General features: G+C 55.7%; 2 protein-coding genes and 1 long non-coding RNA gene across 13 annotated transcripts; 2 read left to right on the forward strand and 1 right to left on the reverse strand.

The window, feature by feature from the left end:
* Positions 1-19553: 19553 nt before the first annotated feature.
* Positions 19554-101250, reverse strand: SLC37A1 (solute carrier family 37 member 1). Of its 8 annotated transcripts, XM_053903028.1 has the most exons (21): positions 83373-83555; positions 82644-82743; positions 79176-79408; positions 69862-69943; positions 62132-62264; positions 61353-61431; positions 57743-57878; positions 56444-56520; positions 55233-55399; positions 50297-50334; positions 48513-48593; positions 42071-42202; positions 39644-39734; positions 36918-36980; positions 36513-36598; positions 35513-35561; positions 33842-33915; positions 31141-31219; positions 24765-24862; positions 20986-21050; positions 19554-20501 (listed from the first exon to the last, which is right to left on the reverse strand). In XM_053903028.1, the coding sequence occupies exons 3-21, from the start codon at positions 79229-79231 to the stop codon at positions 20486-20488; spliced, it is 1602 nt and encodes a 533-aa protein (XP_053759003.1). In that variant the 5' UTR covers positions 79232-79408; positions 82644-82743; positions 83373-83555; the 3' UTR covers positions 19554-20485. The 8 variants fall into 8 exon arrangements, with proteins under 8 accessions (XP_053759003.1, XP_053759006.1, XP_053759005.1 ...); XM_053903031.1 differs by lacking the exons at positions 82644-82743; positions 83373-83555 and adding an exon at positions 101157-101250; XM_053903030.1 differs by lacking the exons at positions 82644-82743; positions 83373-83555 and adding an exon at positions 96642-96697.
* LOC128777222 (uncharacterized) lies at positions 32894-34823 on the forward strand. Of its 3 annotated transcripts, none has more exons than XR_008422395.1 (3): positions 32894-33314; positions 33786-34025; positions 34119-34823. It is a non-coding gene; the product is annotated as an uncharacterized LOC128777222 (long non-coding RNA). The 3 variants fall into 3 exon arrangements; XR_008422396.1 differs by having other exon boundaries at positions 33786-33983; XR_008422397.1 differs by having other exon boundaries at positions 33786-33959.
* On the forward strand, positions 101150-121585 carry RSPH1 (radial spoke head component 1). Of its 2 annotated transcripts, none has more exons than XM_019432680.2 (9): positions 101150-101259; positions 103534-103647; positions 103748-103853; positions 109783-109873; positions 110603-110738; positions 113700-113771; positions 116227-116389; positions 117216-117371; positions 117602-121585. In XM_019432680.2, the coding sequence occupies exons 1-9, from the start codon at positions 101206-101208 to the stop codon at positions 117604-117606; spliced, it is 897 nt and encodes a 298-aa protein (XP_019288225.2). In that variant the 5' UTR covers positions 101150-101205; the 3' UTR covers positions 117607-121585. The 2 variants fall into 2 exon arrangements, with proteins under 2 accessions (XP_019288225.2, XP_019288224.2); XM_019432679.2 differs by having other exon boundaries at positions 118619-121581.
* The last annotated feature ends 12315 nt before the right edge of the window (positions 121586-133900 follow it).

Here is a 133900-nt window from a genome sequence, read left to right on the forward strand (position 1 = left end):
TGCCCTTCCGTGCTGTGTGGCCGTGTCCTGGAGGGCTTTCTTTTCGCCCCGTCTCCATCATTCTGTTCCTTTCACGGCTGCCGTTTCGTGAGACTTGGTTCTTATCATTCACAAACGGTTCCATTTCATCTCTGAACTCATGTGTGGTGGCCAATATTACACCCTTTATTATACTACAGAACAGCCTGTGAATGGAAAGATAGAGTTTTTTTCCGGGATCAGAATGGTAAATAACGGCAAATTATGACCAGTGCAGAGTTGAACTTGGCCACAGACCGGGTGTGAGTGGACATGACTGTGCGTGCAATCACGTGTGTGTGTGTGTGCATGTGTGTGCGAGAAGGATCATGTCCAGCCTTGGGACAGAGCAGCAGCAAGGCAGAGACCTGTCCCGGCTCTGCTCCCAGCTTCCCTGGACTTCTTGGCGGATTATTTAATCACTTTTTACATCTGACATCCCTAAAATCCCTTCCAGCTCAGGTCTTAGGTTCTGTGACATGCAGGGGTGGGTTGGCACGGGCACAAGCTTTGGCTGTGGAAGGACTGGTCCGGGGGGACGTGTGGAGCCCGCCCCCAGTGTGGCCCCAGAGGCCATGCCAGGTGGCGCAGACCCGCAGGTGTGGACCAGGCGAGACCCATCGTGACACAGTCATCGTCGCTGGGGAGCACCGGTGCCCTCACTGCCTGAATGTGGCCTCTGTCCACACACACAACACCTTCTCTCTCCTGGACTCCTGTGGAGTTTGCCAAGCTGTGTTCAGAAACCAAACTGTCAGGGCGTAAACTCTGTGCGGACCTGTGGTGGGTTATAAGTGTCCCGTAGCCCCTCGTCCTTGTAAGGCCCAGAGAAGTCCCTTTTGCAAAAAATATGACAAAGTTTGGTTGCCCCAAAATAGCCCCTTGGCGAATGTGGTTTTCTACTGCAGACACTTTGATCAAACTCTGGAAACCACGAGAGCAGAGTTTTACGGACAGTGGGAGACAAGGCCGTGCAGGTGTCGAACTTGGATCGGTACCCGTGGACTGGCCAGCTGTGACCCCGAGGGACTCTGACTTCTGTGAACCTCATTTTCTTTGTAAAGTGGGAAAAGCCGCACTGACAGGCCAGGGGCTGGTGAGGGTCACGCTTGGCTGTGCAGCTCTAAGGCTCTATAATGATCCTGTGCTCTCTCGTAACGTGTGCTCCTCTTGGGGCCACAACAAAACTCGGAAGGCGCTCTGTTTTATGGACGAATTGAGCGCGATGGAATGGTCCACTAATGTAAAGCACAGGGAGGGCAATCCTGCCGGGAAAGAGAACTTGGCTTTGTTTGTAAACTGGTAACACAGAAGGAAAAAGGAAAATGGCAGCATGGTGGGCACCTAAACGTTGATTCATCCGAGGCGCGAAACTGAAGGGTGTGACTCCAGAGAATCCCAGTCTGTAGATGTGCGACTCTAGGAACCCTGCCCTCAGCTGTCCCCAGTCTCCTGTCACCTGTCCCCTTTGATATGCTGATGGCACTCCACCCCGAGCCAATGGAAAGACAGTGGAAAGACAGCCAGACTCGAAACTTGGAGAGAGTCCTAGGATTCGGAATTGAAAGGAGGGAAGGAGTTGGAAACGCAGCACCAAGGTGAGGGAACCGAATAGTTACAGTAAACTCCTCAATGGCCTTCTCCCATTTTTCTCTCTCCCTCAAATAACTCCACCACATCCCCTGCAAGTTTTCTCTCTGTTACCTGGCCTGGGATGATGGGGTCACTTGTCACAACAGGTGCATCTTTAAGAACTTCAAATACAACAGGCAGGACATTAGTGTGCAGAGTCATTGGGGCTTCCTCCTTCCCTCCCTCAGCGCTGAACTGACAAGGCCTGCAAAGGCTTTGGAAGTTTTGTTATTGGGGGAACGATGAGATTAATCGGGAGTGTGGAGCACTTGGCGGGGGAGGGGGACAGGCTGGATGAGACTCTCCAGTGGGTACTGGGGACCCCAGGAAGGCACAGGGTGCCTGGGACCCAAGTGCTCAGGACAGAGGAGATGGACAGATGCCTAAGGCAGGTCCCGTTTACTGCCCTTCCCTCGGGCCCTCCTCCTGCGGGGTAAAGAGGGGACATGCCACACGTCTCTTCCTTGTGCTTCTCCGCCTGTCGGTGCCCCAGATTCCACAGCAGAGAATTCAGGCCACTGCAGGGGCCTGAGGGGCTCAGCCCCACGGTGGCGCTCTTGAGGGCTAGCCTGTCCTATACGGGAACACACATTCAACCTTAGATAACCTATTTAGAAATGAACTTTGGAACACAACCTATTCAGAGTTTTAGGTCAGCCTGTACTCGGGCTTCTCGAAATGTTTACAGAGGCTGACTGAGTTTTCCCCCGTTTGTATTCAGAGTGTAGAACAACACAGCCAGGCTGCCAAAGTGAGCATATTTGAAGCTCTGATCTCTTGGTGTCAGAAGAACGAGTTATTATTGAATTTATGCCGAGAATAGAGGCGTACAGACTTCTGCTTCCAGTGATAGTGAGCTAAGCAATTTGGACCGACTCTCCCTCTGAGGACAACAAGACACATTTGAACAAAATATCTGAAAAAGTATTCTTGAATACTGATGAACGAATCAGGCAGTGAGAACCACAGGGCCAGCACTAGGGAGAAGATAGAAATTTGGAAAGATGAGCCCAGCATCTGGGGCATTTTTTCCAACAGGAGTGTTTGTTAATCATGGAAGAGGCAGCTGAGAGGCCAAGCCAAAGACAAAATTTAGAGTCCAAGGTCCTCCAACTACGGGGGTCTTCGTAACTCTTCGTCTCTGAGGGGGGACGCTGAGGTCTTGCACCCGAAGAAAAAGGTGAACTGGAAATAAACAAGCCCTCACAAAAACTTCAGCCCCGTTTTAAGACATCTGGATATTCCAGGAAAATCTCAGTCCATAAAATTAGATTAAGATGATTCCAAATTGTCAACACAACCAGGTGCCTGGCAGCCACAAAAATCCTCAGAGAAAGTTTTTATCAGCACATTATTTCTACAATTTTTCCCCAGTGCAATGTCTAGCACACAATTTAGAATACGTAAACACACAAAGAGAAAAGACAGTGTTGACAAGAACCAGCAGAAAAAAAGGACAATAAAATTAGACCCTCAGGGGCTCTTCCTAGATATTGGAATTGTCCAGGCAAAACATTAAAATAAGTGAGAGTTGAAAACTATAAAAAATGATGTAACATATATGAAAATATCTGAGCACAAGTTTGAGAGCTACAATTATACAATTATTGAAATTAAAACCTCAAGGTGCCTGGGTGGCTCAGTAGGTTAAGCATCTGACTTCGGCTCAGGTCACGATCTCACAGTTTGTGGGCTCGAGCCCCGTGTTGGGCTCTGTGCTGACAGCTCAGAGCCTGGAGCCTGCTTTGGATTCTGTGTCTCCCTCTCTCTCTGCCCCTCCTTCGCTCATGTTCTGTCTCCGTCTCTGTCTCTCTCTCAAAAATAAATAAACAATAAAGAAAAACCCTCAATGGATGGGTTTAGGAGAACATTATTATATCAGCTAACGAGAAAATTAATGAATTTGAAAGTGGGTTAGAAGAAAATATCCAGAATAAAGCATGGAGAGAGACACAAGGACTGAACATACAAAATAGGGGGTAAAAGACATAGAAGATATGCTATTTATCCGATATGCTACTTATCTTTTCAGACTCCAGCAAATATTTATGAAGAAGGTTTTGTAAATATTTGCCAGAGTCTGAAAAGGAGAGGGAAAAAAGGATTGGAAGAAACAACATTTCAAAAGATACTGGGTAAGAACTTGTTTAATTGAAGAAAGTCACCTAAGACTAACATTTTTTTTCTAAATGTTATTTTCCTACATCTCCCAATATTTGAAATATAAGGGTAAGAATGGCTTAAAACAAAATAGTGGGGGTGGGGGGGACACAAAATAATGGGGGAAATGCCATCTAAACACTCACAAAAAGAAAACTAGTGTATATATGCAAGTATCAGACAAAATTGACTTCATGCATGACGTCGTTAGAGACACAAACTTGCTAGAGACCAAGATGGACAGTTTGATTTACCAGAAAGGCGTAGCAATTCCAAATGCACATGCCCTCGACCACATGATACCGAGATGTATTTTAAAAACATTTGATAGAATGAAAATAAATAGAAAAATTCACAATTGCAATGACAGTGGGAGATGTTGACATACCTTCGTTACTTGTAGGTAACGTGAAAATCAGGAAGGGTATGAAATATTTAATAATATGAATAAACGATGTAATAGACATATATATATGGCAAACTGCACCAAGAGACTGCTAGGTACCCATTCTTTTCAAGCACATGTGAAGTATTTCCCAAAATAGACCATAAAGTAAATCTCAACAAGCTTCAAAAGCTAAATCATGCAGAGTAAGATTTTGGCCCGAATGCAACTAAGGCAATAACAAAAAGAACAATAGAAAATCCCCACCCCTCCCCCCATGCTTGTAATTTAATTCTTTAAAAACATTTTTTTTATTAAGTTTATTTGTTTTGAGAGAGAGAGAGAGAGAGAGAGAGAGTGCAAGCGGTGTGAGGGGCAGAGAGGGAGACCCAGAATCCAAAGCAAGCTCCAGGCTCTGAGCTGTCAGTGAGGAGCCTGACGCGGGGCTTGAACCCACAGCCATGAGATCATGACCTGAGCCGAAGCTGGAGGCTTAACCGACTGAGCCACCCAGGAGCCCTTGGAATTTAATTCTTCTAAAAGCTTAAAGTTCAGAGGAGACATACGAATGAAAAATTTTTAAATAGTTTGAGTTGAAAGATAATGGCACAAGAAACCAACGTCAGAAATAAAGAGGACATTCCTATGGGCACTTATAGATGTAAAAAAAAGAAAAGAAAAGAAAAAGAAAAAAAGAGAAAAGAAATGATGAGAGGATTTTGTGAAAAACTTCATGCCAGTAACTGAAAATTTTAGATGAAATAGAAACATTTCCAGAAAAATAACTTACAAAAAACGAACACAATAAGGGTGCCTGGGTGGCTCAGTTGGTTAAGGTTCTGACTCTTGATCTCGGCTCAGGTTACTCTGCATTGGGCTCTGTGCTGATAGCATGAAGCCTGCTTGGGATTCTCTCTCTCTCTCTCTCTCTCTCTCTGTCCTTCCTCCACTCATGCTCTCTCTCTCAAAATAAATACATATGCTTAAAAAAAACTAACACAATGAGAAATGGAAAATGTGAACAGTCTTACAACCTTTAAAAAGATGGATAAATCATCTCAGTACATGGGGAGAGAACTATGAGAAATTCCAACAATCACTTGTGATTAGAAATAAAAAAAATGAGGGGAGAGTCTGGGTGGCTCAATCGGTTAAGCGTCCGACTTTGGCTCAGGTCATGATCTCACAGTTCGTGGATTCGAGCCCCACGTCGGGCTCTGTGCTGACGGCTCGGAGCCTGGAGCCTGCTTCGGATTCTGTGTCTCCCTTTCTCTCTGTCCTTCCCCTGCTCACACTTTGTCTCTCTCTCTCTCTCTCTCTCTCAAAAATAACCATTTAAAAAATTAAAAAAAAAAAAGAAATTAAAAAACGAGCAAACTAGGCTATGAGGGAACTTCCTAAATCTGATAAAAGGCATGCCAAGAAACTAGAGAGATCATCATAATTACAAGGGAATGTTAAAATCTAACACTGGACACTGGAAGCAGGACAACGATGGCGGCCCTCGTCACTTCTGTGCGGTCTCGTACTGGAGGTCCTACCCAGTGCTGGCTCTTTCTGAGAAGTTGGGCGCCCTGGGTAATTCTCAGGAACCCCGCTGAGTGACTGACTGCGGAAGCTGGTCTTGCCCCTCAGACAGGTGCAGCTTGCGGGCCTCGTTGCTGTTGGTGGGGTCACGTGACTGGCCGTGCCCCACGAGTCATGGATGGAAAAGTGTCAGAGCCCTTATCCCCTCTGGTATGGTTCTCCCAACCTTTCAGGTGGTGGTGGCTATTCCGCCAGCTTGGATCCCGGAGTGGGGGGTTTGGAGGAAAGCCCCCAAACTACTGCAAAGGGCCCGCGGTAAGAACGAGAAAGAAATCTGTTACTATGAGTCAGAGACGACGGCACTGGGACAGAGGGCTCTGCAGCATCTTGCCCTCGCAATGAAATGCTCTAGCCAGATGATGCCCAGATGATCCACTCAAACACAAGGAGTTCCGGGAATGTTCTCTACAGAAATGAACACAGAGATGCACCTTGAGGTCCCATCTAACATGTTGGCTCCGATGGCAGCAGGTGGGCCGCTGCCTGCAACCCCTTCAGTGACCGTCTCGGCTGTGGGGAGACACCCGGCCCGAGGTCAAGCCTCCCAGGCAGCCCACGTTCCAGGGCCGATCGTGGCAGGGGCTGAAAGCCTTGGCCATTTTGGCCCCAGATGGGACATCGAGCTTCCCTGGGAGCTGGCCGAGGCTGTCTTCAGGCTCACAGCTTCCCAGTAGGACAGAGAAAGCTGAGCCACACCCAGGACTCGATCATCACGACAGCTGAGCTCCAAAGAAGGTTAGATCCCCGACCCAACCGAGGCAGGTTGGCTATGCCAAGGCCAGGACCCCGGCTGGGAATAAGTGGGACCCTGGCACTTGGAAATAGGGACTTCCGGGTTGGAACGTCCAAAAATCCTAAACTTCCAATTTCCCCCGAATCCCCTGAGTCTGCGGAAATGGGCCATCCCGTCCCGGTACAGATGCTAAGACCCCTGCTTGCTTGAAGACAACGTAAGATGTCTCCCCTGCGTTCTCTCAAGAGTCAGAACTTCATACCCTGGCAAGGACCCGGGAAAGAGATGTCCCCCACTTTGGACTAGGACGGTCCCTAGAAGCGTGGAAAAACACAGGCTCGCACTGAGCGTGACGGGAACCCACGGTTGCCACGGCAGATGGCGGACAAGGCGGTCCCTCCTCCGAGGCACGGGAGGTGTCCTAAGGACACCTGGAACGACGATACCGCCTAAGGCCAAATGCCTACCCGACGGTTCTATTCCACGGGAAGTCCTGGAGGTGACACCATTGACCGTGGCCGCAGGAAATGCATTCCTGGGAAGAGTACCAGGCTCGCTGAGAAGCCAGTGGTGGCCTCCTCTGTAGACCAGGCTCACTGTGGGACAGGCCATTGCAACCAGGCTCACTGAGAGCAAAGGGAACAAAGACATCAGACCCACAGGGACAGGTGTCGGTGCTGGACTGTCAGAAGACAGCCGGGTGCAAACACTGCAGAGAGCAGAAAGGTCACCGAGGCAGCCAAGGGGGGCGTGGCCTGCAGCGCGAGGGACACAGTTAACAGAACACAGCATCCTTAGGGGCAGAACATACGTGCAGCCAGCAAGGGTACCCCTCAGCCCAGACCAGAGAAGAAAGTACGGGTGGATGACCGGAGGCGGAGACAGGTGCCCCGTTAAAGAGTCACGATCCTTTGCCCTGTTTCCAGATCGGAGCCGTTTCAGACCCGGAACCTGTTGGCTGAAGAGCGGGTCGGATCCCCAGGGGAAAAGGACGACAGCACAGCAGAGCCAGTGAGCTCGGTAACAACGGTCCTGTTCCTTCCCCGAGGAGACTGATGGTCATTTACTCGAGTAACTGTGCACTGCGGAGGGAGGGATATCCTAGCATCTGAAAGCCTGTTGGATAAAGGGCTAGAGTTTGCACGAAGGACCCAAAGCTTCATCCCGACTCCCCACCAAAGAGGGGGTACACGGAGGCCAGGTGACAGTTGTGGTCTTGACCGAGCACTGATTTACGATAGGTCCACTGGGTCCCTACCTCTGTCCCAGCCTCTAGGACTTCCACCCCCAAATCATAGGATGTTCAAACTTGGCAGTCGGTAAAACTCACTGTAGGTCCTTGGCCTGTGGGCTAAAATCGGCTGTCACGGGGGATGACAACGGAGGCCTCTGCAAACACCCCTGACCCTGGTCAAGACAGTAAATGAAGGCCCATACTGCGTACCCCCGGGTGAGAAGTGGCGTGGAAATCAGTTCCAAGCTTACGGACCTGGAGTTCGCACGGCTGGTGGGCGTGTCTTGTGGGCACAGTCTGTGCCCAGAGGTACCCACCCTGCAGCCGCCCTGACAGGTGTGGTTTCTTCTCCAGAGCAGGTTAACACGGCCTCGGGCACGTGGCTTGTCCCCAGCGGGTTGGCCAGTGCCCTCGGTCCCCACGAGGAAACCGTCTGCATTCACGTGGGCTGCGTAACGGGGCGCGTTCCTGCTCTGCCACAGGGCTATGTCCACTCGCGTGCTCTATGCCCTCAAGCAGCCCGAAGGGATCTGGGGGGCCCGGGCGTCTCAAAGAACACGACATCGGTCTAGTACATTGATGACACCGTGCCGGTCGGTGATGGGGGAGAAGTGGCAAACACGTTGCAAGTCTTGGGAAGGTGTCTGAGCTCAGCAGGTGGGAGTTAAATCCCAAGAAGGCTCAGAGAGGGAGGGGCCGCATCAATGACATCCGTAGGGGGTCCACAACCAGGGGTGCGCTGGGACCACATCCAGAGGGAAGGACCGCCGATCGCACTCTGCCCCTCCCGCCGTGAGGAGCCGCAGACGACGCCTGGCATTTCTCTAGGGCTCCTGGGGGCCGCGTGTTCCACACGTGGGCAGACTGCCCCAGCCCGAGGCTGACGGAGAGGTTACCAGCTTTGGGGGAGCCCAGAGCAGGAAGGGGCTCTGCGGTAGGTCCAGGCCGACCGCACGCAGCCCCGAGAGCCTGGCCGTGCGACCCGATAGACCCCGTGTTATCTCGGGCACACGCGGTGGCATCTACGGCAAGCCTGTGTCAGAGTCCCCATGCAGGCCCCCCCGGGCTTTTGGAACAAAGCCACACCGTCCGCTGGAGAGAAGTCCGTGCCTTTTGAGAAAACAGCTGCTGCTGTGCTGCTGGGCCCCGACAGAGACGGGCGTCCCATCATGCATCTGGGCCGTCTCGGGGGGGAGCTGGGTTCCGTCACATCCTCAGGTTGGAAGGAGCCCGTCATCGGCGGGGATATGCGCCCGCAGCAGGAGCACGGGGCCAGCAGGCTGCGCGTCACCCGGTGACCCCCCCCCCCCCAGCTCGCTCGGTGGCCCGATGGGGGAGCCCTCCGGTGAAGCAGAGGCGGAGGGGCCCCGCGTGGGCGGACGGTGGCCCATTCACCCCGCGGGGCCGGCCCAAACTGCATGGCTACTGTCCTACAGCCTCCCTCACGGGAGCCTCGCTCCGGGAACGTAGAGATGTTTCTGGGGCGTGAACGGGGCCGGCAAGAAACACGTGAGCGGCTGGACGCGCACGTCCCCAGCGGAGGTGGGACGAGGCGACGCCCTGCTTCTTGCTTCCGTCCTCACTGTTAACAAGTGTCCCTTCCAAGGTCTCTTCGGTGTCATAGAGTGTTTTCCACGTTTTTGTGCGCTTTGTTTCTGCCGGTGATTCCGTGGTTTAAAATGGACCCTGCAGGGGCGCCTGGGGGGCTCGGTCGGTTGGGCGTCCGACTTCGGCTCAGGTCACGATCTCGCGGTTCGTGGGTTCGAGCCCCGCGTCGGGCTCTGGGCTGACGGCTGGGAGCCTGGAACCTGCTTCCGATTCTGTGTCTCCCTCCCTCTCTGCCCCTCCCCCGCTCATGCTCTGTCTCTCTCTCTCAAGAATAAACAAAAACATTAAAAAAATAAATAAATAAATAAAACGGACCCCGCAGAGCGGGAAGTGGTGTTTGCAGTGCGTCACCCGAGACGAGTGGATAAGCTCCTTCCGGGGTGAGCGCTGATGCCGTTGGCCGCGAGTCCCACGTGAACGCACCAACAATGTATGTGACGTGACATGGGTGTTTTTAAATAGAAGCACACATCCAGCCAGGCTGTGTGTTGACGGATGACGATGCTGTGACCGGAGCCTTGAAGGGACAACCTTGTGTTTCCCTCCCCCCCCCCCCCCGCCCCCGGGAGCGATGGCTCAATGTTTGCTAATTCGGTGTCCACGCAGACTTTCTAGAAGCCAGCTACTGCAGATAAGGAGAATTGACTATGTTCTTCCAGGTTTGCGGTTTCTTTGGGGGCGCCTGCCTCTTAATAATGCAGGTGGCTCCTTACTGCGACTATGGAGAGAGATCCCTGCCCGTCTCTGGAGACTAAAAAGCTCGGGGGGCAGAGCCACAGCGTCGCTCTCTGTCCCTGGGTCCTCCTGCAATGGTGCCTGCGGTCCGGGCGGGGGTGGGGGGCTGGGCGTCGCTCTCAGAGCCGCTGACCTGGGCTGGCAGCTGTCCCCGGCGCTTCTCAATGTTTTCTTGCTGTCGGTGCGTGGGGACAAAGCTTCCTTCTCATCCTGCAGGTTTCTGGATTTGTTAACTCCCTACTCCCTTTGGTCCCCGCTCACAAACCAGATCGTGTTCTGAGCCCCTCTTCTCCTTACGGTGTCTTTCCAACGGAATCCAACAGCAAGCAGCACAAAGTGCTAAGATCCGGTTTCCGGCACCTCCCTGGAGCGGCCCCTGCAGCGCCGCGTCCTGAGGCGCAAGAACCACCCCCCTGGGACTCCCGGGCGCCGGCCACCGCTGCCCACCGAGGGGGACCGTCTTCCCGCCTCTGGTCGCAGTCTCCCCGCGGCCCTCCCGTGATGCAGGTTACACGCCACCGGGACCGCCGGGCTCTGCGTCACGTCCGGGCCAGACTCACGGAGCAGCCAGCCCCTCGGACGCCGCCAGCCGCCACGGCAGGAGGGGAAGAGCCGTGGAGGGCCGCGCTTGGGCGGTGAGATGCCCCAGCCCCAGAGGGTCGCGTGTCCCCCCCCGCCCACGGAGCGCTGTCGGAACGAGCGGGGGGGGGGGGGGCCGGCGACGCAGGGGGCACGGGCTGGAAACACTTGGCGGAAAGCACCGACGGCGGCTGCCGAGGACCAAAGAGACGAAGGGCTGGCCGGGAACCCAAGGAGCAGGCGCTTGATATGGTGCCCGGGGTGGGGTACGAGCCCCGCAGAGGGGCTGCACGGCGGTCGGGGGAGGGAACGCAGTGTGCTGTGCGGTCTGCCCCCTGCGCTGGCTCGTGCCGGCTGCGCGCAGTGGGGTCTGCTTGGCCCCTTAGCTCTCCAGGCCTGCTTCACCCTGGCTCACCCTGGTCCTGGCCTGAACGCCCCGAGGGGTCCCTCTGCCGCCTGTCCTCATTCCGGGAACAGGTCCCGGGCTTTTGTCCCAGCTGGATCTGGGAGCCCTAGAAGTGCCACATCTTCCCCGCGGCTGCATTTGCGAGTGACCTGTGGAGGAGACTGGGATCTGTCCTGGAGGGCGTCATTAACACCATCGATTTGTCACCGAATTGAAAGCCCCTCCGGAAGTTCCTGGACCTGATCAAAGCCCACCCCCCGGGCTCCTCTGAGTCATTGGCACTTGGATGGTTTTCTTGCATTTCATATAATTTGGAGGCATTGATTTATCATTTCCCCCTACTTGGTATTCCAGAGACTTTGTTTTTCATTTCATGCTGCCACTTCTAAAAATAAAGTTAGTGGTAATTTGAGCTTCTTACTCCTTTCTCTTCCCTTTCGACAGCAGGCGATTGGATTATAAAATCCTGCAGTTGAGGAGACGGGCGGGGGACCAGGCACCCTGGGCTCGGTCTTCGTGCTCGTGCCCCTGCCCCCCCATTTGGGTGCAGCTGGCACGGGTGTGGTCACGGCCCCTTCCCCTTATGGGCTGGGTCACCCGGCGGGACTGGTGTCCCCAAGCGGTCCCCAGACCCGGTCCTGGGGGACCTGCCTCGTGAAGTCGCTCGCCCTCTGGGGCTCCGATACTTTGCACGCTGGGGAACAGTGTCTGATATTCGCTCCCACACAACAGAGGGCTGAGGAAAACGGCTGGCTGAGGCAGGGAAGGGCACAGTGACATGAATTTAGAATTTGCTTAAAGACAGATCACATTATATATATATTGGTTTATCCTTTATTTATTTTTGAGACAGAGACAGACAGAGCATGAATGGGGGAGGGTCAGAGAGAGGGAGACACAGAATCTGAAACAGGCTCCAGGCTCTGAGCTGTCGGCACAGAGGCCGACGCGGGGCTCGAACTCACGGATCGCGAGATCGTGACCTGAGCCGAAGTCGGATGCTCAACCGACTGACCCACCCAGGCGCTCCAGCAAGTTGACTATTTTAAACAGAAGTTACTTAAGAGACGGCCAGTGCGGGAAGGACACCCAGACCCTCCTCCGTCCCCTTAGAGCAGGAAATAAATCTCCCTTGTGGAAGGTGCCCTCCCTGTCCCAGGAGGAAGGGACGCATCCTTGTCACCGGAAGTGGGACATTTGGAGCCCTGGTCACCACCCCAGCCCAAATTCTGTTAGACTTCCTTACTGCCTGAAGCCCCCAAAGTTTTCTTTGTCCGCCAGTCCCTCCCACGAGGATTGTCTCTTGGTCTAAGAGGTGTGAAAACTGTCCCCCTGGCTCATTCCGTCTCGAGACTTGTTCTCCTCCTGTAATCTGTCTCACATCAGTTTCGCTCTGAGTGCCGCTGGAAGCCCTGAGACCGAGGGGTCCCCTGTCCTTCCCAGGAAGGGCGCCCCGTGCTCACCGTGGAGGCCAGGGGACAGGCAAGTGCAGCTTCTTATAAGCTGTTGTCTCACGCATTTCTGGGCCCCCCAGGAGAAGCCCCCTACTGAGAAGCATAAACAAGAGACTGGCAAGGAGGCTGGGGTCAGAGGCGGCTGGCTGGCTGCAGGCTGGGCACCCCCCTCCCCCAGACGCTGCCTGGCTTCTGCGGGGTAACCTCTCCGACCCAGTCCCCCCCCAACCCCCCGTTTCTCAGCAGGAGCCCGGTCAGCTCCCGCCTGCCCATCTGCGTGCGGGCCTTCTCAGGATATTGCACACGCTGGAAGTGTGACAGGCGAGCAAGCAGCCCAGCCCCCCTTCCCCCGGCCCTCCCCACCCCACCCCCCCCCCCCCCCGCCAGGGAGGCGCCAGGAGGGGTCTGCAGGTTCACCCCGTCCCCCAAGAGGACCCGGACGCCCCCTGCAGAGGAGCTGTCCTTCCCCAGGTCCATCCCTGCATCAGCTCCGGGGGCCCTCTCGTGGCGGCAGAGAATCTGGGCTGAATTACAAGAAAGGAAACAAACCTGGGTCGCAGCCTTTGGGGCAGGAGATTCCAGGTCCTGCGTGCCCACCAGCCCCAGGCAGAGGGCGGCCCCTGAGTCTTACCGTTACTGGCCCCGCCCTGGTCACGGCCACATCTGCACCCCCTCCAGGGAGCCTGTGCCAGGGGCCCGAGGCCGCCGCCTCCTGTGTGCCCGGCCGGCCCCAGCCCTGCCCCCCCAGTCAGGGCTTCACCCACTGTCCGCTGCACCCTCTCTGAAGCCACTTGGCTGTCTCGGAGCTCAGGCCGCCCCCTCCTCGCCCCTCCCCATGCCCCCTGCCCCTCCCCTGGCCCTGCTTATCAAGAGAACCCCAATCCTGGGTACCTGCCGGCTGCCCTGTGTCTGTGAACCCTCTCCCGGGTGGTTTGCTCGTCACATCGCTGAGGTCTCTGCTCGGCTTTCCCTCCTCGAGGAAGGCCATCTGACAGCAGATAATGCTGTGCCCTCTGCCGTCCCCTCACCCCCGGCGACTTTCTGACAGAGCCGGGCCTCCCCGAACTGTTGCGGCCCACCCATTTGCCCCTTGGGGTCTGTCGCCCCTTCCAGAGTGCGGCCTCGTGGGTGCGTGGCTTGGGCTCACCCCGGTTGTCACTGTCGGTGGGCTCACTCAGCGCTTGGCGACAAAGCGTTTTGAATGAATGAATGAATGAATGAATGGCAGGTTTACAATCTTCCTCCAGGCTCCTGGGAGGAGCTCCTAGGACAAGGGACCCTGAAAACGCAGCTCGTAGAGCTGGCGATGTCCCAGGTCACTGAGGGTGTGGCAGGTGCCAGGCTCAGCCGGGCGGCTACGGCGTCGCCTCTCCAAACGCAGCCCTCCCTGGAAACAGTGTCCTGTGTAGCAGATTCCTTGACTCTCTAGTGTCGTCCCCTACTTTTAAAATTAGCTTTAGGGGCGCCTGGGTGGCTCGGTCGGTTGGGCGTCTGACTTGGGCTCAGGTCACGATCTCACTGTTCGTGAGTTTGAGCCTCGCGTCGGGCTCTGGGCTGACGGCTCGGAGCCTGGAGCCTGCTTGGGATTCTGGGTCTCCCTCTCTCTCTGCCCCTCCCCCACTCGTGCTCTGTCTCTCTCCAGAATAAGACACTCAACCCCACTCGCTGACTTAAATGGAAACCACGATGGTCAGGACAACGCGGACGTTCAAGGCCAGGGAGGGCCCCCGGCCTATCTCTGGCGTGCTGGTGATCCTCTGTTTCTTGTCCTGGATACTGGTTACGTGACCGCGCAATTGATAATTTCTGACCTGTACGTAGAGGCTGCCGGGGCTCCCAGGGCCGGGCTCCGGTCCTCAGGGCGGAAAAGATGCACTTGTCTGTGGGGTCAGACACATCTGTGGAGTGAACGCCGGCTCCCTGGCCCTTTAAATGGGCCGCCTGCCTCTCATCCGTCCACCGGAGCACAGGCTTGTCTGGTGCAAACGGCACGAACCGATGCGGAGGCCCAGTCACAACTGTCTCGAGGCCAAAAGACAGCTTTGGGCCAGAGTCATCTATTCGTTTTAGGCCACTTGCTTTGTTTGACTCCCAGTAATAAGCCAGCCTGTGTTTAATTCTGGTGGATGTGGCCGTGGGGACAGACACACACGGGGCGTCCCCAGCCCTGACGGTGAGCCCGCCGGGCGTTATCAGGACATCACCGGTGAATAAAATCCAGCGAGAAGGTGGGGGGAAAGGGCCGCTGTGTCGAGGCCTCGGCCTGGGAGGGGAAGGGAGCGTGGTATGTGTGTCCGCGCACGGAGAGGCTGTGTGTGGGCGGTGCAGGTGCTTCGCAGCCCGGTTCCTGCACACGTCCCTGCAGTTCCCTGCAGTTCTAGCCCCCCATCGGCACGCCAAGCTCAGCACTGGCTCGTGTGTTTCCTCCTCCGCTGCCCCCTGCAAGGTGTGGGATCACTAAGAGCCTTCCCAGCCCCGCGTCTCCTGGCCCGTCGACCCCCAGAGAGAAGCGAGGTTTGCGGGTGTTTGTGCGGGTGCAGAGAGGCTCTAAGGACCTCAGACTTCGCTTCTCTCTTCTAGACAGAGCAGCCTCCACCGGCGACATCCGGGGCTCCTACAGTGGCCCAGCAGCTCTCCCTGCAGGCAAGGTGCACACCGAGGGACAGCGTCCCCCTCCCGGCCTCTGCGCCCCTGTGGGAGGCACACCGTCCTTCCCACCTGTGTGCCCCGCAGCCCCGATGGCAGCTTTGCCACCGGGGACGTGGGGACGTGGGAGAACAAAGCCACAACGAAGGCCGGCGGGTGTGGGAAGGGGAAACCAAAGCTGACCCCACTCGTGGCCTACGCAGAACTCAGGTGTGGTTCCTGGGACAGCGACGGCTCGGGGAGGGCTTTGGGGTCAGCAGACCGGGGACCACTGTCCACGGGGAGGCCTCTCAGAGGAGGCCGGAGGTCACAGAAACGTAGCACTGTGCTTGCACTTAAGACACGGTAAATAGAGGAAGTGCTGTTTTCCAGACACTTGGCTCTAGAATTTTGGTGGTAAAAGGTGCCCTGGCTTAAATACAAAGGGCTTGGGGGCAGAGGGGATGGGGTGGGATTACTTGACGGGCACAGGGGTGATGAAAACCTTTGAAACTAGACTGCTGTGGCTGCACGGCATTGTGTGTGCACCAGATGGCACGGGCGTGCACGCTTGAAGATGCTTAAGTGCGTGTTGTGTGAATTTCACCTCAGTCTGAAACGTACAAATAAAGCGCGTGGGGCCAGAGCACACGCGCCCCTTCTGGTGGACTCCGGGACGTCCTGGGGTGGGGGCGCCACAGCCCAAGACCCCGAAACTCTCCAGGCCGTGGGCACGTTCAATGTCTCTGTGCCTCTACTCAATGCACATCTACCCACGGTGCCTTTAGAAGCGGATCGGGCGCGAAATCCAACAGGTAACAGACTGTCGGACTCAGGCCTCAGGTTGGGACTTCACAAGGGGGCCGGGCCATGTGGGGCATCTTCAAGTCAAGGTGCTGCCCGGCCCCGCCCCACCGCCTGGGACTGTGCCCGCTGGCCCTCGCCCCTGCCCACCTGCTCAGCTTCCGGGTGAGACCCCCTCTGCCCCTGCTTGGGCTCCAAGGACAACTCATGCAGCTCCCAGCCGTGAGTTTTGCAGCTGACGCTGCTGTCACGGGATTGTGCCAGCTGGGACTGTGACTCACCAGTTTCCTTCAGTCGGGCTTCACATCTGTCTCGTCTGCCAGCTCTGCTGTTTGGTTCGGGGCCCGATGGAGCCCGGCTCCCCCCGTCTGGAGTGCGTCCATGGAAGAAGGTTTCCGCTGCACTCTGACCTCTGCCCTCGCAAGGACGTGGTGGAGCGTGTCTGCGTTAGTTAGCGTCTCCCTGCAGTGGCTGGAAAGGCCGGGCCCGGGGACGGCAGAATGGGGCCAGCAGCCCTGAACCCGCACATCCTAGGCGCACGTCAGAAAGTATGAGCCTTTGGTGGCAATGACGTCACACTGGCGAAAGGGTAGCGGAGGAGGATTGAGCGGCCCGGCTTGTGGAAGGCTCGCAAGGACGAACTCAGAGCCTCGAAATTAACCCTCAGTGGGAGGAGTACTTGGAACCCACCGCACATAACCTCAACAGGCTGCACGGTTTCAGGGAGGCACCACCAGGGGAAGGGACACCCAGTGGACACACCCCCGCCTTCCCAACACCGCCACCGATCGGCAGAGACAAGGCCAGGACCAGCCCATCCCCCCGCCCGCCGCCAGTCCCAGTGCTGAGTCTGGGTGGAGCGTCCGCAGGGCGACGTCACGGGCCTGTGACCCTGAAGCCGCACGGGCCCTGTGCTCAGAAGGGCCCACGCTTGGGGGTTCATGCCTCATGGTCGCCGTGTTCACGTGCCGAATAATGTTATCTCTGCACTGAGGTTTCTAACTGAGGTCGCAGGTGCTGGGAGGCCCCATGATCTCACCTCCTACCGGCCTCCTCCCGCCTCCCAGGCAGAGGAAAGGAAGACATTTTCTTTAAAAAAAATTTTTTTTTAAGCTTTATTTATTTTTGAGAGACACACAAGGGAGGGAGGAGCAGAGAGAGAGGGAGACGTAGAATCTGAAGCGGGCTCCAGGCTCAGAGTTATCAGCACAGAGCGTGTTCGAGCGGGGCTCGAACTCGTGAACTGCAAGATCATGACCTGGGCTCAAAGTGGGACGCTTAGCCGACAGAGCCACCCAGGCGCCCCAGGAAGACACTTTCTATTTCAGTACCTTGAACGGCACTTTTTTCCTGTGTTTTGAACAAAGGGCCCGCGTTGGCCGAGAGATCGGCAGCCTGCACATCGCAGCCCCCCCAACCAGGCCCTGCAGGTTTGGGGGGGGCACCGGGCGTCAGGCTGCTGCGGCTCCTTGGGGACACTCCGCGGGACACATTGTGAGCAATTCACAGCAGTCCCTGCGTACTGTGTCCCCAGCCTCCGCACCCCCAGCCCCCAGCGCGTGGCTGCCCCAGTGCCTCCCTGCACGTCTCTCCTGAGGAAGTTCGCGGTATGCAGACCGGAGCGAGCATTACCAACTCCTACGACAATTTGGCACCGTGTCTGTTGAACCTAACAGGCGTCAGGACTTGGGTTTTCCCAGTCCATTTTTTGTCTAGTGATTTTTTAAAATTTTTTGATGTTTTATTTATTCTTGAGAGAGAGAGACAGAATATGAGCAGGGGAGGGGCAGAGAGAGAGTGAGACACAGAATCCGAAGCGGGCTCCAGGCTCCGAGCCGTCAGCACAGAGCCCGATGCGGGACTCGAACCCACAAAGCGCGGGATCATGACCTGAGCTGAAGTTGGGACGTTCAACCGACTGAGCCACCCAGGCGCCCCATCTAGTGATTTGTTTTTATCGGGTGTCACAGCTGGGGGGATGGTTGAGGGTGTACTTCCAGGCACGTTACTCCGGACGGGCTCTGCTCCTGCTCTCGCCTCTCTCGCTGCCCGTCCCAGCTTGCTTGGCAGTTATCCTGATGGGCATCCCCCCACCCCCGCCCCGCACCCCGCCCTGGATTTGAACAGGAACATCTTAGTGACGCACAGGTTCTTGGAAGGCAGAGTCACATCTCCGTACAAAGGCGAGCATGTGCGCATCGTGACCAGCTATTGGCGGAAGGACATCTTCTCAGCCGATCGCTCAGGAGGAAAAGAAGATTTATTGTTATATTGAAATCGTATACCTTTTTCTTTAATAGGGGCGGTGAGACCTTCCGCTCCTGGGCCCAGAATGTTCCGTTATGTGCGCTCCTTGCTTTCCAATGTCGATTCTGCATTTCAGCAGGCCTCCTCGGGGGGGCCCCTGAAGGCTAGGAGCACAAAGCGGCCGTCCTCTGTGGCTTGTGGGAGACTGTCTCGACTTCAGTCCGACTCGGGAAAAATAACGGCCCAAAAGCTTCCTGACGCTGAACCACAGGCGATGGTGGCTGCTCTTTGGGGTGGGGGCAGAAGCAAAGAGGGTCAGAGGGTCTGCTGAAGGCCTCACCCGGGCATTTGACGGGTTCAAGCCTCGGGGAACAGGGGGCCCCAGAACGTCACGGTGAAGGATTCTCTGTGCGTTAGTCACTATTGGCCCTGCCTGCCTCGGACACAGGCCGTGGGGCGAGCAAGAGGCTGTCCGGGCATAGCGAGCACAGGCCTCGGGGCCCCTGCCGCCCGGGACAGGGAAGGAAGGCAGAAAGGGGTGACCCCAGCCGCAAAGAGGAAACACAAGACGGAAGGAACCGGAGGGAAAGAGAACCCCGTGGGCGGAGCGAACCGTGTGTAAGGCACTGTGCAATCCACTCGGTGCTTGGGCAAGTTTTATTCTGGCAGGAGGGAACTTCTACACGTGTAATAAGCAGCTTTCGTTATTGAGCGAAGCAAGCCTGTCTGGTGAGGACAACCGCCCGCAGGAGACCCCTCGTCTCTCTGGCCCTTCTCCACAGAGCCCGCAGCAGGAGCCTCTGCCGGGGCCATTCCCGGCCGTGGCCCTTGGCACTGTGGCACGGGGGAGGCCACCACACGGCCCCCGTCACGCAGACGGAGAAGGCGCCTGTTGCCTGTTGTTGGGGAGAAACTCAGAGCCGGCACTAAGCACCGAGCACCGAGCACTGGCAGTTTCAGGGGCGGCCCTGCTCCTCCCCGGGTGGCATTCGCATAATTCGCAAACTGCCCAGACTCAGCCCCTCCCCCAGCAGGGCGGCCCTGGCTTTGCCACCAACAGCCTCTCCTTCCAGCTGCAGAGCTATGGACTGTGTCCAACCCCGAGAAAACCAAGAACGCACAGTGTTTGGAAGTTTTTTTTTTTTTTTAACATGAGGGAAACGTGAGCAGACGTCATCAACATTCTGCTTGAGCTTTTTTTTAAGCATTTTCTCTCGGGGCGCCCCTTGATTTCGGCTCAGGTCGGGATCTCCCACTTTGTGAGAACGAGCCCGTGCTGGGCTCTGCGCTGACAGCGAGGAGCCTGCTTTGGGCTCTTTCTCTCAAAATAAGTAAATAAATCAAAATAAGCTTTAAAAAACCATTTTATTTCAAAGAGCAGACAAGTATTCTGCTAGGCAACAACTGGGAAGACAAATGGCCAAAAACAATCAGAGTTCGTCTTAATAAATAACAAAATGCCATTTATTTTCTTGGATTTCTAGAACACACAGCACATCTTAAATAACCCCACGCTGGTGCCGCGGGGCTAGAGACGGTTCCAGGCGCCTGGCGTGTCGCGGGTGACTCACTGCACCAGGCCCGCCCACCCTGGCCATGTCCTCCCCGAGCCCCGCAGGGACCAGCAGCAGCGGCCACCGTGGCGCTCGGCTGGCAGACTCATCCAGGGGTTCGGGCCTGGTGTTCCCAGGGCCCTCGACGGGCAGGCCGATGGCCTCGCGGCTGCTCACTCGTGGACAATTCTCCAGGCCGGTGAGGAGCAGGGGGCGGTGGCGGCAAGTCTTGTGGGAGACCTGAGGGCCCTGAGGTCTGGTTTCTGACCCGGCATCGGGTTTCTTCTGTCCTCCCAGAGTCTGGGCTCCGTGCTGGCTGCGTTCTCGCGCCCACTGCGGCATCGGGTTCCCGACACGGCCCGTTCAGGTGACATCAAGGTCCCTGCTGGCGCGACACGCGCCCGTTCTAAAGTCCTAGGCTGGAGCGCCCGAGACTCGGGCTGACCTGAGTGCCACCCGCCGGGGACCCGCCCGCCCAGCCACGTGTCCCCCGGCTCCGCTGTGGTGAGGGCACTTCCCACGCGCCTCCTGTCCGCGGCGCTGAGCCCCACGGCTCGCCTAAAACGGCAGCTGGACTTCTCAAGGCGGCTTTTGTGTCTTTTCCAGGTGTGTGTGCAAAAGGCAAGGGTCAATCATTCTTTCCAACACAGGATCCTTTATTTGAACTTTCCCTTGACAGACCGTTGGTGAAGGACGGGCCCATCTCCCTCCAGGGGACTCGGCGGTCAGTGTTCCTTGAACCTGGAAGAGGAGGACAAAGGAGCAGCTGGTGACACAGCCAGAAATGGCACAGGAAGGACGCACAGCCCCCCCCCCCAGAGCCTCTGGAGCCACCTGGGGGGTGCAGCCCCGCCCCACCCCACCCGCAGCCCTGGGGACGAGGAGGGACAGAGATGGGGCGGGCGGGGGGTGGGGCAGGCTGGCTGTGGGGGCTCCTATTCTTGTCTCTAAGCCGCAGCTCAAAGACAACACAGAAGGCAATTTCCCTGATGTTTTCCCTCAGCTTCCGAGGAGAGATTAATTGCCACCATCAGCCGCGCCGAGGCATTTATTAGGGAAGGACAAATCAGCATGAACCAGACGTGGGATGATAAGACAGCGGGTGGGTTTTCTTTTCCTTCCATTTTAGGAGAGGCCAGGTGTGGAAGGCAGGCAGGCAGGCCCGTACTAGAGCTGCTCTCTGACCTCTGGCCGGTGGCAGGGGGCAAGGGGAGGGGGCACTTACAGAACCTGGTCCCCGGCCGCTGACCCCGGGCAGCTCAGCTCCTTGTGAATGAGACGAATCAGTAACTGCAACCGGAACAAAGACCGAAGACAGAAGCCGTTACTGCGGCAGGGACCCTGCATCGGTGCTCTCGGAAGCTCACTTGGGGGCGGCTGTGCGGGCCCCACATCACGCGCTGGGGTGCCCCGGGCCCCAGGGCAGGGCTGTGGGCCTGTGAGCCGCACGGAGGCCGTGCTCCTGGAGGCGAGGACAGGTTTCAGCCTAAAACGTCCGGGATCAAGCAACGTTGCAAATGAAACGAGTCCAATCATAAAATACCCAAATTAGGGAAAGAGAATGTAGACCAGGTGACCCACGATCGCGGTGACTCTCGGTGGGGGCCCTGGAGAGCCGCACGGGGGACTCTGAAGGCCAGGTGAGCATCTCATGGGCCCCAGCACCCAGAGGCGGACCAGGCTCACGTTTGGAGCAGCCGCGTTTTCTTAGGAAACTCTGGAAACTCCTTAGGAAACTCCTGGGAGAGCGCTGGGCCCCGCCGGGCCCCTCGCCCACAGCCTCCGCCGCCGCCGTGGGAGTAAACCAGGGACAGAGTTCTGCCTCGTACGCGCCCACAGGGCTGGGTCCGTTTATGGAGACAGACCGGTGACCTGGTGCCACACCAGCTAACTGGTTCTGCCTGTGTCTGTGGCTGCGGACCCGGTCTTTCTGCAAGCTGACCCCAGCCCCACAGGAGGGCCCCTTCCAAGGCCCAGGAGGGACCACTGGGCCGAGAGGGCCGGCGTGGCCTCGGGTCAGAGCTCCAGGAAGCAGGGGAGCCTTCAGCGCTCGTGGTTCAAGCAGGAGCTCCGAAGAGAAGTGGCCGGCGAGGAGAACAGGGGTGACTCCTTCCAAGAAAGCGCGGTCCGGCTGCCGTGCCTGACCCTCGATCGGTGCGCATACGGTCACAGGGGTAAAGCAGGGAACGTGTCAGGGGCCGAGCGTGGGGCTGGCGGTGAGGGGGACGTTCCTGTGGGGCAAGCGGACCCTGGCAACGTGAGCCTCCAGCAGCCCAGCATGGGCCTGCTCGCCTGGAGCTGGGCACCTGGTCGACACACGTCCCGCCGAATGTGCCGTGTTGAGCGTTCGCAGGAAGACCCGCCATCATCCAAAGCAGATCCCGGACACGAAGGGAAAAGGGAAGGAAATGACGAGCGTTTAAGGTGGCAAGAAACACTGCCGACAGTAGTAACGAACCTGAAGGACAAAGGTCACACTCTTGCCGGGGGGATGGGGGAGGACCTGGGCGGCTCGGTCAGTGAAGCATCCGACTTCGGCTCAGGTCATGATCTCATGGTTCATGAGTTCGAGCCCCGCATTAGGCTCCGTGCTGACAGCTCGGAGCCTGGGGCCTGTTTTGGATTCTGTGTCTCCCCCTCTCCCTGCCCCTCCCCCGCTCGTGCTCTGTTTCTCTCTCTCTCTCAAAAGTAAAGATTAAAAAAAAATTTTTTTAAGTAAGGTCACACTGTCGCATGTGACGGAGAGCCGTGTCTGCGGGCAAGCCCAGGGAGGCCCGCCCGCTCTAAGTGCCTGCCCAGACGCCTGGAGCCCCCTGGCCCGGGTCGGCGGGGGTCAGCCAACGGGTGGGACAGCATGGCCACCGGGCTCTGCACATGTGCCCCTGAGAGTCCGGCAGGCCCCAGGTCTGACCCCACAGGGTGACCTGACCTGCTGGGTGCTGGGGTTCCAGCCTCAGACTTGGGGGGTGGGGCAGGCTTGTTGACCCGCGGAGAGAAGGTGTCTGGCTGGTGCTCGGGCCGCCTGCGGGCTCGTCCCGCTGTCCCGTTTGGGTCTCACCTGGCCCGGCGGGGCCCGCTTGCTTCCGGTCGCCACCTGCCTGGCTACTACCCTCACATCCTGTTCTCTGTCCTTTCTGAATTCCGACGCGCCACACGCGCCGTCTGGCCCGCTCACGGTCACGTTTGCACGTGTGCGCTCGCCCTTCTCCTTTGGCCTTCTGGGCCCTGAAGCTGCCGGCCGTTCCGTCTTCGACTGTGCTCGGCCCCCGCCTCTAGATTCCTCCCCGGGGCTCCGTCCGGGGCTTCGTCCCTGGCGGCGGCCACGGCTTCCGCGTGCTGGGCTGTACCCGGGGACGTCCTTGTCTCTGTGCTCCACGGGCTCCCCTTCTTTGCTCGTGAACCCACGTCCTTCCCGGACGTCTTCAGTACTGCTACGTCTGTCTGATAACCATGTTATCTGCAATTTTGGGGGGTCTGACTCTGCCGTTTGTCGCGTCTGTCACCTCGGTCACGGTGGACCGTTTCCTAATTTCAGGCTCCTCTCTGCCGGGCGTTAGCAGTGGGGATCCGGGCAGCGGGTTGAGGTGTGCCCCTTGCAAATGGTTTTAGGGTTGCTTCTGCCCAAGAACCAGGCGTATCACGGTTCCAGGCCAATTCTACTCAATTTTTGGGTGCACATTATGTGTATTTACCTAAGTTCAAAAACCTAAGCTTACCATAGGCAGGTCCGTGGCTAAAAATCCTCAGGGACGACTAGCCCCCTCCAACCTGGTGAACAGGCTGAGGTGGACACAGAGCCTTGTCTCTTGGACCCACGTGCTCGCTGGAGCCCAGCCCACTGAGGGTCCTGGCCTCCTGCCCCACTCGTGCGGGCCTGAAGCCCCACCTCTGCTCCCCAGGGGGGCAGAACCAGCCACCCCCCAATTCCCACTGCTCTAGCCCAGGTACTTGTCTATGCCGCTTCGACATTCTGGGTCCCGTCCTGAGGATACCCTTCCTTTCCACGGGGTTGGCTGTGCACTTAAAAGGACGCATAATGTGTGTTCCCCCGCATTGCTGAGGGACAGCCTTCAGTCTCTAACCAGCCATGATGATGGAAGTCTCGAGGCCACTTAGTTGAAATGATCTGGGACTTAACTAAAGCCCTCAGGCATTTACAAAAACAAATGCTTTGAGGAAGAGCCTCTTAAAAACCTAATAGGCTCCCGAGTTGAAAGCTGGCGCTGGATCCTCTACGACATGGGGGGCTGTGTAACAGCCCTGGAATGAAAATACAGAACTCTCAGAGCTGAGATTTCCAAATCCTCGACCCACCCTTACAGGGATCAACCTCGGGGGGTTTTCTGGGGAAGCGAGAGGAGGCACGTGGCCTCAGGTCGGGGACCCCCGTGCGCAGGGCGGCTGCAGGTTGAGCGCAGGCTAGCCACTCGGGTGAGCACGGCCCGCTTCTGACCGGTGCCCGGGCCCCTCTGTCCTGCAGGGGCCGCAGACGGAAGCTGGGGGCCGGCACCCACAGCCTCTGCTCCTTCTTTCCCACCCCTTTGGGCTCCGAGAGTCAGGCCGCTTTCCCTGGGGCTGCAGGGCGCAGGAGGAGCACTGGGGCAATGGAGGTCACCACGTAGCACAGGGGTTTCGGCCTGCCGTCTCCTCCAAGTCCCCTCGATGAGCCTGTCTTGGGGTGCCATTATTATGCCTGTTTAACCAACGCGGGAGCTGCAGAACAGAGAGGCCAAGTCACCTGCCCCAGGCGCACACTCTCAGCAGAGGACGGGGCTGGGATCCCACGCAGGGAGCCCCTGCTCTCTGCCTCCTCACCATCCTGCCTGAAGCGGCAGAGTGACAGGCCAGCTTCTGCTCTGACATTTGTTCAGACCAGAAAGAGGAAGGTCTCGGATCATGAGCACTCGGGAAAGCTAGGGTCTGTCACGGGCCAGGCCTTCCTGAGGACCGCACTTCCGTCGGAAAGAGCGTCACCGTGTTGGGATGACAGCCACAGAGACTTACCAGTAAGGCACAGGCGTCTGCAACCATCAACATGTAGAACACGTTGTTCCATCCAGACGGGGAGAGGAGCCCAGCCAGCAGGGGGCCCAGGGCGGCTCCTGGAGGGGGGCAAGCGCACACAGGAGCCGGGTGAGGAAAACGCTGGAAGGCGACTATCCGACACACCCAGGCCCAGCGAGCACACATCACGGTGCTCGACGCCTCCCTCACAGTTAAAGAAAAACACGCTGAACGGCACAATCTCATCCCCACCTCCCAGACTGGTGGGGGGAAAAGGCTCGCTCATGCTCAGTCCTGGTGAGGACGCGACGGGCACGGCCTGTTTCTGGAAGCAAATCTAAAAATATGTATTGACCTTAACACGCTCATTCTTTGGATCCAACGATCCCAATTGAAGACTTTATTAATGAAATCTGAATCTAATGCACGATCTCAGATACGCTTTGGTTAGGAGATGTGTCGTTGGGGAAATATGAGTAAGGTTTGTAGATGCTGAGACTGTGTCAGTGTTAACTTCCTCAGTTGATGATGGGGCACTGTGGTTACGTCAGGGGATCCTTTGCCTTCAGGGAATGCACACTGAATACACAGTTACTGGTAAAGGGGCAGCCTTCCGCAATTTGCTCCTAAGTGGTTTGGGGAAAAGTATGCATATATATAAAGTATGGACGTATATGTACATTTGACTTCCACTGAGCAGGTGCCCACCCTCCCCGACAATGATGGGAGTGCTGGCCGCAGGCCCACACCCCGGCGGGCACTGGGGAGTCTCTGCCTCCAGATTCTAGTTGGATCCCATGACCACGAAGACCAGTGGTTGATGCATCATTCCGTGTGGAAAGGGCTTCTAGCAAGTGCTTGGTGGCTCATCTTTAAATACAAATATACGAAGGGCCAGCCCAGCTCACCTGTGTCTGAGGACAGTTCCAAGGTGAGAGCAAACAAGTCGGAAGGAGGGGAACCGGGAGGAAAGAAACAAATTGGGGAGGAGAAAATTCCCAGGAAATTGTAATACCTTCAGATAAGTGACAGAAAATCGAGTTGAGCCACACGACATTCTCACAAAACCAGCATCAACACTTCACGATTCAGTCTAATAAACGCTGCATCCGAGAAGTAAGAACTAACGAATGTTAACATGATGACAACCAAAATGAAGACTGGAAAGTAAAGTCAAGAACATCTCTGAGAAAGCAGAGAAAAGAGAAAACGACAGGAAGAAAGGAAAAAAAGAAAAAATGGAAGGATCAGCCCGCAAGTGTTAAGAAATATCTGACGAATCAGTTTTCCAGGACTTAAAGACAGACAGTGGTAAGGGAAATGCGTGAGGAAGGGCACGTGTCTCCAGGCAGGTGAGTCCCCGGGTGCCCGGGGCACAGGGGACAAAGAAAGGCACCAGAGATAAAGAAGCGTGCCCAGAGGTTTTGGGGGGAAGCAGGCAGAAGGCAGAAACAAAGGCTGGGCCGGGGGTGACAACAGACTTCTCAACAGAGACCATGGAAGCTACAAGACACTGGAATCCTGAAGGAGTTTCAGCCCGGGATTCGTATCCACAGGCTGCAGCAGAATCCAGACTGCACGGACTCCCAGCCCTCAAGCCCCGCTTCCCGTGGGCTGCTGCTCAGGAAGCCACTGGAGGTCTCCACTAAAGAGGAGCAGACACGGAAGCTGGAAGACGGGTCCAACGTGGGAACGTGGCGGAAGCAGCTGCGGGACAAGGCGTGGGAGCGCTGTGGCCGGTGGCCCCTCTCGGCTGACGGGGCAAGCATAACCACAAAAAGCTCCCTTCTTGGCCTAGAGTGAGTGCTGCGACCCGATGAGCGGTGTCGACTGAGGAGGCTGGGGAGGGGGTGAGAGCCGAGCCCCGGCCTTCTTCGCAGGAGGACAGCAGTGTGGGGCCGAGGGACGGAGAAGCGTGTAGGCTCGTAAGCAGCTCGGACCACAGGGAAGAGCCGACGAGGCTGCATCTACGAGGAGGGAGCTGGCGGGGGCACAGGGACCCGCGTCCCACGTCATAATCGGCTTGTGAGGCTACCTGGCCTCGACATTTGCATCAAGTGTTACTCTGATAAAATAAAACTTAGCAGGAGGAAACTCGGGGCGCCGTGCAGTCGCTGCGTGTGAAACACAGAGGAACGACAAGGGCTCGCGGCCCACGGGGAGGCGGCTCTAAGCCCTGGGCACGCACCAGGCACATAAACCGTGTCACCGGAACCACGGGGCCGCGGTGAGCTGTGAGAAGACATCGGCCTAGTTACTATTCGCTGAGCTTTGCCCCGTCCAAACCAGTATTTACGGCTTGGTGTGGACGCGTCAGGGCGAGTGCTCTGTGAACGGGGTTTTTTGCTGAACCGTGTGCGTTTCCACTCAAGCCTTTCTTTCTTCTGTCTAGCGGGCGGCACTTGGGGGGAGAGAGAAGGGCGGGGACGCGGCTTGCTCCGCCACGGCCACTTCCTGGGCCCGCGGGCCGGGAGTGAACAGCACTGCAGGTGCCGTGGGGGTTGAGGCACGAGGGCTCCGTGGCTGGTGCACCCCGCCCGTTAGCGGCGAGGTCGAGCCGGTCTGGTTGCCCTCGGCCGTCCTTTGTGGGGGAGAACGCGCTTAGAGCTGTGCCCTGGTGTCTCTCCTGGGGGCTCCCGATGCACACATTCCACTCTCGGCACTTCTGCTCCCTCTTGTTTTGAGAAGAAAATCAAGAAAGGTGTGTTTTTCACCTAGGTCACGTTTCCGTCCTTGTAAACTGCCATCGTCTGCTACAGAAGAGCTGTTGACCCTTCTGGCAGAGCTGCAAGTTAGCCTCAAGACACGGCTTCATGGTGGCAGCTGGACGGACTCGTGGACCGTCCTCTGGGGACAGAAGGCACAGAAGGTGGTTCCAAGTCACACGGCTCATGAGAACTGAGTTCAGCCCAGAAGCGTCCCGACTTCTGGCGGAGCATGTCCTCCAGGCCCTGGGAAGTCTCTCGCGGGCCATGGGAGTGGGGACAGCGGGGGACCTGCTCCACGTGGGCAGACCGTGCTGCCCTGCAGACGACCGCCCTGGGCACAGCACCCCCCGTTTCCTGGACGCGTCCCGCGTTCCCCGAAGGGGAACTGTCTCGGTTTAAACACCACGGGGGTGACCATGGACACTGCCCAGCAAATCCAAAGTCACCCCATGATCCAAATACGGGGCAGGTATGACTTTGGGGAGCAACAGAGGCTCAAGCGTGGCCCCCTCACAACGGCCACGTTGCCCCGTGCATCTTAGAACGAGCAGAACCTGCTGCGGGAAGCGAGCTGCCGGGGGCCCTGGGAAGGCGGCCGGAGCAGGGACCGGGGCTCCTGTGACCCAGGGGCGGGCGGCCCTGTCCTGCTGAACCGTGCAGGCCTCTCCGACCCGGCCCCTCCCCTGTGAAGTCAGCACCCCCAACAGGAGGCGGCCCGGCCCCGTGTGGGATTCTGGGTGTGGGAGCCGCCAGGCAATTCATTTTCCACCGGTTCACTGAGTGACTACTGTGCTCCAGGCACCGTCTCCGTGCTGAGAGTGCGGCAGAGAGTGAAGCGGACTCCGGTCCTCGGGCAGCTTCCATTGAGGCGGAGGGTGAGGGGACAGGCGGAAGGTGCTGCGAGAAGACGCCAGGGTAGAGGGGCCCTGACTGCGGGTGACGAGGGTCCTCCTTCCAGAGTGTGGGTGACGAGGGTCCGCGTTCCACACAGGCCGAGACGTCTCGCTGAAAGGGTGGTGTGATTCCTGAGCAAAGACTCCCAGGGCGCGGGACACAGACATGAGGTTCCCCGAGGGGAGCTCCTCCAGCACGGGGCACAGCTCGTGCAAAGGCCCCGCACGGGGACACGCTGGTGTCTGAGAGCAGCTGCAGGGAGTCCGTATGGCTGCGTAGAGTGGTGGGGAGGACTTCAGATTCTGCATTAGTGAGACAGCAGTGGGCGCCCAGGACAGGACGGCGGCTGTTTCTATGCAGCTAGCACACATGCCCGCGGGCACCACCAGGAGGGAAACCTCCCACAGCCACACGGAGGGGCGGCCCCGGGGGCAGGTGCAACTGTGCTTCTACTGAGCTGCCTTTGTCTGGCAAGAGCTCGGCTTTACTGCCACGAGACCGTCCCAGATGCCCAGATGCCCCTCCCCACCCGGCCTGCCCTCTCTCTCTCAGTCCCCCTGCTTCGGGTGCCTGGGGCGGCAGATGACATCAGGATGAGACCCAGGATCCTCCAGGGTGGCCGCGGGCGTCACCAGCCAAGCTCCTGAGTGTCAGCTTCCCACATCCAGTGAGGGACCAGCGCAGGAGGGCAGCGCCTGGAGCAGGGCAGGCCCGTTCAGGAGGCCGCAGGGTCCCTGGCAGGGAGCCATCACAGAGCGCGTGCTCCCTGCACGAAGGCGGAGAGAGGTCAAGAACGCTGCCGTCAGCCTTCTGACTTGTGGGTAAGAACAGGCTTCATGGTTCGCACCTGCCCGTCTCTGAGCGCAGGACCCACGCGTCTTGCAGCCCCTCTGTCCTCCAGAGCGTGCTACGGAATGCTCTTCCAGAACTGTAACGAGGCTGCCAACACCTCGATCTCTTATGCCTGGGCACCTACTAGTTTTCCTGCCACGTGCATTTAATTCAGATTCTGTCCGTCTCCAAATGGCAGCGGTAAAGTCAGGAGGCCAGTGGCCCAGGGGCCGCGGTGTGCCAACGGCTGGCCTGGGTGAAAAGCTGAGTACGTGTTCATTCACACGAGGGAAACCACTTCTAGCCAGTCACGTGCCCGTGTTTCCTCTGGAGCCGTCCGACCAGGGCGGACAGACGGCGCCCGCACCCCCCTTCCCCTGGGTCCGCATGTGCTTTTGACCTGCTCGTGCTTGAAAAGTCTGGCCGATCCTTTATTATTCGTCCTAACTCATTGACAAATATATACCATTTATCTGTTTCTGAACGGGGACTGAACCTTCTGAATGTTGAAATTGATCTGAACATCGTATTTTGGAATTACTTTCTTTTACTTGCAATTTTAAAAATCTGGTTGTGGAAATTTTGTAACATAATGCACCTCAGATGTCATGGTCGTGTCACAGTAATCGGCGCTCTGACATGCGTGCCCTTGACCCTAGACTGAGCGTGGGGATGTTCTCCTTACTCTCCTACCCATGACCTGCACCTTCGACCGTTCCTACGGCCTATGGGCTTGTGAGGTGGGCATTTTAGAAAAGATCAGTTTTTCACGGTAACTCTAATGGTAACTGTTAGAGCCTCTTTTCTCATTAAATGATCCAAACTTGTCAACAGCAATGATCTGAACTCTGTGGTAAAAAAATTAATCAAATTGCCCTTAGTTGGTTTTTGCAATAAATTATCAACATAAATTCACACCTTTGCTGAAATACTAACTGAACTTTAAGTGATTATAAATACCATATTTTTCCATTAGTAAAAATTATTAGTAATTTTTATTTATTTTTACGTATTTATTTTTAAAATTTTTTAACGTTTATTTTTGAGTGCGAGAGAGAGAGAGAGCAAGGGAGGGGCAGAGAGAAAGAGAGGGAGACACAGAATCCGAAGCAGGCTCCAGGCTCTGAGCTGTCAGCACAGAGCCTGATGTGGGGCTCGAACTCACGAGCTGTGAGATCATGACCTGTACCAAAGTTGTTTGCTTAACTGACTGAGCCAGCCAGGCGCCCCAATAATTTTTTATTTTAAAAGTTAATATTTTTTAATTTTAAGTACAGAGTATACTTAATTTTAAGTAAGTACCACCTTTACGACAAGAGAGACATTCTCCATTTTGTCAAGACTTTGTGTAGGTCTTACGTATTTGGATGAAATTTTGGATTGAGTTCTCTTTGTGAAATTAACTGAGATTATTAAAAAAAAAGATAATTTTATCAGCATCATTACACCACCTAACTAAAAATAATCTTTGAAGGATTCTTGAAAAATAATCTTTCTTTTAGAATAAGCATTATAGGGGCGCCTGGGTGGCTCAGTCGGTTGAGTGTCCGACTTCAGCCAGGTCACGATCTCACGGTCCGTGGGTTTGAGCCCCGCGTCGGGCTCTGGGCTGATGGCTCAGAGCCTGGAGCCTGTTTCCGATTCTGTGTCTTCCTCTCTCTCTGTCCCTCCCCCGTTCATGCTCTGTCTCTCTCTGTCCCAAAAAATAAATAAACGTTGAAAAAAAAAATTAAAAAAAAAAAATAGAATAAGCATTATAACAATACTGTAAAGAGTGTTTCATGCAGTAAAAAAAACCAACAACAAAAAAACCCCCGAAAAGGCCAGCCAATACTAGTATTATCCAGACCCTTGGAATTCTTGGCATCTGTTAACTAGGATGTGACAATGTGGTTTCCCCTATGACCACAATTAACTTCTTAGCCCTAAAGATAACCACTCACCTACAGACCCGGTCCCGTCAATGATGGCGGTCACGGTGGCGAGGGCATGGGAGTTTCCTTTGAGACTTTTGTGCGTGCCCTAGAAGAGAGGGAAAAACAGATGTGAGGCCCATCTCAGCCGCATCAGTGAGAAACCAGCCTGCCCCTCCTTACGACAATTTACCCAATTTTCGAAGCAATTCAAAATGCGGGGCGTTTTCCATCAGAAAAATCTAAAATCTAGTCCGATCCAAACTTACTTTGGAAAAATACACAACGTTTAAGGGTTTTCAACAGTAAGACACCATCAGAGATATCTGTCCAAACACATTCTGGTTGAGAGAACTCTCAGAATTCTTCAATCAGCAACTATTTTACTCAGCACACCACACCTGCCAACGTGGGAAAGAAGGACACAGACTTGTCCCTACCCCGGAGGGGGGCCAGCATCAACGCCCACGTCCATGTTCCCGCGAGGGGCCTTCTGTGACACGTGCCGGTGGCTCTGCAGTACCTAAAACCCAACCCGGGTAATGGCAAATGCCAGGGAGGATGGGGAAGAGGGCAGGACCCAAGAAACCAGTGTGACGGTCACCAAGTCCTAAATGACAAACCGAGAGGAGCTTTGGTTTTCAAAAAGCAATACATACAAGGCTGGGGGGAGGGGGGAGCACAAACCGAGGACAGTAAAAGAAAAGTAACTGATTGGGGAAAAAAGTGCCTGGAAACCTAAAATGACACAAACCAAAGCCTGTAAAAACAGATGCTTGTGAGCGTGTGCACAGCAATATATAAATAAAGCACAGACACAAAGCGATAATCACCCATAACCCATGTTTTCTGGAGTCTGGAGTCCCTGCTCTGTCCTTCCTCTGATCCCACAGAGCAGATGACTGTTACTCGTCTGCTGTGGCCCCTCCCAGCATCTTCTGTGCCCCATGCAGGCAGGAGCACAAAGCGGGGCCTGATGTTGGAGGGCCTGCCGCCTGGTGGGACTCCCCAGAGCCCTTCCTCTGCCTCTCTCTGCTGACCCGATGGGGCCTCTGGTTGTCCCAGGAGCGGAAGGGCCTGAGGGGCCGAGGACAGCGCTCTGAGCCGATGGGCAGGGTGAGTGTCAGGCAGATACGGGAGAGGAGGGGAAGGGGGCGGGCATGGGGTCCACCTGGGCATGGGGTCCGTGCCCTCGGGGTGCCTGCCATGGCAGGAGAAGGAGCGAGTGGCTGGTGAGCTCCGGACCTGACTCTGCGAGGACTGGACAGAAATGCAGAAGAGAAGCAGGGTCACCGGAGGCAGGAAAGTTCCAGGGGCCTCAGGGGCCCGTGGGGGGAGGGTTCACCAGGCCAGACGCCCAGAAGGCCGGCCATCCTGCCCACGAGCATACAGGCCACTTCTGGGGAGCTGCTTATGGTTTTGCTTGAGAAAAGTCTTGGGTGCCCGTTAGTTTTGCCAAGACGGCACATGGGCCGCGTGCCCTGTGCCCGCTTTCCCTGGGTCACTGCCTTATATGGCTTGCTGTCGCTACCACAGTCAGGGGCCCAAAACTGATGCGTTATGTTTACCTAACCCAAGGACTTTCATCTAACGTCTCCTTTGACCTCGTTCTGTGTGGGACACCACATGACTCTCAGCCGTCACGCCTCCCAGGGCTCCTCCTGCCCGGCAATTCGGCCCACCTTCCTGGGTTCTGACCCCGACAGCAAAGTGCCCTCTGCTGGCGTGTGTGGGACGTTTCCCTCCTGAGGAGCCTGGGAGCGGGTTTGGGGAGGGTGGTCTCAGAGGTGAAGTGACATCTTCACAGCAGGTGTCCAGGGTGCAGGCCGTCACGCGCCCTGTCACTGTTGGCACTGACCTTGGTCCCCTGGCAGGGCCGTCTGTCAGGCCCCTCCCCGTAGCTATGATGTCACCGTGCACAGCCCACACCTAAGGACAGAGAGGGCGCTCCCCTCTCGGAGGACAGGGTATCCACAGAAACTCTTCTCTGCGGGGGATTTGTCTCTTCTCTCCCGTTTATTTAAGAAACGACTTTTTAAAGAGGATCTTGTATCTTGGTGCGGGTGTCGGTGCCCGCTACGGACAGTGTGGAATGTCCCTCGTGTCAGGTGCATGAGGGTGACCCTCCCCCACTGGGTCTCTACGGGCACGATCAGGAGTCCGAGGTCACCTTGTCAGCAGCCCCCTCCCTCCAGGAAGGACAAGTGAGTTGTTCCTATGGACCCTAAGGCCCAGGTGGCTCCCCACTCTCCACGGCACTGGCATTTCTCGCCGCGTGCGTGAACGCGGGCTTGCTTCCTCTCTGGAACAGGTCCTCTGGGGCTCAGGTCCCCGTCCGGATTGGCTCTGCGGAGACTAGCAGAGGGCCAGGCACAGGGGGCCGGGCGAAAGGAGGGGCCGACCCCAGTGCACCTCAGATCTGGGCCCTGGGGGCGGGCTCAGGGGTGCATGGTCACCAGTTCCCGGGGTTAAGCAAGGGCGGCACAGAGGATCGAGCCAGCCGGACTGCTGCCTTCTGACCTCGGGCCTCAGACGGGCCTCTTAAACTCGCTCGACACCCTCGTTGATGGAACGGGGGCAACACCTCCCTGTATCTGCTTCAGAAGACTCTCAGAAATGTAGGTATCAGTCACGGGCAAAAAGCCCCGTCTCCAAAGACACCGTTTTACTAACAGAGACCATCTCTGACCAGCACCTGCCCCCGCCCTGCGCCGAGACCGCGGCCACTCACCAGGTCGGCGGACACGGCGGTCGTGATCAGGGCGTACGGCCCGCTGACCAGGGCCCCGCTGAGCAGCAGCATGGCTGTGGGAACCAGAAACCAGAAGGAGGGATTCAGCAGTGGAACGGTGCCCTCTGGGAGAGCCCCCACGGTCTCGGCAGCCCCGGGGTGAGCGCCCTGGTGTCACGCGCGGGTCCGGCTTGAGCGCGATGTGGGCGGGTGCTGGGAAGGAGGCCCGCACTGCTGGGGCCAGCGTGGTGAGCTTCCTCCTTTAAACCTGCCCCAGGTACGTCTGCAAGTCCCAATCACAGGACCTGCTGCTCCGTTTCCTCGACCCTCAACTGGCGGTGACTGTTGACAGCCTGGAGGGACCAGAGGCCCGGTGTCCCGAGTATGGATGTGCCGGGGGTGTGCGAATGCTCCCTGTGGTCAGTGCCGGCTGGTGCTAACCCCAGCCTTGGCCTGCTTTGCAGTGGGAGGGTGTCTGTCTGTCTGTCTCTCTCCGTGCCCGCAGCTGTGGACGGCTGTCCCCGAGGAACACCCGGACACCCAGAGCCACCGAGCTCCCACGGGCAGGGTAACGTGCTTGCTTCTAAAAGGCATGCTTTCTAAACCGTCCTCCAGGCTCACTTTTCCAAATTAGCTACTGGTTAACACTCCTCTGTGCAGAAGCTTCTGGACCAGTGGGTCACGGGAAACCCACAGCTCCTCGTGTCAGCAATCTGACTTCTGGATGACTTCTAACGGGATCACACACAGCCTGCCTCCCTCCCGATCACCACTGCTGGCTGGTTAAGACAGAAAAGATATTTACCAGGGCGCCTGGGTGGCTCAGCCGGTTAAGCATCTGACTCTTGATTTCGGCTCAGGGCGTGATCTCACTGTTTTCGAGACTGAGCCCTGAGTCAGGCTCTGTGCTGACAGTGCAGAGCCCGCGTGGGATCCTCTCCCTCTCTCTCGGCCCCTCCCCCGCTTGCGCACACACACGCTCTCTCTCAAAATAAATTTAAAACGTTAAAAAAAAAAAAAAGAGGGGCACCTGGGTGGCTTAGTTGGTGAAACGCCCGGTTCTGCTCAGGTCATGATCTCATGAGTTCGAGCCCCTCATCCGGCCCTGTGCTGACAGTGCAGAGCCTGCTTGGGATTCTCTCCCCCTTCTCTCTCTGTCCCTGCTCTCTCTCTCTCCTCTGACAATAAATAAATAAACATTAAAAAAAATACTTCCCAAGTGTCAGAGCCATATCTGATGGTACTGCTTGCAGGAAGTAAAGACTCGTCCTCCGGAGTCCTGCACCCGCTCTCAGAAAGGCAGCTGGCGGAGGGCAGCTGGGAGTCTGGCCCCTGCCGGGCTCTGGCCTGTCCTCACCTGCCGGGGTGCAGGTCTCGGGGTGGAGCCCTGCCTCTGCCTTCCGGGGGGACACGTGGCTTCTCAGAGGGCCTCCTCGCGGCCCTGGAGCGGGTGGCCCGTGCTCTCCCGCGCTTGTTCTCAAGCCTGCGGACGGCAGGCCTCGCTCCTGGAGCAGGAGCCCCCCCACGAGGGACATGGGACTATCCGGGCCACCCCACAGGCTCCATTTACACCAGCCGAATGCCTCCATGCTAATTTGTTGCTCTGCTTCATCAAGCCGTGTGGACGAAAACCGCACACAGAAGACAAGAAGAAAGGCCGTGGGGACTCACCTATCGTGGCTTCTAGGCCCATTCTGCTGATGGTGGAGAACATGTAGAGCTGTGAACGGTGTGAAACCAGGGGGACAACCGGTCACTGTGCGTAGCCGGATGCTGCCCGGGCCGGGGGTTCTCAGGCAGCCGACCAGAGAGGGGGCCCCTAAGAAGGAGCGGGGGCCCTGTGGCCCCCGCCAGGCGCTGTGAAGCCTGGTGCCCTGTCCCCACGCGCGGGCTCTGATGGCACCTCCCGCTGAGCTCCCAGGGCCGGGCACACGGCTTGGGGCAGCTCTCCCTGGGCTCCACGCCTCAGTCCGACCGTCCCCTCCTCGGGCCGTCTGCCTAAACAGGTGCACCTGCTGAGGGGGTCCTGAGGCAGGGGCCACGGGGCCACACTGACGTTTTCTCAGTGAGGTTCTCCGCGGGTCTGCGTCAGGCAGCATCCAGGCCCTGAGACGCCAGACAGCCGGGCCTCGTTCCGGACACAGCCCAGCCGAGCGGCAGGCGGGCAGGTGTGTGCCGTGCAGGCCGATGAGTGGCGGTACTATTGTTGTGACAATAGAGACAGGCATACAAAGGGAGGTCACCTGCCCTAGATCATTGTCACCAAATGCGTTGAAAGCAGTGGAAGCCAGCACTACCGTAGGCAGGGTTGCTGCTGCCAGGGGAGGTGGGGGACCCTAGAGGCTGAGCAGGAGCCTGTGGGGGAGGGGCCGGGGCCAGGGGAGGGAGCACCCAAAGGGGAGCCAGGGATGAATGAAGAGAGTGGCCCAGCAACGTGCAGAGGGCAGGGGAGACATCTGGGGAAGGAGGCTTGGCAGGCTCAGTGGGGGGACACGCTGAGGGGGTTCTGAGGCCACGGCCAGTCCCCAGAAACCATGAGTCACGAATGGGGCTGAGCCTGGGCTGGAGGTGACAGTGTGTGCAGGTGGGGGGGAGGGGGGGAGGCGGCTGCTCCTGGAGGCTTGGGGTCCAGACGGGGCGGGGGGCGGGGTGGGGTGGGGGCCCGGCTCACCGTGGGGGCCGCAAGCAGAAGCATCAGGCCACAGGTGGAGGCCCGCTTCTCCAGTCGATCTGAGATCACGCCCGCCAGGATCCCACCTGCAATGCAGAGGGGGTGCTTGGGTCCCCGGGGCAAGATCCCTCGGAGAGAGAGTGGAATATGCAAGACGGCAGCGAGGAGAGAATAATCTCCCTCTCCACGTCCCTGTCCACCCTCGCCGTTAGCCACGTCCCTGTCCCTCCCCGAGCGGGACTGTCCTCCCAGAGTGACGGCCATATGTCCACTTGGGTGATCTGGTGGTTTGGGGAATGCGTGTTCCTCCCGATAGGAAGTCAACTCAGAGGGAACACGGACGCAGGTGTTCAAATGCCACCATCCAAGTGTCCGTCCACGTGCGACAGGGAGGGAGGGACTCACCGAAGATCCCGCCCACGTCAAACAGGGTGGAGAGCTCCCCGGCTTGTCTGGCATCAAGGTGATCTAACAAAACGACAAGTGTCCCCGTGAGCAAGTCACAGCAAAGTAAGACCGTGCGTGGCGCTCCTGTCTCCTTAGGCGTGACCTGAGCCAAGCAGCAGTTAGGGGTGAACTCGGGGTAAAGGAAAAACAGCAGAGCCTGCTACGTGGGGAGACGCGCAGGAAGGATGAAAGCGAAACGCTCTTCGCCAGGAGGATCCGCGTGGCTCGGCCTAACTCCCACCCCTCTGGTCCAGTGTCCGTCCCTGGGGTAGCCACAGGTTAGGCGCAGCCCCGAAGGTGCCTGGCACAGAGGCTCCGGCACCCGGGCACACCCTGGGACACTCGGCGGACCCTGAGGAACTCCTCAGACAACGGGGAGGGAGCCACGCCGGGCTCCAAGGGGATGGAGGTTGGCCAGTGCAGGAGAAACTGGCTTGGGACGCATGTGGGACCATCGGTCGAATCCAGCCTTTCCTGGTGTCCTCAAGGCACATACATCCAAGGGACTTAGCTTCTTCTAATCACTCAGACCGGAAAAGCCAGCAATTCGTGACTGGAGTCCTAAAAGTGTCACCCCTTCTGCAATCATGGGGGAACAAAGGAAGAAAGAAGGTATGACGTCTGTCTACAAGGCGTGCGGCTTGCCTGCCCTAATGGGGGTCTCCGGTCTACACTGAGTATGGCTTGCCTGCCCTAATGGAGGGGGGTCTCCGGTCTATACCATGTGTGGCTTGCCTGCCCTAATGGAGAGGGGGTCTCCTGTCTACACTGACTATGGCGTACCTTCCCTAATGGAGGGGTGTCTCTGGTCTACACCACGTGCGGCTTGCCCACCCTAATGGAGAGGGGGGTCTCCTGTCTACACTGAATATGGCTTGCCTTCCCTAATGGCGGGGGGGGGTCTCCGGTCTATACCATGTGTGGCTTGCCTGCCCTAATGGAGAGGGGGTCTCCTGTCTACACTGACTATGGCGTACCTTCCCTAATGGAGGGGTGTCTCTGGTCTACACCACGTGCGGCTTGCCCACCCTAATGGAGAGGGGGGTCTCCTGTCTACACTGAATATGGCTTGCCTTCCCTAATGGGGGGGGGGGGGTCTCCGGTCTATACCACGTGTTGCTTGCCTGCCCTAATGGAGAGGAGGTCTCCTGTCTACACTGAATATGGCTTGCCTGTACTAATGGAGGGGGGTCTCTGGTCTACAACCACATGCAACTTGCCCGCCCTAATGGGGGGGTCCTTCTGGTCTACACTGCGTGTGGCTTGCTCGCCCTAATGGAGAGGGGGGTCTCCGGTCTACACCGTGCGTGGCTTTCCCACCCTAATGGAGAGGGGGTTGCTTGACAGGGAGCAACTGCCTTCCCTCCTTCCCAGACTCTGTCCCCCATAACGTGGCGGTCCCCTTACTGCCTCACCTGCTGTCCCTCTGAAACTCAGCCCTCCTGCCCCGGGCTCACAGCCACGTCTGCTGGACCTTGTGGCTGTGGGGAGTATGTGGTGCGGGGGCCCAGGGCAGGCAGCCCCACGAAGGGGCACTTTTACCTGAAGACTATTTTGAGTTGAAAGCAATCGAAGCCCAGCAGATTCGGGAACGTTCCTCACCTCGCCCACAACTGCCTACATTCGCGCTGGAAGGCAGAGCCCGAGCAGGAAGCGAGCTCTCACAGAGGCTCCTCTGCACCCAAGGGACTGGTCTGCACAGCGGGGCGGACGCTGTCTCCAAACACCTCCTCTCCCCTTCCTGCTAGCGTCCTCCCCCTTCGGGACCCCCAGAGCCCACCCCGTCCCGGGCTCAGGACGTCCTACTGGCCTCCTGTTGCCTGACTGTCTCTGGAACGTCCACGTCTTTGTGGATTCCCCGTAGGCACCAAACTCAATTTGATTTCCTCCTGCTCACGTGTCTCATGTCAGTTTGACTCTCAGCCCAGCCACAAGGACCTTGAAGGGCAGAGAAAGGTCTTCCTCCCCGACAGCGGTCTGTACTCTGTGAACCCCCGGATTCCACGTCTCCCCTCGCTGCCACACTCCCCAGAGCCTGCATCTCCCGGGGACCCTTGCAATCCCTGTCCCCCGGCCCCTCTGACGGTCCCCGTGCCCTTTCGGCCGTGTCTGCAGCCCCCGCACTCAAGGCTCCTTTAAGAACTGTGGTCACACGCAGCTCAGGGAGGGTAACGGTGCCACGGAGCTGTGGGTTCGGCCACATGTACAGCTTCGGCCGTGGCTGGACTTCAGGAACCCAAGACAAGCTGTCAGCTGTCCCTAAAACCGGAGCTCATCCCCAAGCAGCCATTTCCAGGTCGGATTAGTCAGCCTTTATTATCTCAATCCCCAAGGCCTCCTCCCCGTGCCGCGGCCGTGACGTGAAGTTCCAGGCAGCCTAAATTTAAACGCAGGCCGCCCCAGATAGTTAGAGCCCCGTGGAATTGGCAGCCGCAGCTGGGCTATGACGTGGGCCCCTTAAGCCCCATCAAGGTTATTACGGCCACGGAACTTTCGTGCCCGAATTCTCTTTTTGTCTATACGTTTCTCTAATCACACGTTGTGTGGTTCAAAAGCACGTCTCAAATCCTCGGGCCCCACGCGTGCCCTTTCCTTCCGAGACCGCGGAAGCCAGCGCACGAGAGGGGCGCCGGTCAAGGCCCTGCGTGAACTTGACGTCTGTGTTTCCAGCCGCACACACTCACCCACGCTGGTGATGTAGAGCGGGAGCCAAAACAGGAAGGTGTAGCTGACCAGCTTTGCAAACAGCAAACACAGAGAGAACTCGATCACACCCTGAACGGGAGACAGAGAGCGGCGTTTACCCCGACATGTACTCTGCAGGTTGACTTACACGTGCGACCGAATTATGAATGACTTCGTTTCCCTGCCATCGGCTGGCGTCTCTGGCCTGGGCAGCTGCAGACGCCGCAGGGAGAGAGGATGCGGGACCTATAGGGCAGGGTGCCGCCTGGGGATGGGGGAGCGGGGAGGGGGGGGTCAGCGCGTGGGCCCGCGGCCACTCCCGCCGGGCGTGCCCAGAGCGCGTAAGAGTGCAAGCTGACACGACTACCCCGCCGCACGGCTCTGGCAACTTAGCGGTGGGAGGAGCTCCCCAACAGCGTGCCTGGAGCGGCCGTCTCGTCACCGCGCACCCAGCGCTCTCTCTCCCCGGACCGGAACCCACTGCAAACGACACGGCAGCCGCCCCACACTGAACAGCCTTCCCCCTGCCGCACGCGCGGTCGCCCGCACCCTGCCCGTGCTCGACACACCGGGGGTGCGGGGAAGTCACCTGCGAGAGAGACGTAGGCCTCCCCGAGGAAACCGAGGTCCGCGGCCTGACGGCTAAGGGGAGACACCTGCTCGAGTTTAGGTCCGCTTTTAGAAAGAGGTGGCATTTTGAGACAGTAATTCAGGGTATCACTGGGAAATCTGGGTGAGAGAAGGGGTAACCCTAAGGCAGCATGCGGGGTGCGTGCAGGAACGCCCCCCAAAACTGGGCGGAGGACGCAGCTCCCAAGTGATGTGATTTTGAGGTTAAAAGAGTCAGGGTCTCACAGTGGCGACCCAATAATGAGGACGTGCGCGTGACCGGCCTCACGCTTACCAGGCGCCTGGCGCGGCGCTCACTGCGGAACGAACGGTCTCACGAAATCCTCAGAACGTGAGGCAAGTCCTACACCAGGCGCTGAGCCCGATTCGCAGATGGGGAAGCGGAGGCTCAGAGGGGTCGCCAACTTGCCCGGGACGCCCAGGGCGTCCGCAGCTGGGCCAGGGTCAAGCAGGCCGGGGTTCTGAGGCTGCTCCGTCCACAATGCCACGTTTCCTATGCGACCGTGGCACCCCGCCCCACCCTCAGCCCAGCATCCGGACCATAAGGCGCCACAGAAAAGTTGCTTGTTATTCACAACAAAATTTTAAAGGGAACTTTTTTTTTTTTTTTTAAACCGGCATCTCCTACAGGCCACCCACATTCTGGTGACTCTGGGAGTCCCGGCCTGGGCTTCAACGTTCCCCACGGGCTGGAGACCAGCCTCACCCAGTCACGAAAGGGCCTCTGGACCCGTGTTCCCCCTGCCCTTTCTCGCTGAGGGCCCACGAGGGTCTGGGCGTGAAACCTGCAGCAGCCCGTCACACCCGAGGGCAGGAGCCCAGACGTTTCTAGGTGTGGTCCACGAGGTCTGGCAGCAGCGAGGGCCTGGACATCTTACCCTGCGTGGGCAGGGTCTGCTGTCTCCCCTCCGCACCTGCTTCTGCCCCGGCTCTGCCGTCCCCGCCCACCGTGGCTCGCCACGTTAGAAGAACACGTCTCCCCCGTGTCTCTGCGAGCTCCCCGGATCCTCTGCTGAGGGAGCCCAGGACTTTAATGCAAGAAAAGTCTAAACCCACAAGAAATCGCACCCCTGCACCCCTCCCCCACCCGCCTGGGGTCACTTCTCCCCGGGCCCCCTTCAAGCCCCGATCGCGTACCGCTGCGCCCGCCGGCAGGTGCCACGCGCGCCCGCCAGTCCGGAGCCAGGGCCGCCGCCTCCCCACGGACCAGCGCACCTGATCTTTAAACCCCAAACGGGTGCAGAGGCTGCACACGGCAGCTGTGCGTCCTGGGGTGGCTTCCTGCCCTCCCCCCGGCTCGCCCTCCCCTTCACCCCTTCCGCAGTAGCACGCGGACTAGCTGTGTTCACCTAAAAGCACTTCAGAGGGTAGAGAAAATGGAGCGGGCCCACCCACGTCACAGAGCGGAAGTCGGGGACAGTGCCTCCCCGGGGCTCTCGGTCAGGGTCTTCGGGGCCAGGGAGGGGCTGGGCCAGGAGGGGCTTCAGGCCCTGCTGAAGCCAGACTTTCTGGTTTTCCGAGGGGGGACGGGAAGCCCTACTCGTCCAGGAAGCGGGTCAACGTCTCCTCGGAGGCAACTAACTTGAAACCTTTCAGGCACCGGGTGTGAGGCCGACCCTGAGCCTTCCTCAGACCCAAGACCACCTGTTGGCGGCTTCTGGTTTACGCTGTAGATTTCTAACCCCCGGATTAAAGAACCACGGACTTTTTGTTTAAAGCTTGATCCACAGGCCAGTTCTCTTCACAGCAGGCGAAAGCGGCCCTTTCCGAAACCCTTCCCAGGCACGCGTACTCACGGGGATTCTCAAGGCCCCTGTGAAGCTGATGGCGGCCATGCCGCCCCCGCCGTCGGCCGGGAGGACGACGACGTGGCTCTGATGGACCGGGTGCTTTCCGTCTGACAGCAGTAGGCACTGGATCTCGGGGTCCTGGCGGTGAAGCCCGTTGGGAAGAAAAGAGACAAGAGGGGTTAGCAGGCATCCGGCTGAAGTGAGGCCGCAAGTCCTAGGGCAGCCGCTGCCCCGCCAGGTCTCGGGGGCGGCCTTTACAAAACGCTACAAACATACAAAGTCCTTGGGCCCAGCAATCTAGGATTCTGCCCGTGAAAGACGGTTGGAAAGGCGGAAAAATACGATACGGTGAACGCCACGCCCCCGTTGGGAGAAACGGGTAAAGCGCATCCACGAAAACAACATAATCTGGCAGCAGCGGTAAAAACAAACCAACAGCTTGTGAGGTTTTGACGCTTATGTCACATTGAGTAACAAAACATTCCGAACTGCATTTTCATTATGATCTTAAGGAACACTGAACACATACCTATTTTTCTCTCTCGGGGTAACTGGCGGGATCTAATGATGGGGGAAGAGCAGCTAACTTCTAAGCTGACAACGGTTACTGCCGGGTGACAGAATTGCATGTAATTTCTAGGGAGGGGTCAAAAACTCTTCACACGGCCCTGTGTTTTCTAAGGAGCTCGCACTGGACACAGGCGTGTTACCAGAAATTGCATCATTTTAAAATTCATAAACCACTTCCAATATCCTGTGAATCCCGCTTCTGGACATTCCTGCAGGACAAAGTGTGCCTTCACGAAAGCAAAGAGCAGTGCTCCCCCGTTCGGGGATGGGGGCCCAGCCAGGGCCAGGATGACCTAAAGACACTTCATGAGTGAACCATGAACTGCAAAGACTTCCAAAGCAGTGTTTCTGTGCATGAACACTTTCCACAAAGTCGAACGGTTTTGTCGCGTTTCCCTCGCTATAACCTGTGCAAGCTGGATATTCGGGATTCTCTTCCAGTGAAACACAGAAACTGGAAGACCGGGGGGGGGGGGTGGGGTGGGGGTGGGGACAGTCCCCGTGGGGGACAGTCCGACGCCCGCCGGGAGCCCCGCGCCTCGCCCTCGGCCCTTCGCCTCGGGACGGCCCAAGATCCACACCTCCGGGAGGCTGGCTTCCGGCCCCGCGTGGCCTGGGGACGAACGCACTCACGTGTAAGCGTACAATCTGATGTTTCCGACTGGGGATGACAACCCCCGGTGTGACCGCACATCTTCCCAACCACAGTCCCACAACAGCGTACGGACACAGAAGACTTCCGTCTGAGTCTGTGCTGAATACACGTTTCCCTCCTGAATGATGCTGGCTGTCCAGTTTAGGAGACCACATCAATAGCAACCACACGCTGCAGACTCGGGGCTCGGAGGGGCTCCAGCGCTCAGGCTCTTCCCCAGGCCAGTCACCGCAATCTCGGGGGGCAGGCCCCGGGTGAGTCGGTGTGCAGTCAAGGCCGAAAGCTGGACAGGTTTTGTTTTGTTGGTTTTTGTTTTTTTTTAATTCTGAATTTTCAGGTGTGGATTATACACACAGGAATCAGTCCCGCAGTGTGTGGTATCACCAATTTCATGAAGACTCTCCCCAAACCTATACAATCTCATATATCTCATTAAACTGCTTCTTCCTCTAAAATTAAAAAAATGTGTATTTATTTTTGAGAGAGAGACAGAGCACGAGCGGGGGAGGGTAGAGAGACAGAGGGAGACACCGAATCGGCAGCAGGCTCCAGGCTCCGAGCTGTCAGCACACAGCCCGATGTGGGGCTCGAACTCACGGACCCTGAGATCATGACCTGAGCCGAAGTCGGACGCTTCACCGACTGAGCCACCCGGGTGCCCTGAAACTGCTTCTTTGAATAAAAGATGTAAAACACTTGCTAACGAATGAAGACTCTAAATTAGAAAATGTATGAAAAAATTTTATAGGAGAAAATAAAGATTTTCAGATGAGTTGATACCTATGCGTAGCTGTCGATACAGTTACTGTACTCTCTTAATAAGATACTATATGTAAAATTTTAGCTCCGGTATCACGAACACAGTGTAATATCAGTTTCAGGTGTACAATGTGGTAACTCAACACTCCCACACAACACTCGGTGCTCATCACAGTAAGTGTCCTCGTTAATCCCATCACCGGTTTCCCCCATCCCCCCACCCCCATCCCCCTCCCCTCTGGTGACCATCAGTTTGTTCTCTACAGTTAAGAGTCTGTTTCTTGGGGTGCCTGGGCGGCTCAGTCGGTTAAGCATCTGACTCTTTTTTTAATTTTATTTTTGAGAGAAAGAGAGAGAGAGAGAGAGAGAGAGAGAGAGAGAATGAATCATGACCTGAGCTGAAATCAAGAGGCAGATGCTTAGCTGACTGAGCTACCCAGGCACCCTAAGCATCTGACGATTGATCTCACGGTCGTGAGTGCAAGCTCCACCCTGGGTTCCACACGGGGCTCCATGCCGGGTGTGGAGCCTATTTAAAAATAAAAAAAAAGTCCATTTTTTGGTTTGTCTTTCTGTTTTTTTCCCTTTGCTCATTTGTTTTGTTTCTTAAATTCTACATACGAGTGAAATCCTATGGTATCCGTCTTTCTCTGACCGACTTCTTTCTCTTAGTATAATACTCTCTAGCTCCATCCACATTATTGCAAATGGCAAGATTTCACCCTTTTCTATGGCTGAGTAACATTCCGTTGTATATAATACACCGCATCTTCTTTATCCATTCTTCAGTTCATGGACACTTAGGCCGCGTCCATATCTTGGCTGTTGTAAATAATGCTGCTATAAACATAGGGGTGCATATATCCTTTTGAATTAGTGTTTTTGGATTTTTTGGGTAAATGCCCAGTAGTGTGATTGCTGAGTCACAGGGCAGGTAGTTCTAGTCTTAACTTTTTGAGGAAGTGCCATAACGCTGTTCCAGAGCAGCTACACCAGTTTGCATTCCCACCAACAGTGCACGGAGGTTCCTTTTTCTCCACCTTGGCCAGTGCCTGTTGTTTCTTGTGTTGATTTCAGAGGTTCTGACAGATGTGAGGTGATATCACGTTGTAGGTTTGATTTGCATTTCCTCCATGATAAGTGATGTTGAGCATCTGTTCGTGTGTCTCTTGGCCGTCTGGATGTCTTCTTTATGTCTGTTCATATCTTCTGCCCATTTTTTAATTGGATTATTTGTTTTTTAGGTGTTAAGTTCTATAAGTTCTTTATATATTTTAGATACTAATCCTTTCTCAGGTATGTCATTTGCAAATATCTTCTCCCATTCGGTAGGTTGCCTTTTAGTTTTGACGGTTTCCTTTGCTGTGCAGAAGCTTTTTCTTGATGAAATCCCAATGGTTTATTTTCACTTATGTTTCCCTTGCCTCCAGAGACACAGCTAGAAAGGAGTTGCTGTGGCCAATGTTAGGGACATTACCGCCTGTGTTCTCGTCTAGCATTTTTATCGTTTCAGGTCTAGGACAGGTGTTTTGTAAACACGAAAACAGACTCACCAGTGGATGAGATTCAGCCAGATAAAGAGACAACATAGAGGGAACAGACCCTGCTCAGCCAAGAGAAGAGCGCCTCTAACTCAGAGCAGGAATTGGACACAGAAACCCGCCTGGTCACAGCCCTTCCTGGTTCCGTAAAGCGTGTCTGGATTGCCCGCTGGGCTGGAGAAGTCTTGGATCCAGCCCCTCGGCTCTTTATCTAAGCAAGCTTGGTCTTTGTTGGGAAGGGCCTCCTGCCCACACCCACTCACCTTTAGGCACAGCCTGGGGGCTCCTACCTACCAAATTCCAGTCCTTGGCAGTGTCTGGAGGAGACAGAAAAAAAGGGAAGTCCTGGTGGGTTTTGTAAGACAGATCAGGGGGTGGGGCACCTGAGTGGTTCAGTCCCTTGAGCGTCTGACTCTTGATTTTGGCTCAGGTTTTAATTCCAGGGTTGTGGGATCGAGGCCCCAAGCCGGGCCCCTCACTGAGCATGAAAGCCTGCTCGAAAGTCTCTCTCTCTCTCTCTCTCTCAATGTAAAAAACAGAAACAAAAACAAAAAGACCCCACAACAAACAGGGGAGGAAATCTGCCTCCTCCTTATAGAGCCAGAGACCCACTGGGCGGATCGGACATGGGAAGCCGGGCACCAAGAGCCCCAGGGGATCTGACGGCACCAGCAGGGGCAGAGCTTCCTCAGCCGAGGCAGCCCACTCCTACGCTCAGGACTCAGAGGGCAAAAGGGCTCCATGCGATGAACACAGACGCGCACACACGGCGGGCGGAGGGGAAGCGTGCAATCCTGCCCCGACGGAAACCCAAGCCCACTGCACGCCCTGTGCTGCCCGCAGCCACACCGAGGAAGGTCTCCCCCAGAGAGCGTGGATTCCCACCGGTGCGCCACGTGGAATCACCTTTGGCATTAAAACGCCCACTCAGCGCTAAGCGTTGGCTGAGCCCCGGACGGCCAGAAAGACCCTCAGAGAAGCCGAGGATGACGGTGACGTGGGCCGCCGAGGGTGACAAATTCCCACCAGCCAGCCACAAGCCGAGCATCACAAAGACCCCCATGGAAGAGGGTCCACCTGGCTTGTGATGCCGGAGCCTCCCCCTCTTTGTTCGAACTCGCCTCCCCACGCGCCCCTGGCTTCACGTCTTTTCTCGCCAAGATGCTAAGAATCACGCGTGGCCCAGACGCCACGGTGATGAAGGTGATGAGGGGGTGGGCGCTGCTCAACTCTGGGCCCCGCGGATCCGAGCTCGGTCGCTCTGGGAGAGGGGACAACAGGGTGTCCTGCCAAACTGGAGGGACATCCTGCCTGGTGACCCAAGAGCCCCCCCTCCCCCCCACTTCAGTGGGTGCCGCGTAAGGGACATGGGACCAAAATCTGCCCGGTCACGGGCACATCAAGGCCAGCCTGTGGTGTGGCCGGGCCTGAAAAGACCCGCCAGGGCCTCTAAACATGCCACTGTCTCTCTGGTGACATGTTGGTCAACGGAAGGCAAGAGGGAAGTTACGCTCAGAAGACGTGGTTAGCCGTACCGGGTGGCACGCTGCCAGAACACGCGGCCTGGGGGTCTCGCCTCAGAGGAAAAGGTGAGTCTTCAGTAGCAGCCAGAGGGGAGTCACAGCCATTTGGACATCGATTCACATCTGGTGGTGTGGACCGACTATATGTGTTCCTCCCAAATTCCCGTGTGGGACCCCAAGCCCCGAGTGGTGGGCAGAGAGGTCACGATGGGATCAGCGCCTTGTGAGAAGAGGCCCCGGGAGCCCGCGTCTCTCCCTGTGCTCTGAGCATCCAGGGAGAAGGCAGGCATCTGCGAGACCCCAGACCTGCCGGTGCCTTGATCCTGGACTTCCAGCCTCCAGAAACAACTGTTTGAAATGCGAGGGAAAAATGCGCGTCGTTCAAGCCGCCCAGTCCGCGGTATTCTTGTTCCGGCGGCCCAAACCAACACACCCAATTGTTGACAAGCACACTCAGCAGAGAGTAGAGAGTTTACAGGACTCCAGCGGCATTTCCCCCAACTCCGAGAACCAAGGCGTGCGAGACGTCATTTTTCCCTTTTCCGTTATTTCAGCCACCACAAATAAACTTCCTTAGGCAGTAAAGAACAAAAAAGTAAGAAGCCCACGTGGAGCATGTATCCTTCTAGCTGTTTGATTGAAAAAGCAAACAGCTTGTTATTTCAATGACTAAAACGAATCCAAAATGCCCCTGTGGCTCAGTGTGGTCAGTGAAGCGGAGCCATACGAGAAAAGTTCTTGGCAGTATCCTGGAGGGAGGAGGCCCACCGGCTGCACCGAGGCTTCCCTTCTGAGGAGGACCAGGCAGGCAGCCGAGCACTCGGTGCCTCAGTTTCCTCCTCTGTAACACGGGAGCGGCAGTGCAGAGGGCTAGGAGATGATTTTACGTTATCTCTTGGGCCCACCTCACTCGCCAGCCCTCCCTGTGTGGCCCCTGAACCCCCTGGCCCAGGTCCACTCAGGCTCGCCCCCCTTCACGGCTCTGTCCACGCCCCCTGCTTAGGGACGGCTCCCCACACGAGGCCTGAACCAGCGCCCGCTCACCCGTCTCTGCGGGCTCTGTGCCTGGCATTTAGCTGCTGCAGGAAACTGCTGGTTTCCCCTCTGTCCCCCACCCGCCCCCCCAGAACGTGAGTCCACGGGAGCAGCGGGGACGGTGTGACTGCCGCTCAGGGCGTGGCCTGACGCGGAGCACGCCTGGGACACGGAACGCTGAGCACAGCCGTTGAATGAGGGCATCGCTTCCGAATTTGATTACAGACTTAAAGTAAGTCCAGCCTGCTGCCCAAAGAAATCGCGCAGGGGCAGGCTCAGGTCTCATGCAGGAAACGCGAGGCCCAAGTCTGTCACCGAGGCAGGGCTCGGATTTCCGCAAAGCAGCGGGGGCTCGTTCGACTCACCAGGGGCTTGTTCTCGTCGTCCGCGAAGACTTGCTTCTGCAGCCTGAATCTGTGTGCGCCGTTCTCGTGGCCCCTCGAATGCTGGGTCAGAAGAGCAGAGCGTTACAGCGGTTCCCGAATGGACAGCGGCGACAGCAGTGGCCACCCCAGAGCAAGGGTCACCGTGCAACATGTCCCAGGACAGGCGCCGGGGGGAGCAAGACACACGACTAAGATAAAGCAACAAGTAATCGGGGGCTCTGGACCCTCAGACAAAAGACGTGGAAAGATCTTTCTTGACGAATACGCAAAGACTGAGGGATAAGGAAACGTAAAAATGCTGATTACGGCAACCTAATTGTCCTTACTGGCTTTGACAGTTTTCAGTGACGGACGGAAAGGCCTGTAGAAACGATACAGGGCCGTGTCCTTCTCTAACGAGTGTGGAACAGAGGCCCTGCCGGGGTCAGCAGCGCAATTCAGGGCAGGGCGTTTTCACGGACACTAGTCACTGCACAACCAAAAACCGATCCTTACGAGCTTTGAGACGGAAATTCATGCTCGCGGCAGGAAAATGGCTTTTAAAATGTTTTACAATATCAACTATAGTTTTTTTTTAACGTGTTAACCTTCCTGAAGGTCGTGATTTTCAAAATCGGGTTTGTTTTCATCCAATAAGGCACCGGAACCCCTCTTTTCAGATTGTGCTTAAAGGCTCCAAGTATTAACAAGAGGGAGTCTCTGGCTCCCTCTCTTGCACGGTGGCGGGCGCTGTCCGGGAGCAGCGGGCCTTGGCCGTGAGCGAGAGGAGCTCCTGTCTGCGCGGTCACCTCCCACTGGGGAGACCAGCGGCAAGGAGTAAATGAGATGTACTGGGTAAAGCCGGGTAGAGTAGGAGGCGGTTAATCAAGTCAGTGATGTGCCCTGACTTCCCAGGCAAAGCGTGAAACACGGGTTTGGGAGGGCAAGGGCGCAGTGTTTGAGGAAACTGATGAGCAGTGGCTCGGAGGGGAGAGGACGGTGCCGGGGGCCAGCCTGGTGGACGTGACGTCCCAGGAGCTGGCCTGCCCACAGGGGGGACAGTGGTTCCCCGACTGAGACGGGGACAGCCGGGGCCCGGCTGTTTATGGGGTGGGGTGGAGAGACTGCTGGGTCGTGGCTCGTCTGAGACGCCTCTACGGGGGTGGCAGGCGGGCAGTGCCCTGTGTGACCGTGGTGCTCAGGGAGAGGCCCCGCTGACAGTGTGGAGAGGACTCCACACTGGCGCACAGGGGGTGCCGAGGCAGGGCCCGAACGTATCTCCAGCGGTGAGAGCACAGAGGACGGGGGAAGGAAGAGGCTGGGGTGCTGACGCATCTGAGGCTGCAGGGACCCTGGCGGGCTGTTTCGACGGCCCAGCATGGGCCGGAGGGAAGGCAGGAGGCGTGCACGTGAAGTCAGCGAGGGTGGCCCGCGGGGACTGCTCCACGGTCAGCGGGGAACTGGGCGTAAGGGCCACAGGGGCTCCGCCCGGGGAAGGGACACCACCTGCCGGGCGCGGCAGAGGAGCAGGGGCCCGGCCTCAGGTCAGCCTCTGGGGGGGACGTCCCGGCCCGGACTGCTCCAAACTTCTTGTCTGGGGGTCTGTCGCCACGGTCATGACTAGCCCTCTCCTAGCACTGCCAATACTTCGAGGGTGGGACCCTGTCCACACTTGGCTACCCACGGACACCGCACAGACCAGCCAGAGTGGCGGCGGTCGGCAGACACCTAGCCGACAAGCACACGGTCCTGGCAGACTCGAGGAGTAGAGAGGGAGTCCTTACCGCCACCAGGGAGGAAGAGCAGGCGATGTCCTTGGGATCTGAAACACCAAACAGAACAACGTGTGAACCCAGGCCTGAGAGCTTCCACCGCAAGAAATGAGACCACAATGAGCCATCTGATACTTGACTAAACGGAAGGGAAAGACGGCTGCCCGGCAGGGTGAGGCTGCAGCTGGTCAACCCGCCAGGCCACCTCACGCCCCCTCTTTCCGTCCCCGGGACCACATGCTCCCCCCCAGTGCCTGCAGCATGGCAGAGGGAGCCACCGGCAAAGGGAGACCGTCACACGTGTGAAAATGTGGGACATATAAAAATAAGCAGAGCACATGTGTGCTACGATGACAGGCCATGGAAAAGGCAGGACAAGCCTCTTTGGTGGGACAAGCTTCTTTGGAGCAGCTGGTCACTTTCAACATATGTGATGGGCTCTTTAACATTACGGAATGAATTACAAATAAAAGTTAGTGGGGACCAAACATCTATCGTGATACAGAGCAAAATGCCTTTTATCGAAACGCGAAGAAGGAAGGACAGGTGCAAAGCCACAGAGCCGACAGCCAGACTCACAGCCTCCAGGAGCTGGGGGACGCGGACCCCCTGCTTCGGAAGCCAGACGGCCGCCCTAACGGGATACACAGGTCCCTTGCTTCGGAACGGCTTTGAAACCCAGATGGCCGCCAGGACCCCCTGCTTTGGAAGCCAGACACCGCCTTAAACAGCCCGGCCCTTCCTCCTACCCAGAATCTGGGTCTTTTTGTAACTTTTGGTGAAACAGCTTCACTGCCTTGAGACACAAAGAGCGACGGGGCTTTCAACTTCCCACAATTGAGTTCCCTCTGGGGACACGGGGGTGACAGCCACGGGGGGCCCCACCGGACTGAACACACATTCTGCTGGACCAGCAGCTCTTCCACGCCCGCCGTGCGTGGCCGCTTGGCACTGGCGGTCCCGGTGGCACACCTGAGATGTGCCGTCACTGCTTACAGTGATGTCAGCGGTGCGCAGGTGGCTTTCCCCAGGGAGGCCCCTGTGAGGTCCCCAGGGGTCAGTCAGGGTGTCGCCACTCCTCATGAGGCTTGGCCAGCCCCCACGATACGGCCTCCACTGTACGGGGCGTCAGCACAAAGGACGCTCGGATGGGACACGCCAGACAGCGGCTTCCCAGGCCGACCCAGAGGGGCCCGAGAACGGGGGACCGGGAGGGACCCCGGGTCACGAGAAGGGTGGGGAGGGAGCGGAGAGAAACCAGCAAGGTGCACGTCGACTGGCCTCCCGTGTTGAGGGCTCTGCCGGCAGCATCGCCCGTCCCGACAGCTGGCCGTCATCACCGTGCACACGGAGCCTCCCGGTCACGGGGACAGAACACGGTCCCCCCTCCCCCGGCAGAAAGGCCCCAGTTTTGTTCTGCTGTGGGGGAGGGCAAGCGGCCTCCTTTAGGCTGACGTGCCCTGCGTCCACGTGGACCCGGGCTGACGGGGGACACGCGAAGACGGACCTCAGGCGCGAGAGCCCGGCCGGGGCCCGGGTGAGGAGGACGGGAAGGGTCTGAGCCTGCACGCCAGGTTCTCTCTGCTCGTGCCAGCTCATGCGTGGCGCCTGGGGTCCCGGCACGAGGGAATGTCAGGGGACCACAGAAGCACCTCGTCCCACGAGGCCGGCTAGAGGCGCCGCCTCCAGAGGAAAGTCAGCGGTCAGCACACGGGAGTGCCCGTCAGAGCCGCGCGCACAGAGGCCCCCCGACCACGGCTGCAGGGAGACGGGGTGCGTGGCGGGGGCAGGGGGCTCCCCCAGACAGGGCGGCATAGAGTAGAGAGGCCCACTTGGGGGTCGGGGTGGCTGTACTGCGGGATGAGGTCCCCTGCCAACAGGTACGGATGGCAAGTCTGGCCCGTGTGCAGGAGCGATGGGGTCACGAGCCCTGTTGACCTCCTGGCTCTCGTCAGGGGGCCTCCCCGGGGGCTCCGACATCCCCGGCAGGAAAGAGAAGGGCCTGCGAGGACAGGGGGGCCGGAGGCAGGGCGAGGAGGGGTGGAGGCCGCCTCACACGCGCGGCGAGGGCGGGAAGGGGGGCTGCGGTCAGGGGAGTGTGCGTCCCACGAGCAAAGCCAGTCTTTCACTTCACCGGGAGAAAGGGGCTCACGTAACGGAGCGACGGTGGCAGAGAAGACACCCACGTGTGGCGTCTCTCAGATGCTTTCTAAAGAAGAGTTCCCACAGCCCCACAGATAATCTCTCAACTCCCTGGGTCCTAGGGAAGCCCGGTTTGACAAACAGACTTAAGAAAAACCTACACTCTCTGTTGCAGGAAGACGTCTCTCAAATGCATATTGTCTCTGTGACAGAAGATAGCGTTTACAACAGAGTTTGGTTTTTTTAATTATCACCTAAATGACAAAAAAAGACCTTTTGAACTGTATCCACGAGAACACGTCCCAGGGACCTAAGGGGTCTGTGGCCAAAGTGCGAGAAAGTCTGAATGGGTGAGCAGGCACCTGTTACACCCCAACCTCACCGTCTACCGTGTGACCTTGGGCAGGGCACCCACGGCCCTGGAGGTCCACGCGACTATGCCTGCAGCAAGCCCGGCGCGGTGCCGGGGACACGGGAGGCACCTGCTGTACGGTGACACAGAATGGTGACACAAGAAGGGCCACTAATTACTCAGAGGGCCTGAAAGACGGCTCAAGTCCAGGGCACAGAACAGGGTAAGCCTCGTCCGAAGGCAGTGCCGGGCGAGGCGGGGCGAGGGCGGGGACCAGGTGACTGATCTGGCTCTGGGGGCGGGGGGGGGAGGGGGGGCAGGTTCCCCGAGAAAGCTGCCCCAGACCGTGAAGGGTGCGGGAGAAGGAGGGCGGGTGTGGGGAGGCCGGGAAGGGGGAGTGGGCAGACAGCGCAGGTGGAGCCGCGGAGGGGAGGCACGGGGGCTCGGCCGAGGGCCCGGTCGCCTGTGGCGAGGGCGCAAAACCGCCTGGATGGGGCCGGGGACACGGGCTCCGGGTCCAGGCCTCCGTCCCACAGCACCACCCTGCCCAGGGTGCCTCAGGCCGCCCCCGTGGTCAGCACGTGGCCTTTCTCCTCAGGTCAAGGACGACCCAGGAGCAGGAGAACGAAGTACAGGTCCGTCCCCGGGGATCTGTAAGCCTCCGGACAACTTCCTGGGCAGGGTCCCCGGCCTCACGGCTCGGCAGGGCCGGGAAAGCAGCTCGGGGGTCACCGCAGGCGCGGGACGGAGAGGGGGGCCCCGACCAGGGCTGGTGGGAGGGCAGCTCCAGGAGAGCCCTGCGTGGACCCTCTCTGCCTTGTCCCGCCCCCTCGGAAGACACAGGAGCGGTGGCTCTGTGGGAAGGGGGCTCTCGTTTTCCTACGGAGGACGAACCACAGCTTCCTTGTTCTTGGAAACTCTGTCCCGAGTGGGGGACGAGGCCCCGCCCGGGAAAACCGACCCGAACGGTGCTACGATCCCGGCCGGGCTGGCGGATTAATCACTCCTGCCACACACCCCATTCCGTGTCACATTTCCTCTTTCCCCCTAAACCAACCCTTCCTCGGTTGGGGAAGAGAAAAAAAAGGGGCCGTGGACTCTAGACCTCGGGCAGGACACACCCGGGGGCCCCTGCGCACGAGCAAAGAGGACGCGCATTGTCCTCCAGATGACTAATGCGTAAGGAACGCTCTGGAGAGCCTCGGGACCGAGCTCCAGGTGCCAGGGAGCCAGCGTGGAGACAACAGGGGACACAGGGACCTTTCCCGGAACTCCGTGGTACCCAAGCTATGGCTGCCCGCCACAGGCCGGGTATGTGGGTGAGGCGGCTCTAAACCCCCGTCCGTCTCACGATTCACTGGTCCTGGCCACGTGGACACGTTGCAAATAGTGTCCTCGGCCCCGGAGGAGGGGGAAGAGGGGGTGAGCCGCAGGCACCCCTCCCTGAGCACGCCCGCGGCGCACCCCAGGCCTCAGCGGACCACGGCCTCGCTCTCACTGACAAGGCGGGCCTGGAGCCTCACACCCGCACAGCTGATGGTAGTCACTTTAAGACGGAAAGGTTACCTTTAGCACCAAGAAACAAGAAGTGAGAAGCTGGGTCAAACAGACCTCAACGTCCCGGGTGACGAAGCCGGCAGCCCGAACTCAGAGCTGAAGTGACAATTAATGCCCAGCACGGAGGGCGTAGCCGGCCTCCTGAGGGTCCCTACCTGGGAGTTAACAGTGGGGAGCTGTGCTGCACCATATGATTTTGTTTTGCCTGAAGCCAAATCAAAGAAGTAAATGCCAAACGTGACCCCTCAGAACAGCTCGTGGGACGGGGACGCCTCGACACCCGACACTTTCAGCAGCTTCTCTCCCACTGGAGGTACTGCCAGGACTCCTTGTCCCTGCCGGATCTCTACTTTGAAAACTGATTTCAAATTCAATTAAGTCAGAAGTGTGGTATTGAGTCTAGAATGGGGCAAAGAATTTGAGTTTCTGGGAGAACACTCTTCACCTGATTAGGACATCCGGTCTTGGGTTGTGCAATGACTTGGTGACATCGTCTAAGGTAGACCTTATCAGAAGGCAGACAAGCCGGCGAGGTGCCAGTCTGCGTCGGCAAGACAGGTGAGCAGGTGCGGCCACGCGGGCTGGGCACCGCACCCCGGCAGGTGAGCAGCGTGGCAGGCCTCGGGCAGACGTGACGTTGCCGGCACCGGGCCAGCCACGCGCACCTTGCGCCGCGGGGCAGGAGGGCAGGTTGGCATGGGAGGAAATCTCAACATCAGTTACTCCAGAAATTAGGAGACGACAGAAAACCCAGCCAGACCTGAAGACAGAAGGTTACCTGGCAAGGGGAGAGCCAGGGCGACCGCGGGCCCGCGCTGGGCCAACACAGCGCGTTCTCTTAACAACTTGCCCCGCGAGGCCCTCCCGGGGCGCCATCTCCAAGGCCGGGGTACTTACGTTCGATGAGAAAGAGAAAGCACACGATCCCCATCGCTGCCACAATGGCCCCGGGCACGACGAAGGATAGGCCCCAGCACGTGGACACCCAGTAGCCGGCAATCAAGGACCCCAAAATGTTGCCCACGGACGTGTGGGAGTTCCAGACCCCCATAATCAAACCTCGCCTGCAACACAACAAAACACAAGACGGCCAATGATGTCGAGAAGCTTCAGTGGACCGGCAGGTGGAGGACAGACGGTGCCTACGACGGGTGCGAGGAAACATCGAAATCAACGGGCGGCGCGGACGCCACCCCCGCAAGGTTGTCTGGCGGGACACGCGTCAGGCCGTGGCACTGCACACCCCTCTCAGGGCTCTGTTATTCTGCGCTTACGAAGAGGAAAGAAGCCTTTCCCTGACCTTCTTGGAAGGCCCCACATTTACATTTGTGCCTCCGAAACTGAAATACAATCATCTGGGGCACCCGGGGGGCTCAGCCGGTTGAGCGTCTGACTCTGGATTTGGGCTCAGGTCGTGATCCCACGGCTCGGGAGTTGGAGCCCCACGTCCGGCTCTGGGCTGACAGCTCGGAGCCTGCTTGGGATTCTCCCTCTTGCCCTCTCTCTGCCCCTCCCCCACTCACGCTGTCTCTGTCTCTCAAAACTAAAAATAAACTTTAAAAACAAATACGATCGTTTGAGGAGATGCCCCATTAGCAAAAGTTCACGTCGAGGACCCCGCCGGCTGAAGGATCGAACCCGGGCTCACGGCGGTGGGTTCTGGCCCTGCTTCCCTGCTTTCCCCGTGGCTCCCAGCGCTGTGTGCTCTCGGGCCTGGCCACACCGTGCGCCATGCAGAAATCACGGACCGTGGGCCCATCGCCAAACACTGAGTGCAGCTCAGGACCTGCCACCCTTCCAGGTGCCTTCCTGTCTTGGGACAATATACTTATTGCTTCACAAGACCCGGGGCCGGGCCCTAAGCTCCGTGTTTCTGCCAGGCTCGCGGGTGACCAGCTGCACAGAACGACACGCTCCCCCAGCCCGCGACAGGGACAAAGGCCCACCTGAATCTCAGAACCCCAGAGTGTCAATCATCTTTGAGAGAGTAGGCTAGCAAAAGCGGCTTTTTCCGCAGCGGATCTAAAGAAAAACTAAAAATGACGTGGTCTGGTTTGCGTCAGAATCTGAAAAAATAAATGGTGCTGAAAGCGGGAGCCTTTTCTCACCTTCCTTTTCCGAACCAGTTGCCGAGGCAGGTGACGACGCTGGGCCAGCCAGTGGTCTGCACCAGTCCGTTGATGATCTGTGACGGGGCAAAGGAGGGCTGACGGCAGGCGGGAAAGCGCACGCGGCCGTCTTCAGGCCAGGCTCACAGGCGCTCGCTTCCCCGGTTCTTTGCAAGTTTGGGCGCACAGCGGGGACTCCCACAGCAACAAGGCAGCAAAACCCTCCTTGATGGGAGCCTCAAGAGCCACAGATGTGTTTTCAGCAACACACACACACACACACACACACACACACACACGTGCATGGAAATCATACATAAGTGCTTTCACTTCTGTGGCCTGAGCCTCTGAGAGGAGAACGGGCTGGACGCAGAGCTCGGGGAAGCGTTTCTCCACGTTTCAACAGCGCCCGGGCTGACGCTCTCAGAAGGTTCAAGAAGCGCGAGCAGGTCTGCTTTAGTCTCGGGGCATCCAGGGTCAAGGGCACGACAGGAGCTGCCCTCCTTTGCCCCCTACAGCGTCCCTGGGCCAGTCCGGCTTGCCTTCCCTCTAGGAACAAGCTGGGACTCTGGGAAGATCTTTTCCTTCCTTCTAATTTTTTATTTTACTATAAAGTGTGAATCGCTGTTGTCATTAAAACAGCCAAACTTGTTCAAGTCCAAGGGCAACATTTGAAAAGCAAATTCCGGACAGTTGGCTTTGATGATTTGACGACACCCTCAGGCTCTGGAGAGCCTCAGAGGCTGGGCATGAGTATTTTCCTCATTTCTCACTTGTGGTCGATGTTTACCCAGGGCGGGGCAGGGCGGGGGCAGTGGCAGACCAGGACAGATGGGCCGGCAGGAAGGGCAGAGCCCACGGCCTGGCTCTACTTCCCTTGGAGCACCGTGAGGCTCTCTCCTCTCCGCCCTGCTGACCACCCGCAACGCCGACCTCCCGCCAGCAGCTCCAGAGTGCTCCCTTCCTCCCACCCCTGCCACCCTGTGTCCCTCCATCGAGACAGGTCAAATGGGCCACAGGACACGAAGTCTCCCACACTCGGGCGGCAGGGCTCCCAGGGTCCCTGCCTCAGTGCCCAGCGGGGGGCTCGGAGGGGGAGGATTTAAGAGGCAGGTCCCAGGACTAAGGGAGGCCTCACAGCTACTGCAAGGACAGAACTTCCTGTGCCAGCACCGACCCCAACGGCAGACAGGACCCCGTGCACCCCCACCCCCAGGCAGCCTTCTCTCGTGGCAGAAAGGCCCAGTCCGATTCATCACAGAAACCCCATCCGTGGGGAGCCGCGGAACCAGACCTCACCTGAGTTACCACGTAGAAGCTGAAACTGTGGATATTGTAGAAATACCCTAATCCAAACAGGGCGGTAAAAGCACCACTGGCCAGCATCCCAAAAGTTAGGTAATACCGAATGGGCAGGCGTTCCCCTATTATGCCACTGAGGACGGAGAAGAAAGAAGCAAACATGAGAAAACAAACACACCCATAACGTGAAGGGTCCGGATCTTTCCGGATGTTTTCACGCTGTTCTCCGAGCTTTCAGAACTCCGATGCGCTACAGTTTCCAGGAAGATTTCATCACAGCTGTCTCCAGTGGAGCACTTATTAACCAGAAATTGGCAATTGGCAACATCTCTTAGGACTTTATTTCTAGTAAAAGCCACTAACTGTCAAGTAATAAACCTCAAACACTATGACTTGCCTGTGACGGTTGCCAATTAAAACAACCAAAATCTCGTCCTGCTAGTTAAACGCGTTTTTCTGTAAACAGCATCCAGTAACTGTGCATAGTGTTCAAACATCTGGAAGGGCAGATGTAGGCGTGTCATGAAAGGGATCAGTTGTGGCCTCAGTTAGTCGCTCGCCCCCGAGCTGTCACCGAGTCCCCTGCGTTAACACGCCGGGCTGGAGGGGCTCTGCCAGCTGCCTTCCTGCTGGCACCACCGTGACCTGGTTTGAAGACAGACAGACTGGAGTGTGAGGTCGGGGACAGGGGGTGACATGCTCCTCTCCACCGGCAAGGTGGCTCAAAATGAGCAGCTGGCTGGAAAGCTCCTTCCCAGAGCCCAGGTGCTCTGGGTGGGGTCGCTGTGGGTGAAGGGCCCAGGGCAGGGTGGCCTCTCACCGCCTTAGGGGAAGGGCCACCAAGGAGCAACGTGACAGTGTCACTTGTTCAGTGCAGAAAACCCAGAATAATCCCAGGTAAATGGGAGGCTTTTGCAGCCATGAGAAACCACGGGTCATATTTTCTTCCACGTGGCCATTAAGGGATTCGGATAAACAAGAAACTTAATGGAGAGTGACCCCTACCTGCCCGTGAACAATGCTCTGGGAACCATCTCCACGATTCTGTCTTTTATCTCAAGAACGAACACACTAGAAAACCTGTCCTTCTGGAGTCCCCAAATAAAGCAATCTACTTAACACCGCACCGGTGACTGAGGCAAATGACTAAGGCAGAGGAAGTAACTTAAAATTAGAAACAGGGGTGCCTGGGTGGCTCAGTCCGTTGAGTGTCAGACTTCAGCTCAGGTCAGTGGTCTCACAGTTTGTGGGTTTGAGCCCCGCGTCGGGCTCTGTGCTGACAGCTCGGAGCCTGGAGCCTGCTTCGGATTCTGTGTCTCCCTCTCTCTCTGCCCCTCGCCTGCTCACACTCTGTCTCTCTCTCTCTCTCTCTCGAAAATAAATCAACATAAAAAAATTTAAAAAAAAATTAGAAACAACATTCAGGTCAGATTTTAAGCTGGGGAGAAACCGGTCACAAACTCAAGAGCGTTCTAGAGCTAAGCAAGTTCTCTGCTTCAACCCGCTGGCTTCAGAGGAGAGAAGACGTGTCTCGGAGGGGCTGGCTGACCTGCCTGGCGTCACGGGACAGAGCTAGTGCCGTCGGCCAGGGCTGACACATGTTCTCCAGTCTTGCTATATGACACTGGGCCCAAATTTAGTCTCTGCTTCCAAGTCGCTAAAGAAAAGGCCTGAGGGAACGGACACCATTCCACACGACATCCGATTCATACCGGGACCAAAGGCCAGGGCGCACCTGCTAGGAAGGTCTGGGCTGATGAAGGCGCCCCCGTATGCGGTTCACCCGACATACAAACGATCCGTTTCCTGAGCCACGTGTCACAGCGTCACTAAAGGGCCATCCAAAGAAGCAGTGTATGCCTTTGTTACAGCCACGAGTCTACTCTGGATTCTACACGAGGCAGAATTTTGTTAACAAACCCTCACTGGCGAGTTTCATGACACGTTATCTTTGCTGATACATAAGCAACAGTAAGACCCTCTTATTTAAAGCCTTCTTAACCTCGACCCTCTTGACCTGTGGGGTCGGGTCACTCTTTGTGCCATAGCATGCTCAGCGGCCCTGGTCTCTGCCCACTAGATGCCAAGCACCCCCTTGTCTGGTTGTGACAGCAACCTTGTTTCCAGATCCTGCTAAGTGTTGCCTGGGGGACAATATCACGCTAAGCTGAGAACTGCATTTAAATACTGTTTTCTAGGGGCGCCTGGGTGGCTTGGTCGGTTAAGCGTCCGACTTCGGCTCAGGTCATGATCTCACAGTCCGTGAGTTCGAGCCCCGCGTCGGGCTCTGTGCTGACAGCTCAGAGCCTGGAGCCTGTTTCAGATTCTGTGTCTCCCTCTTTCTCTGCCCCTCCCCTGTTCATGTTCTGTCTCTCTCTGTCTCAAAAATAAATAAATGTTAAAAAAAAAAAATTAAAAAAATATACTGTTTTCTAGTAACTGGGAAAAACACAGTCCAACCTTTGGGCTTTTTCTTTTTTTTTTTTTTTTTAATTTTTTTAAGGTTTATTTATTTTTGGGAGAGAGAGACAGAGCATGAGCAGGGGAGGGGCACACACCACAGGCTTCCGTATCCATAGTTACACATTCGTTCTTTCAAACCCGTTCTGCAGGGCTATGCAAATGAAATACAGAGGGGCCGTCCACTCCACCAACAGAAAGTGCCTGACCGGGCACCACCCCCACCCTGCACTGGGGTCCAGGGGCAGGTCTGGGTGATGCCACACTCTGGTGGATATCACAGAGAAGCTAACCGCTCACGGGTGTCCCCACGATGCTCAAAGCTCTGAAGATCACTGGGTCTCTGAACAAAAGCCTCTTGAGCTGAAGGCCTTTAGTCCCTATGATTTTTTTTTTAAACCCGGCTGGACTGACACGATACCAGTTTTTAATCAGCCAATCACATATCCTGTTACCCACATAACACTTCCACCTTCCTGGGTCGATGCAGGACGGGGTGAGAATCGCATGTGACCGACGCTGGGAACACTCCGCGGGCCGGGCTCTGCTCTGCGCATTCTACACGGATTAGCTCATCCTCTCCTGCCATGATCCGGGGAGTTAACTAACCACTGTTGTGCCCATTTCGCAGAGGGGAAGCTGAGGCCCAAAGAGGGGCAGCACTGAGTCGGATTTATTCCCAGCTGCGTGTCTCTGGGGTCCGTGCCCCACCCACAAGGAGGACGGTGAGGTGCCGTCTGGGGCGAGCTGGGCAGCCAGAGGGACGTGCCCGGCACACACCCTAAACTGCTGTGACCCTAGTGATCCGGCTCGTGTGAACAGATGGTGGCCCCAGGGACAGAGCAGAGGATCACTCTGCACACGATCCCCGGGAGCTACCAGCACCCTGTTCCCGGCGACCACCCCACGGCAGGGTTAACGGTGCCTCCGAAAGCCCGGGGCCCTGAGAGCCGTCCCCGGACGGCCCGCCCTGAGCAGCACGACATCCGGGGCGTCTACACGCACCGCTCTGCGGTCTCGTGTTGATCAGCCCTGCAGCACACTTTATCCTCCTCTCTGAGAAGAGCCGGGGCGGCAAGCAACCCGCAGACATGTCCTGCGGCGAACGGACGAGAACGACGAGCATCTGAGAAGCAGGCAGACCTACCTCAGGTACATGCCGATGGCGTAGGCGCACAGGAACGAGTAGTCCAGGGCCCCGAGCAGCTGCTGGTAGTTGTCCTGGTCTACACAGGGGGAAAATCGGCAGGAAACAGTGAGTATGGCCTACTTCCACTAAATACCAGTCTGTGTTCTGGGGCCGGGTGACAAAGTGCACATGCCTGCTCTCTACACTTGGGCAGCAGACGCAGAAGGAGAAAGGGACGGTTCTGAACACAGAAAATGTGGCAGGACATCCGGTTGGCTTCTGGACAAAGGGAAAGAAAGTTGCCACATTCTCAAATAATCACTAACTAGACGTCATCTGGATTAGAGAAAATCCCCACCGTGCATGGGGAGCATGTGGTTTTTTTATTCATTTTGCCTCCCGAGTTAATCTGGCTTTTCTGCAGCAGCCCCGGGCCAGCCCCCGCCCCACACCTCTGGGGGCTCCCTCTCCTGTCCAGCACGGTCCCCGCTCAGCAAAGCCTGGCCCTCAGCCCCGACAGATGCAAAATACAAGTCCTCTTGAGCAGATTTCCCCAGAAAGAGGATCTCCCGGGCGTCGGCAGGTGCCGCGGACACGGTAGCTGCGGGAGGAGGCGAGCGGGTGACAGGACGGAGCTGTCCCCGGACAGGCGGTCACGTCCGGGAACATCGTTAGTGCCGCCCAAATCGGTGAGGCTGCCTGTCGCTTTCAGCACTGGCTGTCTAGCCACGCGAGAGGCCGCAGGACGGCGCGCGTCAGGATCGGGACGCACAGGGGTGGACAGACGGAGAGCTCACCGAACGGGGCCCAGCTGCAGTCAGTCTCGTTGTCTGGTGGCTGCTGGTGGGGGGTGTCACTGGCCCTCTGGCTCTGGCTGCTGAATTCGACGTCCCCCTCGTTCAGTGCGGCACAGTACCTGTGGAGCTCACCCTAGGACATCAGCAGAGACAGAGAGCGCGCTCAGGCCAGGTTCAGGGGCTCGCGGCATTGGAACAGCCGCCCCCTCCTTTCGGTCTTCCCAGGGCAACCACGCTCTGGGGGAGCAAGGCCCCGCCGAGGCCTCTGCACGACCCACCGAACGCCTGCACGACCCATCGGGCCTCTGCCGCTCCCAGCCCCGAACTCACACACAGCCAACACAGGCCTGTGACGGTCGGGCGGCGGAGACGCCCACGCAGCTGAGAGCCGCCTGCTGCCAGCCCGGCACCGCCTGCCACACTGCGAACACGGCCTCATCGTGCCAGATTCACACCCAAGTAAATGCCCCGCGAAGCCGGAGAGCAAGGCACAGGTCCAAGCAAAGAGGAGGATGAATCTCCCATCAGAAGAAGCCTGACGTGAGGAGCACAAAGGGCAGACTCGGTCGGTCACTGGAGGACAGAACCTAGCCCCAGGTGGCAGCGGTGACACTCACTCACCAGCAGGAGGGCCGCGAAGGGGGCGGGGCACGCGGGGCCCGGAGCGGGAGCTGGAAGGGGCCAGACCCTAACCTGGGGATGGTTCGAGCTTGCGCATATTTGCCAGGCTAGACGCTTCAGATCTGCGGGTGTTGACATGTGCAGATCCCGTGCCTCAGTAAGACAACAGCACAGATGGGGCACAAGGCCACCGACCCACCAAGTTGTCGGCGGAGCCAGCACGCGGGCCAGGGGCAGAGGAGTGTAAGGCTCGGGGGCCCTCTGGCTGACAGGTGTAGGGGCCTGCGGAAGTCGCTCCCACCCGCCTCAGTGTGCCCGCCTGCAGACAGGGCTGGCCCCCCTCAGCCGCAGAACTTAGCGGGATCGGTGATGCCGTTCTGGGGCATGGACGCACCAGGGAGGGCCGGAGGAGTGGGCACCGGGGCTGTGTGCAGGGCACAGGGGACGCAGGGTGCTCCTTACAAGAGGACCTCCCCTTCCAGAAAAGGGCCCGTCTTGCTACGGGGGAACCTCCGCCTGTCTGCCAGTCTGCCTCTCAGCCCCACGGTCCATGTCTCCCCTCCCCAGGTGCCCCTGCCGCCCGCTGTGCATTTTCTGGGTTTTTCTGCTCCCAGGGGCTCAGATGAAGTAATCCCCCAGGTGTGAGTGAGGGCAGAAAGGAGGCAACCACAAGGGCAGGGAGTGGCCCTTAGTGGGAGCAGGGCCCCAAGCGGCGTTCTTCACGGAGCCGCAGCGTGAAGGCAGGGGTCTGGGGCTCACGAGGAAAGCTGGCCCCAGAAAGAACAGCGGCCACACGTCCTGCCCACCGCCTCCTTCCCTGGCACCCGTCTCTTCCAGAGGGAGTCACCAAAGAGGCTCCTGCGAACGGCTGCCCTTGCCAGGGCTGTGGTCAGCCTGGGCTGGAGGCCTCCTGGTTTTGCACGGACACACGCCACCGAGGCCTGGCAGGGCACATGGGACTCAGCCGCTCTGTGGTCCCGTGGCTTGTCATCAGCACTGGGCGTTCCGCTAGCATTCAAACCTCGCCCTAAAAATCCTCCACGGGCTCCGCTTTACAAACTCAGTCGAGTCTTTGCAAGACAGCCTTCCTCTCACCCTCCGGGGGCCGGAGGCCGGCTGTGCTGGCCTGGATCTCGGAGTCGCCCTGCCCTGCACACAGCAGGCGGCCCTTCCCCATTCCCCCGGGTTCATACTTGGCTCCTCCTCTCCCCGTAGAAGTCACCCTTCCCTGGGCCAGACCCCGTGCCTCACCGCCCTCGCTGTCCATCCGTCGCCGAGAGAGCCGCAGGCGGGCCGGGCGCTGACCCGCCTGCCGAGACGGAACGAGGGAGGAGGTAGCTGTGGGCCACGGCTCCAAGCGGGGCTTCCACATCCCCTGGGACCAAGAAAGATGAGGAAGGATCCCTTCTTGTGTCATAAACAAGCAGAAAAGGGTTTCATCTTGGTTGTCCTGTGATGAGGGGGACTCTGAGCGGGGACTCCGGTGCCACGGGGCTGGCCTCCCGCTTCTCCCCTGGACTCTCAGAGGGCACAGCGACTTCACCAAGGCAGGGGGCCCCCTACTCACTCCAGCTTCTGGCGGCCGTGCTGAGCCCTTCCCCAGCCCGCACCCTTCCCACCAGAACCGCGATCTGCACCCTCTGGGCGGCCGAAGGGCTGCAGGAGAGCCAGCAAAGACTTCACACTGGTCCCGAGGATGCTTGTTTCTATCACCACGTGCTGGCTGTCAGCCACCAGCTTTATTCCCATACCCGGTGTGTGAGCGAAAGTTAAGGATGAATTAGGCCAAGAGGATCTGATCAGAAAAACCCTCAGCAGGGGAACGGGTTCATACCCTGGTGTGACACCGACGGGGGGCTAGTCCTTGGCCCTTGCCAATTTTTACGCGGATGTTTCCACAGGTAACAAAATTAATGGACGTGTGACACCAGGCGGTCATTAAAAGCCAAGCAATCAGGAGACTATGTGGCCTGGAGTCTCCAGGTACACGACCCTCCAGGTTATTTACCACTGCCCACGTGCCACATGGCGGGACAGCAACAAACTACACAGCAAGTGCCACGGGGATTGGAAGGTGGGGGCGGGGGCGGGAGGGGCTGGTGTCCGCAGGATGGGGGGACACGGCAAGCAGCCACGAAAACAGCCACGGGGCCACAAGGCGGGTGGGGGTGGGGGAGGGGCAGGCGGGGGTGCGGTGCGGGTGCTCTCTGTCCCATCTGCAGATGCATCTCCAGCCCCGGCCCCTCCCCCAGTCCCCCTACCAGTGGGCAACAAGAGGGAACCACGTGGGATCAGCGGGCATCATGGCCTTCCGGAGGCACTGACGTTCTACACGCGCTCACATCCACGCAGACTTAGGCACACATATCTGTACGTGGACGCACATTTACTGAAGACTGTTGTTTAAGCCTCAACTTGAGCCACGAGCCTCATACACTCATTCCTCCCAACTGTGGGGGGGGGGGCACCTCCTGGGTTCTCAGGTCTGCCAGGCCCCAGTGATGCTGCTGGTTCTGGGTGACTGAGCAGAAAACCAACCGGGCGGGGACCAGGGCGGGGACCAGGCCGGGGTCAGGAATTCAGGGCGGTGACGATGGGGACGGCAGGTCAGAGTGGGATGCCGGCCTTGTCAACGCCCCCAGGAGAGGGGTCGTGGTTGTGCCCCCTGTAGACGACACAGTGAGAGCTCAGATTAGAGCACGAGTGCCTGCATGTACGTGTGAGTGTGGACGTCGTCCACATGCAGGGACACGTGTGGTTAGCTCTCTGTGGTCCACCAGGTGGTGTGGCCCGTTCACTTTAACTAGTCCTTTACATTCCTTTTATCAGGCTTTGGGTTAAAAGAACTTGCCAAGGCATTATCCAGAGGAGGTCCTAAAGGAGAAAGGAAAGTTCCAGTACCTGCGGTGGTCTGAATGCCTGTGTTCCCCCAAATCCCTGTGTTGAAACCTGCCCCCCGCCCCCGTGATGGAGTAGGAGCGGGGGCCTCTGTGAGGATGGCAGGTCCCCTACGTGAGGACACGGGGAGGCGGCCATCTGCAGGCCGGACCCCGCTGGCTCCCCGATCTGGGACTTCCAGCCCCCAGGACTGAGAGCAGTACACGTCTGCTGCTGGTGAGCCACCCAGCCCACGGAACTTGCTAGAGCAGCGTGAGCGCGGGGACAGGCTGACCTCGGGAAGGGCGGCGGGCCCTGCGTGTGCTCAGCTGGTCTGCGGGAACCACTGGCACCACAGGACCGCGTCGCCAGCCCACGCCCGCTGCCTCAGGGGCACGGAAAGGGGGCGGGGGGCTTTCTGCTCCTGTGCATCCTCTGGTTTTCAAACACGGAACCGTTCTATATAGACATTAAGTACACCTTCCTCTCCCCTCTCAAAATAGCTCTAGAAATCTTCCTGTGTCACCTGGTCTGGCTCTGATTAATTATCGTTTTGTTTCTTAATACTTGTTTGTTTACTTTTTGAAGTTTATTTATTTAAGTACTCTCTGCACCCCACGTGGGGCTCGAACTCACGACCCCAAGATGGAGAGCCGCACGCTCTTCTGACTGAGCCCGCCAGGCGCCCCTGTGATTCTTTTAAGCGGCTGCGTATATCAGCTTATGGACTGGCCATAATTTACTCAAACGTTCTTTCACCTGCTGACTGGGGTCACATAATATGCAGGATTTTTCCTTTTTCTTTTTGGAATTGCAAACACTGCCACAGTGAAGACACATTTGCAGATTTTAAGGACGGCGGTGCTTTCGGTTAATGGGCAAGGGTCCCAGAGCGGCTGAAGGGTGCATATTCTATCTCGGAAGAGATACGGTTCACAGAATGGTCCCCAGAAGGCGGGAGCCCGGGGTCCCCACTGCCAGCGCCTGGCCGTCTCCCTGCCCTCGCTGCCCTGACGAGGGCAAGTGTTTAGACAGCGGGAGTGATGCGGTCAGGGGCCACTTTCGCTCGCCTTCGTGACTGCTCTCTCCCGGCCACTGGGTGTCCGTGAACGACCCCGCCCGCCATCCCCTCTGGCCGGCCGCCTTCGGGCTTGCCAACTCCACACCTCTAAGATGGACATACTTTCGCTCTTAGGAGTTTACTTATTTTTCCCATTTAATTCTTTAATGTACCCATCTATTTGTATAAGACAGAGACCCCACTTCATTCTTGTAGTCGAGTAGCCAGCTGCGCTCATGCCTTTTGCTAAATGAGCTACACTTTTCCCAGCACCTCTGTCGACCACACCACGTTTCTATTCTCTTCTACTGACCTCTTGGTCTACTCTCAGGTGTACCATGAAAACTTGATCATGGTGGCTTAATGTTTCCTTGGTCATTAATTCTTGCACATTTTTCCACATGTATTCTAGGGAGACTTTGTTCAGTTAAAAAGACACTGTGGCAGGGCACCTGGGTGGCTCAGTCGGTTAAGCATCCGACTTTGGATCTGGGCTCAGGTCATGTCAGTTTGTGGGATCGAGCCCCACGTTGGGCTCTGCACCGACAGTGTGGAACCTGCTTGGGATTCTCTCTCTTCCTCTCTCTCTCCCCCTCTTTTGATCGTGCTTTCTCTCTCTCTCTCTCTGTCTCTCTCTCAAAATAGATAAACGAACTTAAAAAAAACGCTGCTGTGTTCTAATGAAGCCCGCACACCGGGACACTGGCCACTCCACCCACGGCATGCACCGTGGCCAGCTTTCCCGGCGGTCTTGTCTGCTGCTGAGGGTTTCACACCTTCCTTCCTACAGGCCCTGTGTGTGCAGGGAGGGCCAGATGCTCACAAACTAGTGGGTGTCCCCATTCCCGTGGGGCACAGGGCTCCCTGCAGCTCCCCAGAGAAGCCCCCTGCCCTCAGGGACGCTCGGGCCCACGGGGGGCGGCGCGTTGGGGAGAAAGAGCCCCCAGCGGCACCCAGTGCCCGGAGCGGGCCCTGCCAGTGCCCAGCCTCGAGGCCTGAGGCCGGGCTGGGACAGGATGTGGGAAGGGGGAGGGCTGTGCCCCCGGCTCTCCGTCACTGTCATCTTTGCTTACTTCTTGCTCCACTAAAATCAGAGACAAATGAAATGTCTCAATGGTGATTAAAGGTGAGTCCAAACAGAGTAGCCTAAATCTGACATGACATATGTCTGTCACTCTACAGATGTCCTTAAAGAATGAGAACCGTTCTACCTGGTGATCAATTCCAGGTAAGCGAATATATTTTAATTTTGTGTTGCTTATAATGTGTTGGGAAATACGGGCTGCAGAGAATTCAAACTATTCCTCGTGTCACCAGAATCATCCCTACTTCTCGTCTTATACAGAAGGGGCCCAAGCACGTGAGCGCTTTGTCAGGTGTTATAAAGCTTAAGTCGCTGCAGGTAGTGGGACAACCTTATCCACCTGAGAAGAAGAAACCTCAGCTCAGCCCATCGCAGGCGCTAAGCCTGAAAATCCGTGTGTGAAAGAAAAGCCGGGTATGAGGCCGCGGACGTACTCAGGTACTCCACACCCTGCGGGCCCGCGGCACAGAGGCCGAGAGCAGAGACCCTGCGGAATTTGCTGGAGCTGCGCCACCCTGCACGAGGGGACTGGGCTCCCGAGCCCCCCGGCCTGCCGCGAGGACTGTCAAATGATGAACAGGGCACCCTGCCCTGCCACGGGGCTCAGCAGGCGTCCTGACGGATGCAATACTCACATAGGAGTTGACGGGACACCGCCTCAGCAGTAAGCCCCAAGCTCCCGGCGGGGCAGCTGGGAGGGTGCCCCGCAGCAATGCTACATCCCTTCCTGGCTGAGCAGGACCCTTGTGATAGCGCATCGAATCCAAGTGTCCTGTCCCGCCACGGAGGTCCTGTGGCGGCCGGCGCCCCCTCCTGTGTCCTCGCACGGAGCCTCGGCCCCCTAGGCGGGGCTTGCCGGTGAGAGCCCACCCTCCCTGCTCTAGGCGTTTGCCCCCCACCCGAGGTCAATGCTGAACCCCCAGCAGCTCCTTCAGCCCCACGGCGCTCCCGGGACCCCTCCAATGGCCTCTTCCATTCTTAGAACTTGCCTTTCCTTGAGCCGTATGTGCGCTTCCCTAACAAGGAAGACAAGGAGTGAGTGGAAGCATTGAAACGTAGTGGCGGGTCCTTGGTATGATTTTAGAGTCCCTGGTTGGGTGCATCACATCCCACCATCTCTTGTCCCCCCGCAGTCATTCAAACTTGGTGTATCAAAAACTCCAGTGACGTGAAGGGTACGGAAGATTCCTGCTAACTGGGGGTCAAGGACGAACTATAGGATCCTTTGAGTAGACGGATGCTGTTTAACTAACACCCACTGGGCGTTACTGGAGAGCAGGGGACACAAAACTGTCCACAGAACGATGGCCGCGTTCGGCATTCCCTGTCCCGCTGGCCTGAAGGCCTCTGGGCGGGAAGGGAGGAAGCGTGGCTACAAAGGTCAGAATCACGGTGCCCGATCTGCGTCCCTGCCCAGGACCAGAGGGTGAGGGGGCAGGCAATCGAGTTCTGACTAAGCGATCTTTGGCAACAAACAATTTCCTGTTCCTTCTACAACCAAGAGTCAAAAGCCTTGACAGTCTATAGGCAAAAATGATGTCGTTCCTGTGAGGGTAAGAAAATTAACTCGCTCCTTCCCCGGTTTAAACTGGCTATTACGTAGGACTGTCTACTCGAATCTTCTCTTCTTGAAGTCTAGTTAAGTGCCCTGCTGAGCGTCACCTGGTGCTCACCCCTCACTCAAACAGAAGCTCGTGGCTCTAAGAATAGCGGGGCCACCACGGCCAGGCTTAGGATCGGAGCACAGTGACGGGAGAAGCACCTTGGGGAACGATTTCAGATTAGATGTGTCTGGAGGGAAAAATTCATGCAGGACAGAATAAATACTTAACGAAGCTTTAGAAATCTGCAACCGTCGACTAATGCGGCACCTCTGAAGTTACAAACCCTAAAAACACTTCGAAGACGTTCATTTCAGAAAAGGGAAACCAAGGAGGATAACTTGCTCCTAAACCGTCTGTTTCCTCCACTTGTCTCACCACCACCCCCCACCCCCTCCCTCGCTCCCAAACCCGTTCCTAAAGTAACAAGTTCCTTACAGAAATCATAGGCAGGACACGAAACGGGGTGCTTTTTATGATTTCTTACCTTCACTATGCTGATAGGCTTTCGGGATAAGTGGAAACTGGCATACAGCAAAAATGTCAAAACAAAAATGAAGGCTCTGTACCTGAAACACAGAACAGAGGTGGGGGGTGACGTAAAACGATAGAAGGTGCGTTAAGAGTACACGTGTTTCCCTTGCCTCCGGAGACATAGCTAGAAAATGAAGTTACTGCCTGTGCTCTCTTCCGGGATTTTGATGGTTCGGGTCTCGTATTTAGTTTTGAGTTTCTTTTCGTGTCCGGCGTAAGAAAGCCGTCCGGTTCCATTCTTCTGCATGTCACTGTCCAGTTTTCCCAGCACCACTGGTCGAAGACACCGTCTTTTCCCATTGCGTATTCTTGCCTCCTTTGTTGAAGATTAATTGACCACACGTTACGATCGTGGCTTTATTTCTGGGTTTTCTACTCTGTTCTACTGACCTATGTGTCTATTGTTGTGCTGGTACCACACTACTTTGATTACTGCAGCTCTGTAGTATCTCTTGAAATCTGGGATTATGACGCCTCCAGTTTTTTCAAGAGTGCTTTGGTTATTCGGGGTCTTTTGCGGTTCCATACACATTTTAGGGGTGCTTGCTCTAGGGCTGAGAAAAGTCCTCTTGGTATCTGATAGGGTTTGCGTGGAGTCTATAGATTGCTTTGGGTAGTACAGACGTTTTAACAATGTTTGTTTTTCCCGTGCATGAGCATGGAATGGCTTTCCATTTCTTTGCACCATTTTGACTTTCTTTGTCAATGTTTCATAGTTTTCAGGATACAGGTGTTTCACCTCTTTGGTTAAGTTTATTCCTCAACATTTTGTTGGTTTTGGTACAACTGTAAACAGAGTTGTTTTCTCAATTTCACTTTCTGCTCCTTCATTATTAGCGTATGGAAATGCACCAGGGGCACCCGGGTGGTTCAGCCGGTTAAGTGTCAATTCTTGATTTTGGTTCAGGTTGTGATCCCAGGGTCATGGGACCGAGCGCCACGTTGGGCTCTGCGCTGGGTGTGGAGCTTCCCTGGGATTCTCTCTCTCTCCCCCTCTGCTCTGCCCCCTCCCCACCTCACGCTCTTTCTCTCTCAAACTAAAAATAAATAAAATGTTCTAATTATGCTAAAAAAAAAAAGAGAGAGAAATGCAACAGTTTTCTGTAAATTGATTTTGTATCCTATGACCTTACTGAGTTCATTTATCAGCTCTAGTAGATTTTTGGTGGAGTCTTTCGGGTTTTCCATATAATCTATCACGTCACCTGTAAATAGCGAGAGTTTTGTTTCTTCGTTACCAACCTGGATGCCTTTTATTTCCTTTTGTTGTTGGGTTACTGAAGGTACAGCTTCCAGTACTATGTTGAAAAACAGTGGTGAGAGCAGACATCCCTGTCTTGTTCCTGACCTTGAGGGAAAAGCTCTGTGTTTCCCTACTGAGTATGAGGTTCGCTGTGGGTTTTTCATATATGGTCTTTATGATGTTGAGGTACGTTCCCTTTAGACCTACTCTGTTGAGGGTTTTTATCATGAACGGATGTTATACTTTGTCAAATGCTTTTTGAAAGCATTTTGACATGCTTTGAAATGATCTTATGGTTTTTCTACTTCCTCTTATTGATGTAAGGTATCGTGCTGATTGTTTTGCGAACACTGAACTACACTGGCATCCCAGGAATAAATCCCCTTGATCACGGCGTATGATTTTTTTGATTTATTGTTGGATTTGGTTTGATGATATTTTGTTAAGGACTTTCACATCTATATTCATGAGAGATACTGGCCTGAGGAGATAAAAATCCTTAAAGAGAGGGGTGCCTGGGTGGCTCAGTCAGTTAAGTGTCCGACTTTGGCTCAGGTCATGATCTCACGGTGTGTGCATTTGAGCCCTGTGTTGGGCTCTTATTGGCAGTGTGGAGCCTACTTGGGATTCTAGCTCTCTCCTCTCTCTCTGCCCCTACTCCAGTCCTGTTTTCTCTCTCTCAAAATAAATAAACTTAAAAAAATCCCTGAAGAGAGCATAGGCAGTGATTGCTCTAACATCGGTTATAGCAACATCTTTCTAGATGTGTCTCCCAAGGCAAAAGAAATAAAAGCAAAAATAAACTACTGGGACTACATCAAAATAAAAAGCTTCTGCACAGTAAAGGAAACAATCAAGAAAACGAAAAGGCATCCTACCTAATGGGAGAAGATATTTGCAAATGACATATCTGATAAAGGGTTAGTATCCAAATATATGAAGAACTGTTACAACTCAACACCCCAAAAATGAATAACCCAATTTAAAAGTGGGCAGAAGACATGAACCGACACTTCTCCGAAGAAGGCACCCAGATGGCCAACAGACACGTGAAAAGAGGCTCAGCATCACTCACCATCAGGAAAATGCAAACCAAAGCTACCCTGTGATATCCCTTCACACCTGTCAGAATGGCTACAATCAACAACACGAGAAACAACAGGTGTTGGTGAGAATGCGGAGGAAGGGGAACCCGGGTGCACTGTTGGTGGGAATGCAAACTGGTGCAGCCACTCTAGGGAACAGTATGGCGGTTCCTTCCGAGGTTAAAAATAGAACTACCCTATGACCCAGGAATCACAATACTGAGTATTTACCTCCCAAATACAAAAACACGAATTTGGGGGAATATGTGCACCCCTATGTTTATAGCAGCATCATCTACAGTAGGCAAATTATGGAAACAGCCCAAGTGTCCACCAACTGACGAATGGATAAGGTAGATGTGGTATACATATACACTGGAATATTACTCAACCATAAAAAAGTGAAATCTTGCCACTCGCTTTCAGGGACATGAGCGGAACTAGAGAGTATAAAGTTAAGTGAAATAAGTCAGTCAGAGAAAGACAAATATTATACGGTTTCACTCACATGTGGAATTTAAGAAACCAAACAAATGAATGAAGGAAAAGCAAAAAGAGAGAGAGTCAAACCAAGAAACAGACTCTTAACTATAGAGACTGATGGTCACCAGAGGGGAGGTGGGTGGGGGCAAGCGTGAGTAGGTGATGGAGATTAAGGAGGGCACTTATCAGGATGAAAATAAGTAAGTAAGTAAATAAATAAATACATACATACTAAAACACTGTAACTGTATTGTATTTTAATGTACTTAATGTGTTTTAATTTTGTAATGTTTTTATTTTATTTTTTGAAAGAGAGGGACAGAGCACGAGCAGAGAAGGGGCAGAGAGAGAGGGAGACATAGAATCTGAAGCAGGCTCAGGCTCCGAGCTGTCAGCACAGAGCCCAACGTGGGGCTCAGACTCACAAACCGTGAGATCATTAGCTGAGCTGAGTCGGACGCTTAACCAACTGAGCCACCCGGGCGCCCCTGTACTGGATGCATTTTAAATTGTCTTACGCTGTATATTGTTCATTCAGTCCTATATCATTATTAATCCTGTATGCAGGATGCCCATAATATTACATTTAAAAAATCTGCCACTTTTGTCCAAACCGACGCTATTCAAATATTCGTTAAAAAAAACGACTACAAAGAGAAATCTGAGATGCGGAATATGAACAGAGTCCATAAAGTAGACAGAAAGAAACCGTCATCTAGTCTGTAACAGAATTGACTGCAAATTTCTTGTAAGCCTACTATCCTGGGTGTTTCAGATCCTGTTTATTTTTTACTTTTTTGTTTCTGTGCAACTTGGTAGAAGGACACAAGAAAGGCAGGAATATAAATATCTCAGGCACCTCCACGAGAAAGTCAGCGATGCAGACGTGCGACAATCAAGGCCGAAGACGTGGGAAACCCTGGCCTAAAGCCTTGCTGCTCTTCTCGGCTTATACGGAAAGCAAACCGAGAGTAAGACTGAAATGAATCTGAATCAGAGACTCAAGAAAAGATAATTGTGTGAGAAGATAAAAGTTTTTCCAGCTTTAGAGTTTGAGCCACTTTCTACAAAAGTATTTCTCAGAGAGGGAGACAGGTGAGCAGGAAGAGTATTCGGCAAGAGATGAGAGCAGGGGCCTCTACCTGCTCTCAGGTAGAGGCAGGCCCCTCGTTTCGGGAGGCGCAGCCCCAAACCCTGAAGAACCTGCCTGTTTCGGTCTGAAAAGGCCACTGAGCTTCCAAAAGAGTGTCCACTTTGGCAGGTAGTGACCTCCGGTGGAGGCATGGGTGACAGAAGGGGGCGAGTCGGGGCTCCACCTCCACAGGGACCCCGACCTGCCCCCACCTGGGCACGGGGCTCCCTTCTCCAGTCTCCACAAGGAGTATGAACACCGGTCTGGGACTGAGTCGGCTCCAGCACCTGCCGGACCAGAGTCTGAGAGAAGAATCTGGAGCCTTCGAGGATGCTATATAACACCGGTTCGCGAGTGTGTTATCAGCCAGGAGAAATCCGAATTCCATCGTCATTCCGCTCAGGAATTTGACAGAGTGGCTTTTGGGCTCACGCTCTCTACTCTCCACCCAGACATAAACAGAATATTCTACTTACAAATACTTGATTTTTATTAGATACATTAACATGTTTATTAAATAGAGTCAAAAAACCCAGACATAAAGAGCTCCTCGGTTCGTCCAGATAACATCTGAAGAGCCCGGGGGCCCTACCCTACCCTGCATTCCTGGATGGTGCAGTCTGTCCAGGTTATTGGGACTTAGTGGACAACCCGGGCCTCCACCCTCCACCTCGAGGCTGCCGTCCTCCCTCCCTGGGCCTCCAACTTCACTCCCCGGGCCGCTGCCTCCTTCCCTAACTGGCAGTTCTACAGTGGGCACTCACCAGCGCAGGGCCTGGTGGGTGAAGGTCGTTCCCCTGACTGCCCCTCGCTGGGGGATGCCCCCTGAGTACAGGGGCTGCAGAGGGGAGCTGTACGTGCTTCCAGACCAATCTGAATTTTCCGTGATGCATCAGCGTCTTTGGGGAGGGGACGTGCCGAGAGGCCGGCAGGGTTCTCTGAGAGAAGCTGTCCCGAAGTCAGGGCGAAGGGTGAACATACACGACGGTCCTTCCTCCCTCTCTTTCCTCCTCTTGTTTACGTGGGACTTGGGGAGGGGGAAGAGCCCGCAGCAGAGGTCGACTTTTCCCCTTCCAGAAGGCCTGGCCACAGCAGCCACATCACTACGCCTGTCCTGGAGAGGGAGCAGACGCTCGACTTCCTCGGGGTTACCCGGGGTTACGGGACCCAAGTCCTACGCGGCCCTCCTGATTCCTTTTCCCACTTTGTAGTTCTACCCTCCTTTTTCTGTCTTTATCGTTTACGAAACAAGATTGTGGATGCTTATTTGTTCTATTATCCACTTTGTACTGGGTTGAATAATGTCTCCCCCCCCCCCAGCCCTCCCTCCTCCCAATTCAAGTCCATCCAGAAACCTCAGAATGTGACCTTATTTGGAAATAGAGTCCTGGGGCTGTAATTAGTTGAGGTCATACTTAGCTCATGTGCGACCTCAAATCAAATGAGATCCTAAATCCAATGACTGCTATCTTTATAAAAGGCCATGTGAAGACACAGGGACAGGCAGGGCAGAGGGCCACGTGACCGCAGAGGCACAGCCAAGCCAAGGACTGCCAGCAACCACAGAAGCCAGGAGAGGCAGGAGGGGGCCTTCCCTGCACCCTGCGGACCAGCCGACACCTGGATCTCTGACTTCCAGCCTCCAGGACGGTGGGAGGAAATTTCTGCTGTCAGGAGCCCTACAGTTTGGGGTCCTTTGTTACAGCAGCCTTGGGAAACGGACACCATCCCATGCTTTTATTTTTGTGTTGTGTTACACACAGGCTTGTGGACACTAAACAGGAACCCTCACAAATGAGCTGCCTGACACTTTCATTCCTGGCTGTTCTGCCTGCCTTTTGTAGGGACGTCTGACGGTGGCCTCGTCCGCGTCTATCGGTACCACAAGAACAGCGTGCGGGTTCACAGCACGTCTCTAGCAAACACAGAGCACATGTTGGCAGCGACAGCCCAGGACAGCTGTGCACTTCCAGAGTGTGCTCGGACGTGTTCTTGAATATCGCAGGTGTCCCCAGACAGATAGCAGCCTGCTTCCACCTGGGAGATTCGGGGCAGAGTATCCGTTTCCTCCTCTGAGTGTTACCGCTCTGAGTTATATGCAGCTAATGATGCATACTTTAGACGAGGGTAACGGAGCAATACGATTTGGCACAGACACCAGTCCACAGGCTTCATCTGGAAACGATGAAACCGCGCACGGCCGTGATGGGAGTCCTTTTCAGAGCATCCTAAAGCAGAGGCAGGATGTCGGTGTGGTGTTAGCAGTGGCCACTTGGCTAAGGGGCTGTCTGCCCCTGTCTGTCCCTCAGGGGAAGCCGCACCTTTTCTAAGCAATAAACGGAGGAACCGTGGGGACATACGTGGAGACCACACGGCCGCCCTGTCCCTCCAACCTCCTCAACAATGTGCGCACGGAAGCTTCAGGCTTGAAGCAGTGATCCTGACGGTCACGGGACGGCGGGTGTGCCATCGCGGGCCCGGCTGCTCTACTTAGCGGCTGGCACTCCCCTTGGAGAGGGGCTTCCTTTCTCCCGTTTGTGCATTCACTCACTTACGGCAGTGTGCACTCATTAGATTCTTAGTGTATCCAATGGGCTATAATCCGTTCCTAGTATCATTTGTTTTCATTTTTTTTTTCTGGAGAGAGAACTTGGGCACGTGCACATGAGCAGGGGAGAGGGGTGGGGGGGGGAGGGAGGGAGAGAGAGAGAGAGAGAGAGAGAGAGAGAGAGAGAGAGAGAGAGACTGATTGATCCTTAAGCAGGCTCCATGCTGATGGACTGTGGACTAGCTGCAGTTCAAGAGTACTTCTGCCCGAGGTTCACTCTACTCAAGACCCTCAAGACTGAATGTCCCGGGGGCTCCGGGGGCGCTCAGGCGGGTGAGCGTCCGACTTCGGCTCAGGTCACGATCTCATGGTCAGTGGGCTCGAGCCCCGTGTCGGACTCTGTGCCGACAGCTCGGCGCCTGGAGCCTGGTCCGGATTCTGTGTCTCCCTCTCTCTCTGCTCCTCCCCCGCTCATGTTCTGTCTCTGTCTCTCAAAACTAAACATTAAAAAAAAAAAATTAAAAAAAAAAAAAAAAGACTGAACGTCCCAGGAGAGACCAATAGCCCATCCTGGGTCCTACCCTGCCTCCCGGGGGACATGGAGTGTGTGAGAACTGCCACAGGAACAGAGCCTCAAGGGCCTCCACTGGCCACCATAACGGACCCAAAAGCATGAGACTTACCCACCTGCTGAGACAGGGAAACTAAAGGGACCCCGTAAAAAACTGCTCTTTTCTGTCTTTTTCCTGTTTCTAGTTTTTTGCTAAGGCCTACACCCCCGCCTTACACACCTGTTACAGAACAGGCAACATATGTCCTCCTTGTCAAGGTCAAGGAGTTAATGACTTCTTTGGAGTCTTCTTCGAGCACAAGAGATGACATCTAAGGAGTGACTGGGCGGGTCCTCATCCACAGCATGAATGTTTTCCCAAGACTATGGACTCACCAAGACCCCTGGCCCCAGGGCATCAGTGACTGGTGGACGACACCTAAGCACTCGTCTCGGTCTTTGTTCCTGGATTTTGAGAAGACACAGGCACTAGACCACCATCAATAAAAACCCCAGGCCCCAAGCAAACAGGAGACTCCCTCTTCTTTCCTCTCCGAGTCTCCCAAATGCTCTGTCTGTATCCACACTCTCTCCGTATCTTTAATAAACTCTGTTTATTACTTCCTCTCGGCTCACGTTTCATTTCTATCCTGCGTGAAACCCAGAGCCCTTCTTGGCTGGTCCTGTGGGCCCCCCTCTGGGTCCAGGGACCCAGCCGGCCTGCGTCACTCCCACAACTGCACATGAAGGAGGGAAGTCAGGTCCCCAAAGGACATCAAGGTGCTGTTAGGAAGGGCAATGCATGCTGGGAGAAAAACATAAAGCCCTTCGGAGGAATCTTAAAGCCAGCTCTCTCGTTTTACAGGGAAGGAAGCTGGGTCCAGAAAGATTCAATAACTTTTGAAGGTCAAAGAGCAAGTCTGAGGCAGAGATGGAAGTGATACTCTATACCCTTGCTACCCCAAGTGCTGTCTACGGACTCCGCATCCCCTGGGAGACGCAGATTCTCTGGCCCCACTCCAGACCTCCCAAGTCAGCAACGCATTTTAACAAGTTCTCGGGGTGATTTACACGTGCGCTAAAGTGTGAGAAGCTCTGTTCTACCCCTGCCTCAACCTGAAAAAAGAAAAAGAATTTGTGACATTCAGGGGTTCTTCCAAGTTCTTTGTGATATCCTTGCAATTTTCCTCTGGGAGTTTAAACATTGTACCAAAAGAGAGTTACAAAACAGACAAAGAAACGGAAGAGAAGCACCCAGAAGATGAAAGGTAAGTGTGTAAAGGCTTGTGGCCGGGTTACTGGTAGACATGAAGTGAGCTGACGCGGGAACCACTCTGGAAAGGAGGCAAATGTCTGTGGCCACACCGGAGACCCCGTGGGTGCCCACCAACCAGCAGGGGCCTGAGAAGCAGGGAACAGTGTGATGCCACCAGTGGGCTGTCGTGGCAGAGAAGAAGGGTCCAGAATACACCACTATGGCATAAGAACTATTTTGAATAGAAGGCATTTGAGTTCCCGAAATCTCTTCCCCGCCCGAAAGCACAGCCACCTAGGACAACTCAAGTGTCCTTCTGCATACATATGTGATCCCATACATATGTGATCATATTTGTCTTTTGTGGTTTAATTCGCATGCCCCCAAAGAAAGAACCTAAGAGGGTATGGGCAATCTTGTTTCTTCCCAATAGAGATCAGCAGGGAAGAGAAGCCTTTGAGAGGGCGGGCCGGACAATGCAGAGCCTGACTCTAGGCTGCCCTCACCCTCTTCTTCCTCCAAGGAGCCTGGGGTTCCTGAACCCACCATGAGAAGGACATGCCAGGAGAGGCTGCTCTCAGAACAGAAAGTGGTGTTCGGGTCTGCATCTAACTTTTTCTCCCAGCAAGTTCTGCCCCAGCTAAGCCACTCGCTGAGTTTGGAGTTAATGTACTTATTTCACCCGCAGCCCTCTTGTTTTTCTTTCACTCCTGCCGGGAGCCAGTGGCCATTTTTCTGTGCAGACTGCGGTCATTACAGAAACTACCGAAGACCGTGAAGGGGTCCGAACACCGTCACCACCAGAACCGAAGATGGAAGACGGTTTGGCAACAATCCCGCTCACAGTCTGCACCACTGACAGGCCACTCAAAGGTCGCAGGGAGGCCGGTCGCCCACGGGACTTCCTAACGCCACCGGCCGTGCGGTGTCCCCGGCACAGGGCAGCGGGCCTGGCTGGTGCCAGCACTCACCACTGGTCCCGGGAGAAGGAGATGATGAAGCGGATGCCGGCAGGGAGGGGAGCCATTTACGCCGCTCTGACCACGGAGCTCCGGTCACAAGGCAGGATGCTTCCTCAACAGGCTCCTGACCCCGGCTCCAAGGATTTCCCTCTGGCCGCTGCGGCTCACGCGGACTGGAAAGCGCGTCGAGGCGTCCTGCTGGTTCTCGCCGGCCCTCTTCCGTCCAGCAGAGGCTCGGCTCTCTACAAGGAGGACGAGGAATGGAAAAGTCGGCTGTCGTGACCGGCGCACGCCGGTGGGGTCCCCGGCTGAAGGAACACCCTGGACGGCTGCCGGCCAGCCCACGGCAAAGCTGGACGTCCAGCACGACGGGGAACTCCCGCCGTGAGCGCTGCAAGGCGGCCACAGAGTGTCCGCCCTCGGGGACGGCTTGTTCAAAGATCACAGGAATGAGTTTCACCTGATGTTCTGATGAAGCCTCAGGCGACCCAGGGCTCGCCTCCACGTGGGAGACGTGTACAGATCAACCCCTTGGCTCTTAACCACGGTGCTCCTCAGAGCTAGTATTAGCCTTGTGCCCGGTGGCTACGCCACGTGCTCAATTACCAGGGCATGCCAGGACCCCGGACACGCTCGATTCCGCCCACCGCGGACCAGGCCACGTCTGGGCCGCGCTAACAGAGAGGAACGCAGGCCTAGACAAGAGGGCAGATCAGCAAACCGATCGCTGAACTGTGGCCGCGCGGCTCAATGGAAACACACCGAATGCCACGGGAAGGAACTCGACTGCGTATCTGCCTCTCCGTTCCTCATCTCCTGTGGTCACCTCAGAGACCCCCAGCACCCCAGGGAGATCTGTCCCCTGTCCCAAAGCCAACCTCATGACTTGTGTTATTTTCCAGTCTCTCCGCTATGCTTGGCAACAAGGAGTCTTTTGGACCAACGCGTTAAATAACACGGTACCCGGTGCATTGTAGGACCCTGGCCAAAAATTCTCCGGCTTATATACTTTTTCAAAAAAAGCTACTTTGAGTAAACATCAATCTCAATCTAAAGCAGCTGAAATCTATTTAACGTCTTCAAGCAACTTCCTCGGGATAACAAACAAGCAAAGCAAATAGGAGAGTCGGAGCACTAAGCTCCTAAGTGCCTGGGCGTCTCCTCCTCTTTCATTCCAGCCCTCCCTTCTTCCTCCGCACACCTTCTTCAAGGATCTCCCTGCATGACGGTAGAGAAAAATTCAAAATCCTTGTTGAGTTTTCATCCCAGAAGCCCCGACCCTGAACCCTCCACCCAGGGAGGCAGTGCAGAGGTGAGTCTGCTCCAGCCAGAACTGTGCCGTAACTTCCGCCAGCCTGCTGCACCACCCCTCCCAACCCCGCCACCCCGCCTTGGGCTGGGTGACCCTGGGCACACTGCTTAAACTGTCTGCTCCCTTGCGGTCCCTGCCTAAAAGATAGGGATGATGGCACCTACATTTTAGGGTTGTTATGAAGAGGACAGGAGATTGCCCGTGGAAAACCCTTCACACAGGGCCTGGTGTGGAAGATGCTTGGTAAATAGCAGCTAGTGTTCTTGTGAATACGGATGAGGGAGGCCCAGGACTGCCGGGGACGGCCCCGCTCCCATGACCGAGGTTTAGAACTTCGCACGCAGCAAGGGCTCAAGAGATGTGTGAAATGAATCTCCACAAATGCTTCAAAAATGTTTTTGCTCAAAATCTAGATTTACAAAATATTTTACTAAAACTCTGCTCAAAATGAGTGGGCCCCTGCTTGAGCCTAAATCTATTTTGAGAAACAATCTTGCGACAATGACCTCGTAGTGAACGATTTGATTTTAACTTCACAGTGCCTGAAAATGGATGGTCAGAGTCCGATTTCTTCCTCTGTCCAAACACTGCTTCTCTAGGCACGGCTTATCTAGGAATATTCTATTGTCACCTGAATCAATCAATCAACCGACCAATCTCAATTCTGGTAAAACCTGTAATTTCAAAAAAAAATTAAAAAATCCAAAAGGCACTGGAAAACAGCAGGGGAAGAAAACGTCAATCTCTTTTTAAAACAACAGCGGATTTTCCCCCTGTACAGTGGGTGAAAGCCAAGGGCTGTAATTCTCATAGCAAGTGCAGTTAAGCTGCATAAAGGTAGTGATTTTACACGCGCGATGTTAAGAGCTCAACTTAATGAGGCTCCTTCCTCCAGAGCCCGGGCGGTGCCCACTGAGAAGCGTTCCACGGAGAGCCGGCCGAGCCCTCTGAGGTTCACGGCGAGGACTCCTGTAACCACCGTGAGGCACGGCGTTCCCTTCTACGGAGGACGGCAGGGACAGATGGCTCGCCTGGGCTGGACACTGGGCAAATTCAGGTCCAGATCCTCTCAGCCCCGTCCTCCCTCCCACCTCACTTCCTCCAGGCTGTCCTGTCCCCTCCAGAGAGCACAGAAGAACGAGGCAAAGCACCTGCTTGACATCCTGTGTTTGGCATGCAGCCCAATCGCGTAAAAAGGAGACAGACTTTTCCCCCCAGTCGTTCTCTCCAGGCGCCCCCGGAACTCAACATTCGGGAGAGAAGTCAGAATGTCCAGTGTCATTCTATCACCAAAGACAGCAACTTTAGGACCCCCCACCAACTCTGTTAAAATCTGCCACAGGCACGTTTTCACACCCACCTTCTGGAAGAGCCCAACCCAGCCAGCTAGGAGAGGAGTGACCCGAGGGAGACCTGCGTTCCCCAGGGCGGCCTCAGACCCTCCACTGGTGGCCCGGCAGTGGCTCCGTGCGCTCTTCCAAGCAAAAATAAGGAGACTGAAAGGAGGTAATGGCAAGAGTAAGGCGGAAAGGGTCTTTCCAGAACTGAGTGCTGCTGTAAACGATCTACACAACCCTGAGCACATTTTAAATGACCTACTTAAAGACAAAGTTTTAAAAGTGGGCCTTATTTTAAGACAAACATGGATGGGAAGTGCATGCCCCTCCCCCAAAAAAGTTTTTCTTTTTTCTTGAAAGAGAGAGAGAGAGAGAGAGAAGGAGGAGGAGGGGAGGAGAGAGAACGAATACAGCTTCCTTCCCAGAGAAAATAATTTCTGCGGTTGGTACTTTAAAGGCTCTATTCCATATTAAAGATTAATGACAATGGCCACTGTGTGTTTCCCGGGGTTTAAACACAAAAAGGACTCCTCTACCTGTACCACTGTCCTTGCCTCCCCCCGCAGACAGAACATCAAAGGTGTGCACAAAACAGAAGCTGCAGATGCCGGTTCAAGACTACATGGTGAGACACTGAAGGTCTGGAGCCTTGACCCACAAGGACACCAGCGAAGGGGCCTGGGAGGAAATCTAACACAGTCACCAACTCAAACAACTTGACAGGATTTCAGATCCGAGGCAGGCAGCACGTTCCCGGCAGCGAGCTCAGGGAAGCCGGAGGAGAGGCAGGCGTTACAATTCATTCCCCTTTTAGAAAGAAATTCCGACCTGGGGGCCGAGGGCTGGGGCTTTCCAGGGTCCTCCGTTCAAATGCAAATCCGGGCGGTGCGCCCCGGTCGCCGGGTCACCGGGATGGGCCGCGTGGCCGCTGGGGCGGGGAGGGCCGGAAGGTGGGAGAAAGAGGAAAAAAGAGCCCGATGGGTGGTGGTCGGCAGGTGGGGGACGTCCCGGCGCTCCCCTCTCGATCCACAAGGTCGCTGTCACTCGCGTCGGCCGGGAGGCTCACGAGCCCGGGAACCAGCCGCGCCGCACGCAAACCGCCCAGAGGCCCAGGGCGCCGGCGCCCCGAGCCTCCGGGACGGCTGTTCCGCCGGCTCCTCCCCGGCGGCCGGTCCCGGGGGAGGCGGACTCGGCGGCACGCCCACGTCCCCGGCGCGCGGCGGACAATGCGCGGGGCTCCTCCCGCGGCGGCCCCGGTCCCCCAATGCCAGCGCGGCCGGGGCGGGGTGGGGAGGGGGGCCCGCAGGACCGCTCGGCCCGCCCCTGCCCCCACTTGCCCGGGGTCCCCGCGCCGCTCGGGTCCCTCCGGACGCACGGAAGGAGTCGAGACTCCCGGGACCAGGCCAAAGCCAAGCACAAAGGCCGGCGGGGCGGGGGGGCAGCCGGCGCGCCGGGACCGGCCCCGCCGCGGCAGGTGCCGCGCCGCCGCCAAGCCCGAGGACGCCCACCCCGCGCCGCTCTCCCCGCCCAGCCCCTAGCCCTGTCCCCGTGCCTCACCTGCGCCGCAGCCCGACCCGGCCGCCGCGGGCGCTTCCTGCTCGCGACTTCCTGGGGCGGCGCGCGGAGGCCCCGCCGGCCCCGCCGCCCGTTTCACTTTCCTGCGGGCCGTGGGGCGCCGGGGCCCGGGCGGCGGCGGGCGGCGCGGCCCTCCCTCTCCGGCTCATCCCCCTCCTCCGATCCTCCCCTCCCTCCCCCCCTCTATCCACGCCTCAGCTCCCGCCCCGGGGCGCGTCCAGGGTCCCAAACAGCCCCGGGGGCGCCCCCACGCGAGCGGCGCTGCCGGCCCGCCGGCTGCTGGGGCCCCCAGGCCATCCCCCCGGGCGGTATTTCGGCGGCCGTCCTGTGTCCTTGCACCTGCCGGCGGGCTCCCGGGCATTCATTGGCTTGTTCTCCACTGACCAACGGGGAGCCCCCCCCCCCCCCCCCCCGGGGCCCTTAGTCCTCAAGGCAGGTCTTGCCGACCAGCAGCAAAGAGACAAAGCGACGCGTCCCGCGGGAAGGCCCAGCGCTAAAAAGGGCGTGCCTTGGGCTACTGGCCTTTATTCCTATCGTCCCTTCTCAAGGGTCAGAATCAGGAAAGTAGCATCGTATTAAGTGAAAGTGGGAGCCTTCTTTTATCACGTCTGGATGCGCATGACCTACGGCAGCTCACAGGGTTAGACGGACAAGCCCAGCCTGGCTCCAGTCACCTGCACCCGTTGCACTTGCTGGTGTCTTCACACATGGTCCCTGTCCCCCCCCCCCACCCCCCCACAACAATTGTCCTCTGCATCCCGCTCTCACTTTTGGCCCCCAACTGACCTTGGGCAGCCGCCAGAGGGCCCCATGATGCTCCTACAGCACCCACAGAGCACCCTCTGTAGGCACAGAGCATCCAAGCCCAGCTCCCAGAGGAGCACCTCCCAGGAAGAGCAAAGCGCAGCAGAAAACACATCTTGCAGATGAAATTCCAGGAAGTGGCTGCCCCCAGCTAAAACTAAAAACAATGCTTAGGGCTAAAACAATCCAGGGCCTCCCAGTGAAAACCTTGAGGTCTGTAGGGACAGCGGCCCACACCCACCTGCCCTGCCCCGCCCAACATCTCCCTGGGGCCAGCACCCTCCTCCCCTGCCAGGCTCGCGGTTTCCCCTGGGGCCCCGTTCTGTTTCTAGAACACTGTTACCCTTTTCTGTTGGCTGAGTTGACTCGTGTCCAATGCACCGCTTACTTGGCTTCTGCAAAGTTTCTCCATGCAGAAAGGAAACCTGAGGGCTGCAGGTGGCCCCGGGGTTCTGCCACAGGACACCTGCTGGGGATGGCCGCAGGCCCCTCAACGTCTCTCTGCCTTTGGCAGGGTCTCTGCCAGTCCCTTCTCCCTTTCCTGACTCTCCATTCTGAGTGATCCCCAAACCCGCCCAGTGTGGCTCCCAGCTCGTCCTAGGTCACCCCTCCTCTGGTACTCCTGCAGGGTCTGCTCAGGGCTCCTTGTCTGTCACTGAACATGTGCATTAGCTGTCCCCTCCCCCCACTTCTAGGCTCTCCCTCAGGCACCCACTCTCCCAGCTGCACCAAATCGCCCTCCTGAAGCAGCTGGGATCCTGTCATTCCCAACGAAAACCCTTCACGACGCCCCTTGGCCCGCAGGAACACGACCTGGTCCTTTAGTAGCGGGACAACAGCCCTGACCCGCGCTTACAGCTTCCTGCCCAAGCTTTGTCGCTTCCAAGAGGCGTGCTTTCTCCCACACAAGGCCGTTTCTGCCTTGCCCTCTGACCTCAGCCGGTCCCGGTGGGCTCAAACTCTGCCAGCCGGATCCACTCTCCGTCTTCCTAGTCCGCGCTGCGTTTCCTGGGGGCAGTAGAAACCAGTTTATCCCGACTTATCACCAGGAACTGGTCCCAGTTATTTCTAAATCTACCTCCTGGCCCCCGGGCTGGGGTTGGAGAGATTCTCAGGGTCCAGCCCTGACTCAGAAGACACCGGTCTCTGTTTGCCAGCTGCGTGAAGGAAGGCGGTGCCAAGGGATGGCGTCTCCTGACGGTTTTCACAACACCTCCGCTCAGAGAAAGTGGTATTTGTATGGCACACAGAAAGACCGGAGGGAGCCGGGCGGTCTTCATGGTGTTTGCTGAGAGTGTCAGTCTTTTAATTTTAGAAATGATGACAATATTTATCTTTTATAAAATATTAATCGGGTATGCGATCATAAGAAACACCTAAAAATGGATTAGGGGAGATAACAAATTTGCGTCAGACTCCCCAAATAAGACAGGTCGCACTTTGAAATGAAGACCTGTGATTGCTTCACGATGAGAACGCACCAGGCTTGACGGTGAAGGCGCCGCACGCAGGTTCAGGACGGAGGGCGCAGCTCGCACGTCACCACTGAGACGCTTTCTTTGTGCGACCAGATAATTTTAAAGCCATTTGTTGCCATCACAGATCTTACAACAGTTGAAATTGTAAAGAATCTAACAGCTCTTCCTTTCCTTTCATTGACACGTCACGTGGAAATTTCTTAGGAGAACAGAACGAATTCCAATCCAGTTGAACTTCTCATATCCAGCATTTCCAAATCGTGACCAGGCGCGCCAGGCCACAGGCGGTGTGCCCTCGGGGGGCCACTGACACAGCCGAGGGCCAGGGCTCCACACGGACGAACCCAGGGCGGCCAGACTTGGGGCTGGTCAGCCGAACACACCTCGCCTGGCGGGGGGGGGGGGGGGGGGCGGCCTCTGCTTTAACCCCAAACTTCCATGCTTGCTGTCAATGTTTTGATGCTATTTCGGTAAAAGAGCCGCAGACCAAACGAGGGGCAAGCTCTTTCTTATCCAACAGATGCTTACTGCTTGCCTAGAGCAGCCAGCCCTGTGCCAGGCGCTGAGGCCTCCAAGTCAGCAAGGGGCCTTGACTCTGAAAAGTTCATAGAGCAAGAGGCCGGGTGCACTCCAAAGCAAATCGACATGAGCGTGAGGAAGGGGCATTTCTTAGGGCCGCCGTGACCAAGTACCTCAAACTGGGTAGCTTCGAACGGCAGAAGTTTATGGTCTCCCAGCTCTGGAGGCCGGAAGTCTAAGATCAAGGCTGTGCTCCCTCTGGAGCCTCCAGGGAAGAATGTGCTTCGGGCCTTTCTCTTAGCTTCCGGGGTTGCTGGCAATCCTTGGGGTTTCTCAGCTTGCGGACGCCAGGCTCCAAGCTACCGGTCGTCGCGCTGCGTCTCCATGTCTCCCCTCTTATGAGGACACCAGTCGTTGGATTTCGGGTGCACCCCGCTCCAACATGACCTCATCTTAACTATTTACATCTGCAGCCTCATTTCCAAGTCAGGTCACGTTCTGAGGCTCCGGGAAGGACAAGGATGTGTGCGGCAGGGGGCAGAGCCTGGTACGGGGGGCGTTCCATAAGCTCGAGCAGGGCACAGGGTGTAGGGAAACTAATGGGGGAACGCATCCTTAGGCTAGCAACATCAGGAAGCTGCTAGCATGGCAGGCGGAGCTGAGGCTGTGGCCAGAGGTGCTCGGCAGGAGGGGGCTGGGGCTTGGGAGCGGGGAGGACTGCTGTCTGGCGGTGGCCTGGCAGGGACCGAGCAGGGAGTGAACAGTCCTCTCCCTCAAGTCCTACTCTCCCACTGACCCAAGCCAAGAGGCAGGTAGAGGCGATGGGGCCCCACTGCCACAGCACGGCTCTGGGAGGCAGAGACAGATGTGATGCTCAGAGAGCACCCGGCTAGGGAACATGTCACACAGATAACCAGCGATCACAGCACTGTTACACGTGATAACAGGGGACATACAGGGTGCAAGAGAGCCGCTCCTGTGGCTGTCCGGGCCCGAGATATGGCTGCTGGGGAGCATGGGTTGGAGAAAGATCTACGAGACCAGAGGAAGGAGGCAACGGAGAGATAGGAGGCAGGGCTGGCCCCCACATGCCTGACTTGGGCAGCTAAGTGAGTGGCGGAGTCGTTAGGGAGGCATGGATGCGGGACACAGACTTGGGGGGCAGGCGGGAGAGGCACATATTGGTACTTGTTGAGCATTTGGCCCAGGGGACCCGTCAGTGCAGATGCTGACCGGGGCTGGATGTGTGGCTTTAGAGTCTCTGGAAGAACCCTAGGCTGGTGGGGGCGGCTGGGTGTGGACAGCAATGCACAGCAGGGGAGAAGCTCGCCCAGGCAGGAGGCTAAGACGGAACCCAGGGAGGCCAACATTCAGGGGCCGGACAGAGAGGAGAAGCTGGAAGCCACGGACACAGTGGTGGGAGAGGCCGGCAGGCGGTGACGTCCAAGGGCCCGAGGAAGGCAGTTTCCAGAAGGGGAGGGAGAAGGCCAGATGCAGCACAGGAGTCAGGGTTTACAGGCTTGGCCCAGAAGGCGGGGACCGAAGCTTCCAGGGGGGCGGGCAGACCTTCGTAGGGGACTGAGTGGGAGCAGCAAGCAGAGGCAGCATAAAGCAGACAGACCATCTCAGGAGGGTTCGCTGAGCCTGGGAGGAGAGAGAAGGACCCAAAGCTGGAGGAGGACCCGGGGAGGAGGAAGGGCACGTTTGAGGCGTCTGGACGTTTCCAAGCACAGGTGGAAGGGGACAGGACATGAGAGTGAAGCCCGTGGGCCCATCACGCACTTCATCCACTGCCAACACGTGGCCGACTGGGCCTCCTCCTTCTGTCGACCCCCTTCCCGTCCCAGGACCGTTCTGCCGCAAATCCCAGACACTGCCGTATTTCATCGGCAAATTTTCAGGATGTGTCTCTAAAAGATAGGGTTTTAAACACCACCACAACCCCATCGTCGTGGCTCCCCAAACAAGAATAATCCCCATAACAGCATCAAATACCCAGCCTGTGCTCTCTCTCCTCCCTGACTCCCTACGTTCTCACTATTGTATTTGTTTTTAAAGTGTGTCCATTTGAGAGACGGGGAGAGAGAGAGGGGGAGAGAGAGAGAGGGAGAGAGAGGGAGAGAGAGGGAGAGAGAGGGAGAGAGAGGGAGAGAGAGGGAGACAGAGGGGGAGAGAGGGGGAGAGAGGGGGAGAGAGGGGGAGAGAGAGGGAGAGAGAGGGAGAGAGAGGGAGAGAGAGGGAGAGAGAGGGAGAGAGAGGGAGAGAGAGGGAGAGAGAGGGAGACAGAGGGAGACAGAGGGAGACAGAGGGAGACAGAGGGAGACAGAGGGAGAGAGCGAGCAAGGGAGGAGCAGAGAGAGGGAGAGGGAGAATCCCAAGCAGGCTCCATGCTGCCAGTGCAGTCCAACGCGGGGCTTGAACCCAGGAACCGTGATATCATGACCCGAGCCTAAATGCAGAGTCAACGCTTAACTGACTGAGCCACCCTGGCAGGCACCCCGCTATCGTGTCTGTTTTTAAATGGGGTTCCAAACAGTCCACACGCGCCTTGTCCTGATGTGTCCCCCAGGTCTCCCCATCTGGAGGTTTGCCCTGCACCTCTGTCTCTGCCCCGCGCTCTGGTCGCAGAGTCCGCGCTGTCTGTCCCGCAGCGTCCCACACCGTGCGGTGCAGACTCCGTCTTCACGATGTGGTCCAACATGTCGTTTTTGCTCCCTGCCCTTCCTGAGCTGGGTGGCGAGGCCTCGAGGCGGGGGCAGATTCGGGCAGCGAGGAGCACAGCAAGCACGACAGCAGATGTCCCCGGCTCGAGCTGGTTACTCACCGGGGGTGAGAATCGCAGGAGCAGTGAAACTGTGAGGTCCTCACCCCGCGACGTCTTCCTGTTGGCAGCACGTGTCTACAAGGACGGGCCTCCCCTCACCAATTATTTAGCTCTGAGGCGCGGTGCATACAGGCAAGGAGGAATAAATGCGGAACTCCTTAGTGGCCAGTTTGCAAAATAAGATGTAGGTCTTCTAGCGTTCTTCCCCACGTCACCAAACAGTTTCTTCCCGCTTTGTTTTGCCCTTTTGTTACGCACACGGTGGCCGGCGCCTGGCTGTGCTCTGACCCGCTGCCCTCGCCCCCCTCATTCACCCATTCCGGCCTCTTCTCGTTGGCTCCCGACTCCTTCCGCCATGACCTGGTCCCCCGATAGCGTCCTTGCTTTCTAGTGTGACAACACGTTCTGGGCTCACCTCACACGTCTGCCCCGGACCCGGAACCAGCCACTTCTCTCAGGAGACGCCCGTCCTACAGAAGCCACCAGAGGGAGTGGGAGTCGGTGCGCACAGGACAGGGGGCTGTCAGCTTAAAGGACACAGGGCCCTCCAGAGGCAGAAAGACGAGGAATCCAAAACACGCGCGGAGGAATGAGCCCCGGGATGGGGACAGATGGAGACAGAGATCATTTTGTGGGCGGGAAGGCGGGAGGTGAGAGTTATCTGCTCTCCCTTCTTGCAGAAGGTGAAGTCGGGGGCTGAAAGTGAAGAGGGAGGAGGTGGCCTCTGGTGTTTGGGGACAATCCAGAGGATTTAGCGGAAGGGCAGCAAATGCTGGGGGAGGGCAGCAGGTGCCGAGAGACAGAAAATAACGAGATCACGAATTTCTATTGGTGCCAATCTGTGCGCGTGATGGAGTGAGCGTGTCTGTGACTCGAGTGACCCCGAGAGAGGACGAGGGTGGGCAGATCCAACCTGAGGGGTCAGCTTTTGTCACACACCCCCCCCCCCCCAATTTGCAGGGAGGAGTCGCTCCACCTACTGGGAGGTTCTGTCTTTCATGACAAAGAACCGAAGAATGAGACCCTACTGTGTGTGAAATAAGCCCTGTGCTCGGGGGCTGGGGTTGCCATGAGAAGTAAGGCTTAAAACAAGGACCTCCTGTCCGAGAGCTCAGTGTCTGCAGAATCGGAACTGGGAGGCGAGGCCAGGATGCTCCAGGGAAGGAGCAGAGGCAGACGTTCCCAGAGAAGGCCTCCCCGGAGACAGCTCTGGCGATTCTGGGCTTCAGAGCTTGAGGAAATGCCTCAGGCTTAGAAAGCATCCAAGCATTAACCATTATTAGAGAGGTAAAATCAGCGGGGCTCACTTAACTCGGAGAAGAGAAGCTTCATTTTATCTCCACTCATCAAAAACTCAGAATTCTGGCAGCTCTGGGGCGCTCAGCGGCGAGCGAGGTGATCTCTGCTCAATTATCCGCGTTGTTGCTAACGAACACAATGGACGGCGGTGGCCCGTCCTTACTGGAGGGGCACCCTGGGAACATCACCTTACCCTCCCGAGCGTCAGCTCTCACCCATGGTTCCCTGGGGCCGACGTGAGGGCGAAGGAGGTCACGTGTTAGGATGGCACCTGGGCAGAGATTTTTTTTTTTACCTGTTTGTCCACCGTGAATCCTTAGCACCTAGAATCAAGCCTGGCACACAGGGGACCCTGGCTGAACCCCTGACGCTGACTGGTCACAAGCGTGCAGTGGCTCCACCGTAAATACTGGCAAACACGGCCCATCGGCATGAATGCGTGACGGTTCCCGGACACACGCTGGGCGCTGGGTAAGAGGGAACTACAAAGTCCCTCTCCGCAGCTTATTTTGTGGATTTGCCAGTTTCTTCTAAAAATGGAGTTCGGGGCACCTGGGTGGCTCGGTCGGTTAAGCGTCCGACTCTTGGTTTCAGCTCAGGTCAAGATCTCACGGTTTCGTACGTCTAAGCCCCACGTTGGGCTCTGCGCTGACGGTACGGAGCCTGCTTGGGATTCGCTCTCTGCCCCTCCCGAATCACACCGTCTCTGTCTCTCTTGAAATAAATAAAGAATCCTAAAAAATGTTTAAATTAAAATAAAATAAAAATGGAATTTGATTTCCTGCCCCCGATCTTTAATGTAAGTCGTGTTAAGGTTCGGCTCGGGGGCATAGAGCTAATAGAGGTTTTAAAGCCAAATGTGCTACGGGGCGCCTATGTGTTCCTTCACAGCCATCCCCCTGCTGGCAGACACGGGTGCATCTGTGAGGGGACGTGCAGTGTGCCACGTCAGTGGCCGGGTACCAAAGAGTGGCCTGGCTGCCCGCGCCCACCTTCCTCCCGCAAGCGTGCTCCTCGCGATCGCCGCTGGGCCGATCAGCACTTACTGGATGTGCCACTGTGGAATGTTCCCGAACGTGTTTATACCTCAGTGTTTCCTCCTCTAAGGCAGGGTCACTGAGCACTTCTCTGTGTAAGACACTGTCCCTGTTACACAGAGGGAAAGGACAGGGCGCTCACCATCTAGCTGGCATGAAACGACAGAGAACCTCAAGCCACGAAACCCCCAAATCCCCCCAAAGATCCTTAAACAGGTTACACATTTTCTAGTTTTAACTTAAAAAAATTTAAAAAGTGTTTTAGAAAAAACAGTCATGCATTTTGTTGATATCCCAACTTTTGTGAGTCAAACAGGATTCTGAACATTCTACGGAGCCAATCAAAGGAGCACACTGGTGAGATGAAGTCGTCTTCGCCCAACTGACCTTGCTTAGTAGACGTGGGATTTTACATTTCCATCCCGTTTCGGTGGGGAAACTTCTAGGGTCCCCGCACTGAGAACCTGCCCCTCGTGCCAGAAACGGCGGCAGTGGCGCGGGTGGCGACCAGGACCCCCGGGGTGGCCCACAGGGGGTCCCAGCCAGGATTTCAGTGCCAAGTTGTAGCGCTCACGTGGTGTTTCAACCCTCTGTGGCTCTCCTCTTTGTGGAGGGGGAGGGAAACGATCCCGCAGCTCTCCTGACTACTTACTGTGCTTGGCCCCCAGCCTTTTAGAGGCTTCTCCTAGCAGCTGGATCATTAAAGACCAGGCCCGGGAGGGAGAGACAGACACAGTTACACGCAGGTATACCGGGGCCCGAAGCAGAGGCGAGGCTCGCACCCAGAGCCGAGGAAGCACTTTTGATGGTCGCCCCAGAGTAGGGACTGAAGGGGGTGCCCAGAAAAGACAGCTGAAAAGGTATTTCTTTAAAAACGTAAAGGAGTACAATCTCCTTAAGGAACGCTCTGTACCTCCTTCAAACTTGTATTAAACATTTCCACTCATTCTTTTATCAAACCTTGATTGAATGAAGATAATTTTGACATATCCTCAAGGCAAAACATTGTTTGGTCATTTAAAACATTCTGAAGTGGGGAGCCTGGGTGGCTCAGTCGGTTGAGTGTCCGACTTCGGCTCAGGTCATGATCTCACGGTTTGTGAGTTCGAGCCCCGCGTCGGGCTCTGTGCTGACAGCTCGGAGCCTGGAGCCTGCTTCGGATTCTGTGTCTCCCTCTCTCTCTCTGCTCCTAACCCACTCGCATTCTGTCTCTGTCTCTCTCAAAAATAAACATTAAAAAAAAATGTAAGACACTTCTGAAGAAGCTCTGACACGTGTGCCATAGAAGGTACATGGTAATGGCAAGTGAGAAATGAAAGCATTCCAATCAAGTACAAATATCTGTGCATTTAAAAAGCCTGGAAGGATTCACGCCAAAATGCCAGGAACGGCCGGACCTGGGAGGCGAGGTTCCTGGTCGTCTCTCCTTTCTTCTTTATACTTCACTGCATTTTACCCACTTTGCAAAAAACACTTAGTAATTTTTAATAATTTGAGCCTTGACCTTGTGTCAGGCTCTGTGCTAGACTATGGGGGTCAAGGCCCTGGGAGCACTTAGGGAGGCAGACCTGGAGGCACCAGTCGCGATTGTGGCAGGAACGCAACAGAAGGGAGGGGGACCCAGGGGCTCGAAGCAGGTAGGAAAGCAGCCCCCCAGGAGGCTGCGTCTGGGTAGGGTATTCAAGGTGAAGAGAAACATGACAACCGGGAATCGCGTTTCAGAAAGAGAGAACAGCATACGCTGATCTAGGAGGGCGTCCTGGAGAAAAATGATCTAAAAAATTAACAGTAGCTCATGTAGGTGAAGAATAAGCCTTTGGCGGAAAAGTGCTTGTCCTCGCGAACACTCCGGGAAATACAAAGTAAAAGCACCATGAGATGCCCTTTTGCCCATCAAATTAGCAAAGGAGAGACATGACTTACAGTAGGCACGGGTTCCGCGGGCAGCAGTCACCGGGCTGGAGAGCGGGGCGGGGCCGGCCATTCTAGGAGGCAACACGGTAGTGTGCATTTAGTCTCCATGTTCCTCCCTCTGGTCGGTGAACCCTCAACCCGCACACAACCAAATCCCACACAGGTGGATGTGAGGTGTGGACAGAGACCTATGCACGCAGATATTCACACGGATACATTTCTTCATTCGGGGGAGTGGGTTCAGGGTGACCACTGCATCACTTTGCTACATCGCTGGCATGTGGGAACACGTTATTCTTCCGGATTCTTCCGGACGGAGCGAAGAGTACGTGGTCAGTGATTTAAAAGCCCGAGCGAAATATACACGTTCCATTTCTACAGCACTGGGCGTTTCCAGAGCATCTCATCCTCATTATCTTTGGTTCTCATGACCTTTCTGCAAGTTGGGCAGGACAAGCCTCGTCGCGGCAGAAGTCACTCAGCTCGCAGGCTCCTCCCTGCACCTTGCTCAGAGAGCCTGATGCATCCTTAAGTCCTGCAGGGTGCAGCCCCTTGTCCCTTGAGCTCTCCCTCCACCATCACTGGCCACACCAACGTCATCTGTGACGGCAGAGTAGGACCAATCTTACATATCCACTAGGACAGAGGAGTGACATCTTTTTTAGAATAGGGGTCCAAGATGAAGCCACGAAGCATCAGAGTTTTGCTAATTTTTTTTTCATAGCATGGATTAATGTTGAATTTGTCCTAAATCGTCTGCACATTTCCCTTTCCTCAGAGCCCCCTAATATCCAACCCAGGGGCCCCGTGCACACACACACACTGCTACAATTACTTAACTAATGTATTGAGAGGGCCCCTGGGAAATCAAACCTGATTTAAGAGGGGTAAAAAACCCAGATCATAAAGCAGAAGAAAAAAAGAATAAAAACTGGATGTACTTTCCTTTTCTTTCCCTTTTCCAATGTTGCGTAACTTCCAGTGCTGTTACAAAATGATACCTAACATTCAGTTTGATCAGCTTGTGTTGACCGAACCCTTACTATGTGCTGGGTGGTGAGAGCAGAGCACAGAGGAGCCGCAGCTCTTCCCGAGTTGCTGTCCAGCAGACAAGGCCAGTCTGCACAATTTCCAGACACCTCGCCTCCACCCCGGCTGACTCCACTAACCTCCCCGCCGCGCCCCCCCCCCCCCCCCATGCACGTTACTGAATGGTTTCGCTTCCTGGGTGCTCAGGAATTTGTTTTTGTCTCTGGATGACACGATTCTCAACATCCCTCATTAAAGCACATAACTCAGGCAGGTGTGTCTGTTTGTTTCTTCTTTGCTGACTGCCGTCTGCATGAGAGGCGTGACTTCAAACTGTTCAAACAGCCACTTGCGCTTAAGAATCTACAAGTCAAGGGCAGCCTGGGCGGCTCACAGTTAGGTGTCTGATTCTCAGTTTCGGCTCAGGTCATGATCTCATGGCTCCTGAAGTGGAGCCCCACCTTGGGCTCTGCGCTGATAGCACAGAGCCTGCTTGGGATTGTCCCCCCGCCCCTCTCCTGCTCACGCGCGCTCTCTCTCTCAAAATAAAGAAATAAATGTTAAAAAGAGAACCTACATGTCTATATGTTTCCAGAAACTGCAGTCTCTTCCTGCCGTCAGGTGTATTAGCACTAACGAATACGAGCATTCAGTGAAATCTCTTCATCACAGCCTAACCTCTGATCCTCACAATTACCTGGCTGACACCTTGGCAGTTTGGTCCCTCTTTAGGAAGAAACAACAATTGAAGATAATTAAGATAAATTGGAGTCAAAAGTTCACCAAAGACCTACCCATAGAAGGTGCTTAGTTTACTACACGGTTAACACAGAATACTTATTAATAATAGCTTGCATTTACTAAGCACTCCCCACTGGGCTGAGCTCATCAGAAACATTTTATTCAGACATGGCAACGGCCCTAAGAGGGCAGTTAGCTAGATCTCCATTTTAAACATGGACAAACTGACCAGAAAGAAGTAAACAGAGCTAGGGTTCCAACCCTGCATCTGACTCCTATCCACTAAATGTCATTAAAAGTCTTTTACTTTTATTTTTTTTAATGTTTATTTATTTTTGAGACAGAGAGAAAGAGAGAGCGCCAGCAGGCGAGGGGCAGAGAGAGAGGGAGATACAGAATCCTAAACAAGCTCCAGGCTCTGAGCCGTCAGCACAGAGCTTGACGCGGAGCTTGAACCTACGAACTGCGAGATCATGACCTGAGCCAAAGTCTGAGGCTTAACCAACTGAGCTACCCAGGCGTCCCTAAAATCTTTTCTTTTTTAAAAAAAGAAGTTGCAATTCCTGTTTTTAAAATATCTATCTGTTGGAGGGGGGGCTGGGTAGCTTAACTGGTTAAATGACTCGACTTTGGCCGAGGTCATGATTTCACAGTTTGTGAGATCGACCCCTGTGTCAGGCTCCGCACTGACAGCGTGGAACCTGCTTAGGATTCTGTCTCTTCCTCTCTCTCTCTGCCCTTCCCCCGCCTTCTAAAAAAAAAGTTGCAATTCCTATTTTAAAATGTTTTTTTATTCTTTATTTATTTTTGAGAGACAACGAGACAGAATGCGAGTGGGGGAGGAACAGAATCCAAAGTGGGATCCAGGCTCTGGGTGGGATGCGGGGCTTGAACGCACAAACCACAAGGTCATGACCTGAGCGAGTCAGATGCTTAACCGACTGAGCCACCCAGGCGCCCCCGCAACTCCCGTTTTTAAAATAGCTATACATCTACATCTGTATACCCACATATCTGTATCTACGTACCTATATCTGTACATGTATGGCCATATGTGGGAATACCTGTAACACATGCATACGTTTCCAAGAATATAAGCAATTTTGACACACAGCCTGACGTTTCCATAACTGAGATGGGTCTGAGTTCATTTTGTTGGTCATTCTCTGAGCGGCTGCCGCAAAGGCAACACAACAAAACAGGCCTGCCGGCATGCCTCCCACCGTCCTCAGTTCTTGGGGCTTCCCATGCAGGGTCCTGAAGAGCTCAGAAGGGACGGCTCGGGGACTCCCCCAGTTGCCATGGCAACCGCCAGGCCTCCAGCCCACCGCTCAGAAGTGGGTCCGAAAGGTGTGCACGGTTGGGTAACAGATGCCCAGGAGGGCTTCCAAGAGCCCTCTCCCCCCGCTCGGGAGCACCCCCACGAGAGGGGCTCGGGGCACCCGCTCCAGTCGGGGCCCCTGTGCTCTCGTTCTTTGTTTTGGAGGAGGGCAGGTGGGTAGAGAGGTGGCCTCCGTCACCCACACGGGGGGAAGGGGCAGAAGAGGATTTCCTACCCGAGAAAGGGAGCTGGGCGGACCTGTGGGCGCGCCCCGTCCGCACTCACCCGAGGCCCCGCCGGCCGCGCCCGCCCGGCTTCACGGAGCGCCGCCTCTGCGCAAGCTCGCCGCGGGGGTGGATGGGAAATCCCTCGTAGGGGATGATGGGAAGAGCTCCCTGGGGGATGATGGGAAACGCCTGGTGGCGGGTGGCGGGGAGGGCCGGCTGGGGCGCGACGGGAGACCCTTGCGGGGGAATTATGGGAAGGGCCTCCCTGAAAAGGTTTTGGAGGAGTAGAGGAGGATTTCTTCCTTTTTTCCCCTCCTGGTGATGGCCTCACCTTTTTTGCCCCTCGTTCCCCCAAGGAAAGGCAAAGGATGAGTGAAGCGAGCATTTTGAAGGCCTTCGGAGTTTGAGGGCGCTGCCCTTGTGATCACCGGGCACTTCGGGGTCACCTGGGAGTTAGGGGTCAAGCTGCCAGGAACCGGCTTGGCCCGATGAAGTCTTCCCGGGACTCCCCAGGTCTCCTGCGAGGGAGAGAGCCTGATCTGAGCCAGGGAACTCTTCTGGAAGGAGGAGTTTGGATCAGGTCCCGTGTTGCTGTGGGAGGCTGGGGAGGCGGCCCTGCTGTCACCCGGTATTGCTTTATTTGGACACTTGCTAAACCTGCCGTGTAGTGAAATTACTGTAGATCGAAAGATGGGGGGAGGGGGAACTCTGACTCCTGTGCGTGGGACATAAGTTGTAAATTTTAGGGTTCACCAGTGCTATGGCCAGACACCCAGCTGCTTACTAACGATGTGATCCGGAACAGGGTTTGTTTATGCCACTTGCTGTGTTTTTCCAATCTAAAGCGTATCGAGCCAGTGGTTCTCTGCTTGGTAGATGGTTAAGGCCACTCCTCAAAAACCATAGTTACTCCTTTAAATCAGAGATCTGGGAGGCAGTAGGGGTATGAGCTTTGAATCCCGCTGGCTCTATGATCACAAGCAACGACTTTACCTCTCTGTATGGTGGGGGAATGGCAGCAAGGATTTAATAAGATAATTCATATAAAACTCTTAAAACACCACCAGCCCAGGGGCGCCTGGGTGGCTCAGCGGGTTAAGTGTCTGACTTAGCTGGTGTCGTGATCTCGTGGTTCGTGAGTCTGAGGCCCACATCCGGCTCTGTGCCGACAACTGGGAACCTGCAGCCTGCTTCGCATTCTGTGTCTCCCCCTCTCTGCCCTTCCCCCCCTCAAAAATAAATAAACATTAAACAAAATTAAAAACAACAACAGAACACTGCCAGCACAAGTTGGAACTTAGCAAACCGTAGTTACTGTCATTGTTAGAGCAAATCTGAAAGTTGAGTTAACGACAGTTTCACATGCATAAAAGCAAAAATTTATTTCCGTTACTATTATCATCACAGATTTCTAACATTAAAATATTGTTGATGTTTTTTATTATAAAAAGACACAATTGTAGTCAGTGTGGCAACCGTCAAGCATAAAGTAGATCTTAATCATCTTTATCCCAAACACCTGACTTTTCTTTACACCTTTTTTTCTTTGCAACTAACAAATAATGTTAATTGTAGGGTCTTGTGTGTTAATCTGCTCGTAAATTGTTTCTTTGTTCAGTAAATGATGTGTTTGGGCCTGAGATTTGGTTAAGATCGCCATCTTCCATTCTGTCACCGTTTCTGAGGGAAAGGCCGGCAAAGTGTGTGTGACCTGGGAGATCTGTGGATGTTTCCCTTCTTGGATGTGGCATCCACAAGGCTGTCGGGCAAGATCAAACTCTGTTTCCTCAGTCACTCCTCCCCTACTCTGACAGCAACAACAAACAACACACCTTGGGGTGGGTGTGTGGGGAACTTTCTATGAAGGATGTGTGATTTCTTGGTAATATTTTTGTTGTTAACATGATGTAGCTATCATAATAAATGACAATACGTTAATAAAATATTATCTTTGGTCCCCATGGCGGCTCTTTGAGATTAGAAGGGCATATTCTCCTCAGTTTACAAAATAGGAATCTGAACCTCAGGGACAGCTGAACTGCCTGAGGTCACCAAAGCCATGGGGACCCAGAATTGGAACTTGGGCATTCTGGCTCTAGATGAGTAATGTTTCCACTGGACAATGATGACTTTAGGACCGGTCTCCCCGCTCTCCCCATTTAGGTCATTTTTTTTTTGAGTACTTAAATGGGTTTAAAGAAATACTGGGCTATTGTTATTGCTGAAGGTACTAAATCTCAAAAAGCAAGGGTATTTAGATTTAAGATGACACAGTTATTTGTATAATTTGCAAAAACACATTAGAAATCAGATACACAAATGTATGATGGCCAAGTCGTATAGAAAAATAGAACTCTGATGCACAAGCTACAGCCCAGGAAACCAGCCCATTATTTATAGAAACCAGCCCAAAAAGCCAGTGTGCTGTAAGTCAGGCTTGTCGGAAGTCAGTCCTCCGTCTCTACCAATTGGTCTAGGAGCAAATCATAACTTCCGTAACAATTGGGCGGGACTTGATTAATAACTGAGCGGTTCCTGACCATTTTCCCTACTTCCAGCTTAGGACCAACCAGAGGGAGTCCAATTTGCACTGATAACCAATCATTTAGGGATGTCCCACTGATGAGGTTTGGGGGTGATGGTGGGGTCCAGAGTTGACGGCCAAGAAAGAATTCTTGAAGACGTCTTTGGTGCAAAAAAGGTGATTTTGTTAAAACATGGGGACAGGACCCAAGAAAGGAAGAGCTGCCCCAGATCCTGAGAAGAGACTGGTTATATACTTGGGAATTGAGGGAGGTAAAGTCAAGGGGAAGTTCCCAGAAGGATTTTCATATGCTAAAGAAGACTCCTAGGATATGGAGGCCTAGCTATTGTCAAGCTAAGGTTGTTTTTCCCTCTAGCAAAGCATTAGCATTAAGACAGCAGGGAGTTCCTGGAGAGACGTTGGATTCTGCTGGCCTCAAGTGGTTGTCAATGGGCTGCAGGTTAGAAGGAAATTTAATCTTACCTGCCATTTCCTTCTTGCCTTTGTTCCCCACGTCACTAATGGAGGGGGTGATGTTGGGGCTCCAGGAAACGGAGTCTTTAGGTTTCTGGAGATTAGCTATTGATAAGATTGCCTTTTTCTTGTAATTTACTAAGATATTTGTAAATAGATGGAGACTCAGGTCGTGCGGGACGATGATCTCTACCAGTTAACCATTTGTTTTCCGCTTTCCTTTGTTCTTGGGCAGCCAGGAGTGCCCGAGGAATGTTACACAATCCCACCCGGGGGTGGGGGGTATTTGTGAGGTGTCAGCTTGCCTTGTGCTCCCTCATCACCACTTCTAGTTAGCCGCCTACAGCTTCCCGGGCCAACAGCCCCTGACGGGGCGCACCTGGAGCCTCCCTGTTCTCCACTGTCAGCTTTGCCAAATCCTCTGCCTGCCTGTGAATCTCTGCCAAAATGCAAATGATGGTGGCTGAGTCCCTTGCTGTAGCAAGCTCTGAATAAGTAGTCTTTGCTTGTTCTCATTTGGGTGGTTTTTCTCTATTCACACCACGAGATAGAGATTCTGTTAAGTGCAACTGATGAAGAAAGGCCTCGACCAGAGTTCCATCTCACCAGGCATCTAAAGGCTCAGGTGGACTGATTTCACTGGCTTGGCTGAGCACCGGCTGTGGGAAAAACACCTTTCTAGGTGCTGTGGGGGCCGATCGCTAGATGGATGGGTGGTAGCTAGGTGGATGGATGATAGGTAGATGGATGGATGGATGGATGACAGGTGGGTAGATCATACATGGAGCTGAAGTCCTTTCCTCCTTCGGGTATAAAGGGGACTGCACCCATGTTCAGGGTGGAGATGGGACGTCAAACCCTGCAGGGCATCAGTGTGGAAGCGCCTCTGCGAGGAGCCGACTCCTTGCGCTTCAGGAGACGTTTATAAACATGAGAAAAGATCTCAGCGGACACATGTCTCTGGACTGCTAACGCTGAAGGGCCAGAAGGGCCCAGACAGAGCGGGCAGGGCCCACGGAGGGACTCAAGAAGCCAAGGGGAGGGGTGGGAAGGGGCAGTGCTCAGCGCGGGGCAGAAATGAGGCCCTCTTGAGAGCTGGCCCTGTGTATCTTCTGTGCACCAACTCTTTAGGGCCCTGGTCCAAAGGTGGCTCCACGTTACAGGATCACCCAGCCTCCAACTAAAGAGTCCCGGGACCTGTCACATGGGGTCCAGGTAGGAGAGCTGGTGGGTACCAAGCGCATCCCAAGTCCCGCCCCCTCCCTCTTCCCGGGCGGCGATTGGTCGAGGTGGCCCTCTCGTTGCTATGACAGCACCGAGAGCTTCCAGTGGCTCCGCCCCGCGCCTTCCCACCCCGCCCCTTCCCGCCCCAGGCCACGCCCCCTATCTTCCCGGGCCGCGATTGGTCGAGGTGTCCCTTCCCGTTGCTATGACAGCACCCGAACGCGGCCAGTGGCTCCGCCCCACGCTTCCCCATCCCTCCGCCCGCGCTGGGGGGCCGGGGGGGGGGGAGGTGGGACGGGCCGCGTCTCCATGGCGACGGCGGACGCGGCTGTGCGAGCAGCGTGTACCTACCTACCAGAGACGCACTGGTGGCGGCGAGGACCGAGACGGGGGCGAGGCCATGTCGGACCTGGGCTCGGAGGAGTTGGAGGAGGAGGGAGAGAACGATCTTGGGGTGAGAGCTCCGGGTGTACGGGGCGGGGGGCGCTTCCCAGGCGCACCCCCGGAGGCCGACTACAGTCCCCCGTGCGGCCCAGCCAGGGACGGGGACGCGCCGGCCACCGCGGCCTGGAAGTTGGCGGTGAAAGGTGAAACGCTGTGACGTCTCTGGCCACATCCCTTCTCGCCGCCTCCTCCCCTCCCCAGCCCGCCTCCCATTAAAGGCAAAGATTTCCAAGTCAAAGACCTGGGAAGCGGCCTCGACCCCGCTGCCGCAGTCCGCCCAGGCAGTCTCCTTGGTCACCCCGACCTGCCATGCTGCTCTGTAATGGAGCTCGGCTGCTCGGGATCAAGGAGGATGGAGGAAAGTTCTTCCTGGCAGCCTTCAAGAAACGCTCAGAGGGTCTCAGGCTCAGCGAAGGCTTCTTGCAGGCCCGGAATGCCGTGTGCTTTCTTCAGTGTGGTGGGAGGTGACCCGAGTCTCTGGCATCATTCCCTGGTTTGGGCAGCAGAGAGGCGGTATGGGGTGCACATCCCGCGATGTGAGCTGGGTGCAGGGTGGGCATAGGTGCGTGTGCGTGTGTGTATCTATCTATCTATCTATCTATCTATCTATCATATCCACAGGTTAACCGTCTAACCCAGGGGTGATCATTTCTTGGCTGACAGGCTGGGAACCCCAGCCACGGTGCGTGCGTTCAGGGCACAGAGTCGAGATAGTTTCAGAATTAACTGAAAACCTAGCACCTCTCCGGGGCCGGATGTCTTGGTGCCTGCTCAGACCTTTCGGCAGCTCTGTGCGCCCGTCTCTCAGCCTCTGCCCCATTTTCTGCTCAAGACTAGCACCTCCATCGCGTGGAGCCGCCTGGCCAGGTCGGAGAGCCAGAAGTGCCTGGAATCTGCACACTGTCCCCACAGCCAGCGGCTAGTGCTAACAGCACCACAAACCACAGGATTTGCGCTGCAGGGTCCCTCGTGCAATGAGGCCGAGTCTGGGACATCTCCTGACATCCCCATGCTGGGCGGCCTCCTCCATATCTGTTTCCCCGTTCTCTTTACCGGTTTCTCGGGGAGGGCTTATAAAAACCACTTGCTCGGGGTCTGCTTCCGGGGGAGCCCGACCTACATCAGCCCAGGAAGACTTCAAGTTTGTCTCCTCAAATAATCCTGCTGGTTTGTCACGTTTTAGTGCCTGCAATTTGTAGCTTCAATCACAGCTGGGGTCGTTTTAAAGGGTTCCCTTCCTGTTCAGTCACCCCACTGGTTCAGTAGGGGTGCACTGGGAGGTCTTTTGAGCAGATCTCAAAAGCTTTTATACATTTTGATTTAGACTAACCCCGCAACAAGTGTGTAAGATCACGCCATTTTTACCTTCTGTCCTGAGCACGGATTTCTGAGCTGGATCGTGCTGGGAAAGGGGGTCTGAAGCCCCGGCAGGAACTTGAACTTGTGTTTGAACTTGTGTTGTAATAAGTCCATGCAGATGCGGGTCTATATCAAATCGTTACTCTGTGCCTTGGCCCTTTTATTATCTGTTATGTGCACTCTGCACTCGTGATCAGGTGCTGGAGGAAGGTTTATTTTATGAAGGGTCAGAGGAAACAGGTGAATTGCAAGCTTGTGTTGTATATATATATATATAGAGAGAGAGAGAGAGAGAGAGGGAGAGAGAGAGAGAGAGATTGATTTACTTTTAAGATACGTCATTATTTCCATATGAGTCTATGAGTGTGTGAAACTCAAGTCTCTTGATAAGGAAGTTAAACTAAGTGGACTTAGGGCCTCTTGTGACCGTTGAGCCCTGTTTACGCCTCAGCTCCCCCTTGCTGCTTCCTCTCCCACTGGCGCCTCCTGAGACCACGTGCGCCCAGGGACTCATTTGAAGGAAGACTTGTCTTTGCATTTTAAGCCCTGGATTGTTGAAGGAGGCACCAGGGAGGTACTTGTGTGACCGAGGACCGATTCCACCCACATATGTTAGTTCAAACGCGTTTCTATAAAGAACGCCATTTGGAATACCTTGAATTTTGTTTACAGTGTGAAGGGTTATCATGATAAATTACAAGCTCAGACGTGGCAGAGAGAGAGTGAGGCTTCCACCAACGACGGGTACTAAGTGTGTTACCTTGGACAAATGCCCCATGTCGCCCGGGTGCAGTTACCTACCTCACCTGTAAGATGGGGCTGAGGATTGGGAGGGCTTCAACGAACCACTATTTACAAAATGCTTTAACATATCGTTAGCGCTGAACACACGGTAGCTGTGATGATCCCGCTTTCTTCTGCCCAGGAGTACGACGGGGAACGGAATGAGGCAGGTGAACGGCACGGACACGGGAGAGCAAGGCTGCCCAACGGGGACACGTATGAAGGGAGCTACCAACACGGTAAAAGGCACGGCCAGGTCAGAACTGGTGACGTGAGTGGGTCGTTTTCTCTAGTGAATACTCTGGGTGAGTGTTAAATTCGGGAATGATATGAATTATGTAACCAACGTGTTTCAGGGGATCTACAAGTTTAAAAGCGGTGCTCGATACATAGGAGAATACGTTAAAAACAAAAAGCATGGCCGTGGCACTTTCATATACCCAGATGGATCAAGATATGAAGGTAAGGGGAGCCTGGGTGGCCCAGCTGGTTAAGCCTCCGGCTTCGGCTCCGGTCACGATCTCGTGGTTCAGGGGTTCGAGCCCCGCATCTGGCTCTGTGCTGATAGCTCGGAGCCCGGAGCCTGCTTCGGATTCTGTGTCTCGCTTTCTCTCTCTGCTTCCCTCCCCTGCTCCCACTCTGTCTCTCTTTTTCTCAAACATAAATAAAAACATTACAAGATGTGAAGGTAAAATGCACTCACAAGGCAGATGTTTGTGCTGTAGTGGTGTCCCCTGGGGACTGGACTTGGCTGTGGATGCTGAACTGTAGGAGAGGGCTTAAAGTTCTCCAGATCAGTCAGTCACTCAACAAACACAAGCTGTGCCCCTGTGTTCACAGGGTTGACACAGAAGCCAGAAAGGCTTAATTAGCGAGCTGCCCCCCCCCCCCCCCGTGGGAAATGTGGCCGTCGCTGCGGCCCACATGCTCTCTTGTGAGCCCCTGTGCTGAGGCACGGGGGGCTGCACAGACCCCCATGGGGTCCAGACCCATGATGTTAGATGCCCTGTAGCTTTCTTCTCCTTGAAGCCGCTTCTGCTGTTTTTCTCTCTGACCATCCCCTCTTCTGCTGAACACACGGGTTCTTTAGACCTGGTGGTTCCTTCGATGAAGGCTTCTGGTCCGGGAGACCCTCTGCCTCGTCAAGCTGGCATTCCTATGTCTGGCGATTTCTTAGCCGCCAATGTTATGTCTCAGGAAGATGCTGATCCCCTTATTTCCGAGACCCCCACTGCAGCCCTCACGCACCGTCATCCCCCACGGTGACTACGGTGTGGATCTGATCGCAATGGGAGGGGGGCGAGCCTGGGGGGAGAGACACAAGTGGAGCGTGCACGTGAGTCTTCAGAAACCATGCAGGGTCCTGTGTTCCGGCCTTTTTTCTGGGAAGAACTTATCTAAGTTTTCCAAGGAGACCCGTGACCCCCAACCCCGGAGCTATGGTGACAGGTGTGACCTTGTGCGGGGAGCCTCGCGCTTCGTCTGCGGCACCAGGACTGAATGGACGAACGCAAGCAGGACGGGCACCTGACAGGTGGCGAGCGCTCAGTGTGCGGCGGCCTGGGAGGTGGCACCACCTCCCGATGGGCGACGCCACGTCCCCCGGGGTGCGAGCCACAGCCGCCTGCCCCGTTGCTGAAGGAAGGCAGGGCCCCGGAATTCTACAGCAACCATCCAGCCCGCGTCCGAGATGCAGGTGGCGGGTGTTAATGCCTCCCCGTCAGAGGGGGCATTTCTGCTCGTTCCCTATTTCTCGGAGGGCTTATTCCAGAAGGAGCACCATCTGCTTTTGGAATCGACTTTCAACAATTTAATTTATAGAGTTCGACTGAATTCTTTCCAAACCGTCACGAGCCTGGTCTCGTTGCCGTCATGTTCTATTTTCATGTAGACGTTAATACACCTGGAGCCACACACAGATATAGAAAAGAAAAGATACTCAGAACAAGAGATGGAAGGAGTTTCTAACGTGACCGTCTTTGGAAAGAGCTGTGCGTTTTTGTGTCTCCCTGTGGCTTTGTCTCTTAGAGGGTGCAGGGTGTAGTCACTACTCAGGGAGTTCTTCTCCGAGGTCAGAGCTGCCACATCAATCTTAGCTCAGGGAGCGAACAACCTTCCGGCCACCAAGTCCGTGTGAACCCATGGCCGAATTCGTCACGACTGAGCGTTGGCTGACTGCCACCCTGAGGGACACAGAGTGGTTTCCCGCAGGCTAGCGAGCGCGCTCAGCCTCGGCCCGAGGTATGGGGCGCATTCCTGGTCTCCCAGACACCGGGCTGAGCCTGATGGGGAGCCCGGGGACGGAGCGGACACTCCCGGTTTGCGGGGCCACTTGAGCAGAGGCAGGAGACGGGGGTGCTTGGCGAAGCAGGGGATGGGGTTGGAGGGGTGAGTGAGTGCCAGACTTTGGAGGGGCCTCTGGACCACCCGCACAGATTGTGAGGTGAGGGGAGGGAGGGCCGATGAGGGCTGGGGAAGGAGAGGGGGCTCCCGTCTCCAGCGCTGGTCCTGCTCCCGGCTGCAAGGACCGAATAAAGACGATGATGTTTAGCAACAAAGTTGCAGAGAAACAAAGCGCCATGATGACTTGGGGTCGGCTCTTCTGGAAGCTCTCAGGTGGCAGGAGCCGGAGGGAGACACAAATGCTTGGCCGTTGGGGTGCCTGTGGAAGAGAGCCAGAGAAACCCGGATTTTCGTCTCAGCCCCGCTGTGTGGCCTTGGGCAAAGTGCATGATGTCTCTGGTTTCCGGGTGCCGTCCCTGTAAACGCATGTTTCGGTTATTACCCCTGTTCCAGGAGGCCACCTTTCCCACTTCTGCACCGTTTACTGCGGCCGGGGTACCGGTGACTGGGCCGGGTCTCCCAACAGGTAAACTGGGACTTTAAAAAGAAAAAAAAATTTTTTTTAAGTTTATTTATTTATTTTTGGAGAGACAGAGAAAGTACGAGGCGGGGAGGGGCAAAGGGAGAGAGAGAGAGGGAGACAGAATCCCAAGCAGGCTCCACACTGTCAGCGCAGAGCCCAACGTGGGACTCGAACCCACGAACCGTGAGATCATAACCTGGGCCGAAATCGGGAGTCGAACACCCAGGTGCCCCTACACTGGGACTTTATAAAAAAACGCTTCCTCACCATATCTCGCTGGCTTGAAATTTGGTTTGCAAATTAATTCTTTTTTTGAACATTTCCTATAAAATACTTCACACACTTTTCTTGCCACGCTGCCCTGGAGACCAGCTCCCTCGGCCAAGAGAAGAGGACAGAATTGCTTCATCAGTGGTGGTCTTTTGTTGGGAAGAGACCAAGGGAGGTCTTGGCCCCAGGGCCCTGCTTGGTCAATTCCTGAATGTTCACACGAGCCAGCTCTGCCCGCTCGTCCCCAGAACCACACGCAGCCCAACCTTGGCCACAGTGCAAATACTTACACCACAGAAATCGGTGTATGCTACACGTCTGCCCTCTTGCTCCTCCTCTCCCTCCTCTCCCTCCTCCTCCTCCTCCCTCTCCTCCCCCTCTTTCTCCTGCTCCTTCTTCTTTCTTCTTTTATTTTCTTTTATTATTTTATTAAAATTTTTTTTTCTATGTTTGTTTTTGAGAGAGAAAACAGAGCATGAGAGGGGGAGGAACAGAGAGAGAGGGAGACACAGAATCCGAAGCAGGTTCCAGGTTCCGAGATGTCAGCACAGAGCCCGACGCGGGGCTTGAACCCACGAGCCGCGAGATCATGACCTGAGCCGAAGTCGGATGCTCATCCGACTGAGCTCCCCAGGCACCCCCTTCCTTCTTCTTTTAAACTGGTAATTTACAAGGACACAACTGCCCCTTAAAAATCCAGACAAGTCCAGGTGCCTGGGTGACTCAGTCGGTTAAGCGCCCGACTCTTCGATTTCTGCTCAGGTCATGATCTCACGGTTTGTGAGTTTGAGCCCTGCGTCCGGCAGAGAAGAACCTGCTTGGGATTCTCTCTCTCCCTCTCTGCCTGCTCCTCCCCTGCTCTCTCTGTCTCTGTCTCTGTCTCTCTGTCTCTCAAAAAATAAACTTAAAAATTTTTTTAAAAACTCCAGACAAGTCCTCTGGGACTTCTGCACACTCTGTCTATCCTCATGGTTACATTAGGTGCGAACTCCTGTGTTTACTGAATTATTTCAGTTTGGGGATTCTCCGTTCCTTCTGCTCATGGGGTTCCTGACACGTGTCATACCATGGAACCCAGTCCTCTTCCTTAACTGCTACCGGTTGCCGAATCCTCCTCTCCGGGCAGGCTCGGTTCGCCCGCCCTGTCCCGAACCTGGGAGCTGCTTCCGGAAAGCACAGTTCTTTCTTCTTTGTGGTGTCTGCCTCCTGCCCAGACGAGGGCAGGCCCTCCCCGCGGGCTCTGTCACCAGCCCAGCTGCTGGTCTGTCTCACAGAGTGCCGAGGACCCTGTGGGACTGACAGAACGCGTACAAGTTCCTTTTGTAGATGTGTTGTCGGTCGTGGTGAACATGGAGTTTATTCGCGCAAACATGTATTTCTTGGACGATCAACATATTCTAGGCATGTGAATTCTTCTTCTTTGTGCGGAAGCGGGTCCAGGTTTCCTGTAAGCTGGAAGCTTATACAAGTTTTGGGGGCTCTATTTAAGAAAAAGAATATAAAATTGGCATCAAAGTGAATTTTGATTTGTAACGAGAAATCAAAATAAATGTAAAGATTTTAAATACTGTGACCATTACAAAATCTGAGGAAATAATATATACATTTTTATTTTATTGCTATTTAGTTATTATTTATCGCTATTTTTAATAGAATTTATTGTCAAATTGGCTTACATACAACACCCAGTGCTCATCCCAGCAAGTGCCCTCCTCAATGCCCATCACCCACTTTTCCCTCTCCCTCACCCCCCATCCACCTTTAGTTTGTTCTCTGTATTTAAGAGTCTCTTATGGTTTCCCTCCCTCCCTCCCTGTTTGTAACTATTTTCCCCCCTTCCCTCCCCCCATGGTCTTCTGTTAAGTTTCTCAGGATCCACACGAGAGTGAAAACATATGGTATCTGTCTTTCTGTGCCTGACTTTAGCATAACACTCTCCAGTTCCATCCACGTTGCTGCAAAAGGCCAGATTTCATTCTTTCTCATTGCCAAGTAGTATTCCATTGTGTATATAAACCACAATTTCTTTATCCATTCGTCAGTTGATAGACATTTAGGCTCTTTCCATCATGTGGCTATTGTTGAAAATGCCGCTATAAACATTGGGGTACGAGTCCACTATGCATCAGCACTCCTGTATCCCTTGGGTACATTCCTAGCAGTGCTATTGCTGGGTCATAGGATAGATCTATTTTCAATTTCTGGAAGAACCTCCACACTGTTTTCCAGAGCGGCTGCCCCAGTTTGCATTCCCACCGACAGTGCAAGAGGCTTCCTGTCAAATTCATGTCTGATGTGCCTGTAGCTTGCCTTTTCCTTGCCTTTCTAGCGAAGAATGGAATGTCTGTCTGACAACAATTTTGTGATAACACTTTCTAGAGAGAAAATAGGAGAACTCTATCTCTGGTCTTTGATCAAAAATCGATAAAAATTAGCTTTTTAAAAAAATGATTCCCTGTCTAGAGAAGAGTCGTTCAGCTTAACAGCGTGTTATTAGCAATGCCGTGTGAGTTTTCAGGATAGCTGTCGTCTTCGGAAATCTGTATTAAGTTTCTTTCATCTGGGGGCTGGAAGGTTTGAGGACACTGGTTGAGGACGCTGTGAGTCTCCCAGGGCAGGGATCAATCTTCAAGAATGGGCAGCGATCACTAGCTACTTTGCTGCGGTCATTCTGGTAGAGGTGTTACGAATTTTATGGTATCTTTGCCGGTTCCAGTATTTCAGAAATCAGCAGGAACCTGCTCGGAGGTGAGTCGGCGGGGACAATCAGTGAGGGAAGAGTCCACGCGCAGACGCCGGTTGGCAAAGGTGTGGCGTCCAGTCACACGGAGCAGGTGCACAGGTGGGGCGCCCTGGGCGCCCAGGCTGGGAGAGCGTGCTGGGGTCTGGTGAGGAAGGAGGTGGGAAACGGCACGAGATGGTTGCTGCTGGATCGGTCAACCCACGCAAGCAGAGGGAGGGAGGCGTGGGGACTGCTGGCCGCCGGGCGGACAAAACCCTGGTTTGAGTCCTGGCCACGCCACTGACCGGCCGTGATACCTGCTGTCGGCACACGCGGGTGACCGCGGCCCACGCGTCCAGACCTGCACGCGGTGAGCCCCTGACCCAGCTTCCCCTAACCAGCGCCCGACGCCACGCCATCCAGCCAGAGGGGCAGGGGGACAGCGGGGAGTCACGGCGGGAGGTGAGGGTCGCAGCAGGTGGCGGCTGCCCTTCCCTTCTCACCCGGGCCTGCTTTTGTGTCGTCCCTTCCAGGGGAGTGGGCGGATGACCGGAGACACGGTTACGGCGTCTACTACTACGTCAATAACGACACCTACACCGGAGAGTGGTTTGCTCACCAAAGGTGCGCGTTTTCCCCTCAGCTCTGTAGACCTACTTACGTAACGAGAACAGGATGCTGTCTTATTAAGAAGCAGAATTTGGGGTGCCTGAGTGGCGCAGTCGGTTGGGCGTCCGACTTCAGCCAGGTCACGATCTCGCGGTCCGTGAGTTCGAGCCCCGCGTCGGGCTCTGGGCTGATGGCTCGGAGCCTGGAGCCTGTTTCCGATTCTGTGTCTCCCTCTCTCTCTGCCCCTCCCCCGTTCATGCTCTGTCTCTCTCTGTCCCAAAAATAAATAAAAAATGTTGAAAAAAAAAATTTAAAAAGAAGCAGAATCATGATAAAAGCCCACTAGCCGGCTCTTGCCAGGCAGTTCAAACCCCTCACGGCTTTAAGGTGAGCGCGCCGGGTGGCACGTCACGGGGCAGGTGCACGTTGTGGGGAGGGTATGTGGTCTTTCGTCCGAGAGCCCCGGGGGGACAAGGAGGGCACAGAAGAACCCTCCTGGGGACACGGCCACAGCTCCCCGGAGCGCTGCCTGTTCCCCGCGTGGACCAGCCGAGCTGCGGGAAGGTCGTCCTTGCGCAGCCGGCGATGCCCCTCCCGCGAGCGGGCACACAGGGCAGGAGCGCGCTTGGACGGGGCGCAGACAAGCCACGTAGAGGCCACGCCCAATTTTAACGTCTGTCTCAGAAACCCGGGCGGTTTTCCCCATGTCGGAACAAAGCGCATTGCGCTCTCTGTCTTCACCAGGCACGGGCAAGGCACCTACTTCTACGCCGAGACGGGCAGTAAGTACGTAGGCACCTGGGTGAACGGACAGCAGGAGGGCATGGCCGAGCTCATTCACCTGAACCACAGGTACCAGGGCAAGTTCTTGAACAAAAATGTAAGTCACTGGGCAGCAACGTGCGCCCCCTCCCCCCGTCTGTGTACATATGTGAAGGAAGAACCCGAAAATCTCAGGGAGTCCTCCCGCCCCCTCCAAGTATGGGGAGCCGGCGGCCGTGCCTCTCCCCGGGCCTCTGGTGTCTACAGAGGGCGGCGTGGAGGGGGGCAGAGTAGAGAGCCCTAACTTTACAGATTCTCCTTTCCAGTGTTTATAAAACAGCACATTTCCCCCAAATCTATATGCTGCATATATGTAATTATACGGAATTCCTGGCAGAATCCTCTTGGGACATTTTTTGGCATGGGGAGGTATGTGGAGGGAAAGAGAAGTCGACAGGAGTTAATCGGGAAGAATCAGCGAGGCTAGATGAGCCTGGAGGACAAGGGCTTTGTTCTGCCAGGTAGTGAAAGTGTGCTAGAAACACAGGAGTTCAGCTGACCCTTGGACAGTGCGGGGTCAGGGGCGCTGACCCCCACACGGTCGAAGATCCACAGATAGCTTTTGACTCTCCCAAAACATAACTGCTAACAGCCTGGTGTCGGCTGGACGCCTTACCAGTGACACAAACAGTCGATTAACACACACTTTGTACGTCGTAGGTATTATACACTGTGTTCTTACAATAAAGTAGGTAGAAGAAAGGACACATTATTAAGAAAATCATAAGGAAGAGGGGCGCCTGGGTGGCTCAGTCGGTGGCACGTCCAACTCTCGGTTTCAGCTCGGTTTCATGGTCTCGCGTTTCGAGGGTTCGAGCCCCACGTTGGGCTCTAAGCTGACAGCGCAGAGCCTGCTCGGGTCTCTCTCTCCCTCTCTCTCTGCCCCTCCCCCGCTTGTGCTGTCTCCGTCTCTCTCAAAGTAAGTAAATAAACTTAAAAAAAAAATTAAAAAAAAAAGAAAACCACAAGGAAGAGAAGATACATTTACAGCGCTTTCCTGTATTTATTGAAAAATATCCTCGTGTAAGTGGACTCGTGCAGCCCAAACCCACGTTATTCAAGGGTCAGCTGCCCATTCCAGTTGTAGGGCACCCAGACACGTGGCCCCCTCTGCTGCCCACCTGAGCTCCAGCCTCCAGCCCTCCCTTCTTCCCCTGCTTCTCCCGGAGCCATGTGGCCCCCCCCCCCGCCAACCACGTCTTTCTGTGCAACCCGCATGCACACACATATGTGGGATAACATTACATCAGGACATGAAAACATACACATTTGCGCATTTGGGGATATCCGTGTAGGTTAGACCCTGCAATCGTGGAGTCCACAAATATTGACATTTTAAGTTGTGATCGATGCTGCCAACTTCCCTCCAAAGCTGTGCCAGTTTGCACTCCCGCCAACGGCAGTCTTTAACTTTTTTGCAAATCCGATGGATAAAAAAATATTTTCACGTTGTTTTAATGCGCTTTTCCCCGATTCCTAGTGAAGTCCAGCAACCTTACACCCTTTTGCTACTGGCTTGACTTTTCCTCAGAGAATCACCGGTTCCAACCCTTGCCGGCCAATTGTTAAAACAAATTTAAAGCTGTGATAAATGAAACCGAGATACGCGAATGGAGAAATACAGATCAGTGGCGTGGATTAGAGAGTCCGGGGACAGATTCAAGTGCCTACAGTAATCTAGCTCCGGAAAAGGGTGTCGTTTTAAGTCAGTGAGGACCTGACAGGGACAAGTGAAAGAGTGGTCCCAGGACCCTTGATAACCACTGGGGGTGGGGCAGGGAAGCAATGTCAGGGTTCCCCCTCTAGCATTGGATGGAGACATGCGAGGACAGGAAGAAAGGTTTAAGCGTGAACAAAGTCGCAGAAAAAAAATAGGTGAATGTTTATTAACTTTGAAATGAGGAGAGAGGACTCTCTAAACAGAAATAGAAAAGGAAAACCAAACAGAGCTGGTTGATAAAAATAACCCCTTATAGATTAGAATGCTCTATAAAGAAAATTTAAGAGGGGCGCCTGGGTGGCTCAGTCGGTTGAGCGTCCGACTTTGGCTCAGGTCATGCTCTCGTGGTTTGTGGGTTCCAGCCCTGTGTCGGGCTCTGTGCTAACAGCTCAGAGCCTGGAGCCTGCTTCAGATTCTGTGTCTCCCTTTCTCTCTGCTCCTCCCCTGCTTGTGCTCTCTCTCTCTCTGAAAAATAAACATTACAAAAATTTTTAAAAATTTAAGAGACACACGACCAATGGGGTTAGGGTATTTGTAACATTAATATAAATATAAAGCACGTATATCAATCAGTGTGATTTAAGTGGCCAAAAAATGTTGAAAAAAAATTCAACCCTACTAATAGCTTAAAAATGTGACTTCATGGTGAGATCCTGTTTTCTATATGCTAAAAAAAATGTAAAAGTATGTTAAAAAAAAAATCTAAAAGTAGAACAAAATGTTAATGCCCAGGAAAAAACAAGGGTTTGAGGACAAGGTGTTCTTGAGTGCTGTTGTGGGAAGGGACATTATTGGAGCCTCATTCTGGTCAATATATTTAAAAAAATACGTGTGTCTGTATCTTTTGTGTGTAAATATGTGCACAGTGTATGTGTGTGCGTGCGCATGCTGTTGCCCAGAAATTCCACTTCTGGAAACTTCCCCGCGGAAGATGTCAAGAGGGGACATAAGATGTGACTCCGCTTACGTTTCCTGCAGTGGCCTTTGTCCAAGACTAGTATCGGCACACCAAATATTAGCGGAGTAAATGGGTGAAATAGACTATAATAACTCTTTTTTTTTAGTAGTTTTTTAATGTTTATTTATTTTTGAAAGGGGGGAGGGGCACAGAGAGAGGGACAGGCAGAGAGAGAGGCCCTCTACTTGGCAATTCCGGGCGCCACGAGTACAAAAAGGCTTTCTTTAACCCGCACCGGGCTTCTGGCGACGTGACTTTGGGCGGGATTTCTGTAGCAGGTGCACTGGATGTTGGGCGGTGAACTTGGGAATGAGGTATTCTCGGTTTCCCTTTGCTCGCAGCCCGTCGGCCCTGGAAAGTACGTGTTCGACATTGGATGTGAGCAGCACGGGGAGTACCGTCTGACAGATGTGGTACGTGGCAGACCGCAAACCGTTTCTCTTTTCGTGGGCGACCGAGCTGCCCGTGACGTGGACCCTACGGCCCCGACGAGGTCGGACGGGAGTGGTGCCAGCCCTCGGCATCGTTCACGCTCTCCTCCTCCTTCTGGGCGTGCGGGCGTTGGTTTGGCCCCCAAGTGCCAGGACCGAGTGGTATCGCGACACGGTTCTCGCCGGAGCCTGCGCGTAGCTCTGGCCCCGAGTCGGGGGGCTGTGGTCCCTCCAAGTCCGTCCAGCGACACTGCTCCCCGCGTGCGGCGGGTAGCTCTCCTAGTTTTGTCTTTTTGTCCCTCTCCGGTACTCAACAGTAATGCTAATGCGACCTCGGTGCTCCCTGGTCGAAGCGGAGATTAGCCCCGAATGATGTCATTAGCAGGCATCCGTGTGTGTGTGTGTGTGTGTGTGTGTGTGTGTGTGTGTGCGCGCGCGCATGTGCGCGCTTGCTGGGGGAGCGCTGTCTGTGCTGGATTTCCTGTCATTGTCACCTGATGGGGCCTGTAGGTAACAGGCACTTTATCTACAGCACCCCCACGTCCCCTGGGCACCCCCGCACCCAGCCTCGGCTCAGCCCCTCTTTTCCTGCCGGGCTCCACTTCCTCTTTGTCACTCTGCCGGAGCCCCTGCGTCCCCCAGACAGCCTGTGGTTCCCCGAGGTCTGCAGAGTGAACGTCCACCTTCTCTGCAGTGGCCGGGATGCCGTATGAGCCCACAGTGACCCGTCCCCTGGCCTTACGGCCCCTGCTTGCCTTCACGGCCCCTTCGGACCACCTGACACGGACGGAGGTGGGGCCAGCATCCTAGCTCACTACCCAATATGAACCGGCCCAAATGCTCGATTCTGTTGCTAAAACATAGGCCCCGCCCCCACGCCCAGTAGAGGACGCGTCGTCTGAGCCAGGGGCTCCCAGAAGCCGACGCGCCTACCAGCAAAGAGAGGGGTTTGACGCGTCACCCCCACGGGGTATGGCCCCCCGCACCTACGTCTGCGCGGAGCCCTGTGCGCGCGTGCCAAGAAGTGCGAACGCAGTTCATTGCTGTGCTGTTGGATCGTGACAGCGACGTGGCGCGTGCTCGCTGGGCTCCGCCTGGGGCGATAGCCTCTTACCCGCCCCCCGGAGGAACCCGTGGGCTGAACTCATTACACTGCCCCCCCGAATCTGGCCTTTGTGGTCCCATTAGTGGTCGCGCAGTTATTTTGCTTTGTGAAGTGATAAACACTAAAACAGCGGCGTCGTGGGCGGTTGTAGCGTGTCCGGGGAGAAGTTCGCAGAGGTCGGGGCCTCTAAGTAGGGGAAAGCAGGAAGAACATTCTAACAGCTCTAAGGGGGAGAAGTAGTGCCGTAAGCCCCCAGACTGCTCCTGTTCGGGAATAAGCCCGTGTCCGAGGCCACCCTTGTGCCTTCTGGGACGGTGACTGGTCTGTGACGAAGCAGAGGAACCCCGAGGAACTCGCAGGACGCGAGCCGACGGGGGCTCCAGGGCCGGTCCCCCGGGCCCGGTCCTGGGCCTGCATCGTGGGCATCACTGGGGCCTCCGCCAGAAGCGCAGGTGACCAGGCCCCACCCCGATGTCCGGACGCGGTCACTCTGAGCCGTGTCTTCACGGGTCCTCTGCTGATTCTGGGACGGTTCCCTTTGCAGCACGGCCGTCCTGGGGCATGGGTGCCACACGACACGGGGGATGGGGCTCAGATATTTTGAAACTGCCTCCTCTATTTCTGAGTGACTCAGCGGAAGTAATAGGGAGGTGTCCGTCACTCTTTGCCATAGGTATCATCCTCTATGTGACAGTGACGCTTTCCACACTTGTGGGCTGATATTCAGACCTTTGGAATTTCGGGATAGCTGTAAAGCTGGGGAGGAGCTGGTCTGCTTGGCCCGGTGGGCGTGTGCCGGCCGCTGACCATTGTCGGGATTAAGACCCCACGTTTAGAGGTGATCAGCGCTCGGTCCGCTTTCACAGAATTCCATTTTCCCTGCAGAATCCTCGATTCTAGAGCTTTTAGTGTTTAGGCCCTTTCATATTATATGGTTGTCTCAGGACCCTCTCTGTCCCGTCCTTACGGCGATGGTGGTCTTGTTACATATAAAGAATCTGGGAGCTGGAAAGTGTGGCCAAGCACTGGAAGGCGCACTGAGCCTGGGTCAGTTCCCAGCTGTTCCAGAGGGAAGGCTTGGGAGTGTCGGGTCTGAGAGCCGTTCATGGCATGCATGGGGAGCGGGCAGGTGCCGTGTGGTGATGCCCGTCCGCACCTCGTCCTAGCGCTTCCCAGACCCACCCTCCAGCCCATATCACCACCAGGGCCAGCTGGCAATCGGGCCGACCCCTGAGCCGTGCGGTGACAACGCCCGAGTGGCCCCTCACTGTGAGTATCCCATGGCGAGTTCACAGAGACGTCAGTAAGTTTACATTTTCAAACTTAAAATAGGAAAGAGGAGAAGAGGAAGAGGAGGAGGAGGTGACCCTGATGACCGTCGTTCCAAAATGGAAGGCCACCAGCATCACAGAACTGGCTCTGTGGACACCGACCCTCCCCGAGGAGCAGCCACCTGCGGACGGGACCATCCAGGAAGAGGCTCCGGGACCCGAGGGTGCGGGGTGTGGGGGAGGGCGCCTCCTCTCCGTGGGCCGGTGGCCGGTTGAGCTCTGGGAGTCAGACTCAGCCTGTTTCGTGTGCCGGATGTAGTCAGGGGGCCGGGAGCCTTGGGGGTCGGACCCTCCCGGCGGGGCAGGAAGGAGCAGTGGCAGAGACTGGCTGGAGGGACAGCCTGACTGGTTCCGCGGGAAAGCCCTGTGGTTAAGAGCCCCCCCCTCCCGCCTCGGTCAGCGACTGTCCGTGGGCGCGAGCTCGGGCAGGGCCGACAGCAGCTGGGCGGCAAGTCCTTCCCGAGGAGGGTGCGGCCTCTGTGCCCGGCCCAGGGTCTTCCCGAGAAGCAGCCACCGTGCCGTGGGACGATGAAGAAGGTGACACTGTGCAGGGGTCCTTGCGTCGCAAGTGATTGAAACCCAAACCCGAACTGGCCCAAGTGAAATTATACTAACGCGCTGGGGTCCCTACCGCTGTGGGGTCGGGGGTGGAGGTGCCTCCCCGGGCCTGGTGGGGTCAGGCCTCGGCTCTCTGGTCTCTGCTGTGTGCGCTCCGTCCCCTTTGGAGAGCGGTGCTCACCGACTTCATCAGATTGTGGCCCCATCAGCGCTGGAACCCTGGGGGACAGAGCGTGTCTTGTCAGTGGGGAGTAGAGTTCCCCCTCTGCGCCCCTCGCCGGGGAGCGGGACAGGCGCTCCTGGTGCAGGCTGGACTGGGTGACTTCGGGAAGCGGGGGGGTCCCCGGAGGGGTGGCGGGCGCCCTATCAGCAGGAGGCCGCCTGAGACAGGCCACAGCCCACACGACAGCGGTTCTCATGGCTCCGTCTCAGGTGGCGGGGAGCCCGCGGAGGACGACCAGGCTCTGGCGGACCTTTCCGAGGGGGAGGCTGACCTCATGAGGCCTGGGGAGGACGACGAAGACGCCACCAGGGAGGAGGGGCGCGAGGATGGCCGAGAGGAGCTTCAATACGGCGCCATCGACCAGGGTGAGCTCTGTAGGTCTGCTTGGGGCTACAGGTTCCTGGAGCCTTTGAAGGTCTTCCGAGAGCTGTGGGCACCAGCAGTCCAGGGAGGGCTCTCTTCAAACCGGATTTCTTTTATCTGATTTAAGGCGGGTGTGTTGGCACTGAGGGGGCCTGTGGTCTGGGAACGGCCGGCTCTAGACGGTGGTTGGAGGGCCAGGGGCCCCACGCAATTTAGTTTGTCTCTGTTGCAGAGTAAGGGCAAATGTCTTTCCCGGTTTTTTGGAGATACCTGAAAAGATGAACTCCCGTAAATCAGGTTTCAGTCTAAATGCTTGAGGCGCACCGAGCGTTAGGCTTTTGTTGGCAAGTGATTGTAAGCGCTGCAGGGCCACACCCGAGAAGCCCGCGCTGGCGGCCGGGTGGCCCGTGGCTAAGGGGCGGCCAGATGACATCTCACTTGTCCCCCTGCCTCCTGCATGTGGACCGGATGCCCCGGGGCTCGTGAGGGCGGAGTAGGCTGCGTCCGTAGAGCATGGAAACAGCACGGAGAGGCTGATACGCAGCATCCCCGATGGGCTGACCGGGTGCTTCCCAGGGGATCCGAGAGGCACTGAGGGCCCGACAGGAAGTGAGCGGAGAAGCATGTGCCATGTGCCCGCGTGTGCCTGTGCACGCCTGTGTGTGGTTGCGTGTGCCCGTGTGTGCTTGCGTGTGCCTGTGTCTTCCTGCCGTGTGGCTGCGTGCACAATTACCCAAACTCGAGACTTAACGTGATTCTGACAGTGTGTCTGAGGTTCACCCTGCTCATCACTTCTGACGTGTTACAGAGCCCACGTCCCAAAACAAGGTAACTCTCGATTTCATGAAGCATTCAAGATAACATCTTTCCAGAATCTAGCAAGTCCCTGCTTTTCTTTCGATTGATGCAAAGGCCAAATAGTGACTCCTCGCGCTTGTAAAGCTGCCCATGTTTGGACGGCGTGTGCGGGCAGAGACGTTCCCGAGCTCACGCTCGCCGACGCGAACATTCTCAGCCTGGACTTGGAATACAACTTTGCTTAATTTATTAACCGGTGCCAAAGAAAAAACCCACCAGCGTCTGTGTGAGATAAAATTGAACATTCCTTTTTTTTTTTTTTTTTTTTGCCCGAGAAATGCTTAATATTTATGATATTATTCATTGCAAAAGACCTGTTAGCTCACAGAATTTCAAAATAGCAAGAGGGACGTGGGATATACTCATGTTTCTTTGTCCCCCTGCCCTCCAGGAAATGTTAACTTTGAAGAAGAGGAAAGTAAGCAGGGAGAGCAGCCCGCGTGAGGGGAAGCAAACGGGAAGAGTAGGAGAATGCATCACAAACTCGCTGTTACTTGGCCCGCTGACGCGAGTCTATCCAACTATCTTACTAGTTGTTTATATGGTGCACTATAGTGACAATACGAATAAATTTCTTCCTCATCCTTTGCTTACGGAGGAGCTTCTGCTTCCAGTGCTTTAAGCCCGAAGTCGCCAGGTTATTCTGCTGTGTTTGCCCAGGGGTCTTTTCTCTTGGGACAAAGAAAGAGGTCCCACGACCCGGACTCCACAGAAGATGGTTCATGGCAGCGGCCTCCTGGCCGAGCTCGTGGAGTAACTACTCACCAAAGCTTCTCTCTCAGGCCTTCCCCGACAGAGCCAGGAAGACACCTGGAAAATAATCCCGTATGCAATGTGCACGAAACACACAGTGATGAATAGACCAGGGGCTTGAGCGAGAAACCATCGGCTGCCATTGGAGGGGGTGCTCCTGGCCATCCTAGGGCTGCAGCATCCCAGTGTGGGTTTCGGGGGTCCCTGCGGATGGTTGAAGGGCAGGGCTGCCCACAGGCGTGGCTCTGGCCTGTGGTGCCAACTCTTTGGGTCCTCCAGTGGGCCAGGGGCTAACATGTAGACCATGAGCCCTCTGTCCCAGCCCCTCCTGACTGCCCAGCACGGCTGTGAAGTCCTGAGCTCCCGGAGGAGCCCCTGTCCCCTGTCTACCCCAACTCCACGAACAGCATCCGTCTTCCTCCACCCCCAGAGTGGCTCGCGGGGGGGGTTCTTCATCACCCCAGAATGGCGTTCGTAGCTGGTGCGGCTGGCACCGTGCCCTGCATCTGGTCATCCGGTCCCCAGAGCGGGGGGCCTCTTTAAGAACAATGCATTATTAACGTGGCCTCCGAGCCTCTCCACAGAAACGCACACAGCATTACGAATCTAAAATTACACCAAGGCAGATACTGTTCTAGGATAAGAAATTTCAAAAAAAAAATTACCCACTCAGAAGCCAGCAAGTCCACAAATAGCACGTCTAGAAAACTATCGGAATACGGTGAGAATTCGCCGCACGCCCTGAGCCTGTCTCTTCCTACGACGATAATTTTGCAAGATTTCCTGCAGGGAGATCAGCAAGGTCATCACCGTTTTCCCTTGAATGCGGTTTGTAATTCCTGGCGGTTGATGGGCTAGAGCATTGCCCCTCACACCCCACATCTCTTGGCTCACAAAACTGCCTTCGACTGTGCACTATGTACAGGCGGTCTGATAGATCCTACTGGGCGCCAAAAATTGTGCACGGCGCATCATCAAGTTCCCGACGGGAGAGCGTCCTGTAGATGAAGTAACGTCCACACTCTAGAGCCTTGTGTCCCTCAAAACTCGTTCCTCCACTCCCACAGATGTGGTGCTGGGTCCACGGGACAAGGGCAGATGGAGACCTGACCTTTGACCCCATACCTATGTGTCAGAGTGCAGGGTAAGTCACCCAAATGGGTGGCAGGCAGGAATATTTCCGGAAGCTATTCCGGAGCAGCATGCAAGAACGGAACCACACGTGGGAGTTACTACAAACCAGTAACACGCATGTTCCAGAAACCCACACCTGCCAAATCCATCCCCGATTGGGCCCTCCCTTAGCGTGTTCTTTTTTTTTTTTTTTTAAGTTTATTTATTTTGAGACAGAGAAAGGGAGAGCACAAACAGGAGAGGGGCAGAGAGAGGGAGAGAGCGAGAATCCCAAGCAGGCTCTGTACTGTCAGCACAAAGCCCGACAGGGGGCTCAGTCCCATGAATCCTGAGATTGTGACCTGAGCTGAGATCAAGAGTGGGACACTTAGCCGACTGAGATACCTGGGCGCCCCATCCCTTATCATGTTCTAAAAGTGCTGTGATGGCTGTATTGCCACCCATCACCAGGGGACAGGTGTCAGAATGCCTCAGAGGGAAGAGACAGAGGACTTAGATGGTCATGGGGAAGATACTTGTGCCAAATGCACAAGAGCCTGTACCTGTGAGAGCACACCGTCAGGGTGTGGAGGGACCACGGGCTCGTGAGCCTTCACACCCTTTATTGGGTGCAGTCCCTCCCACGTCGCTGGTTTTCAGGAAGGAGCTGCTATCTGCAGACTGTTGCAGCCCCTGGTTGTGTCTGGGCTCTCTTAGCTTGTTCTGCTATCCCCTGTATTTCTAATTTCTAGAAGTTATGGCCAAAGGCTTCGTGGATTCATCGTTCACGAACAGTTAGCTAAATGCACCATTTTTTGCTGTTGTATACTTCCTGTGTGTGTGGCTGGCTGGCCCCTGCATTAGCTCTGCCACCCTGCACTGAGCAGCCTGACCCCTCTTGTCCCATGCAGCCAAAAGCGGCGTGTATGCTGTGAATGCTGACATCGTACGACCTTCTGCTCTCCATCCTCACCGCCCAGTTTCAACACCAGCTCCTGATCATTGTCCGAATCTGTTTTATTGTTACCTTACTTTCTCGTGGCTGCTGTCTCGGATTACCACAAACAGGGTGATTCGATCAACAGACGTCTATTCCGTCACTGTGCTGGAGGCTGGGAAGTCCAAACCTGAGGTCTGTGCAGGGCGGTGCTCCCTGAGGAGCTCTAGGGGAGGACCTGTCCTTGCAGCTCCTGGTGGGTCTGGTGCTCAGTGACTACCCTGATGCCCCCTCTTCCATCTCACATCTCCCTCTGCTTCTCTCTTGCAAGGACCCTTGTGATTGGATGATCTGGGACCACATCCCCATCTCAGGTTGCTTGATTTAATCACACCTGCAAAGACCCTGTTTTCAAAGAAGTGACATTTACAGATTCCAGGGATTAGGACCTGAAATCTTTTGGGCCACCCCTCAGACCATTACAACCATGGTTTAAACAGTGGTTTTCCTTTTTTTTGTTGTTATTAAAAAAAATTTTTTTTAACATTTATTCATTTTGGAGAGTGAGAGAGACAGAGCGTGAGCAGGGGAGGGACCGAGAGAGAGGGGGACACAGAATCCAAAGCAGGCTCCAGGCTCCGAGCTGTCAGCACAGAGCCTGATGTGGGGCTCAAACTCACAGACTGTGAGATCATGACCTGAGCCGAAGTCAGATGCTTAACTGACTGAGCCACCTAGGTGCCCCCAGATCTCTCTCTCTCTTTTTTTTTTTTTTGTTGAGCGATCCTTGTGGCCTCATGGATTTTCACTGAGTCAGTGTGTTTCAACCCAGTGCAATCCTCATTCTTTACTGTGCTGAAACGGACAGCTTTGGCCACTGGTAGCTCCTTGTGCTTACTTCTGGTCCTTCTGACACAACCCCATCAGTCCTTGAAAATTTTATTACATTTTCCCAGTGGTTTTGATGTTTTGTAATTTATTTTTATATAATTCCAAACTCACAGAAAATTTGCAAGAATAGGAAAAGGAACTTGTATTTTCTTCGCCCAGACTCCGGAATTGTTTCCATCTTGCCCCGTTTGCTTTAGAGAGAGCAAAAGAGAAAGAATAGTGTGTGTGTGTGTGTGTGTGTGTATAAGTATATACATGTGGTTCCGTAGTCACGCTTATCTGAGGACGATGTGTTCCCAGACCCCCGCACATGCCTGAAACATGGGTAGTACCTAACTCCACATAGACTATGTTCTCCCTATACATACACGCATACACATAATAGAGTTTAACTTATAAATCAGCACCGTAAGAGATTAGCAACAATAAGTAATAACAACATAGAACAATGATAATATTCTCTAATGAACGTTATATGAACGTGGTCTCTCTCTCTCTCTCTCTCTCTCTCTCTCTCTCTCCACTCCCCCCTCCTGTGATGATGGGAGATAATAAAATGCCGCGTGATGAGGTGAGGTGAGTGTCGGAGACGTTGTGACCTAGCGTTAGGCTACTGTTGACCTTCCGGTGACACATCATCTGCTTCCAGATGGTGATGGACTTTCGACACAAAATGAACAAAACTTTTAATTGTTTTAAAGTTTATTAATTTTGAGAGAGAGAGAGAGTGCACAAGTGGGTGAGGGGGCAGAGAGAAGGGGAGACAGAATCCCAAGCGGGTTCTGTGTCACCAACACAGAGCCCGATTCAGGGCTCAGGGCTTGAACTCTCAAACTGTGGGATCATAACCTGAGCCGAGATCAAGAGTCAGATGCTTAGCCGACTGAGCCACCAGGGGCCCCTGCCTCTTTGTCTTCTTGTCAGAGTCCTTGATGTGCAGGACTTTGAAGCCAGGCGAGTCTAACTGGGCAGATGTACCCCCGGCTCCTGGATTCTCCGCTCACTTTCCAAGGCTGTGGCTGCCTGAGCCCAGCCCTCTGGCTCTTCAGACTGGACAGGGGCCGAGGTCGCTCTGCGTGGTTGCAGCGGGTACGGGCTGAAGCCACACGAACGGAAGTCACCCTTACCAGCTTTTCCTGCCGCTGTTGGCTCTCCTAGAAGCTGGCTGCTTTTCGTTCACTGTCCACTGGCACCGGGGCCTTGTTTTGTAACCTCCGCAGAGCGCGTAGCTATCGTCCTTGGGAAGGCTGGGTCCCGAAGGTGCTCGCCAGGTATGGAGCCTGCCGTGTGTGACGCTGGGCCGAGCACAGAACCGTTCACCAAATGTCTTTATCACAAGTGGAACAATGGCGACATTCTTCTTGACCTCAAGATGGAAACGGTTCCTGTCCCCTGGCCTCCGCCAGCCTTACGGCTTTGTCTCCGCTGGAGCCGTCCTGGGGGCTGCTCCCCGCATGTTTGCCTTCCTGGGTGATGCTCTTGGGGCCCCATCTCAGAGAAGTTCCTGCACCTGCCCGTTCTCCCTGACAGTCCAGAGGGATGGCCTGGGCCCTGGCCAGGCCAGCTCTTCTCTTTCACTGGGGACCCAGCCTCCCAGGGCTCTCCTGTCAGATGCACCCCTGTTCTTCCCTGCTGACTTGGTCTGGTCTCAGTTTGGGCAGCAGGTAAGGTCTTCCTGGTGACCAGCCCCCACCTGGGAGCCATCCTGAGCCACCTCGTTCGAATAAGAGATGCTCCTGACACCCCGGAAATTCCAAGGGACTTAGGAGCTCAGTTTCAGGACTCAGGGTCAAACACCGAATATCTCTCATCACCTAAGAAATTATAAGGGTTTTAGGATTTTAAAGAACAAAAACTCAACGAAGTAACTTTATTTATTTAAAATTTATTTTATTTTAGAAAGAGAATGTACAAGCAGGGGAGAGGGGCAGAGGGAGGGGGAGAGAGAGAGAATCTTAAGCACGCTCCACACTCAGTGCAGAGCCTGCTGCGGGGAACGATCTTGTGAACCGTGAGATCATGACCTGAGCCAAGATCAAGAGTCGGACGCTTAACCGAAAATGTACAGATCTAATTGGCTTTACTGGCGGCTTCGTGAATGGGGCAGCATCCCACCTGCCAAATGGACGGGAGCTCTGAGCAGTTGTACAGAACGGAAGGCTTTCGGGGGCAGAAATGGGCGGGACCGGGAAGTTATTAGCAGAAGGCAAACCATTGTCTGAGGCAAGGTCACTTTCCCCTGGGAAGGCAGGGGGTCTCATCAGGCAGGCCACCCGCTCGTGCCGATCAGGAAAGCTCAGGCCCACGGTTCCCAGTCCCGCCGCGGGGGAAGGCTGCAACTCCGGTCAGGTCAGTATTAAGCCTTGGTGGCGCCCAGCTATGACTGCACGATTTCCGTCTTGGCGAATACGAGGTAAAGGTGACCTGTGTTCATTGTTTTTAGTTTATCAAACTGAAGTCCGATCGAGCCCGAGCTTTCACAAATAGTGAAACGTGGATTTCGCTGTTTCACCTAGACTGTCCTCGGGTGACTTTTTCTCAGCGCCCTTATCTTCTGGTAAGGAGAGCTTCCTGATGTGGTTATTTTTACAATGGCCCCGGTAGTGACCACAGCCCCACCGGATACTGTCCTCTGAGAGGGGGATCCCAGCAGGAAACGGATGACCCTCTCCAAACGGGTGGTTCAAGGGAGCACTTGGTAAAGGGAGGGCCTCCCTAGAGAGGTGTGAACTGGGTGTAGAAAACTGGCTGGGAAAAAGCCGTCAGTCAGGTCCCTTCTTAGCAGACCACGGCTTCTCGTACCCAAACAGGTCACGCAGCACTGTGAAGGTATCTCCTTCGTGTCCAGGGACCCCGTGGACACGGAGCCAGCCACACAGGCCAGTGGGTCAAGACACCGTGCCCTCTGGAGGCGTCCAGGCCCGCCTGACCCCTGGTGGCCGGATGCTACTCCCACTCTGGGATCCCATTATCCCTGCTGACATCGGAGTTCAGTGCAGGGGCTGTGCCCCCAGCACCCCCTCCAGGCTGCAGAGGACAGCCCGGGGCTCGGCAAGGACTCCCATGCAATCTTCTTGTCCTCGGGGGCCCCCAAAGGCGGGAGGCTATGACGAGGCAGTGGCTGAGTCACTTGCAGAGAACAAATCCGTTTCCCCACTTCTGCGTCCCTGAGCCTTCGACCGCCGTCCTGGACAGCAGCCCAGGACCTCAAACAGTCTGCCCTCATTAATTCCACACCATCCTTGTTCAGGCGTCAGGTAGTCAAGCTGGTAACTCATTGACTACGCCTTCGGGGCTTGAGGCAACGCGGAGATCCCAGGCGAGGGCGCTTATGTCGAACATTTAAGCGAATCTCGACTAATTCCACCCCATTTGGTCTGCCGCTTGCTCCCGGGTTCCTGCTGGCGTGCTGGGGGTACCCGATGTCTTCCCCTGTGTGGGCAGCCCCCTCCTGGAAAGGTCTGTGTCCCCCGACCCGGGCTCCGTTGACCTCAACTCTTCTCTGGGGCCGGAGCGATGAGAGGGGGAGGGGGCCCTGAGAACCGACAGCAGATCAGAGGAAACTTCCCCAGAAGCAGGTGTGGAAAGGCTTGTGTAGCAAAGAAAGGGTGGCTTCCTTCCCTGGGGGAGAGCAGGGTGGAGGAGTAGAGGGGAAAGGGAGGAGGGAGGGAAGGGAAGAGAGAGGGATGTTTCTCTACCGACAGGGGAATTTGCGCTTTCAAATCTTCAGCCTCTCATCCGCTTCTGCCCAAATGTGTCCACGACGTGTCTCCACCTCTCACTCCCTTCTAGCACCTTCTCCTGGAAGCGATCTGACGGGGTTGAGCATTTGATTGGCTCTCAGCTCCTTGCCGCCCTCCAGTCCTATAATCAGACCCACGTCCTTGGCACATCTGCCCGGTGATCGGCGGAGGAGGACCCCTGAGTCCCCGTGCTTGGTCTTGTTGGTATGCCCACGGTTTTTCGTCTCTCTCTCCCCGGGCGTGTGCCTCCAGGGCCATGAGATGCCAGGTGACTGACGGTGCAGTCTGTGTTATTAGTTGCTATGGTGACAGCCACAGCTAAAGTGAGCAGTAGGGATGCTACTGCTCGCCGTGGGTGACCTACTCCCTGTCCCAGCCAGCGATGGGGTGAACACAGCTGGTTGGTGTGGAACCTGATAATGGGAGAAGGCTCTTTCTTGAGCCACTCTGGTACCGATGACTTTATTAGTCAAGGCCGCGGCAGGAGTGAATGCACGAAGGTGAGGGTAGCTTGACAGAAACCTCGTAAGGGAGTGAGCTGTGGAAATAGATACCCCAACCCCGCCTCCTTCCGGGCGCCCCCGCCCCTCCAGGCTCCCCATGGCCCCGAGGACACAGGAGCCTGGGTGATGTGTCCACGCATGTCAGCCTGGAGACAGAGAGGCAACTGGAAGTCCTCGAGCTCACTGCCTACCCAGCCCTTGGCCTGGTACCCAGCCTGGCACAGTGTGGACCCCCAATGACGCATGCTGCAGGAACCCTTCTGGGGGAGGAGGAGAAAATGACCATCCAGTGAAACACCGTCCGTGCCTCCAGCTTCCCTGTGGTTCGGATTTTACCGACGGGCAAATTATGTATGTGCCTAGATAGTTATAAAGTCACGGGACCGTCTTCCCCTCATACGGGGGTCTTGCCTTTGAGCAAAGCTGACATGAACACCTGGTGGCCAAGTTCAAGGGGCTGATCTTTGTAAGGGATTTGCGATAGGATTCCTTTACAAAGCAAGTCCCCCTACAGCGGTGGCTCTCAAACTCCAGCGGCCGAGCACCAGAATCACCCGGCAGGCTTGTTAAAACACAGGTTACTGGGCTCGATATCAGAGTTTCTGACTCAGTGAGCCTGAGTTGGCGGGACCTCAGAGGGTACGTTTGTAACAAGCTCCCAGGGGATGCAGGTGCTGCCGGTCTAGGGACCCCACTTCGAGAACCACCTGCTTAGGGCCTTTCTGACGTGCCTCGGGGTCACGGTGGTCAGGACCCACGAGTTGACGCGTCCGGGTGCCGGGATTCGGGCACCAGCCTCACAGCCAGCCAGCCTCACGACTGCCTCTGCACGTGATGTGATTTCTTCATCCTAGATCTGAGTTGCCTTGAGGATTCGGTGAGATAACGCAGGAACGTGCTTATCACAGCAGCTCCAAGGACTGAACCTTTGCCTGGCAGTCGCTGCCATCGTTAAGACTCAGTCCGCTCAAGTTCGTTTTATACAGCAGTGGCCCAGAACACGTCTGCTGAACGAAACGGACTTGAAAACGGTTGCCTGGCATCTGGATTGTTAAGAGTGCGTAAAACAGATCACACGACACTATTGGATTTCATTGCCTTTTGCAGATGCAATACACATGCGTTTCATGATGCCACGGAGTTCGGAACGTTGGCAAGTCGCAGGGTATGTTAAGATCACAGAATATTATGACGGGGCTCCAGTAGGTTTATTACCACAATAAAAACAACTGCGGAAATGGATGATAAGCCATTACACTCTGGGGGTTTCCTTCGTTGCTGTTCCTAGGACCCAGCAGGGCCAAGGACCGGGTCGGATTTACAAGGAGGGGCCCAGTCTGGTCTGAACGGGGAACAGTGGGTAGTTTTCTCTGTGAGTAACCCCGGGCTGTACCTGCCATGCTCAGTTCACCGGGGCTCAGTCTGGGGGCGCCTGTCTGAGGCTCGTTTGATCTCTGGCTCATACGAAACGGTGAGTGTTTTTGCTCGAGAGTCCTCATTGGTTCGTCCTGCCCAGGCTCCTGCCTTGTGCGCTGGGCTGTGGCGTCAGAGTACACGCTTGGGGTGACATTCACGACCCAGTGACAGGGGCTGTGCTGGGCAAGGTGGGCACGCCCCCCCCCCCCCCCCCATCTTCCCTATCATGGTCCCACCCACCTGCCTGGAGACCCACCTGCCTGGAGAGCCACCTGCCAGAGGACCCACCTGCCAGGGGACCCACCTGCCAGGAGACCCACCTGCCCGGAGCTCCTGCAGGACAGGGTCCGAGCCTGCATTTCTGTTGCCAGGACCTCGTGGTGCGCTGCCCACAAAGACACCCCACGATCGCCTCACACAAGCCGCGTGGCTTCCTATGAGACCTTGAAGGGTGAGGACAGCTTTCCCTCCAGCAGTAAGAATATGAGTTCACTGATTTCACGCAATAAACAAAGCAAGAGGAAGACTTAGGGAGATGTTCAGGTGACCAGCTGTGACCTGGGGGACAGTAGCGGGTTTCTCTAACAAGACAGTGTCCCTCCCCGTCACCGTGTCCCTCTCTGCTTTATTCTTCCTCATCTCCTTATGGTATATCGCATTGTGTACACTTCGGGGCAAACGGCCCAGCTCCTCGTTGGTGGCACGCAGACCCCCTGGGGACGGTGCTAACGGCAGCTTCTGGTCCAGCAGCCTGGCAGGGGGCCTGGGTCTCTGGTTTCTTTTTCTAAGTGTGTTTATTTTGAGAGAGACAGAGACAGCGCAAGTGGGGGAGGGGCAGAGAGAGAGAGACAGAATCCCAAGCAGGATCTGAACCATCAGCACAGAGCCCGACACGGGCTCGAACTCACAAAACTGTGAGCTCATGACCTGACTGGAAACCAAGAGTTGGAGGCTTAACCGACTGAGCCCCCCGGGGCGCCCCAGAAACGGCATTTCCAGCAAGCTCCCAGGTGACGCCCAGGGGACCACACGCTTGAGAAGCAAGGTAGCCAATGACTTACGGGGCCTTCCTCACCTTTGCTCAAGGCTGGTTCTATTTCTCCAGATCCTGTGCTCTGGGAGCCCCGTTTTTTAATCATGTCAAAGTGAACCAGGGCACAGGGTTCGCCCTCTCTAGCTGCGCCCAGACCAGGGAGAGCAAAGCGGTCCAGGGCTCACTGAGGGCAAATCAAAGGTGCATTTCCCCAAATCAATCACTAAAATCAGCTGTGTTGCCTTTCTGGGAGGCGTCGGTGGGGAGGTCTGCCTGTGGGTGGCCGGTTCACAGACTTCTCCTTTGGGATTTAGGTTCATTTTGTGCTGTACCTTCTTCGGAAAATACTTTATTTATTGCACTGACGAATCTTTACCTCATTAGGGGTGGCACACAATGAAAGATGAGTTGATAGTTAAAAGAAATATGCTTTCGGAGAGAGAAAGAGACATCTGACGTTTCCAGATCGTTTATTTGCCGAATGACTTCTCAGAGAACTTGCTCGCAGGTTTCAGCAAGAAGAGGGGTGTGTGTGTGTGTGTGTGTGTGTGTGTGTGTGCGATTCTTGGCTTATTTTGTGGGCTCGAGTTTTAGGAGCATATAAAGAGGGATGAAAAGTTAGCGATTCCGGAAATGTTCCGCGGCAGCTTACAAACACCTTTTGACACAGCCGGCTTCTGGTTACACTTTGTGATGGAGCATTTGTAAAATCCCTCACGTCTCTAAAAATTCCGTCCGACTTAATAGTCCGATGCCCGCCCGCAAATTCACTGTCAGTAAACCTGACGTGCTGGCTTCGTCTTGCCTTGGTGGAAGTGTGTGACTTCCTGGCGTGGCTGAGCCAATGCCACCAGGAGAGGCAGAGACATCCAGTTGAACAGGGGGGTGGGGAGGCAAGGAGTCGGGCTCCCTGCAGGCTTGGTCCGGGCGCCAGAGTCGCTGGCTGCTGGGGGGGAGCTTGGAGGAGGCATAGCCTTGGAGGGATCCCACGTGGCCTTTCGCCCACTCTCCTCCCCAGCACTGCTACCCTCCCAGATCCAGTGTCCCTGTTTCCCTCTCCTGGCCTTGCCCGAGCCCAGATCGCGGCCCCTCTTCCCCCCGCCCCGATCCCCACTGGGGAGACTGTTCACTTCCTTGGCAGGGGAAGGGGGCGGAGCCTGAAGCGCATGCCGTGTTGTCCCATGTCCCCGGCAGGCCTGTCCAAGCACCTTCTCGCTAAAGGTGACCTCTCCCCACAGAGCCAGGTTCATGCTTACTGTCAGCGGGGGGCTGAAGTCGGCTCACACCCGCTCATGAGAGCGGATTCCTACATTTTCAGGCATTTTCTAAACGAGCTGTTAAAACACTGGTGGCTCAGGATCAGCCACGGTGGGGGTGGGGGGAGCAGGTACACCATGGGGACCGGCCGACACCGCACACACTCCAGATCAGGCCACCACGGCTCACCACTTGGAAGATTCTTCCGGGACAGAGGATGGGAGAGTGTGACCCGGCTGGCCTGCAGCTAAAGTCACAACGGGCGAGAGACGGAATGGGGGCCCAAGCCCAGGTGTCCTGAGTCCCAGTGTGATTCCTTTGCACAAGATTGTGGCTGATGTTCATTTATGTTGACCGATTACCATCTCCCTCATTAGCGGAAACTGTTTGTTGCAATTCCACAAATCTTCATGCCTGCACCGGACGGGGCTGACAAGACTCCTCTCTCAGAGCATCTGCGGTGCTGGGATCGTGCCCCCCGCCCGAGGACTCTGCAGGCTCTGGATGATCCTGGAACACTTTCGAGATCTAGAGTCTGGGCGGGGGGCTTGGTAAATCAGGCTCTGCATGATCCTGGCACACTTTCGAGATCTAGAGTCTGGGCGGGGGGCTTGGTCAAATCAGGCTCTGCTGTCATCCCGATGTAGGAGCCACGGCAGAGCGGGCCCCTCCTCAGGCTTGCCGGCGCTGTTCTTGGTGGCCCTGGCAAGGTGTCCCCACCCGGGCTCACGTCTTCACCCGCATGCTTCCGAAAGCCTGGTTCGTGCCTGGACATCCTCCGTCTTCATTTCATGGAACCCTGCCCTTCGGAACATCACGAGCCGCTCGACTCAAGATATAGGTATATTCTGGGGCGCCTGGGTGGCTCAGTCGGTTGAGCGTCTGACTTCGGCTCAGGTCATTATCTCGTGGTTCATAAGTCCGAGCCCCACATCGGGCTCCCTGCTGTCAGCGCAGAGCCGGCTTCAGATCCTCTGTCTCCCATCTCTCTGCCTCTCCCCCGCTCATGCACCCGCTGTCTCAAAAATAAACATTAAAAAAAAAAAAGAGGGGCACCTGGGTGGCTCAGTCGGCCGAGCTTCCGACTTCGGCTCACGTCACGATCTCACGGTTCGTGAGTTCGAGCCCCGCGTCGGGCCCTGTGCCGACAGCTCGGAGCCCGGAACCTTCTTTGGATTCTGTGTCTTCCTCTCTCTCTGCCCCTCCTCCGCTCATACTCTGTCTCTCTCTCTCTTTCTTTCTCTCTGAAAAGTAAATAAACATTAAAAAAAAAGATACAGACTTATTTTTTTCCTGGCTTTTGTCTCCGTAATAGTGTGTAGATTCAGCCAGGGTGTGAAATAGTTATTCCAGGCTCCCCCGTGCACCTGTGCCATCATGTGTGTGCCCGAGGGCCTTGACACACCACCGGGGACCAGGGCTCTCGGCACCTGTACGAAGGGGACACGTCAGGGGTTTTCAGCGGGGGACGGTTTTGCTCCCCAGGGCATATTTAGCAAGATTTGGAGGCATTTTTGGTTACTGTAACTGTCAAGGGGGGGGTGCCACTGGCACCTCACTGGGTCAGGTCCAAGGGTGCTGCTAAACCCCCCACGATGCCCAGGACAGCCCCCCACAACGAAGAGTTGTCGTCCCCAGAAGTCAGCGGTGCTGAGATTTCGAAACCCTGGACACACAGCTTTGCAGGTGAGTCGTGATCACGGGGGCTCCGTGGTCACTTTGCGGATTGGCGCAGGGAGACGTCGCCTTCCGGGTGTCGAATCTTGCTGCAAAGGAACACGGTCTACCTGCCCAGCCAGTGGGCCTTCTTCCGTGCCCCTCGGTGGCACGTTTATGTGCTCAGGTGTTCCTGCAAGCATGTTCCTGGGCATTTTACGTTCTGCTGTCAGTGCTGGGGCTGTTCCTGTCACCACGTGTCCTGGCGATGTCGGCGTGCACGACATCCACCAACGTCTGGGCTTTATGTTTGAGCTCAGGCACTTCCTGAACTCGCTTCCTGTGGCTCTAGGATTTCGGTTGATTTTCTTGGGGTTCCAGGGCCGTGGTCTTGGCATCTGCAAAGAGTGTGCGGGCTGGGGGGAGGGGGCTCTGGGTGGGTGCGGAGTGAGACCTGTGCTGCCCACCTCCATCCACCACGGCTCCTTGTGCTGATCTGGGGCTCTGAAGGGTGCAGCAGGATTTTGTGAGCCCCTGAGACCAGGTGACAAAGTGGCTCAGAGTCAGAGCGGAGAAGCCCGCTCCCTCCAGCCGGGCACTGGAGGCTCTGGGAGCACTGGGTGGTGACCCCAGGTGGGTTCCTGGCCTTCTTCCCGGCGGGCAGGCTGGTTAAGACAGCAGAGGCTTCTGGAACAGGGGGGGCTGGGAAGGGCCATGGGCTCTGCGAGGAAGCTGGGGGGCTGTGTCACACAGACTCCTTCCTGAGCACCACGAGCCCCCCGGGGGCTCCCGGAACGCGTGGAGCGGGGACAGAGGAGCCCAGGAAGCACCGCGACAAAGCTCTTCCCCAAGGCTGGAGCGGGAGGCCACGCGGGTGACCCGTGTTCTTGCCTTTGCCCCTCACGCTAACCTCATCTGCCCACACGAAGTCGGACTCTTGTGTTTCATGCTGAAAAGCAAGGACAAAAAGAAAAAGCAAAGGTCAGGAGAGGTGGTGCACGGAGATGGGCATTTAACAGGCTCGGGTGATGGTGCCGTTTGCCACGCGCCCGGTGCTGAGCTGTGTGATGTGGCCCGTGCCCAGCTGTCCAGAGCTGTATCTTTCTTTTGTGTTTATATCGGTACTTTTACGCACAGCATCGTCCTGGGGCTGCGGTGACAAAGTACCACAGTCTAGGTCTGCCTCCCGTGGACACCGGCCAGGTTGCATCAGGGCCACCCTAGCGACCTCACTTTACCTCAATCGCCTCTTTAAAGACCCGGCCTTGACCTCCTGAGGTGCTGGGGCCCGGCCGTCAGCTTATGAATTTTGGGGCACACCGTTCAGCCTGCAAACTTCGCCAACATGACTCACGTCTAAAAAAAGCAATCTCGCATTCGGTTCTAAGATAAGACTCGTTCCAGGGAGAAATCACGGTGGCTGTTTCTTCTCGGGTAACACGGGGGAGGGTGTTTGCCAGGGGACGGTGGCCCCGGGCCTGTCACCACACACGTGTGTCTCTGAGGCACCAGGTGTCCCATCAGACCAGGCTCAGGCTCCTGGATCCTTTGCTGCTGTTTCTTCCCCCCTCCCCTCCCCCCTGCTTTCATCTTCGAAACAGCCCATGGTGGGGCGGAAGGGGGCTTTGGTGACTGTGCACAAATTATTCGCCACATCAGGGCAGGCAGCAGAGCGCGGGGAGCTCTTTTCAGGTGTGTTTTTTTCCAGCTCACAGCTGAGAAAAACCAGAGATGACTTAGGTGGCCCAGGCGGTGGGGGGCGCCGCGGTAATAGGGCAAGCATTTCCAGAGGACGTCAGCAGGGGTCAGTCTAGGCTCACAAACGCAGGGGTGCTGGACAGACCCTCCGAGAGCTTAGGGGATCGTTCTGGGTTTCCGGGCTCCTTGCTCATAGAACTGAAAACTGGCACCAACTGACGATAAACTTCTATTCCCGCCCTTCTGCCGGGCGGCTCTGTTCTCAGGGTCCCGTGTTTATGATGAGGCTTGTTCTGGAAACCAAAAGTGACAGAACTGGGCTTTCCTGTGATTGTGTCAGAATGAGGGGCTAGTTGGGACCAGAATTCTAGAATAGAAAGAAAATGGCATTTCTTGCTATTTTTGTTATAGGTTTTTTTTAAATGTTTATTTTTGAGAGAGAGAGAGAGAGAGAAGGAGAGAATGAATGCATGAGCAGAGGGGCAGAGAGAGAGAGGGAGACACAGAATCTGAAGCAGGCTCCAGGCTCTGAGCTGTCAGCACAGAGCCCAACACGGGGCTCGAACCCACAAACTGTGAGATCGTGACCTGGGCTGAAGTCAGACGCTTAGCCAACCGAGCCACCCAGGCGCCCCACGTTTCTGGCACTTTTGACCTTGGAATCTGAGATTCA

Source organism: Panthera pardus, unplaced genomic scaffold (assembly GCF_024362965.1).
Source record: "Panthera pardus isolate Hobbes unplaced genomic scaffold, ASM2436296v1 HiC_scaffold_16, whole genome shotgun sequence".
Classification (NCBI taxonomy): domain Eukaryota; kingdom Metazoa; phylum Chordata; class Mammalia; order Carnivora; family Felidae; genus Panthera; species Panthera pardus.

Coding starts and splice junctions, on each gene's coding strand:
- SLC37A1 (XM_053903031.1), bottom strand. CDS start 79,231: ATGGCTCCCCTCCCTGCCGGCATCCGCTTCATCATCTCCTTCTCCCGG. Junction 48,594..50,296: donor GCTCTTCCTCCCTGGTGGCG/GTAAGGACTCCC, acceptor CTTCTGACCCAG/CATTCGAGGGGCCACGAGAA. Junction 31,220..33,841: donor CCGCCGTGTCCGCCGACCTG/GTGAGTGGCCGC, acceptor CCTCTCTTCTAG/GGCACGCACAAAAGTCTCAA.
- RSPH1 (XM_019432679.2), top strand. CDS start 101,206: ATGTCGGACCTGGGCTCGGAGGAGTTGGAGGAGGAGGGAGAGAACGAT. Junction 103,648..103,747: donor ACGGTAAAAGGCACGGCCAG/GTCAGAACTGGT, acceptor AACGTGTTTCAG/GGGATCTACAAGTTTAAAAG. Junction 110,739..113,699: donor GCAAGTTCTTGAACAAAAAT/GTAAGTCACTGG, acceptor CTTTGCTCGCAG/CCCGTCGGCCCTGGAAAGTA.